The 107,234-nt window shown below is 29.7% G+C and overlaps 2 protein-coding genes across 2 annotated transcripts; both read right to left on the bottom strand.

Moving 5' to 3' along the window:
* Positions 1-7,185: 7,185 nt before the first annotated feature.
* Positions 7,186-74,533, bottom strand: LOC129963668 (G-protein coupled receptor 52-like). Its single transcript, XM_056078165.1, has 3 exons — positions 74,253-74,533; positions 12,320-12,609; positions 7,186-9,897 (listed from the first exon to the last, which is right to left on the bottom strand). Exons 2-3 carry the CDS (start codon positions 12,593-12,595, stop codon positions 9,193-9,195), a joined length of 981 nt encoding a protein of 326 aa, XP_055934140.1. The 5' UTR covers positions 12,596-12,609; positions 74,253-74,533; the 3' UTR covers positions 7,186-9,192.
* Positions 43,292-46,952, bottom strand: LOC129962817 (protein starmaker-like). The gene is made up of 2 exons (XM_056076816.1): positions 46,726-46,952; positions 43,292-44,285 (listed from the first exon to the last, which is right to left on the bottom strand). Exons 1-2 carry the CDS (start codon positions 46,950-46,952, stop codon positions 43,292-43,294), a joined length of 1,221 nt encoding a protein of 406 aa, XP_055932791.1.
* Positions 74,534-107,234: the final 32,701 nt, after the last annotated feature.

The raw sequence follows: 107,234 nt of genomic DNA, 5'->3' as shown, positions 1-107,234 counted from the left end.
AATAAAAGTTCAGTTAAATTGTTATACTTAGAAAAATATCCTTTAATTTAGGATTTAATTCCCGCTATTACAATAAATAATTTTTTATATGCACTTAAATAGACTTATAAATAATTTTTTGTTCCCTCGTAACTATTATTTGGTTTTGTTGTACATTAACATCCAAGTTGTTCTACAAATGGAATTTCAGTTATTAAGACGGTTAATTAATTGCAAATTTTTACTTTACAGATCTAAGGCGAATTTTCATCAACGCTTGAGTAATCAGTATTTCTTTTTTAACCATCTGGCGTCATAACTCACCTGATCTTACTCCATGCGACTTCTGGCAATGGAAATTTTTGAGGAATCATATTCACAGAGAAGAATACCTACATATTTAGTTATATATAAGAAGCTGCATACAACGTTCTTTGGATCAGGTGATATTAATAATATGTTATTTCAAAGTTGAGAAAAATCATGGTGAACTGAAAATGATAGAATTCTCGATAGTATTTTTAAAACATTTAACATTGATTCAATCAAATATACTGCAATGACTACATATGACTTGAATCCTATTTTATTCACAAAAATGCTTCAAACAATGATACTACCAAGAACAATACAAGGAATTTTCGAATCATCTCCAAATTTATCAAAAGACATTCCTTTTAAAATAATGACAAATATTACACACTAACACCAAAGGTCACCATCTAACAACCCAAGGAAAAATATTTCATCAATCAGTTGGATTGTTTCCGTCCATAAAATGTTTTGAAGTCTTTCGTATAAGAATATTTATAATTTTAACAATACAGTCTTAATTAACTGTTTGGCTGGTATTAGAAATAATTTATTCGTGTTCTTCTGGACTTTATCAAACACACACAAAAACAAACAAACAGGCAATTTAAAATGAGGAGCATTGCAAGATTTAACTTGAAGGAAACTTTCACCTAAAAGCAGTTAGATGGTAACTTATTTATATGATATAGCAAGCAATGTAATGTGTATAATAACGGTGCTTGCTGTATAAAATATTGACTCACAAAAATATCAGGCACATCATATTGTCATAGACAACAAACAGTACAAAAATTGATTGACATGCATACTACTTCAGATCTTGTTTGTGTTATTGTTATCTATATACTACACAAATTGAATTTTGGGCATCAAATCATCTTCAGTAATAAGCCACATGAATCAATGAATATTGATTTAACGATGTAATCCACAGGCCGAATGATAATATAATTTTTTGTAATAGTTCTTCCAGTTAGATCTTAGATTTAGATTGTTTGAAAATTCAGCTGAGATACACGAAGAAAATTATGAGACTAGATACAATTTTAGAATAAATTGAGAGATAATTAAAAACTACTGAAGGAAAAATTAATTATGCACGGATTAATCGAAGAAATAACTCTTTACTTCTTTACAACTTTTGGAGACAATGATGATGAAGACTGAGCTGGAAGAATAATCACCATGAATCCATGACCTTCTGCAAACTTTTCGGTGCTTAAGAAGTCTAGTTCATATTGAACCATGTTGAATCTTTTGCTGAACATTATTCACTTGAAAGATTTATTCAACGAATCAGTCTTTGATACCTCAACAATATCGATAATTTTTTTGTAAAATATAAAAAAATTAAATATACAAGAATATTTTACATTGTATCGATTTTCCTGTTTCTAATTAAAATGAATGAATAATACAAATGACGGGGTGTGGATTTTTTTTAAGGTGGGGGGATGGATTTTTTTGTATGGAATTGTATTATTTTTAAATTATTTTGGGCATATTGATAATTCGTATGATCACTTTGACTTGGATCCAAAGTGATCACAGCAAGCAGTGCTCACTAAATATTGATTCCATGTTTTTCATAGTGTTCTTGTTCAATTAAATATCAATATTTCTTTTTGAAAGACAGCACTAACATACCTTCTGTAAAATAATTATATACAAAAGTCATTTTGTAATAAATTTTTTTTTCTTAAGGATAACATATATTTTCCGCTTAAAATATTAAAGAAATATATGCAAATAGCCTCTATACTATAAGTTTTAGAATTAGGAATGCATTCAAAAACTGTTGCCAAATTTAGATATTTAAAATTTTTCGTCAAAGAATTATTCGGATGATTTTTAAAACAGAAGAACCTATTCTCATAACATTCTTTTTAACTACCATTAAACATTTTCATTAAAAAACGAAATCTTAATAATTACAATTTTCCCCCCTTTCTTTATATTTTAAGAGCAAAACTTTTATTGTCTTTAACTACACATAATATTCATTGTATCAAGTGGCATTACTTCAGATTGTTTTTGATATAATTCTACAATATGACGAGTTATATTATCATTTTAGTTGCAAACGATAAGCTACACTTCACAAAATAGCAGCATAACATTCAATATTATACACAGTTAATCCATAAGTTACACGCTGTGATTCTATTTAGTAAAAATGTTCAAAATTTAATTTATTTTTAACATATTAAGAGCAGATAAAGAAATACAAGATAAAGTAAAATATAAATTCAGTACAATATTGCCTTGGAAACAGGTGATAAGTGATATCTGCTGTATAAAGAACTGACATAAAAGATAATATCGAATATAAAAATATTTTTAAGGCTGTTTGTTCGAGAAAAAGAACTAAGAAGCAAAAAAATTTAGAAAATAAACTTGTGTACTATAAGAATGATATTAGGGATGGTAATTTTCTGAAATATAATTTTGATAACATTTTTTTCGCCAATAAGCTTAGCATTTGTATTCGATTGTTCTTCATTTAGACTGCATTTCTAAAATTGCTAAAATCTGAGAAAAGAGATAAATAAAAAAAAAATTAACGAAATTCTGAATTATAAATTTAAAAAATTTAGCCGAAATTAACAGAAATATAAGTAGTATGAACAGCATTTATTTATTTATGATTTCAAATAAAATTCATTTTTTCATGTATTTACACTAGAGGTTTGGAACATTTATATCAGGAAAAACATAGCATGCTGTATACTTTTCCTGTTTTACTAAACATAGTACTAGCTAATACAGATTAGAATTAATTTATGTTTAAACTTTTTCCATATTACATATTTTTTGACTTTTCAAAAATATATATAACCATTCGTTAATTAAAATTTCATGGATTATTTTCAAGTAATGAAGGATATTATATTCCATACACATATGCATTTGAAAAAAAAGAGTATAAAGTATTATGTATCAGTTGAGAAGTTTTATAAAAAATTCTGAAGAGCAAACCTAAATCAAGGAACTTTACTTCTTTTTAATAATTTATAAAATTTAGCAAAGTTAAAAAAATTACAACTGAGGACTGCATAAAAATGTTTGTCGTTCTACTTTAAAATTCTCCGTAGATACAAATTATTTTTAGTAAAAATAAATTAAACTCATATTCTATATTTTTTAAATTTAATTATAAACATATGAATTAATCTTACAATTTTTAATAATCTTAAATTTTAAAGAACAATTTTTGATTATTTTTCTATTCTCCATTTTAATAATAAAAAAATTCTATTAATTAAGAAGTTTATTTACAATTCAATACACAATTATTCGAAAAAGGTTAGCATATAAATCCTACATTTCTTTCATTTATCAAAACTTAGAATATTTCTATTGAAATAAAAATAGTTTTTCAGTTAATCGAGTTTAAAAGTATAATTTTAATAAGAATAAAACCTGAAATTATTTCTCAATATTTAATTTTGAAATTAAAGGAAATGATTAAAATATACTGGCTAATTTTGATTTTATTATTATTTTTTTATTCCATTCTTTCTTCAGAATTTTTTGAAATTTCTTACAGGATAGCTTTCTTTCAAAAATTTTTTTATTTAAATTGTTTCTAACAATTTGTGTGACATATTTCATAGCTTCGTTGCACACAATTCAGGATTTGGCGCAATATATAATTTTTTCAAGGCGAAGCAACACGTAACAACACAAATACACAAAGTATACATGTATATATTACATTAAATATGAGACCAATATTGAGCACAATACATTCAACGCGAACACATTCCACATATATATATATAGATATATATAAAGTTTACAAACTATACTACATTTTTTTTTCTTTTTACACTGGAACAAAAAGTGTTAATTAAATCAGTATTTGTACTCCTGAAACTCATTCTATAGATAACTAAAAATAAATTATATACTAAATGTTTTAACTTAATAACCTTTAATTTAGAACTAAGAGTTGAGATAAAAATCAAATCACAAAACACAATTTGTTTTGTCTCGATTTTTGCCAAACGATTTGACATAATCATTCCAAATCGCTGCATTATAAATCTTGGTTTAAAGACAAAGCAATCATAATTTGAAAACAACTGCAGAACGTTTTTATAAATATATAGAGCTCTTTTTTTAACCTTTAAAAAAAGAATCAAGCTAGTGCACTGTTAGATAGAACTTTTGGAAAAGTTGAACGCTCCAACCACCGTTAAAACTGCAAGAAGTTTTCGGTAGTACCTAACGAACCGTATCGCCAAACTGAACTTCTTTTTAATACCTCGCCATTCTTAGCTATTTTGGATGCGAATTCAACAAGAACTTTCTGATGCGGAATTACTGCATTTCTTTCCTAAGTTCTTGTGATTTTTTTTGCAAACAGAAATAATGAATGCCAACAAAATTGAATAAAATAAAAGATTTTACCTGAGCAGTATTTAGTAATACGATGTTTTTCTAAAACTAAAGACTATAAACAGAATAAAAAAAATATTTATTTGAAATAAGTTAGTTTATTGGTAATTTCAAATTCAAATTTGTGTGATTGGTATGAAGTTTGAAAAGGATTAATTACTTTATTTCAAGATAGATTATCAGTATCTTCAAAATTTATTAAACTGACTAAACTTAGTTCGGAAAAAAATAATTGCATGAAAAACTTCTCATGATAGGAAATATTATGAAGCGACATTATGTAAATTAATATTATTTGTATATTAATAAGCAATTATTATTTTTCTCTCAAATGTAATATTTATATTCAAATAAGAATTCAAAAGATGTATTCTGAGATGTTTGTGCATTTGTTGTTTGAACAGTTTGTAGTCTGAAAGTTGAAATGAAACCAAGAAATTGCAATTTTATAAAAAATTCATAAATATCTTAAATTGATTTACCTTGTGGAACCTGCTTTCTGTATACTTTTTCATTTATAAAACTGACAGAAAAATCTTACTTTCATAATTTTAATATTTCATAATTCTTATTTTTATAAGTAATATGCTAATTAAAAATATTTTTCATAATTAAAATTCATTTATAAAGAGCATTATTTCATTATGTACAAGGTTTCTACAGTAAAAGACTCATGTCTTTAAATCCATTGACATTTTATCATTTCAGTTATAAAATGTAGCTTCTATTTATTAAATCTGGGATGAATCCACGAGCTCCATTCAAAAGATTCACACACTTATTATTATTAAGAATAGTCTGCGCCCCCTTGCTTGCAAAATATGAGCAATCAGTTAGAGCTGAGATATAGTCTAATGAGCAGGAGTTAAAACCCTCGAAATTTGAAACTTTGTAATTGATTACATAGCAGTTAAAATGTTTTTCTCTTTAAATATGCTGTTTGTGTAATAAAAGTATTTAACGTTAAGGAAATATATTAAATTATTTTAATTCGCAAACCTGAATTGCGAAGCGATACTGCTCAGGTGAAAATAAAAACCGTCTTATAGCGGCGAAAAAAACTTAATTTTATTTATGATATTGAAATTAAATTGTATAGTTTCTCTCGATAAATCACCTTCTTTGGATAAAATAATACAAAATCCGTGGCTTCCGATGCGGTAGCAGAACTTATGTATTAGATTGTAAATGTCAATATTCGTTCTCAAATTATTACGATTTGAAATTAATCGTTTGCTTAATAAATCTTTAATAAATAGAGAAATATGTGCATTTAATTTAATTTTATTTTTTCTTCTTAATTGTTTAATCTATGACATATCTTTTTTTTTAGTATCATCTAATTAACTTCTAGATACAAAATTTCTAGTACCGAGGAATCTATAAAAAAAAATGAATTTTGAAATATGAAATTTTAATCATGAGCTGGATTTACAAGCTAAGATAATTTGAGCATCAAATGATTTCTTTAATTTACTAAAGCCATTGGCAATATATTTCTAAAAGAATTTTTTTTTCGTCTAATGCTTTTGCTTAGCTAAATTTTCTATTTGGGAATTAAAAATCCCTGTTTTAAAGTGAAATAAGATTGTCATTGATGAGATGATGATTTGATTGTTTGCATGTAATAATTCTATCTAATTTAGGCTTAGCTCGATTTTTTTCTGTACTTTGCACGGATTTACGTATAAACCTCTACAATCCTACCGAAAGCTCTAGATTTCGTTTAAACTTCAGAAAATCTATGTCTGGATTTGAATACGAAATCAATGTAAAAAAAAACTGTCTGCAAAATATAAATTTCTAGTTTCTTTAAAAATTTCTTTCTTTTTTTTTCTCCAGCATAGTACGAAATCTAGCTCAGAAAAAATAAATGTATCATATAATAGAGCCTTCTACAAATGCATTCAAGTTCTGTGACAAGATCTTCCAATCGATAGATCATAAATGAAGTGTTCCATGAATGTCGTTTATATCGCATCAATATTTTACGATGATGAAAAAATTTCAAATGGCGACTTATAAATGGTAAAATTATCCATCATTCCACAGTATTTTTTAATCAAGATTTACCTTTAATATTAATATTTAAATGTTTCATCACAATATATCTTTTAATTTACAAATAAAATAAAACTGAATGTAAAACTCAAATAAAAATGATTTCAATTACAATCTCAAAGACTATTGTACTTTGGTACTATCTTAGAGCTCCGTGTACAGGGTAATTCAAAATGAATATAGCGATTACAAACGGCTATAACTATTTAATGAAAAGAGAATTTATTGATAAGATTAACACACAATGTAGACAGAACTTCAAAATTTTGTATACATACGTCATTGATGTTCTATGTGACCTCCCTTGATCACATAGAACATCTATGACGTATGCATACTAAATTTTGAAGTTCTGTCTACATTATGTATTAATCTTAATAAATTCTTTTTTTTCATTAAATAGTTATAGCCATTTGTAATCGCTATATTCATTTTGAATTATCCTGTATTTTAACATGAACATCAAATTATGACATGGTCTAACAATGTATAACAACATAACTAATTCTTCTCCATTTAAGCCATAGTAAAAACTGCTTAAGTCTGAAAAAGTGTTCTAATTTCGACTTGGAAGACCTTTATCTCCGAACAGTAATGAAAAGAGCTGAAATTCAAAATTTTGCTCACAGAATACTTTAAATATTTATCCTATGTTAGGTTAAAAAATTTCCTTTTTTTTTCCTAGCCGAAAAACAATATATGACTTTATCAAAATTACAATGTCCAGTCAAAAACGAATAAGAAATATAAGAACTATATATGCGAATGTATAAAACTGGAATTGTCGTTGAATACTTTGCAATGACTAAGGCTATTGACACATCACAATACAACATCAATCCAGGCAACACAATATGTCCATTAAATGAGGGCATCAACGAGTATTACTTTTTTGCACATTCCTTGTAAAATGAAGCCTGTATGTTCTACATCATTATCATTATTAACTTCTTAGTAAAGATCAATAATTTTAGAATATCTTTAAACACACAACAGTTGTGCAAGATTAAGATTTGGCCTCAGTAATTAACTTTTAAATTTTAAATGTATTATTTTACCAAATGCAATATTAAAACATATAAATCCTTCTGCAAATCAAATCAACTTTTACTCTGCAATTTTCTACCAAAATATTTTGATTTCTAAAATGATGAATAGATGAAAATGTTACAAAGTTAATGCAATCCAAAGTAAAATGTTAGTTTTCAGGCAAAATTATATTTGATACCTCAAAATATCTAATGGAATAGTACATCCAATGCTTTCTTTATATTATTCTTTGTTTGCATACTCTTTTAATGTCCCACACTTGGGCAAATTAATCATAGAATGGCAATGAAAAGTCATGGTCACTCCAACTCCTGAATGAAGAAAAACTTCATCCTCCTGATTTTTCTATCTATGGACCATAACTCGAAGATGATTAAACACTGCACGTGTGCGATCTAGTGTCTATGATACGATCAATGTGAATATCGTTTATTATTAATACCGGTCATTATTAATATTAACCGGTTTGGTTATTATTAATGACCGATGAGTATTAAAAATAACCGCTTATCCACATTGACCATAACATCTACAATTCAACAGGTAGCTTTCTGTATCCTAGGAAGCATTATATTGAACTACGGAAAAAAATATTTAATTCTTTGTGAATAATCAGTAGAATATTTTGTTTATAATAAAGAAATCAAATATAAAAACTCACTGTGGAAAATAGTTTATGGAGAATTTATTTTAATTCAGAAGAAATTATGTAAAAAAAAATTATAGAGCTCTCATCCATAATTTCTCCACATGGAATTATACCAAACATGAAATAATTAAACTGACATTTTAATGAAGGAAATTTGATCTCTTTTTGTGCTTATAAAAATTCTCTAACACTTTCAAAAAGGAGTAATGTTGAGGAAATTATTATTAACTTACTCAAGTTTTCATTAAAGTATTGATGCATGTATTCGTATTGCAACTGTTTAACGACATATTTTTTTAACGAATAAAATCTTTTTTCTAAACAGTTTATTTGCAGAAGGATGAATACGATTGATTTCATTTTTATGGCATAAATTATCCAAAATTAGATATTGAGATTATTTCCTCCTTTGCTGATGTTTATGATTAGAAGAAAACTTTTTCAAAAACTGAAATTTCCATTTTTCAAGAACGCAAAAAGTAATACTCGGTATATTTTTATGAATATTTTGGGTCGGAATAGCTTTGCGTATTAATCTAATCTAACACCTTCCAACTTTGACACAACCTAACAAACATAGAAACTACTAACCGGGGGAAAAAGCACCACTTCTGTCAGGTCTAAAAACCTCATGTACTCCGAGATGTCTCTCGGGACAACGTGCTTCAGCAGCTTGGCCGACCCAATATTCAATACAGGTTGCATGCCACAGGGAACAACAACAATAAAATGTATTAAACGATAAGGGGCTGCCTGGTAGGAGCACGACAACACATGGAAAAACACAGTCTCTTCAGACTGAGTCGGAATTTAGGACTCATGGTAAGATAAACGAAAAATTTCCATATGCAGTCCGTTATACCCAGCCACAGAAGCCAGAAGTGCAAGGCGTGGTATTCCTCCGTGGTCTGTGAAACTTGTTCATAGATTCGAAAGCAGAACCACGGCATCCACGTAATCCAGAAAAGTAAGATCAGGACGAAGGACATCAAGTGATCAGGGTTGGACAGGTTCTCGCTGACGGCTGTCGCATATTCGCGTTCCTCCTTCGTCAGGCATTTCCTCAGCTTGTACATGGTGCTTAGAATATAAAAGTAGGTGTAACCGATAGTCAGTATACTTGGCGCAAGCACGAGTACAGCTAAGGTGATACTGTAAGGTATCATGTTTCCGAGATCCAGCATGCAGATGTAGCCATCGCCGTAGAAGCGCCCCTTGGAGAACCCTAGTAAGGGTGGGCTGCAGAGGAACAGGGAGGTTAGCCAAGTAAATACCATCCAACACTGGCATCTGGTGCGTGTCTGTATGACATCATAGCGTAGTGGCTTTCGTATTGCCAGGTATCTATCAACGGATATCCACATGAAAGTGTACAGGCAGACCGACCATAGGGTCAGACCCAAGAACCCTGTTAACCGGCATGCCAAGTCTCCGTAAACCTGCAGAAAGAAAAACATATAAATTATGCTTCTGTTGAAAGAAAGTGATATTCAAACCAATAATAATGTACATTATTAAACAAAAATGCAGTCTGATTTATTGGTCTTTTCAATTCTGAGAGTAAATAATTTTTAGGGATCTATTTAATTCAATCTTTATAAAACAAAAAGTTATGTATTATCTTGATTTTTGTACTTATTATTTTATATCGATCCTTAAATGTTTTCTAATGAAAGGTTAAGCTCCAAATTTTAAAATTATTTCTCAAATGAAAATGTAAGATACTTGTAAGTAGAAATCTATTGATTATATATGAGTTACAGAATTTCTTTTTAAAATATCGGTGGGCATATTTTATACAAAGATAACAGACTGATTGTATAGTTGGAATTAGCTTTGTAGCGTCTTAATAACTGATCGAAGACAATATTTTCTGTCATTGTTTGATATTACTCAAAATAATTTACGGAAAAATTTGAAAATATTTTTACCATTAGAGAAAATAATTATGCTGTAATTAATGGGAATATGTATTCTTTTCATACAAGTTCGTTCCATTTTTATCTGTAATTTTCTTCTTTTTATTCATTAACACGCACATTACATCATCAATTTAACCTTTTCATTGCGGTATTTTATTATCTTCGGCCCATCTCGTTACAAGATTAATTACCACCATGTTCGAATTTTTGTCAATTGTTTCAGAAAGTTCGAACATTGTTAAGGGATTATAAACTATGCATTACTTATCATTCATAAATTATTGCTTGCTTTCATATCGGGAATTTCTAATTTTAAATAAATATTTTACAAAATTATATGAAAGTAAATGTGAATAAATAAGAATTTTGAATGTATTGTTATGGTGCTGGTTTCAAAATGGTAACAGCAAATATATCTGGTTTTTATAGTGGGCATTATTTCATGGTTAATAGAATTTTGTAATTGATTGACTGGAGGCTGTTGAATAATAAATCCCATGATATAAAATAGGAAATTTGATAACCAATATTCTATCTTGATTATGCTTAAAAGCGACATTGTTTTTTCAGTCAGATGAATGAAAACAACATATTGTAAGTAATATCTTCTTCATTAAAAGATGCTTCTTTATGTTTAAAATATGTTATATTTAGTGAGAATTCCAGAAATGTTGAGCAGTGGTGAAAACATTGAGTTAATTATTTCTAAATATATAAGATATTAAATGCAAAATTTAAAATGCCCTATAGTATAAAAGGAGATAAAGAGCTCTATTCTTTTGAAAGATTAATTGAAAAGGGAAATTATATAGAACAAATTAAATCTTCGTATGAAAATTAAAGCAACGAGGATTATAATAAATCTGTCTTTAATCCATTTTCTGGTTGTGCTTTAAAATTTGTTTTAATAATTCATAAATGTAGCGAAATGCTTGCTTAGTATTTTTTGAATTATGCAGTAAACAATATGTTCTTTTTAAAAAATTGTTAAATAGTTATAATGTTTCATAATGAACAATTTATAATTTCCTGTTATTTGTAAATTGAACTCCAGTATTCAAAGAATGGATAAAAACCGATTTTATTTCTTTGTTGAGGAATTAGGTAATATATTTCTTAAATTATGAATTTCTTTGACCAAATCATTTGTTAAATTTTAAACTAGAAAGTTTTTGCTGTATATTTCTTTTTAGCTAAACTGCTATATTTCTTCCAATTTTCAAAACGTTTTTTTGGCTTCAATTGATATGTATTTGTTTCATAAGAGTTTCATTGGAAATATATTATGCAAAAATGTAGACATTATGTAATATTTTTCAAAAGATTCGCGAAAAACGTAGTCATATCAAAAGAAATCACGTCTTCTTTGACTCTTAGATAAAGGAGAACTTCAAATAAGTAAGAACGTTTTACTGAACGCTAAGAGCACCATCCCAACAATGTATTGAATTTAATTCCTTTTATTGTCACGCAGAATGGTAAATTACATAAATGATGATAATTAAATTTAACAAAATGCAATTAATTTAAATAATATTTTAAGAATTCTCATGATACAAATCGGACATAAAAATAAATTTACCTGTATTTTTACAATATCTACAGTATTTTAATAGGTTACCATAAAAAGATCCAGAAATGTTTCAAGAAATTTAAAAAATGCTCCGATACAAAATTAAGAATAGCATCTAAATAGAAACTGATAAGATTAAATTTTCTCTACAACGATATTTATGCGATAAATTTCATACAAAATAATTTATGTGCAATTATCAAATAAGTCAAATCTCCTACCAATCAGTTTACTGCACTAGGTCATTAACCTGCAATTTTAAGATAGCTTTAACTGAACCCACACCCGCATTTAGAAAACTCAGTAGATAATAAGGCTTTCTCATTCACAACAAAGAATGCCCCTTAATGGAAGGCAGATACTGACCCATTCTTGCACGAAAGCGGGGTAGATAGAGAGCGGGACAATGAGTACTCCGCACATCAGGTCCGCCACGGCCACCGAGAGCACGTACAGGTCGATGGCCTCCTTCGGGTTGGGCGAGGTGGACACTGCCCAGATGATGAGCACGTTGGTGATCACGATGGAGACGCAGATGACAAGAATGACCACCGCCTCGACCATTTGCTCGAGACTTGCCTCCGCCTCGAGATCGTAGGCGTTGGTTTCAGACAGAAACAAGTCGGAGGAGCGGCCCAACATTATGAGGCACTCACCTGGAAGGAACCGGAAGGAAATGATTAGTACTTAAAATTGCTACTAAAGGCAATGTAGAAAGAATGAAAAAGAAATTAGATGATGCAAAATTGTTGTCAATATGGTACTTTAAATTAAAGAGGGAGAAAAAGCAAGTATACTTTAACAAAGAAAGAGAGTGAATATAAAAAGCGATGTATTTTATAAAATAACATATTGGAATAGTGACTGGCAAATGTTTCATTGGTTCACCAGCATTCAGGAGGGCAATTGCCAGTCAAGGAACTAAATTTTTGTAATATTAAACACCATCGGTTATTCCCTGATGAATGATGATATAAAGTGATGTCTTTTATAAAGTAATGCACTAGTTGGAATAGTGACTTACAAAGATACACTGGTTCACCTGCATTCAGGAGTACGTTTAATTGCTTTATAAGATGCAAGAAATAGTAATGTTGTTTAATATTTTGAAAAAAAAGTGTGGTTCTTTGTCTGTCAATCAATGCTGTGAATCTTCTTACTACGCAATTAGAATTTTTCTGGTGTAGAGTTGATCATTGAGACCATATGATGATGGAAATTTGCCTCGCTTTTTGTAATAGTCGATACAATGTCTTACGCAGAATAATTAATTGATAAGAATATTAACTTACAAACATTCAATGGTTCGACTGAATTCAGAAACACAGTTATCAGGCAAGGATTTAAACTTCTGTATTCAGAAACTAACACCGTCCCGGCCAAAACCCATGCGGAAATACTATAACGTTAAACATCATAATTCCAGAATACGTTAAAAAATACAAGCAAAGGAAATGTTGTTTAGTATATTGAAAAAGTGTGGTTCTTTGCCCGACAATAAATGTTATGAATCTTCTTACCACATAATTAGAAATGGTCTGGAGCAGAATTGATTATTTAAATCGTATGATGATGAAATCTTTCATCACTTTTGATAATTTTCGGAGCAATACCTTACGCAGAATAATACATTGGTAAGAATATTAGCTTATGAACATTCATTGGTTCGACAGCGTTCAGAAACACAGTTGTCATTCAAGGATTTAACACCGTTCCAGCCAAAGGCCACACGGCTCCAAACTTCTATATATCAAACGCCAGATTACATTCAAGAATACAAACAAAAGTAATGTTGTTGAATATTTTGAAGAAAGTGTGCTTCTTTGCCTGTCTAGTGTGAATCTTCTTACTTCACGACTGCATTCAGACTGCATATTAGACGAGTTTTTAAATTTCTGTAATCAGAAATTAATATCGTCCCAACCAAAGGACATACAGAAACAAGCTTCTCTAATGTCAAACGCCATTCTGGAATACATTAAAGAATACAATCAGCAGTAATATTGTTTAATATTTTGAAAAAAGTGTGAATCTTAAATTGAAAATTAATATTGTGAATCTTCTTACCACGTTATAATTTGTCTGGAGGTGAGCTGATCGTTGAAACCATATGATGAATCTTTCATCGCCTTCTGAAATTGTCGGAGCAATGTCTTATGCAGAATAATATATTGGTAAGAATATTGGCTTGCAATCTTTAATTAGTTCGACTGCATTTAGTAACAGAATTTTCAGACAAGTATTTAAAGTTCTATTATCAGAAATTATCACTGTCCTAGCCAAAAATCACATGGAATTGATCCTCTGTGATGTTAAACACCATTTCCGATTACACTAAAGAATACAAGGAAAAGTAATGTTGTTTGATATATAGAAGAAATGCGATTTCCTGCTTGACAAAGAAAAGATTTTACATATTATTTGTGCAGTTCACATCAGGAATCAGAAAGTGATATTGCAATGCCGCAAAAGACAATGTCTAGTTTGAAACATATTATTTAGTGAAATATTTAATGGCACTGTAGTGTCTTTAGCTCGACTGTATTAGGGAGATTCATAAACACAATAAACACAGATGAAAGGCTATTTAAAGAATACAATTTTAATGTCTCTCACAAATTGATACTTAAAGAAGTTTCTTGAAGAAATAGCGGGAATCAATTGAAATTAAACACAATAAATATTATTACTGAACAAAATGGTCACTGAAGATGGTTAGTAAAAAAATAAAAAGTAATCCAATAAACCTCTTAAGTAAATTTATGTAAATATATAATAAACTGAAAAAAAAAACATAAATGCAATTTAGACTAGATCACTATTAAAAATAACGAACGCAAATGATTATAAGGCAAATTAATTAAATTATGATTATAGATTTAAATAATAATTATTGAACATAATAAATAAATTCAATTATTAAACAAGAAAGTAATTAGAATAAAATAATAAATGAATAAATTAGTAAATAATAAAGTAATAGATTCAAATTTATTAATTAATAAAATAATAAATTAAATTAAGTTAATTAATAAATTATTAAATGATTATAAAATAAATTAGTTATAAGTTAAACAAAGAAACACTGAAGAATCATGAATAAATTAGTTAAGCTCTAATGAAAGAATTCTGTTCATAATTCAAAAGGAAATATGAATAAAAAATTATTATTTCCTTTATTAACACAGAAAATTATTTATTTGCAAAATAATAATAATAATAATAATAATAATGCTGAAACAGCAAATGAAGAAAGAATAATATATAATTAGTTAAAGCTCTAATGAAAAAATTTTGTTCATAATCCAAAAGAAAATATGAAAAAAAAAATAATTATTGCATATATTAACACAAAAAATTATTATTTATTTGCGAAAAAAAAAGTTTTTTATTTATTTTTTAATTTTTTATTTAACTCTTGAAATTAACAAATGGAGTATTGATTGTTAAGGGTGATTTTTAGGGCATCACGTGTACATGAACAGGTTCTTTACCTGTTCAATTTTTGACCATGAATTAAGTTTCTTTTATCATATCACCAAAGATGAAAATTCTTAAAAACATTTTCGCCATGTACGCTTCATATGCCCTTAAGCGTATAAATAACGAAATAACTATCATTCAGTGTCATTCGCCCAAAAATGGAAAAAGGAAACAATCGTCAGGCGAGAAAGAATTGTAAGAAATAACGCGACATTGATGAATGGCGGGGGACAGAGAATTGAAGATCGAAACACGCCTCCTTGAGTCCACGATGGTTACTTGGTAGAACAGATTTCTTGTCAAGGGATTCTCCTTTTTCCTCCTCAACATTCGAAAGATGTCCGTGCATGGGCCTATTCAAGGATGAGGATGATGGATGTTGTGGAGGTTTTCAGCAATATCAAGGGCGAATATTTTTTGCTTGTTTTGTCATTTCTAGTTGGGAATTTGAATTACCAAACACAAAAAAAAAGCTTTCAGTGTCACGGTAAAGTCCATTCTTTTCCATTTTGATATAATGTATTACACAGTTTTTTTTCTTTTCTTTTTTCTTTTTTAGTATTTCAAGCTTAGGATGAATTATAAGATGAGAAACAATAATGGATCGAAAAGTATTAGAATTTTCCAAGTATGTTAAGAATGTACTTATTAGGAATTTTGTCTTTCTACTTGAAAAAAAAAAATGTGATATATTGAGGCTAATATTAGCATGAAAAATTTGCATTACTTAGAAATTTTTAAAAACATGACTAGGGATTTCAAGGATAATTTTCTTTGGTATTTAAATTTGAGATGTATTATCGGATGAGAAGCAACGATTAATCGAAAACTATTTAGTATTTTAACTGTGCTAAAAATGTTCTTGTAAGGGATTTTGTTCTTCAACATGCAGAAAAATCTGATATAATGAGGCTTGTCAAAAAATGAAAAATTTACTCTATTAAAAATTTTTTCAGAGATACCATTTTATAGACGTCATGGAAAGAAAAAGATAGATCCAAGTACATTTCCTAAGATTCTACGTAATGATTTAAAATTCTAAAATCACATTCCATTTCAGACCTGTACTAGAGTTTTTTTAATGACAGAATTTGTAATTTTGAACAGTCTTCAGAAGAAGAGGACGAAATCAGTATTTTCTGACATCGAATCTGTCAAATTTCCATACCACAACAGTGGTGTTATTTTATCTCCTCTTTCTAGAAAGCTCCAACTTTCTTTCCCCTGATAAAAAATATTGATAACAATAGTCCCCTTTATAATTTTTTTTTTATTTCAGAAATAGTTTATTATTTTGCCTGTTTGTATTATTTTGTATGCCTGTTTCGATTTGCTGGGAATATTATTTAGTTCTATTTCTTTATTGCTGTTTTGACATGGTTTTGTTTTATATCACATTTAAATAAAGCGAATGATCTTTAGTTGCCAATTCATCAGTAGAAAATATTTTCTGAATTTAATTTCACCGAAATTTCTTATACATAATCTGATGCTGATGATACTCACAAAAAAGTAATCTTAAATCTGTTTTATTGTATGCATGAACTTTCTTAATGGAATCAAGTCTCTCATAACAGTGCTGTTAACAATGTAAATGTTCGAATTCTTCATCTTCAAATTGCGAGTTGTTTCTCGCAGTGCTAGAACTTCATTTCTGTATTCTGGAAATACATACCATATAATATACAGAATCTTACTTCCATAGCTTTCAAAGTGGAAAAAATCACACTGGTAAATATTAGATGAATTCAGATCTATATTTATCACAAAATTTGACCTCAGTCATTCGAAAGGGAGATAGATGCCCAAGATGCACACTCGTTTTTCTTTCATATCTTTCTAAACTTAAAACGCTCCATATGATATAAATATACATCAACGGCGAGAGGAGAATAGTTTTATTGACTTCTAGATGAAATTAACCTTAAAGATTAGATGCTAAAGATGTGACCAGTTTAAAAGGGAAAGAGCACAGCTATTTGACTACAAGGCATATGGTATTTGCATATATTTTTCCTTTACTGAATTTTGTTGGCAATAAGTTGTCAACAAAATACAAAAAAGTTCGCAAACTTGGTGATTGGCGAAGGTCAATTCAACATTGACAATCTTGGCGTAAGTTGAAATTCGCCAAGTAAGCTAGGAAATGCAGCTATCTTGGTGAAGTATAATGGAATTTAACATAAACTGAAAATTACCACATTTGGAGTTTTTAGAGTAACCTAAAAATCGGGAAATATACTTCAGGGCCGTAAAAATAAATATTACTATATTATTATATTACTTCCATGGAACTAATTTCTTTTATTAGAGGGAAATTTAGATACATAAAATATCTATACATTCAAAATAATTGGTGAATCCAAAAGGTAAACCTCTCCCACAGTCCTAAACGTTAATCTGACTTCATTATTTTTTTATTTTATATAAAAATTTATGAACTCTAGATATATGCCCTTCCGGCCTATTGTCGATCTTTTCGAAAAATATCTTAAAAACATTCCATAAGGAAAAACATGACATTCCCTAACATATTCTTCTAAGGAAGGGAAAACATATTCTTCTGCCTCAACTACTGCACCTATTTCGCCAATTCTTACCTCATCTGAAAGGTCATGACGTCTATAAACATCATCAATGATCACGTACATCTCTGTCCTCCACTTTTGAGAATACACAAAATAAAACCTTGGCACATCATTTTCAACTTCAATAGTTGGATCAACTTTTCCAATTGAATTCAGCAAATAATTCCGATAATTTGCATACTCAACAACCGTTTAAATTAAGTATAATTAAGTACTCTAAGCTAAGTATATTTTTAAATTGTACTTTAATTTGCTGTGATAAGATGAACTCTATTAATGTTGATCTAAATTCATATTATTAATATGGAGTTCAAAATAATTGATTGCCGGAAAGGGCTAATAGGTATTGAAAATAAAGTCATGCTCAATCTGAATAGTCACAAGTGATGAAGTGCTTTTTTCGTCAGAAAATTTAAAAAAATCATTTGTAAAGTTTAATGAATTAAGTAACTTTCCAACTGAAAAAAATGGCTGGCTTAATTCACACAATTACAAATCGTTCCATACTTTTCTCAGTTTAATTCACAAAAGAAACTTTTTAAACTCTCTTCAAACAACGATCTCAATTTATTTCTTTGTCACATCCTGACATTTCACAGAACCGAAGATAGGGGGGGGGGGAGAAGAAGTCGTTCTTCCTCTCTTTTTAATTATGAAAAGTAGTAGAGTTAGATGCATGGTCCACGACGCCGTAAGCTATGAAAAGTTATGTCTGGAACATTTTCCATTTCACGCTAGAGAAATTCGAATAAGTTAAAGGAACAGGGAATTTGATTCCTTGGAAGTTGCGGTCACCGTTATAGCATCCACATTTCACGTTAGCGCTCGGAAGAGTTGCATGGTTAGTGAACTAACTACTTGTGACGTATATCGTTTTCGAGTTTAAGAATGTAAAATTACGTAATAGTTAAAAATCGATTATATTAAAGTTTTGTTATTTTTTTTCTCTTTTTAAATAAAGAAGTTAAGTTTTTTTTAACTTGATAATATTTAAAGATTGACAAATTATCTGTAAATTGCTTCATATGACATGCATAATACGAAACAAGCCTGATCATGGCCTTAGAGCTACCAAATTTAGCACGTAGTTGCTTCTAGGGTAGTTGATGATTGCAAAGAAATATATTTTAAAATTTTAAATTAAATTTTCTAAAATGAATTATTCAAAATTTTAGTATTTTTCCTCAGTAATTTCGGAGAATATTATTATGTGAAAATTATTCTTACATTTTTTTAAAAATACGAATTTTAATTCCATGTACTTCTTCTCTATTTTTATTAATTTTTTAAAAATATTTCGAAAAATATTTAACAACAGAACTGAAAGATTTTTAAGTATCGGGTTTATACTTAAGCTCATTGCTACAATTTTAAACACTGTTTCTTTTCCATTACGTATCTTTTTGTCACATAATTAAGAGCAAATTTTAGAAACACAGATGTTCGAAATAAGCCCAGAATATAATATGCTGCTATTGTCGAATTAGGGGCCCGAATATTTTTCAGTTTTCTAAAAATTACTTATATATCATTATTAATTTATTTAAACTTCTTTGTTTTATGTTTTTATACTGTTTAGATTTTTTTTAAAAAAATCTTGTTGTAATTATTTTATTCAACAGAAAAATTACTTCTTAAAATGTATGTTAAATCATTCAAGATTTCATTTATCAGTATAATAGAATATGAAGTATTACAAATGAATAAATCTGCTAAGAATAAGACAAGAGTTTAAATTTGTTAATGATGAAAATAATATTGCTAACATTCATGCTTTAATGTTCCTAAAATTAATGTTGCTAATTAAAAGTAGTTATTCTTTTCTAAGATGATAAACTCATCGATATGCCATTCGTAGATTACTAGTTGAAACTTAGTCAATGCATATACTGCCTTTTTCTGTTTCTTTACCAGCTTCATTATTGGAAGTGAGAATTAATTTCTAGAATTAAAGTTATTTTATGCAAATGTATTTTAATTGCATTACTAAAAATTTTTTTAAATTCTTATATACTTTTATTTAAATCAACTTTCCTATTTATTAAAAAGAATTCTGTAATCAAATTTTCACTAATTTCTCGATGTATTATGATATTCTGTATATTTTCCAATGAAAATATTTTTAATACTTTTAATTATTTTAAATAATTAATCGTTTAATTTTAATCCAATTTTGATTTTATATGGGTGTCATTATCTGAAACTGAACTTGATAAGAATTTTCTACAAGATTCCATAATAATTATAATAGTGAATCACTAAATATATTAAAGATTAAAAAAATTATAAAATAATAAAAAATTATATTTAAAAATTTTGTATTAAAAATATGAGTTAATTTAAATTAAAAAAATCCAGTCAAGATATAAATATTAAAAAGTTAAATATATTAAAAATGCGATTAAAATTCGCAGTACCCTATTTAAAATATTTATATGAGTCTCCTTTTTATCACTAGATTAAAAACATAGTTTTTTAGTTTTTGTCTACTATTTTATTTGTGCTAAAATTATAAATTTATTTAAATAAAAAACCGGGACAAGATATAAATATTAAAAATTTAAATATAATATGAAAACGATATAAATTTCCAATACGCTACTTAAAATATTTATGTAAGTCTCCCTTTAACTACTAGATTTTTTTATTCAAAATATTTCTTTAATTTCAGCATACTAATAAAAGTTTACCCAAAACTGAAAACTATAAAAAATAATTATGATTATTTATTGGAAAAAATAATAAAATGTGAAGAAATTACCATATGCGGTTTTTGTGAAAATCAAGAATTTCCACAAGAAATATTTCACAAAATTTAGAAGAAAATATTATATATATATTCAGGCGGCATATAATTCAGGAAATATTTCACAAAATCTCGATAGCTGCGTGCAAAAAAATTCATAGGGCTATCAAAATTCATCAGTGGTTGCGGACAAGATTCATCATATCTTTGCACGGGCGGCATCCAAATATAAATCTAGTTGATTGCCCATAGGAAACATTCTATAAGAGGCGAATCGTTAATTTCTTCAATGTTGCAAGAAAAATGAGCGTTAAGACAAAGCCAGAGACATCCTTATGAAGAGACATCTTCCATAAGAATTAGATAACTATATGTGGAACATAATCTATCTATCGAATGCATATGAATGGCTATGAATATGATTTATAGTATCTGGACTATCGCATGCATGTGACCTATGTTACCAAGAAAAGCTATATAAAGTAACTATTACGTACCTATACAGAAGTCTTAACTCAAGCTTTCAAATCCAATGAAGTAATGAACAGGTGAATAATTTATTAGCAATTTATTAAAGAACATTAGCCTTCGTTGAGAAATCGATATCCTTTGTTTATTGGCTAAATAAATTTACGAATGGGAATTTGCCATTATGCGATCAGGACCATGTATGTCCCGATAATCACCTATTTATTTTCTACATTCAGATAAATGTATTATTTAAAAAAAATCATCAACGCTTATATTACTTTGAAATAACATTTGGTCACTCGACAGTTAAGTAGTAACAAAGAACACAATTATTTTCTACTTTTGAATCCATTGAATTTTATTCTATGAAGAAAATCCAATGAATTTTATTCTATGATTTAAATTTTTTCCCCACTTTCTTCTATATTTTATTTTGGATATCATTTGAAATAATTTATGAAAACTGATTACTATTTGATTAGTTTCATCAATTTTCTAAAATTTCTAAAAGTCGTCTAGATAAAAACAATATTCTTTTAGACAATGTGAAACTTATTATATGGTATAGTAAGGTCAATGAATGGTTCTTGAGCCAGTAAATCACAGAGATACCATAAAATCTATATAAACTTTTCAATTTCCGTCTCATTTGTAATGTAGATTATTCGGCCGGTACGTGTAAAATGAATGCTATCCAAGTTGTTTAATAATGAGCGACGCTTTAATCATCGAATAATCCGGAAAAACAAAATACAGGTAACAAAAAATCAAGATGTGTGCAAAGAACAGTCCTTTTTGAAGCTAATAATGCAAGCAGATAGCAAATTATTAATAAAATAACGGTAACAACACCATCAAACCTATTCAACACCTACTAGGTCACATTACGAACAAGACTCCAGAAAGAGACAGATTTAACAAGTTTGAATACCTCGAATATATATATAGCTCAAATATATATTTAACAGAACTAGACTTTGCATGGAATTATCCGAGGAAATGTCTAGAACTCGATTTCTAAGATACTTAAGCCATGATTTTTGCAGTTTCCAGAACCTTTATTTATCATCTAGATAAATAAAGTTGCCACATCGCCAAATGCTCACTAATACCGAATGATATTGACTTCACATTCGTTAACAATTTCTGTAAATCTCTTATACCTTTCATGAAACTAACATAGTTAGCAAATGATATTATAGATTCGTAGCAGTATTTTTTTTTTCAAATTACAATATCGTATTTTTCTTCCTATCACTATATACACAGTTATATCAATTTGAAATCGTTGTGATTGTTTTGAATAACTCTATATAAAAATCGATTATTGATTACTATCAATTTAAAGATATGCTCTTAAATTTGTAAAACATAAATCAGATAGACATAAATATAATGAATACCAGTATATAAATCTTCTACTTCATATCATGCATTCGTTTCTGAATTATTATTTTTCTTAACAGAATTAAGTGGAAGCATTTTTGTTAGCGAGATTTAGCAGAACTGAAGGCGGTAGATACATCAATCCTGTTTGTCTCCTCTTAAAAGAGGAGCGACGAAATACAAGAAAACGAAGAGAAATGAAAAGAGGGAAGAGAGAATTCTCTCCTTCTTTTATTCGGTCTGAAGTGGGAGTTTTGATGCGAATTTTATTGCTTCCTCTCACGAACAGTCACGTGATTCAGGACCATTTCTCCCGATTCCTGATCTCTTTCATTTTACGCTGTCCGAGGGAATATTTTCTTCGGTTAGAAATAGAGCCGTAATAATGCCTCCCTATCATTTCAGCACACGTATATCGAATTTTATATCATCCAGCCCCTGGGTTTTTTTTTATATTATTTATTTATATGACTCGGTAGCAAAATCATTCACTTGCAAAGAAGTGAATGGAAAAAGAATATAGTGGGGATGGTGCGATCCGTTGGAGGTGAGTAGTTTAACACATTCTGTGAAGATTCTCTTGATCTAGAATTTACAATACTTTGGGGAAGAAAAGGCCATTCTATTTAAAGCTGCTTTTCTTATCATTTTATTTCAAGGCTAGGAATAATCTAATGGATTAAGGCATGAATATAAGTTGAAGGTAGAAGGTTATAAGTTGTCTTCTGATTGTCCTTTGAGAGCAGTCAAACCAGCGAGAGTGGTCTTTCAAAAACTTTCTCGCTTACTCACCAATAAAGATCTTATCTCTCTCCACCTTTAAAACCAGCGGAATGGTCCCCCCAAATCTTTCTCGAATACTATTTAATAAATTTGTTATGCCAGAGAAAGCCTTACATGGCCTTGGCGTACAATAGTTACGAAATATTAAATTTTGGCAGCTATTTAGCATTTTTACTGAATCTGTCGTGGCATTCTTGGCGAGTTATTTCGCGATTATACTTTGGCGTGCAGTTAATAGAGCCTAAAAGTTGAATTTGTGTTTTAGGTACTTTAGCGATATGAATGCGAGAAGGATAGAACCTGGGACCTTGTGGTTAGCAGTCCAGTAACCAAACCATGATACAAAAGCGTACGCTCGTGTAGCGTAGTTGTTAACTGGATTATGTGCTATTCACCACAGTACCTTTTTCTCACTTGATTAAAACAATATTTGACCCAAAACTGTATTTGTAGTCATAAAATCTCATCCCAAATTTGATGTAATAATTACGTTTTTGAATTATCGCGTTTACATTTTTCTAAAAATACAGACCGACAGACAATGAACCCTTTTGTTCGATTTGACTCAAAATGCAATAAGTGCCTAGACTTGGATGTTAATTCTACGTACCGAATTTTATCTACCTAGCTCTCTTCGTTCTGTAATTATCGTGACAACTTATATTCGAACAGCCATACAAATGGACTGAGTCTTAACAGATTTTACACAAAATTTAATAGTTTCGGTGAAATGACAGTATACCAAATTTCAACTGTCTACCTCAAAGCATTTTTGAGTTATCTTTGCCTTAGAAAGATGCAAATTTTCTAAAAATGTGTGTGTGTGTGTGTGTGTGTGTGTGTGTGTGTGTGTGTGTGTTTATATATAGATGGATAGATAGATAGATAACTATTATAAGTAACTATTCTACTATGCGTGCACAGATAACTATTTTATCTTGCAGCAATTATAATCACAAGATATCGAATTTCATTGATTTAAGTGATGGTATTTACGAGCTATTTTATGGGCCACGATGGTCTGATGGTAAGGTCTCGGCTACAAAACCGGAATGTTTTAGGTTCGTGACTCGATTCCACCGAAGAATCGTCGTATATGCGGGTGTGGTGCGCGTTAAATCCGTCCGGGCCAAACGTCTTCCCGCTGGTGTTCTCTGTTCAAAATTACGAGGTTCGTCCCTAAATAGCCCTAGTGTTGCTTTTAAACGGTACGTTAATATAACTAAACTTACAAATTATTTCATTTATTAGCATGCGAAAATACAGATTGACAGATAGTCAACCATTTGTTGGACTTGATTCAAAATTTGATAAGAAATTACATTTTAGAAAATAAATTTTTGTACCAAATTTTATCTATCTAGTTCTTTACATTTTGTAGTTATTGAGTTCACAATCAAGCGTTCAAACAATGAAGAGCAGGAAAGTCTGAAATGTGGAGATTCGTCAAAGCTTCGAGTTGAAAATTTTTTGACGGTTACAATACTTTGTCTAAAATTTGTATAAAAGAAATTAAAAAGCTCACAATGACCTGACAGATCCAATAACAGGGGCCAGAAAAATTTATTGCAGAGATGTATTACATGCAATCTAATAGTAATGAGAGGATATTTTAAAAGTATTAAATTTTCTTTAAGTATATAAATTGTTACACTATCCTAAACTATTATTGTAACAAATACTTCAACAGGGGAAAGATTCTTATTTGGAATTTTAAATTCCAAACAATACACACTACTGCAATGTAACAACTGATCAGCTGATGCCATTCGCAGAGAGAGATAGGAACAGTTCACCTCATCAAACACTGAGTTAGCATTTGATTGTTAGCCTTTGACAAAAAACCGTGCTTATTGTAATTCAGTTTCTTTTCTTCATATAAACCATGTAGATAATAAACAAAATCTTTCTTCTTTAAAGAAAAGATGATGTCGAAAATCATGTGATTAAATATTTGATAAAAAAAATGAAAATGGTTTGAAATTCATTGAAAAAATCAAATACTTAAAATTCAGGCAAAAAATTTTTAAAAAAATAGGCAAAATTTTGAAAAAATTGCATGACGAATTAATTGATATCACTTAAAAGATAATCTTTGGAATTTATATCTTTATTAATAATAAAGATGAATGTATACATGCACCTGTTTGTGCTTTTGTGTGTGTTTGGCACTACAAAACAAACCCTTTATCTTCAACTAAGAAACTTCCGAACTTTATCTACAACTATATATTGTTGCACACGAATAAAATTAGCACCGTTTCAAAATTTAAAAAGTTGTTTCATAATGATAATACTTTTAAAAGTTGTGCAAACTTTACCTAAATTTTGGAAATGTTTCAACATTTTTTTGCCAAATTTCCATCAGCAGATTACATTATTGCCTTGAAATTTGAATAATTTTCATTGTTTCATCAAATATTTAATCTCATGAGTTGTTGAAAGCTAACAAAAAGGGTTCTGTTTAATATTTGAGTTAGTTTATAAGACGAATAAAAAAGTAACAGCACCAAAAAAGCTGAAAGGTAGGTGAAGTGATAATTAAGTTTTAATCATTAAGTGGATAATAGTTTGAGGGTTCAGCGGAAAAGTTCTTCAGTTCATTAGGAAGGTTCCGAAATAGACAATGAATTGAGCAAATGCAAGAAAATCAAAATAACACAACTTCAATGTATGGCAGATAGATATAAAGTTATATCTAAATTATTCTAATGGAATTAAATATAACTAACATCTTTAACAATCCAACTGGTCATCAAAGATGATTAGTGTTGAAACAATATAAAATTCTTTGGAGTGGAATTATATTTTAATGTTTTAGCAAAAAGAAAAAAAAATCCAAAATTTCAATTAGTTTTTAATTAAACAAAAATCAGATTGTTTTTTAAGTGTTTTTGAGAAGCATATTTAAGTTATATTTGTGTTATATTAACTAGTTTTTGGTTAAACATACTATCTCTCACTCCTTTATACTCATAAGAATACACTTCTTTATTTTTAAGTTGAAATGACCCCAAAATAGACAAAAAATAAACATTTATTCCTTTAAATTTTAATCAAGTGAAAAGCTTAAAAGTCAATTATTTAAAAGGGTTTCATGATTAATATCGAAAAAAAAAAAAGATATGAACTTGACAGTTCCAAAAGTTTTCCGGCGTGTCACCAGATCTCCTAACACCCACTGACATAAATCAGTGAGCTCCCCGCATTTAGGATATCTATCTCTGAACAGATTTTATACACGGCATTGTCAAGAAGACAGAACTGTCATTCAATCTAGAATTCATCTCGGGCCTAACAGTTTGCAGAAAGTTCTTGGAAAACTTGGGGGAGTTCTTGCTGTAATAGCATTAGAGGAGCGGGGATGTCAGGACAGTTCTCGTTCCAACTTGTCATCCCTCCACTTATCCATTCCCTAAATGTGTCCATTCGTTTGACAAACTTTTTCTTTTATTTCTTCGTCCTTCTGTTCGTTTTTGCTTTCGAGAACAAATGAAATGGCGTCTGATGTATAATGTTTTAGCGTTTCTGGGAAACAGGAATTTCTTTGCTAAGCTTCTACAAGGAAAAAGTATTTTCCCGGAGGAATTTTTTATCAATCGATCAAACGCGTTTAAAATTAAAGCGTTTCGAGGAAGAATAGGCTTAAAGATAAGATGAAGAATGCAAAAGTTTTTTATTTTTATTTTTCAACAATAAAAAATGAAGTAAGAATATGGATCAATGGATGATAGATATGTGTGTTTATACGCATTCCGGATAGAAATAATTTTAATAATGGTGGTGACAGTAAAATATATCGTTTCTAAACCCTTCTAAAAGTATTTCATGAAAGTTTTAGTTTCTCATATATAAAATATACAAAGAAAAAATATTTTAATCATCAAAAGATTCAAAATCGAGATTTTGATGTATCCTCATGTTTCAGATATCTCTGAAACAGAAAAAACACATTTTTGTAACTGTGACTGTTTGTCTGGCTATGAACATGCTTATTCAAGAATTTTTCCAACTTCATAGATTAAATTTCGTGTATGACCATTATACTAAATATATAGATTTGCACCAAATTTTGTACTAAATCTATTTGGGGGAAATCTGTCTGTCCGGCTGTCCGACTCCAAGTGAACACGGTAAATACAAAACGAAGAGCGCAGTACTGATAACATTTGGTACATAGATTTTATACTTAACATATAGATATGTATCAAATTTGAAATCAAATCTATCAAAGGGTTGGCCAACTGTCGACCTGTGGTTTTGCGTGAATATAAACGCGATAATTCAAAGAATAACGAAACTATACAAAATTTGGTTCAAAGTTTAATCACTTCATGTGTAGACTTTTATAAAATTTTGAATCAAATGTCAAAAGACTTGAACGTCTTTTAGTCTGTACAACATGTAAAAGTGATAACTAAGAAAATCAAAAGCAAAAAAAAAAAAAAAAATGCATTGTTTTAGACAAATTTTATGCAGTATTAAATGTCTTAGTCAACTAAACAGAAGATAAATGATTTTCAAACACATTATCTTTGGTTGATGACAAGCATTTAAAAGTGACAATCAAAAATGCATTGACCTGCATGTATAGAATTTATTATGTTTTTTTTTTTTAAATTTAGTAAAATTTTAGTCGCACTCTAAAAATTTCTTTTTAATTATATCTTAGTCAATGGAGTGCGAAATGTATATGTTGGAGATTATGCGAAAAAAAATTCTGGGAGAACATTCATGTAAATTATACGTTAAATTAATGTTATTCATTTTTTAAAAACATTATTCATCTTTGAAATCAACAGAAAGACACAAATCTCTTAAAATACACAAAAATACTATAAATATATCAAATTTATTTACTACAAATTTTAAAATCATTGGTTCATTTCTACTATATATTCATTTGAAAATCTGGAATGAAAACCCTTTCAAAGCAAGAAATGATAGATACCAGTTTAAACAAATACTTTCTGCCCTGATACGTGTATTGACGTTTAATTATGCAAATGCATTGCTATTGACTTTACTCAAAAGTTTGTTTTTTTAAGAAAATAATTAATTCTTAAAATTTTATATAATTTAATTTTGATAAATTTAAAATGTTTACTTTTAAAGTAACGAAAAATTTGTTTTACAATACAAAGCAAGGAATTTTTAATTTGCGTTTATAATAAGTTGAATGCTATACAGGGTGTTTATAAAGTCCCGGACCCATTTTGATGTTTAATAACTCATAAAATAGTAAAGATAGATTAAAACTAATAACATAAATGGTTAAATAGACTCAAAAAGTTTCATGACTCTTGTCAATGAACTTCCACGTGTGCCCCCTTCGTCGCACGGAGGGGGCACACGTGGAAATAGTCGATAGTCAATTTCACGCCAGGTAGCGGCAAGCATGTCGGCATCCACAGAGCCATTTGCGCACATTATGGCGATTAACAATGCCAGAAACATGAAAGGATGCTTCATCGGAGAACATTATGCTCTTCAGAAAATCAGCAGCATCTTCTATCTTCCTTAGCATATCTGTTGCAAAGGCCATCCTCCTAGGCCTATCGTTCCGTTCCAAAACTTGAACAATTTGAACTTTGTATGCATGCAGTCTTAATTTTTTCTTAATAACCTTGTACACCGTCGAAATTGGCATATCCAATTCTGTTGCCGCTGATCTCACAGATATTCTAGGATTGTGTAAAAATGTCTCTCTGACACGCTCAACATCAAAATCACTTGTGCGAGGACGTCTGGAACGTTTCTTATCTTCGATACTTCCAATTTCTAGAAAATTCTTTTTCCACCGCAAGATGCTGTTTTTGGATGGAGGATCTTTTTGGTAAATTCTTCTGAAATTTCTCTGTGCTTGCACTATCGATTTCATTTCTATGAACCCCCATAAAGTCTGTGCTTTCTCTTGTGGTGTATGCATTCTCCTTAATATCCGCTCGAATAAAACATCACATACAAAAGTACTACATAGAACAAACACATCAAAAGTAAACGTAACATTGCAATAGTTGCCAAAAACAAAAGAGAGAAAAATGCAATTAATAAGCAGACAATATTTAGAAAAGTACAGATATTTAGACTGGAAAATGAAATTATCTGAAATTAACCACACGCGCAGACGATATTTACAAAAGTAAAAATATTCAAACCTGAAAAGGAAAATATATGAGTTATCCCATCAATAAATGCCATAAGTGTGTTTATATCTTTATTATTTTATGAGTTATTAAACATCAAAATGGGTCCGGGACTTTATAAACACCCTGTATATTCATTATCTATCTCTGCTAATAGTAAAGATGAATGTGTGTACGTGTGATTTCTGTAAGTGATTAGACTCAGCAGGTCATACCTATTGATTTACAGCTCCCAAATTTGGCTCATATATATCTTGAAGGGTGGCAATGTGCAATTAGAAATTTTTTTGAAATTTTAATTATTTAAATATTAAACTGAATTTTGATGATTCCCCACAGTAGCTCCCGAAAATATTATTGCACAATGACAAATTTAACACTGTTTCAAATTTTTTTAAAAAATTGTTTTTTTTTTTTTTTTTAAATACCAATATAGTAATCGTGCAAATTTTTCTTGAAGTTTAACAATTCTGACCGGTCAGGAACTGGACGTTTGAAAACAGATTCAACCAAATATCTGCTTGTATGTTAGTTTGGTGCATGTTAAATGTAACACCGACGGTCAAATGTCCTCTCAAATGTGTGTTGGGAAAGTTTCTAATGAGGTGTCGGTACAAGCCTTCAAAATTACAAAATCCCTTCTAAAATAACATTCATATTGATTTAAGAAGAGTTATTAATGTCGCAACAAGCTTAAAAAACTGAGGCATAATGATATTTTAAGCTTGATTTGCCTTTCTCCAACTTTAAAATTTATTTCTAATTACATAGGAGCTATAAACTGCATTTAATACTGCCTCAAAGCGCATGATTATGGACTTAATAATTTTTAAAAAGGAAAATTATTTAAAAATAATTTAAAACATTTACTAATATTAAAAAATAATAAGAGGAATTAAAGTGTCTAACAAATAATCTTTTAATGACCCTGTAAATAAACTTTTAATAAAAAGCGAATTCGATATGTGGAAATACAATATTTCCATACAAAAATCGCAGATTGTTCACTCTTTCTCATTTTTGAACTCATCTTAAAGCTGCAAAGACACCCAAACATTTATTCTTTCTCTTTAATTATATTGGTATGATCTTGATAGTTGTGTGTGCATTAACATTAATACCACTGCAAGCCTCTGAGCTCAGAACTCGAAATGCTCCTTGTTAGGTAAGTTAGAAGGATCGCATTCTCGAAGGAAGACATGATTAGCCTATTAAATATCTTCGCTGATATTGAATTGTTTGAGCTTTCGCACAGGAGAGACGCGAATAATTGGATTCGAGTCCAAAGGGCTTTCTTGATTGGGCGCAGATGAGTATACGTAAAAAACTGATTTAACACGACCTAAGAGCAATATTGAAGTTTGTTGATTTCTTTTAGTATAACAAAATCTGTTGAATCACAACTTAGAAATCTTTTTGATTGGAGATTTATTTTCTTAGAATTTGTTTAATTCTATTCTTAGGGATGGCCTAGGGATCTAAGGGGCAGACAGAAGTTGAAGAGAATTGAAGAAATCGCGTACTGAGTTGGAATTGTAAGTCTTTCATAGGATAAAAAAGAGTTGCCAACTTCTTTTGCTGAATTCCCAAGAAATTTGAAAAGACCTGTTGAGGAGTGTCTGATTTTGACAAGGCCTTTGTATGGTAGCCGAAGGGATCTCTGACATTATAACACATGTCTCAGAAAGAGCTTTTTTTTCCTACTTTTTTAAACTTTGGAATTTTCTCTGAAAACGCTTTTTGTAATCTTTGTTTCTCTTCAGCTTTTATCTTTTGATGTATTCTATTAAAGGGTTAGAATTCCTTTTAACTGATTCTTAGGCTTTTATTTTTCCAGTTTATGTTGACTATAATCCTTATTTTCCATTTTGCATCCAGCTTTGCAAAATTTAATATTTTTACTTGGCGTTTTTCTTTTGGTCTGGCGAGTTATAGATAGATTTATATAAATAAGCATTTTTTAAAAATTATATTGTGAATAAAATATTATTATATATGTTTTTAAAAAATACTTATATGACTGGAAATTAAAAACAAAATTTTGAGTTTTCTGGTTTTAATTTCTCGTATATGGAGTGTGCAAAGAAAAAAATACTGAATCGTCAGGAAGCGCGACCTTGAAACTTTAATGAATCTCTCTCTCTCTCTTATTTTTCAAACTTCTCTGAGTTCTGAATCACGTTTTTGGAGTCATGTCTTTCTCCGTTTTTGATTATCTATTTATGAATACAATAACGCGAAAACTCATTTCCCTAGAGCGAAGAAATTTAGTAGATTTGTAAACATCAAATTTGTAGATTTCTTTAAAAATTAGGACGAAATTAAACGAAAGTAAATCTTGCCCGCTTGGACATCTCCTCAAGTACACAAAGAAACTTGATAATGCAAAAATTCAAAGAGCAATATGAATGAAATTAGATATACAAATTTCTTATCAAAATTGCTGATGTGTATTGAATTTTGGATCAAGCCTTTCAAAATGGGAAAGCGTGGTTTCTATTGGTTTGCACATTCGGTATCTGAACGCAATAATTTAAAAATGCAAAGATTTAGAAAAAGACAAATTGTTATGGTTTATGTGTCAAAAATTATGTGTTTATATCAAATATTAAATCCAATATTTGAAAAGAAGCGCAATTAAAATGTAAACCCAATTTTATTCAAAATATTACGAATCATAAAACGTGTTATACTGCTTAATTACATATGAAAGTCGGGAGAGAGGCAAGGACTTATGCTTGAAAATTGATAATATCTTCGATTTGTTACCTCCGTCCGAACACCACTCCAGTCTTGCTGTATATTCAGAGGATGCAGATGAGAATAGAAGGAGAACATGTAAGAAGGTGCTAGGTTGTGTGAGTATATGATAAAGAAAAATTAAGAACACTGTCATTGATTGATTTACGGACAATGAAAAAAAAATCAGAAAATTTTAAGACTGAAGACTTACTGAGCTTTCGCATTATTCATCAGATTTAAATATAACAATACCTATGTATTTACCTTGATAAAATACATAGATAAAATATAACTGTAGATTTCTATTATTTAAAAGTTTCTTTTCATATATTAAATATTTCCCTTTAAATGTCCATTTCCACGTATATACCGAAACCTCGTGATCGGTTTTTCAATAAAACCAGCAGTAGTGTTCTCTTATGATTTTTTATAAATTAGAAGTATATAATACATAGTTATAAATGCATTTGGACCCGAAACAGCAGGTGTTTATAAAGAGTTCCAAATTTTAAAAGAGGGCCACCAAATGTACAATTTTTATTATTTATCTTATTTTAATTATTCATACATTATTACTTTAATATATAGTATTAAATAGAATCTCTCTTAATGTAAATTATTAAATTTTTTTATAAAAAAATAATTATTTATTCAATAATTATTCCCAAAGTAATTTTGCTGGGAAATGCATTTTCTTTCATGCAATAAATCCTTAAATAATTTCAATATTATACTCGTATATTTTATAAAATAAAATTTCCGAATTTAAATATCGGTAAATAATAATTAGTTACACATGTTAACTATCAGCAAATAATAATTAAAATATTATAAAATTAGATAATATAATAGTTATTATTTATAAAACTATAATAATAATGGTTAAAAGTATTCAAAATTGTACTCTTTTTAAACATAATGCCTAACAAACCGAAATATGCTAATGCAGATTCTGTGATATTTGCTGAAGTAATTCTGCTCAAGAGGAAGCATAAAATTTAAATATATTCGTGTATGAAAAAGTAAAAATTACGTTCATATCATTTTTCCAACAGTTTTTTTTCTGTTTTAAAGATAAAAAAATCTATTCACAACTGATTACCTCAAAGTATTTCACCTAAAATATTCGATTGAATTCTAAATTCAACTAATTGTATTAATAATTGGTGAGTAAACAAAGCTTGTTCGCATTTCTAAAACCAAATGTCTCTTATTTCATTTCACAGTTCTTACCAAACGCGCGTCAACTATCTCCACTAGATAACTGCTTCTCGGAAATGAATGTAGTGCCTAATATGCTAGTTCCAATACATTCCCTGCAACGGGAACGGACATTTAATTTCGGCACCGTAATGTGCCAGGAATGGTGGACGAGGAATTGGCCCACTCCAACTAAGGATAAAGGACAACACAAGTAAAAGAGAAACAATTCCCCTGGCGTTGCTTCGGAACAGTCGTAACCGGATTACCGGGATCAAGTTGTAGGTATGGCGGAATGCCAATATCCAATAATTGGTTCAATTCGCTTTGTTTTTCTTTTGTCCAGTGCTGTGTAGAGGGATTGAGGAGCAAAGCGAGGAACGCGTTGCTCGCGAAATTAGTTATTTTGATGAAAACAAGGATAGGTACATGTTGTAGATATGAGAGCAACTCTATGCTTAAGAGAAATGATGAAATTAGATATTTGTGCTTTTTTATACAATGACACAGTTAGAAGTAATTGATCAGATCTGATGGATTTATTCTATAGTTTCATTTCATTAAAGTTTCATCAAAAATTTTATGATAGACTCAAATGAATTAACATATTCAAAGAAACTACATCTAGATCTTAGATGTATCTTGCTAATATTATTATATTTAATTTTTATTTGTATGATTATTAGCTTTTTATTTTATTTATATATATTTTCATTTATTTATTTATACATGACTTAATTTTTATATATCCTATGTTATCATTATTTTATATCTTTTATTAATATTTGTATTTATTTCTAAGGTATAAGAAACATCCAAAACTGAAGACGAATAAAAATAGAAAGAGGCGACCACATGGAGCCTTTGCAAAATAAAAAAAAATTGCAAAGGGGCAAAATTTTGGCTGTAGAATAAGTTCAGATGGAAAATAAAAATAAAAATATTTATAAAAAAATAGAATTAAAAAACAATGTACAATTGAAGCAATTGAGGAATAGTGCAAAAAAAAAAAAAAACATTTTATAAAGTTGTATCTAGAAAAATCTGAGGAAAAGTAAACATGCAATGCAAACTGTTCTTGTCAATGAAGAACAAAAGAGCTATACATGGAAGATAAAAAGTAAAAGAAACAGTCTATAGTAAAAGAAACAATTCCTGAAGGTGATATTGAATCCCTAATAAAATGATCAGATAGTCTTTTAGGATTTACTTTTAATGAAAAAGAGCAGTTCAGTTAGAGAAAGTGGCATCAGATGTTAAGGTCGAAACAGAGAAGGTTTTCTCTTTCATGTAATTAAACGAGTAAATTATTTCTCAATTCACTAAATAATGTTTAACAATTAATCGTCTGTACTAAATTTACCAAAGCACATCATCCATTAGAGGCATGTTCTATTAGTGGAGACCTGTTCCATCTAGTAGAGGTAAAATCAAAAACAACAACAACAAAGAAAACATAAAAATTATACAAAAATCAAGTAAAAGAGTAAAGTAGCCAAAGGAAATAAGGCACTGAAGTGCTAAAAAACATTTTGTAAGTTTGGATTCAGAATTATTCTAGTTGGAAAATGAATTTGCAATGCAAAATGCTCCGAACAAGGTTGAACAAAAGAATGATGGAAATACTTACATTAAAAACAGTCTATAGTAAGAGAAACAATTCCTAAAAGATTATCAGATCTAATAAAATGATCAGAAAATCTTTTAGGATTTACTTTTAAGGAATATGGCCTTGCAATGTTCTGAACCGGGTTGAAAAAAAGAACTAAATATGTAAATATTTATATAAAAAAGGCACTAAATTTACCCAAACACATTATCCGTTAAAGAGCCTAATCATCCATTAATGTACTGAGTAATCGTGAGCCTAATAGAAGTAAATAGTTTGTTAGTTTAGTTATATTAAAGACCCATTTTAAAGCAGCAATGGGTTTATTTTGGGACAGACCTCGTAATTTTGAACGCAGACAGAGGACTAGGACGATACTTGAGTTAGCACCCCTCTTTCCAAACATTCACACAACGCCAAAGGAAGGATAATTTGGACATTTGGCCCCGGTGGATTTAACATGAACCAGACCCACTTATACGACGGTTCTTCTATGGAATAGGGTCTAAAGCTGAGACTCAATGCCACCGCGACCCCGTAGAGGTAAATAAAAAACAAAGTAAACGTAAAAATTATACAAAACCCAAAGTAAGTAAAGTACCGGAGTGAGTAAGGAATAGTGATAAAAACATTTCGTAAATTTAGATTTTAAAAAATTCAAGGAAAAGGGAACATGCAATGCAAAACGTTCTGCATAGGGTACAAAAAAAGAGCTAAATATGAAATTATTTATATAAAAAAGCAGCCTGTTTGCTCAGTCAAGAAACAATTCCTAAAGGCATTACTGAGTCTCTAATAAAGTGATTAAATAGTCTTTCAGGATTTATTCTTACTGAGCATAATTTTTTAGTTGGAGAAAGTGGCATCAGATATTAAGGTCGCTTCTGCGAAGTTCCTCATTTTCATGTAGGTAAATGAATTAAATTATTTCTCAATTTACTAAATAATGTTTTACAATGAATCTTCTGTACTATCATCCATTAAAGAGCTGTTCCATTAGTGTACCGAGTAACCGTGCTCCTAGACGAGCTGAAGGTGTCGACGCTCCCGCCTTCATTTGCTTAAAAAAGAGATGTTACCCCCTTTCGAAAGACGTCTTGAAGAAAAGCGCGAGTAGATCGATCGCAGACGAGAAAAGTGGAGCGATATCTACGGTGAGCTCCACCGAATGTTAAGGGCTCATTAATCAAACAGTCGCTTCTTTTTCGATACTCCCTGCGTCATGTTCTTTGCAAGGAAAAAAAGAGGAAAGTGTATTTTCTTGTAAGCAGCTTAAGCTGAGGTACTTGTAATATTATGAGTGTTTGATATTGAAGTGTTATTTAGTATTTTGTTGTAACGGGTTTTAACTTTATTGTTTTCTCGAGCACTTTGTAGCAAATAGAATCTGAGGATATCAAAAAATTCCACCGAAATTGTGATGAATTGACAAGATTTATCACAATTCTTCTATTTTAAGTCCAAAGAAATCATTGTTTATCTGTTGGGAACACTATTATTCAAAAACGCGAACTGATAGATAGATAGAGGAAATTTTGAACATCATCTTTAAACATAAAATTGATAATTTTTATTAAATTCCGAATTTAGTTTATTAATGGTAAGTCTTTGTGCTTATTCGCCTGTCTGAGTGTGAACAATATGGCTCAAAACTATAAAGAGCAAAATGGATAAAAATTGGCATATAAATTAGCATTCAAATTGTAAATCTAAATCAAATTTTGGATCTTTTATGGATTCTGCTTTTGTTTTTAATGTTTTAATTTTTAAATGTGTAAGAATAAGATAAATCCAAAGTTCAACAAATTAATGAAATTAAATTTGATCTATAATTTTATCATAATCGCAAATTTATGGTGATTTTTTAACCCAATCATCTAAACGATAAAAGTTTAAATTCATGTTAGATTCATACCTTCTCTGAGCTACGAAGCGGTGCGCAAAATATGCCACAATGTGTAAGCATAAAAGAAAATCTGATGGGAAACGCTTTCATCAATTTTAATAAGATTATTTCCAATAATTTTATGTTAAAAAGTAAGGGCTAAATTTATTGAAAATCACCAAAATTATTCTCGGTTTTGCTAAATTCGTTGGACAAATATTTACTTTATTGCAGACTTATTACATACCCATTACTATAGAGGATGTGTATTAGATATATAATACACAATATCTCTGTTATCTAATATCTCTGTTATAATGGCTCAACAGCTGAAATAAAAGCAAAAAGCCTGATTTGTGTTGAGACTTATGGCACTTTACAAGCTCGCTGACAGTTATCTGTCAACAATTTAAGCCGAGTGAGCGTCTCTTGTGTTCTCAGTAGCACCAACTAGGGCCAAGAGTACGACTTAGCTACTTCATGAGTCACATTCGCATGCACAACTCCTTTCACATTCACACACCTCACAAAGAGAACACAGAAGAACAACATGTCCGAACCGGGACTTGAACCCATGACGCCCAGATTACAGGCAAGATGTTCTACCCCTACGCTACAACGCTGGCGATTGGTTTGATTTAGTTTATAAAAGTAATAGTCTGGTTTTTGAATATAGCTCTTTAATTTCTTTAAAGTATTATCAAATTTTTTCTCTAAATTAAGATCATCAATTTCTATTCATAAAATGTCTTCAAAAAATTTTTTTCATAAAATTTTCATATCCTAAATTTGGTTTGTTTGTCTATATCTTATTATATATATCTGGGAAGTTATTTGAGAATCGCAACATGCATGCGAGTTCGAAAATTAATCCTTGCTCGATCGTTCACGATGCAAGCTTTCAGTTTAATACTGAACAAAATTCAGTCCCGAGAAATGGAAAGTGACTTTTTTCAAAAATCAGGAACGTTGCAAAGAATATAAATCATTCTAGAGTTCTGCCGATTACCGTCTCTTTTTTTTTTTTTTTTTTTACCTAATCTAAATAGTTTAACTTGGAGTTGTTATTGAACCATTTAAATTTCAGTATGCGCAATTTTTCTGCTTTAGACATTTTGCATAACAATGCTTGTCAATCTGTTTAATGAATAATTTAATCAAATGCAACAGAGCGATGAAATATTACTTTATTTTACACCTTATAATGAATGTGTGATTGCCGCATTGAACACATCTATTTTAAAAAAGTATATTCCCACATGTTCAAAGTAAATTTAGTGAGTAACTGTTTATGGAGTTTGTATTTACCAAATAGAATACATTTTACCTGCTGTTTGTCTGTCGATGGATCTGCGGGAGGGGGGCACAGAGACACTTCACGAAACATTCCATATGTTTTCAATTGTCTCTAAATGATGCGAGGGCTGTGGCCAAATTAGAAATCAGTTTAGATAACGTAAAGCATTTTCCTTATTAAAGATTAGCAAACGATTTTTTGGGCATTATCTTTTCTGTCACATTCTTTTCAGTCTTGTCTTTGTTTGACTCTTCAGAGTGTTCGCAATCTTCATTTTTCAATAGTCCGTCTATATGTAATCTATGAATATGTCACAGAGTTTCTACAGAATGAATTTCACTTTTGCTCAACTATTTCCTTCGAAATAAAAACGAATTCTTCAATAATTTTTGCATATTTGTTCAAATTTAGTTTATTGCTCATTCAAGCAGAAATGTGTTATTTTGTGACCATGAAAACCCGGAATTGAATGTTTGAATTATATAATGAAATTATAAAAGAACCTAAAACATATAAGAAAGATTCCGGGTGTGTAATTGAAAATTTCCTGTGTATAAAACATTTTAAATTGTGGCTAGTCAGTACTTTTCCAACTTATAAAGCTGATGAAATGCGCCAAAATCTCTACATGAGTATACAGCACAGATAAATTATATTTTTGAAAGAAATTTTATTTTCTGACTTTTCCGGCCACGAAAAAAGCCCAACTTGTTCTGATTATAATAAGAACGTTTATTAAGAGAATTTTTTATAAGAACTTTATGGAATGATAAAAAAAATACATTAATTTCAAGAGATTTTTTCTTCACATGTCCAGTAAATATTATATATATAAAATATTTAATATACATGCATATAATAATAACGATGCGTTCTCTAAGACTCTACTTTTGGAGTAATTTTGACAACGAAAATGAGAGGTTTTAAAATTTGATGAAGCTTGGTTCTCGAGTTGCGAGGAAGTTTCCAGAAAGTTCGATTCCTCATGTCACCCCATTATAATGATAGACAAATATTCTGACCAGCTCCAGAACTGATTTGGTGAAATCTAGTGAGATCTTCAAAATCTGTGATTCGTTCCATTACATTGTTCATTTACTATTGCGATTGAATTTCGACGTATATACGCACACTTCTTTACACTTTTGAATTTCTGATTTTTTTTCTGAATAAAATTATTTACAGTTAAGAATTAGCTTTATCATTTCCAACGTTTTTCATCAGTCAAAGACGGTACGCGGTATAACAATACATTTACATTCAATGACACCTTTCTGTTCTGTTACTTTTTTTAAATCTCTTCTTTTTATTCAGAGAATTAATTCCTAAAAGGGAAATTTCATTACCTAAAGTTTTATTCTAAACTATTTTTACATTCCTATCAAGCATTCTTTTTATTTCTGCCTTTTTCTCCCATCCTTTATATTGATTATGAAAGAGTAAATGGATCGAATCTTTTAAATTACATTGAGCCTTTGAGACGACACAAATGAAATTTCCACTGACCTTTTCAAAAACGCCTTTCTTCTTTTGAAGCAATTTGTATTTAATTTAATAAGGCCGGCAATATCGATAATGCCAAAATATCGACATTTAATTTTCTGTATATGACGTAATTCGGTTTCGACCGATATGAATATTCTTACTTTCATTACCACACCCATTTTAGTTAGTTTCCACACCCATCATCAGGTGGTGTATATTTGGGAGAGAGTCACTCATTAATAAAATAAAAGCACCTATTCGCAGTTTAAAGCAAAAACAAATAATCCAAGAGTTTTCCATACTTGTTCGAGCAGCTGCTTGTTGCCCTGCGTGTTACAATAACATATATCACTGGTGCTTGAGATAATATCACGACATCTCGGTGAATAACCATTTTTATTATTAATTGATTACGTTTCGTTCTTTTATTTCCTCATATGCAAAGTATAAAAAGAGAAAATGAAGTAATCGTTTAAAAATTCGAACTCGAAATTTTGACGAATCTCCTTATTTTATATGCTTTCGAGGCCGTAAATCACATCTTTTAGAATTGTGTCTGTCTGTCTGTGAATATGATTACTCAAAAAAAAGTTTCATATAGACTGTTAAAAATTGGTATATTCTCTTTACACCAAATTCGTATATTTCTTTCAAATTTCTCAAATTATCACATTCGTTATATCAACTTTTCATGATTTTCCAATTATTTAATTGAAACGCATGATACATCTGCAAATAGACCATATCGAAATTTATTAATAAATTATATCTTATTTTGAAGCATACTATCCATTTAAATACGCTGTACCCAAATTTAAGAATTAGCTTCATGAAACTTTAGCACACACTGCACTTTCGATTAAACGCAGTTATGCAATTAGGAATTGCAACTATTACTTTGTGTATATATGTTTTATTGTTTTAAACTATACCTGGGGAGGGGGTAAGTTCGTTGAGTAAAACAAAAACTAATTCCTCAGATTATACCAATATACTATTTAGAGTGCATATATTAACTTTAGAACATTTTAGCCTTTACATTTTTCTTCAATGTTGAATGCGAATAATTGTATCTCAAAATATTGAATGCTATATTTTAAACATTGTAACTCCTTTATTAGAAACCAAATCTATAGCAACTCGCTTCATCCTAGGTGCTCTGAATTTATTCGAACAGTGCATGTTTTGGCGAAAGAGATTTTATAGATTAAAGAGGAACTTTGTGAAGGCAAAAACACATAATTATTAAGTATAATAAAGATCATTCGGTATTAGGTACTGATTTATGTATTTCGCTATTTTTTAGACGTTGTAAACATGTGCTGTGATAAAGATTTCATGTTCAACAGTTTAGAAAATTGTGGAAAAAGAAATATACTTTAAAGATCTTGTTACGTTCTACCAAATATTGACTTATTACCCACAGGAAATCACAAACAGTTGGTCGCGATACAAAAATTCGGTCTTGTTTATTTTTGAGATCTCCGGGTTTATTTGCCGATTTTCTGATTACGGCAAGATCGTCAAATCCTTCATTGCATAAGGTGATGCAAGGATGCAAGCACCAAGCTTCCAAGATGCTTGCACTCCTGGGTTGGCGTTCTTCAGACTAAGCCAGGATTGCTGAAATAATAAGTTTACTTTGCGACTTGTGCCAAGTTCCATAAAACATATGCCATGATTTCGTTAAGTTGGTTGCATTTTCGCATTTATTTGATAATATTCAATTTATTCCAAGACCGCCAAGTTCTATAAAATATATGCCAGGATTTCATTGAGTTGTTTGTATTCTTAAGTTCTTGCATTATTTGATGACTTTTAAATTACTCCAAGATCAACAATTTCCATTATATATAAGATGTTAAGAGGATTGCCTTTTCAGATTTACTTTACAGTTTTTAGCTTACGGTAAAATTTCCAAATTTCATTATGCATATAATTCAAAGATTTCACTAAGATGGTTGGCGACTTCGGAGGTGGTTTGTGTGTGCGTGTATTTTGGCTATTTATCTAGGGGCCCGTAAAAATAAGCAAGTACCAAAAGTTATATTAAATTAATATATAAACATACAAAACTATAAAAAAACACTCTGCTTTTTTTTCGACGAATATAGAGTTTTTCTCATAGAATGACAGCATCACACATCCTCTTTCAGCATAATGGCCTTTCGCCCTTTGCTAACCAAACAGACACTTATATAACCCAGCTACCACTCTATCATCGAAACAGTCCATTATAACAAACAAAATGGATTCAGTGCCATGCCAGAAGCAGCAGCAGTTTCGGCTGGAAATTACGGGAAAGACGTTGATGAAGTAAAATGCATGGAGCAGATAAGAGCTCCGTCAGCCGGTCAATTCTGATAAATCGGTTTTGATGGATCGGCCCTCCTCGACAATCCACCCTGTATGCGGGCTCTCAAGGTGGCTATCACAAGGTTCGGAGAACCGGGGAATCAATAAAGTTAGAGTCAGGCATATACTCGACGGAGTTAATGCGGTCATAGATAGTTAATATTTTTTTTCACTTTTTTTTGGAAAATTTTGTAAACTAGTTGATAAACTAAAGATACGAAAGTAGTTTTGCTGTTATGATGTTTAGTGGAATATAATAAGGGCTTGAATTATAAAAGTTAGTCAAGAGTAAAGAAGTGGTTATCAAACGTGAGTTACTCCTTTTAGTTTCTAGTATACAAAGAAAAATATGCTAATTGTAAAAAAATTGAAACTCAAATTGATAAATGAGTTGGCCTGTTTTTGAAATTGCAGCAAAACAAATTTATTTTTTACCAGTCTTCATCGGAGATAAGTTTGCTAACAGGAATATTGATTGTATTTAATATTACTTAAATATTTATGTGTGATTCGATAAAAATTGACTTAAACTTCACTTTGTGTTGGTATAGTTTTCATATATAATTTGCATCATTGCTATCTAGCCACTTTTCAAATATAACAAGTTCATTTTAAAACCTCATATGTAACTTCAAAATAATATACGAATTTAACAAATGAAATCAAGCATGATTTATTCATATTTATTACGTTATCTTTCTAAAATGCCTCTGTGTATCTTCGAATTAAGACATTCGTGTAGCTAATAAATTCAAAATTTCAACGTATGGCTATTCTTCAAAACTATGAAGCCTGTCTTAAAATATTTCGAGTAGTTTCAAAATAAGACATAATTTAAAAATAAAATCAAACCTTTATCACCTAACTACTACTATAACTAACAATCACAAGGCCCCTTTAAAAAGCCCTTTATTATTTCTTAACAGTTAATGCATCTCATCAAGTAAAATTAAAATAAACCTTCAAATCATAACGTATATTTCATCCGATTCTAAATACAATATTCGAAACAAAAATAATAAACACTGACGGAAACATCAGACATTTTCAATAGAATAAAATCAATGCTGCTGAATATCATTAAATTTATTTCTTACTGTTATATTGATACAAAGTCTGATAAGAGCGAATTTGGAACAACAAACTCTCGAAATGAAGCCATTTATAGCTTTGAAATCTTTTCTGCGACTATCAGCGGGTTGTTTTTCCGGATCTCTTCGGCTCCCATTGACTTGTAATCAAAATTGCAATCGTGCTCTTTGTCGTATCTGTGCTGCGAACAATAGAGGCCTCCACAACGGCACGTAAAAGCAGTCAACCCAAGCTTTTTATTGCAAACGAAGCACTTTCTTTTCTTACGTCGCCCAACATCCGATCTCAGTTTCAATTGATTTGTTGTAGACGACGTGGTAGCCTCCCCGTCTTTACCACCTGCGGGCTGAGAAGAAGTGTTCGATTGGGAAACAACTCTGAAAGTGGTGTTATCAGTTTTTGTTTGGTTCTGCGAAGCTGATGCTTTGTCGATGTCAACAGATTGAGAAGAGCTTCGTGTACCTTTCTGGTCTTCAACCAGCTTCGTTGAATTGGCATTTCTCTTGTTAGGAATTTGTTCCTGGGCTTTCTTTTCGTGGTCATCACTGATATCGTCATTACTTTGACTGTCAACATTGTCTTCAACGTCTGCCAAAGCTCCTTCTGAAGTGCTTGTTGCCACGATTACTCTTTTAAATGCATTAGTTTTATCGTATGTTTCGATTTGAGTTGGCTTTTTGCTGTCTTTTCCTTTGGAAAGGCGACGAGCAGGTTTTGCGATCAGCCTATTATTGTCGAAAGTTTCACTCGAACTGCCATTATCCATATTATTAGCTTTATTGCTCTCATTATCGTTGTAATCACTGTTACCATTATCATTTTTAGAATTCTCAGACGTTGATGGCTGCCCGTTGATTTTAGGCTTTTCTTTTTCTTTGCTTTTATTTCGCTTGTTATTAGAGTTATCATTCTTCATTTTCTTTTGGAAATGCACATTTTTGGCATCTTTTCGACGTTTCTGATTCTGCGGAATTGACTGGCTTTCTTCACATTTTTCCGAATCGTCAGGAAATTCGTAAAGAATTTTTACGCTCTCAACAGCATCTGAATGATTCATTTGAGAACTAAACAGAAGTAAAACAAGAATTATTTTTGAAATTTTAATGTTTACAAAATATAAAATGTCTGTCGTCAGTTGTGCATGAATTTATATTCATTTCATGTAGATTATACTTATTTTATTTTTGAATGAAATTTATGTTGATTATTATATATATATATATATATATATATATATATATATATATATATATATATATATATATATATATATATATATATATATATATATATATATATATATATATATATATATATATATATATATATATATATATATATATATATATATATATATATATATATATATATATATATATATATATGAAGAATGCTTTTATGTTTGTAAGGCGAATGTATGAAATGATTGCATGCAATAATCAAGTGTCTTCTAATTTTTTAAAAAAAATTTTATTTTAAGGATACGTTTATTTCGAAGCCTTTATCTCAAAACTCTTATTGAAAAAATAGCCACATACAATCGAAAAGTTGTCCATTTTTCCATGGGGCATGCAAAGAGAAAATATTATGATGATAAAAAATTATACCTGCATGTGAAACGATAACTTAAAAATTCAATGGAAAATGGAATGAAATGAAAGAAGTTTTATATTCAGTCTGAAATTACTAATTGGTAATTTCGTCGATATCAAACTTTGAAGGAAATTTCTAGATGGATTGTCTCTTTGCCAATTCCTTCATGTGTAGAACTATCCAATGACGCAGTAAGTTATAGATACGAATGTAGTATTTTGTCTAAATTTCTCTTTCAAAATTATTCCACTGAAAAGATAAACTATCAAAACTGAATTTTTTTTTATCAGTAACTTATTATACTGTGAATGCAAAGAGAAAATGTTATAATACCTAGAAATTCGTCCTAGGTTTTAGTATGGCTAGGAATCGAAAAAAAAAAAAAGAATGTTCCTAATGTTCCTCTTATCGGACAGACACAGACATTTTCCTCTTGTCTTTATGTGTAAACTCGATATCTCAAAAATGAAATGAGTTTGGCGAAAAAAAAATATTTTCATTTCAAAATTGTTGATTGATATCTAATATAAGATTCATAAAATATGATGGGTATCATTCAATTCAAACATTAACATGGTCCAGTTTGTGTTTATTTATAAATTGATTAGGATGCTGAATTGCCGAATATTTTAACACAAGGTTATTAATTTTAAATATGTATTGGAACATCTTAATAAGCGCAAACAACAATACAATATAAAGCCATCAATCAAATACCGAAGCTTAGAAAAGGAGTGTTCAAAAATTATGAAATAACAGAGGGAAAAAGGAAGAATAAGGGAAATCCCTTAAACAGGGTTGGCTGAACAAACTATGGTCACCAATATTGGCACATATTTAACAGTGTAGTTGTAATAATCTGAATATCAGTAAAAAAACTTAACTATTTCAGGTATGACAATTGCAACGACATAAATATCGGTAGCAGGATAATTATTGGGATAAAGATAGTATGAATTTGTAGGACTACCATTATAGATGAGATTTTTATAGAATCCTTCAAGAAAAAAAAACGGAGCAAAAACACTATTAGCATTGGGGTTATTCCACTCTTAGTCGCTTTTATAATGCCTATTCATGAGTGTTGATTTGTACGTATCTAAAAACATTCTTTTATCTTTTAAATTTCGAAGCAAGCGTTTTAAATGCCTAACAAACAGTTTGTTGTGTGAAAGAATAAAATCATTATGATTATTTTATCTTGAAAATGGTTCATCATTTTAGGAAAATCGAATAAAAAATTTCTTAAAGGCAGTCACTATCTTTAGATATCTATCATCAATCTCTTAATTGAAAAACAAAAATATCTCTCTCTCCCGAGACTATAAAAACACTTTGCTTTTGAGCAACTAAAGGATTAATTGTATAACAAGAAATTACTGAATTCCATAAATGGAATTATTATAATTTAAAGTCTATAGTATTACAAAAACATAATTTAATATATAACTTCCTATGAGAACTTTAACGAGTAAGCATGACGAAAATCTCCTAATAAGAAATGTTACGAGAATTTACGTTCTCGTTTCTATAAAACGAGCCATAAGGTGTAAATATTTGAAGAATGGAAGCAAATTCCACCTGTTTAAATTGAAATGTATGTAGATCATTTTATATGTATGAAATGCGTCAAAGGCAACAACACTATAGATTATTGTTTCAGGGTATTCGGCATTTATCTAGGAGAAAAACAACAACATTCAGCTAGACATTAAAAACTCCATTATTAAAAAATCAAAGAATAAATTGATTAATTGAAGCAATAAACGGAATTTAATTCTACTTATTACGTTTCAAACATTGAAATCTTTTGCAAATAATTTAAACATTGAAAATTACTTATCTCTGCATTTAAAGATCATGTTAACCATAAAATTTCAATATTTTCATCAAGAAACTTTTTATCACTACCTTTCCTCGCTTGAAAGTTCCTCTATTTCATAGAAGCCATTATCATTCGGTGAAAGATTAGTATCGGAATGATCGTCCTCGTCCATATTATCCTGCCAGTTTGATTGACTAATTTCAGATATCTGTGGTGGATTTTGTGTGAAATCATTCTCTTCTGTATTGGAAAGTTCTCCATCGCTTTCTGAGTTATTAGTATTTGATCTTTCCGTGCCCTTTTGGTTGGACATATTGATTATCTTTGGAGGGATATCTATACTGAGTCACAGCCTTTATTCCCAGAATATTTAGTAATTTCCTGGAAATCGGCAGGGATTACATAAGCTGACTGGTAAAGAGTTTGCAGAGAGACGGGAAATTAAATTCTCCATTGTTATGAAATCCCTCTTACAAATATTGTTTGTCATAATAATGATGAATTTCGAAGAGTAACTCTGTGTTGCATGGAATTGGGCCTTCCTGTTAAAATATTTGGGTATTGTTTAAAAATGGATTGCAGTTAAATTGCATTGTTTTTACAACAGCATGGAGTGCAACAAAAGATTTCTGCAAATATAATTTTTGGTTGAAATGGGCTTTGATGTAGCATTTTATATCGCCAAGGATGCCACATTGCCAAGTGGCCGAAGTAGCAGGTTTAAAACTCAACAAGGCAAAACATTAGTAAACAAATCAACAATTGGATAACTAGAAGAATTACTCTGCATGTGGGGAAAAATTCAAGGGATGCATTCAATTTGATTTAAAACTAAATTTCACCTTGCTGTAAGAATATTTGGTACTTTTCTGTTATCAAGAAATCATCTCTAACACTTTGGACATAACACCAATATTTAGCAGCTGCATTTAATTACTATTTATACTACTCTGCTGTAATGTTTCTGGCATTTGGCGACAAAAGAGTACTTGATAATAACTGGCACCAATATTTTGTTCCGCCAGTGTTTGGCAATACTTTTGGCTACTATTTATCTACATTGCAACGTTGTAGACATCAATAATTTACCTTGAGACGAATGGGACTTTTCTAAGTAAAATATCGAATATTTTAATATCAATTTATTCTGTTATAATAATTCTGAGATTTTCTGGATAATATAAACGGCGACCAAAAATCGCCAAGAAAAAATTTCTCCAAATTATAAAAAATATTCTCAAGTACATTATTATTTATTATGAAAAATTTTGAACGTGCGTATCACATTTATATAGTTTGATGATTGAAAATGCCAAATTGGCCAAAGTTGATTTATTTTAGGACGATTTTTCGCCAAAAGAAATTGTGACAATTTTTGTTAAAACCCTAAAAGATGTTTGTTACCATTTCTATACCATTGAAGGTAGCGGACTTTTGTCTAGTCTTTGGATAATTGGCACGAATTTGACGCGTTTGGCGAGACACCATATATTAATCATAAGTCTTACCATGAACCCTTACCTGACTTCTATATTTTATACTTTCTTCCTTAAAATATTCATGAAAAGAAAAGCACTTCAGTAATCCATGTGAATCCTTAGATCGATTTCTCTCACTTTATTTCCATCCATTTTATCTATTTTAATGCCAGTAAAACGAGGTCAAATAAAAATTCATTAATTATGTTTGCGATGAATGTGCCTTCTTTTCATGTCTGTTTAAACGAGAACATTAATGATGCGAGTAAATGAAATACGCCTGGAAATTCTCTTTTAAGAGAGAACACGCCCGTAAATATGGCTATTAAAATGGAGCAGAGACACCCGTGATCTAACATAATGGTAATTGATAAACAGTATTGGGTATTTTTGACGAGACTATATTGAGAGGAAATGATTTATTCTTGAGTAACATGCTTAAACCATTTCATAGTTCTATGTATTAGAGTGATATGTGTGCTAGTGCACATCAATTCGGCATATAAGACCATCGATTCAAATTTATCTCTTGTATTTTTTACCCCAAATTTCAATAGTGTTAACTGACCTGATGTAGTAATGATAGGAAACAAAAGTACTTTCCCATTAGCATGAAATCATCTTGACTTGAAATATTGAATAATGGGATTTGAGGCTGTTATACCTTGTCAACTGAAAGGTTGCAGTTAACAAATGTTAAAATACTTGAGACCAGTATGAAAGACGAGCAAATGACTTTTATTGACAAAAACTTGTGATAAAAAGTTGTATTGATACGTTTGATTGAACAATTATTAAATTTTTCTAAAGCTTTCTTTATGAGCAGAAAATTTCATGCATTTTAATAATATGGGAGATATGTCGTTAATTACAAGGGATTGGTAATTGATTTATGCAGAAGACCTGGAGTAAATTATCATTTTATTAAGCATGCTACGATTCTGTCTTATTCTCCGTTTTGAGTCTAATTTTAGAGGTAAATAATAATAATTCCAAATGAATTTTATTATTTGCTACTCTGGCGATTTCTTAAAGTAATTTGAATTTTGGTTATATATATCCTTTGCATTTGGCGCAGATTAGCCAAATATGATTTTGTGCCATAAAATCAAATCCAATCAAACCAAACCAAACCTCTGAGGAGATCCAGTATGTAAATGACGATATTGCTGTGATTTTTTTCCTATCTATTTCTTTCTATCTATCTATTAATCTATTACTTTATTCCATAAAATTTCTAAAAAACCGGAAGTCTATAAAAAGCTTTTTTTTTGTTTAAGCATTTTTGTACTTATTGGTTTTAACGCCGACCAAAAAGAACACAGAAATCAAATACTGCAGTCCGCTATAACCCAGAGGACAATAAGGAAAAAAAAACCCCATAAAAAATCCATCTGTTACAAAAAACACTATATCTCAATGATAAGCATCTTAAAAGTCGGCAAACAAATTCAGAAATAGATACGTTTTGCTCTTAGATTTAATGCAACTTAGTGGTTATTTTTGCATTTGGGATTATCGTTTGCATTTCTTTACTACGGACATTTCTTAAACTAAAAGCATTTTGACTATGAGGCATATATTATAAAACTCAGAAAAAATAAAGCTTAATCTGAAGGGGAGTTTGTTGACGACTGTCATTCACTACTGTTCTCAAGTGCTCTCCAACGCTAACCATTAAGATTTAACGCTCTTAAGAACATAAGATTTTTCCCCTCTTCTTTACAGTGATCTAAATAAGTATGCTTTAATCCTTAATTTTTTTTATAAATGCATTCGGTAAATTATACTTTTTTAAATCGCCAACAAAAGCTTGCTACAGTTAAACGGCTTCAATGCGTCATGTAAGGGGTTACCCCAAAGTGACAAACTAATTGCTAGGTTTGTTTTTATTACTTCCATTTTCCTTTTAATGTATTATTATAGTTGCAAATCAAACTTGATATTGATAATTCCAAAGCATTGTAAAATTTTTAACATTCGATGCGAGTCCAAGAGGTTCAGAAGAACTTTCTACAGCATTTATGCAACTGAAAATCACAATGTATAAAGAATAGAAAAATTACCTATATAATAATAATTCATCTTGAAAGGAAACGATAATCGATACTAGAACCACTGGCGATAGAAATGAACAGAACTTTACAGATAAAGGACAGAACATTTTTTCTTAAACATATCGCTCGAAAAATTTATAACAACATCTCTCCAATGTGTCTGTGTTCCATATCAAGAACTTTCACCGCCCTCTCCCACAAAATACAAGCTGAGATAATCTCAGATTATCTGATATTAGAATCAGGCACCTGACTAGTCAGTTGTTTTGAGAAAGAAATACAACTTGGAAAAAGAAAGAGAAGACGAAGCCCTATTAAACAACAATAATCTTATTGAGATCTTTTTTGCACTTTTATTCAGCATGACTTGTTTCATGTTCGTAAAGATAAATATTCAATCTTAAAGATTAATTCACTTCTTGATAAGCTAAAGTTTTTAAATTTTATACAAATACGTGTTCCTGATCAAGCAGTTATAACAATTTTGCTGCTTTAGCCAGTACACATTATGTGGTCTCTTGTCAATTCGTCAATTTAGTTTCCTATTGCAACATAATTTTAGCAGACTAAAGATTTATTTTAAGTTGGTATCTTTTATTTTATTAACTTTCTTAAAATTTATTTATTTATTGTGACTTCTGATTGTCTTACATCCATGATTGTACACAATATTATTGAAGCAGATATTTGTTGTTTATAAATAATTTGAAAACGAAGTAAAAGTGATGAAAGATTTAAGAGCCTTGCCAATTATGCTTGATAAAGTACTATTAATAGTAACCAAACATTTTATAATTCATAGAATTTTGTATTTTTTACAAAATTATTTATTTGATAATTTGGGAGAAAAAGATTTTTAATCGACCTACTTGCAATTTCCTACTATAGTTGAGACCCTGGATAGCTATCTAGTCCGAAATCCACCATAATTTTCAAAGAAAATACAAAGATGAAATACTTTCGGGATTAGCAGTTAACGGATATATTTAATTAAATTTACATCCCATTCTGTAGTATCATTTAATAGGGAATTCAAACATAAAATTTTTTAAATGTACTTTTAGCCGTATAAAAATTTGTTTTTAAAAGTTGTTTTTTTTTTACTAATTTTATTATAATGTTTAAAGGAATACAAATAATTCAAAATTAGAATGATGTAGTAATGAGCGACCCACTGAATAGGCTACACAGCTGCATGTTTCTCAATAATATCAAATACAGACCACAGTAGTTTTGTGAATACAGTTGGAAGCTTCACAATGACAATTAGTGGACGGCCCCCGAGGACATTTTCATGATGTAAGTAGCTCTTCGACATTTAGATATCTCGATTCGAGTATCGATCTTGCGAAGTGTCGAAACTCTTCGGAAGAGAGCAACAGCGCTGGCGAACCATTTTACCTCACGATCGGCCTGTCATTGGTGGAGAGCCTTGTCCATCATGGCACTGCGGCCCCGCCGAAAAGAAACAAGTGTTTATTGAATTTATTCTCCTCTCCTTTTTTCTTTTTTCTTTGGAAGATGGAAAACTAATTCGATCTGATACTCTTCATCGAGGCTCTCTAAAAGCGTTGTCAATTTTCAATGCATTTGTTTCGACAGTACTTTGTTTGGTTTTAAGAAATGGACAATTTACTGAATTGGAGAGTTGTGAGGCATCGTAGATAGAGATAATTAATCTTTTATTCTTCACATATAGTCAGTAATGGATTATCCAGAAACAATGCGCTTTATTCAGTTACTAGCAGACTTTGGCGACCAACTGGTTCTTCAAGAATAGTGAGGATCTTTAATTTTAATTAAATCAGTTTTGTATAACATAATATCCCTGGTTCCATCAATAAAGTATTTTAAAACATTCAGGATTTATATATATTAAAACTATGCTGTTTTAGAAGCCATGTGCCATGAGCTCCTTGATGAATTTTAGGTGCATGATATTGCATGAAAAACATAATGTTAAATATGACTAATATTTAATTGCATGTTGTTTTAAGCATCTCAGTAACTTCACTTCCTTATCCGTTACGTAAAAAGAATAATTTATTTATTTCAATATTAAAATGGCACAAGTTACTATATTCGTATTATAACATACGCCTAACAACATGTTGTAGGGATTGAAACATGCTAATACAAAGATTAACCAATATTGATATTGATATTTATCTTTCAATACATCGGATACATTACTTAATAGCTTAAAAAGCTTTGCTGATGAAGTCCACAAAATTTTAAATGCATTAAAGTAATAAAGTAAAAACTTATTATGACTTCCCAAAGAATATGTAAAAAATTGAAAGATCTTTTGTATATCTTATCAAAGAATAAGTAAAAGTAGCAAACTATGCCAATTCCATTAAAAAAAGGAAAAATATTATTGTAAGGTTTGCATAAAATATTTTTAAAAATAAATTACAAAACTAAAGACAAAATTGCAATTCTAAAATTTCAAAATTGTATCAGTATGCAAATCATACTTTTTTTTAACTTTAAGATGATATGAAATTAATTTGTTACAACACCTTCGGTAGCTACTGAAGAAAACATGCAGAAAATGTAGCGCGTTATTTCGTTAGTTAAATTTTTTTTTAAAAAAAAAGGAAGAAAGAAAACTGAAAGCTGCAGATTTCCCCTTCTAAGCATTTTAAATTCTATTAATTATATTCTAATATCAGTATTTTATTTTAAATTCTAAATTTGGTATCTGTAGTTTTATTTTAAATTCGATAAATTCAACTGTGATCTTTTAGATCTACATCAAATAGTCACATATGCAACAACCATATATTCGCTTTTTCTATTTATAAAGGCATGAAGAAAAAAAAAATAACTGATAAATATTTATATTTTGAAAATGGCAATAAGTATTTTATCTAATTATTATATTATAAAAAAATATTTAAGAAATTCTCATGGATTATTTTTGATCAGATAATTAATAATATCACCATATTGATGATTTTTGCATTTCTAGGTTTGAACTGCATGTCTTAGTGATAAATTTAAAGTGAGCAACAGTGATAAGTTTTAGTGACTAATTAATAACTCTGAGAGATCAACAGTCATATAACTTGCGTATCTCACAAATTAGTGTATTATTATTTATATTGTTATTTTACTCAATATCAATTATTTTTCTCACTTAGATGATAAAAATAGTTTTGAATATATAATTTTCAAACAAACTATAATTAAGATTATTAAAAAAAATTTAAAACGGTTCTGATTTATTTTAAGAATATATATATATATATATATATATATATATATAGCACAGCAATGGAAGGAATGGTTGGTTTCTTTTCCTTTTCAAATACTTCACAATTTCACAATTGAAAATAAGTTTTATTTATGTGTAAAATGAGTTTAATAATCTCATGTTAAGAAATGAACATTGGAAGGCATTTTGAACTATGAATATTTCCACTTCATATAATATCTATCATTCATATCCAGTATTTTATCAAAATATCAAAATTAATCGTTCTTTTTTTCCTTAATTTCAAGCTTTTTTAAAATTATTGGACTTGCAAAGAAACTTCGACAAACATTCAAGATATTATAAAATTTTTAGAACTATTAAAGCGACCGTATTTGAGACTTGTGATGTTAAAATGTCTTAACTATCTCAAAATTAATTAATTCATTTTATCAAAAATAAGTAATAAAAACAAATTTTAAGATGTACAGAATCATTAATAGTCGTAAATAATTCTAAATGCAATTTCATTGTTCATTCGTAAATTCCGAAATGTCATTTTCAATTGTATATTTTTTTTGTGTGAACAAATCTGTCAATTTGAATTTTTACAGATATTTTTAAAAGATATATCACCTGCATTCACCTGAGTCTATAAAGACAGATTTCCTTTCAAGTTAAAAAAATGATGCATACTATACCCGAGAATGCTAAATGAGGACATTTAGTTACAGTTGAAGTAAATCTTGTTGATCCTAAGTTGAAACTTGCATTAATTGCAAGTCACAAAATCAATAATCCGTCCAGAAAACACTATGCAGTTTTAAATAAACTTGAATTGCTTTTGATAATTTAAAAGCTTATTATAATAATACACTGTGCATCATCAAACACAGACAGCTTTAAATTTCAATTCAGTTAGTTTAACATATGGAGAACATAGGATGCCAAAGGTTACAACATAGGATGGTTTAACATAGGATAACATAGGATAAAAGGTTATAACATAGGATGGAAAGGTTTAACATAGGATAAAAGGTTATAACATAGGATGGAAAGGTTTAACATAGGATAAAAGGTTATAACATAGGATGGAAAGGTTTAACATGGGATAACATAGGATAAAAGGTTATAACATAGGATGGAAAGGTTTAACATAGGATAACATAGGATAAAAGGTTATAACATAGGATGGAAAGGTTTAACATAGGATGACATAGGATAAAAGGTTATAACATAGGATGGAAAGGTTTAACATAGGATAACATAGGATAAAAGGTTATAACTTAGGATGGAAAGGTTTAACATAGGATAACATAGGATAAAAGGTTATAACATAGGATGGAAAGGTTTAACATAGGATACCAAAGGTTTCCTCCTTTGTTCTGGTCTTTAGAAGGTGTCTGGTCTAAGGATGTAATCACGTTTCCAATTTAATATGAGGATTATAATGATAATTACGATTTGCTCTTGTCGTAACTTGAAATTATTTGGTAGCAAATAATTGTAATTTTGTTATTTGGTAATTTATTTCGTAACAAGAAATTAATGGAAAGCCAAATAATTAATGTTAAATAAAAGGGAGAAATGATGCTGTGAATTATTTTTTGAATTCAATATTCTGCTTGCAAATATTTGTTTTTTGCATTGGTCATATAGAAGAAATAGCAATTAGAAAAGATATTATAATTCAAAAAGTTTTCTTAATGTTTCGTTTCGTCAATGGTTTTGTATAATAAATACGCAAAGAAAAAGGTACTGTAACTGTCAAAACATTTGAGGTCAAGGACTTAAAACCGTTTCTACAACCCTTACTGTTCGAAATAACATGTAACTAACTGTATGAATAAATTACCTGTACAGTAAAATATGTACCTGTAATTGTGTTACCTTTGCAATAAAATTATAAATGTCTAGAAAATTTTGGGCAATATTTGTCAAAGGACAGCCTATCTGTCAGAACATAACTGTGTTTGTGAATACGGTTTCATCATTAAAATTGATTATCTATATAATATTTGGGTCGAATCAATCATTGAGCATAAATGCCATTCTCGAAATTGCTGTAGTCATGATTTATAAATTTTGCCATGACACCAAAACTGCAGATGATGCCATTTTTAGTCGGGAATTGAGAAAACTTCCGTTCCAAAATGTTTATTCGATTCTTTTAACCAAACAGCGAATCCACGTTTAATTTTCCTATATTGTGGAAGTATATGAAAAAGTTGATAGAAGAATCTTCCTGATGGTTTTAAGTTTTGAGGAAAAATGTTCTTTTGAAATGAGCATTGCATATTTGTGTCATCAAGAAACTAAAGCAAGGATTATATGAATGAATTTGTAATCAATGAATGAAATAATATACATGTTATGAGTGTTAAAATGTTAAAATCATAGAAAGATGTCTGTGAAATAAGTGAAATTCTACTTTGCGTTTTATGTTGATAATATCATTAATTGTACCTCTAATAATATTTTGTGCATTTTAATCATTTTAAAGACAAAGATAGGATTTATATTCAAAATTAAGTTTACACCATGATATATCATTTAGCTTCTGCAAGTACTGATATACATAACAGCATTTTACTATAGCTTTTATAAAACGACGCCAATCAACCAGTAAAAAAGTGCTTTATGAATTTTTTCTTTCACTTGAGGAATATTTTGCTCATCGTAAAGTACATACCTTTAGTATATAATAAAATAAGCTATTTTGTGATATTATATTATTATTTAATTCTTATTTGCCTGCAATTGGATTAAAAAGTAAAAGTTATTTTTTATCAAAAAATTAAATTAATTATATTTCTTATTTCAATTTGATTTATTATTCATTTGGCTCAGTATAAGTTTCACAGTTATATTTATTTATTTATTTTGTAGTATTTTGATTTTCCTTTCTATGAGAAAGTTGTTACCTTGTTTCTGAGATATTTGGAAGGGAATTGGAATTTTGGAATTTTTCTTTGTTTCCGTAATATTTATTTTATTCCGGGAGTGTATTTCTGTGGTCGGAAGTTGAAAAAAGTTCCGTTTCAGTTCATTGTTGTTTAAATAAGTAAAAAAGGGCAAAAAAATATGACAATCAGAAATTAATTTTTGGTTATCATTTTAGTGAATATTCATATTTTTTATTTGCTTCCTTTTAAAATAATAGCAAAACTGCGTGACATGTTTCAGTAACATTCGATTAATGTCCTTTTTCATACAAGAGTGCATTTACTAACCTTTTCCCATTTTAAAAGTTCTGTGATCTATCTTGAATGTAAACTGTGTAAAAGTTCTGCGATGCAAATTAGATATTGGCATATAAAGTTTGTTTTTAAATCGCATATTTATGTTATTTTCAAAATTTAATCCTACTAAGCTGAAAAACCGGAAGTACAACTCAGCTTGTTGCGAGGAACAATAAGTGAAGTTTTATTTAGTCATTACATTTTAAAAGCAGAATGTCGGAATCTCTGTTGAAAAAAGTAGAAAATGGCTGAAATCTAGCCAAGCCAACAATCAACAGAATATGTCTATAACACGACAAAATGAGATTGATTTTGAAAGGATGTAAATTTATGCCAATATTAAAATTATTTATTCATTTATTTATTTTTATTTATTTATTTGTAAATGTTACATATTGGAGTAATGCAACAAAAATTTTTACAGGAAACAAATTGCTTATGAGTGATAGATTTATCTAATGTACCAGAAATTAAAATGACTTGTAGAATGTGCTAAGTAATAAATCAAAAACTATTGACAGAATTCAAGAAAGTGCATCCTTTAAAATAAAATTAACTATTCGAATACGAATTAAGCTGCAGTGGTGCAAAACTGCTTATAAGCTAATGAGATTTAGGAAAGGAGAATCGCTTCCTTTTCCACTAGTTTCTTCAATTTAGAATTTTCCAGATTTCTGTAACATCCAATCAAAATAATTTCTCGCTCTAGGCATGATCATATTAGATACACAATAGAAATTCTTACTCTTGTTTTTTAAAAAAATCCAAATTGAAAAAAAAAAAAAACTAAGCTAACAATTTAAGTTTATGAGAAATTTAGTAATATATTCTGTGAAGATATGAATTTATCCTCAATTTCAAGGAATATATAAAATAAAGCAGGAAAAACTTGCGGAATTGTGGTTGAAGTGTTGAATAGCTGCGTCTGCATAAAAAGACATAATATTTCTGAATTTGAAAAGCTAAAATGAACTATTCAGTAAAATTTAGTAAATGAAGATTTTTTTTTTTTTTTTTTTTTGCACACAGAACCTCAGACTTATTTCATATTTTGATAGCATTAAACTTAGATAATAAATTTCATTGATAACATCAGTTTTATGAGGCTTTGAAATTTCACTCTTTCTTTATATTTCTGATAATTATAAAGCTTTTAATAAAAAAAGAAAATCGAATGCAAAAGATTATTTCGAATTGGATAAAATCTTGAAGGAAAAAAAAAATGCTGTTTCTATGAAATGAAAAAAAAATTGAATAAAGAAATTGAAAAAGATTTGGTTCACAAAGTAAGAGAATTTATAGAATAAATGAACAATAGAAATTGATCTCAAAATCGAACAATCGAATCTTAGTGTGAACCGTTTTTAACTTCTATTATTTTTCACTTTCATACAAAAATTACATGAAACGTACACATATATGTGTTGATGAAAATTCATTTTTCTAATTTTGCGGAATGCTTTATAGGACTCAGTAACTTATTATTGCATAAAATGTATTTTACTCAAATCTAATACCTCAAAATGGATTTTTTTTAAAAAATGTGCTTTATTAGTCAATAATATACCAAAAATTAATCAGTAGTTTCACATTAACTGAATTGCTATCTTTATCTAATTGAATCGACAATTTCAGAAACCTCAAATGTCAATAATTTCAAAATATTAGGGGCTTAAAAATATTTTCCATTTTTAAATCAGTCGTTCCTTTTTTTTTACTTACTGTATTTTATTTTCTTAAGAGTGTCTTAACATGAATATCTAATCTATTCTCTATGAAAAATCAATAAAAAACTTCTTTAGAATGTGAAATAGCATCTAAAAATTTAAAAGAAAAAGAAAAAATTTCAAACAAAATCAGTTTCTAGTATCCAACCACTTGACAAATTTCGCCTCTTTCGAAGTAAAGTTAACCTATTAGAATATTTTATTATTATTATGTAGCTTATATAATTGTTGCGATATTTTTGCTGTAATAAGATGTAGTTTATAAAAACTGATTTATATGACCAAACAAATCACATTAAAAATAGCCACCTTCGGCGACAATATTAAGGGTGTTAATATAATCATGTCGAACAATTGTGGTGAAATGGCTGTTATCAAGGGAAAAAAAGAGCTATTTTAAATTATGGTTGTATAATAACGATAGCGCATTCTGATTGGTTGCTTATGTTTGTAAAATTTCGGAATTGTAAATTGACTACAAAAAAATTGGCGAGAGCGATCCAGTTGAGGTAGAGCGCTCTATCTCTCATTTTGCAATATTTGTCGCTAATAAATAAAAGGGAGTGTGTGTGTGGGGGGGAGATCCTTAATGATGCATCTAAGGATAATAAGCTTTCATAAGAAATGTGTGAAATCAATAAATTATATTTTTTAATTGTTGTGATTAGATACTTTTCAAATGGAAAAAAAGGAATATTCTATCAATGAAAAATCAAGTCTTCTATTTCCTCCACTTAGAAGGTTGCAGTTAAGCAGTGCGTTTCAGATTTTCTTCGAGAACTGATAGTGCTTGAGATCAAAGGGCAATTGGCGACATATCTTGGTGTCATTAACTTCGGTATACAATAAAAATTGGTGAAATAGACAAAATGGTGGTGGCTAAGCGATTATTCAGTGGTTTTCCTTTTCATTTTATATATATAAATAGTGAGCGAATAACGGGTCGTAGAAGGTGGCTAGTAGATCAAAAAAATTGATTCGTATAATTTCCGCAATCAGAGATTCAATTGCGTGGCATATACTAAACACTTCTTTCTCTAAATATGCAAAAATCAGTAATTTGGCCATCTATCACTCTGACTTAAAAGGAATGATTATGAGAGTTTTACTGATTTTCAGTCTTAATTAAATTATATGTCTTCTGATGTGCTTATGCTGCAGTGAATATTTATATCAGCGCAAGTATATTAAATTACATACAATAAAGACAAAAGTTACTACTAATAAAAATAAATGCGTGTGTGTCTGTGCTTTAGGATTCTATTGTCAGACCATTTCACCTACAGTACCAAATTTCGCATATATCGACCTTGGAGAGTGGAAATATACACTGAATGATTTTCTAAAATTTTAATTGATTAAAAACTAGCTTGAATTTTTTCTGAATAACTTCCAGAAATATTATTGCACAAAACTATATTTTGCACCGTTTCAAAATTTCAAAATTGTCTTTTTAACGATACTAATCTAATTATTTTGTGAAGTGTTCTAGAATTTTAACATTTTTTTTAAAATATTTTTTTTGCTTGGTTTCAGTTTGCAACAGATGATAATGGTGTCTTGAAATTCGAAATGTTTTCGTTGTTTCGTACAATATTTACTCACGTGATTTTCTTTCTTGTTGAAAGTTAAGAAAGAAAGAAAGATTTTTTTTAACATGTATGTAGCTTGTATGGGAAATAAAAAAAAAATGAAGTTACAATACAAACAATTTAGAAGACTACTGAATTGGATATTTGCGTTTCTAATAATATTATGATGTTATGGGTCTAACAGCCATTATAAAGGCTCATTACACGATGAGTAGAACATGTTTGTTTAAAAATAATTCTTTTGGGATTTCAGAACATTCCTTTTCAATGACTGTTTTCAATCCATCAGCAGCTGTAGTTTTGTAGCATCAATTTTATTCCTAAAAAAAAAACTTGCCAAAAAAAATCAGAAGTAGGATCTTCCACTTCAAATTTCGCTAAATACCATAGACAAAACTCTTTTCCTTACTTGGATCTTTTTAACTGAGAGTGCGTACTGATGTCAGTTTCTTACTTAAATCGTTTCAAAATATATTGGGCGTGGTTCTTTATAATTGTTGTTTCATAAGCAAACTGTAGTCTATAGCCAAAAACATTAGCGACGTTTTTGGCTGTAGACTACACATTTCCAAAACTTTTTGGATGTGTGTTAGTCACTACATATTCCTAATCTTTAAGAATTTTGTCTCCGAGTATTTTGAATAGGTTTTTTTAAGTTTCATTTTTATCTCTATTTTGTCCTATGGCAAATCAACTAGGCGGAAATTCTCTCCAAAATTGTTCATGATCTTGACTGCATTTCTAGTTCTAAAACCCTCTTTCTTTTTATTCGAAAATTTAATCGGGATTAGTCTATTGTTCCTCAACTATTAAATTAAAAAAAAAACTTCAGCGTTCTACCTTATAAGGAAATGCGATTATATTTTCTGTGACACACTGCACATTTGAGATCCCTTAAGCGATTCTTATCTGAAATGTCTTATTTTCAGTATGTCCCTTTCTCTATGGAAAGCCATGAGAATGCTTTGCAACTAATATCCGAAAAGATGGAGAGGGAAAGGAGAATCAAATAAGAACAAAAACGGTTTCCCTGGCTCCAATCTTGTTTAATATTCCGAAAGCTTCGCTTGAGGAATTTCAGGGAATCCAATATGCGAGTCGATATTCAATATGTAAGGAAACAAAACCCGGATATTTGGGGTATATTTGTTACTTTATGTTACCGATGCCTCTTGCGCCTTAATAGAAGCTGGAATTGTTTCGAAGGATACTTTATTAACGCTATTTTTCTTCGGTAATAATGGTGCTCCTGTAGTATTCTTTTCTGTTATGTCGTGAGATAAGGTTATTTTTCGTAGATCTCAAGTGGCATTGAACATGGTTGAAAGAAACAGTTTATGAAAATATTAAATTTTGAAAATATTGCTATTGAGAGTTTCACTTATATTTTTATGTTTCATCTAAGTGATACTGTACCTTTTGGGATATGTTTATTTTTGGATGACAATGAAAATGTAACTTATTCTATTGTGATTTAAAGAAAATTATATTTATGTAATATAAAATATTTATGTGGACACAAAGTTTATTTGTTGTTGGCAGAATTTGTTAATCGTCATTTGGAAACAGTTCACAAGTTCGAATTGCATAAATGCTTACCTCGATGGAAAAAGAGATAATGTTTTTCTTTCGGAATCAGGTGATACGAAATCAGCGACATAGGTCTCCTCAAAATTTTCTCGCATACTTTCTAATAAACTTGTCATGCCAGGGAACACCTTATCTGGCAATGGCGTACAATAATTAAGAAATATTTACTTTTGGCGTAAATTTAGCATTTTTACTGAATCTATCTCATCCTTGAGGAGATATTTGGCGATTAGTCCCTGGAATGCATTAATAGTATCCAAAGATCGAATTTGTGTTTTAAACGTCTAAAACGTGGAGATTTGTCAAATTCTCGAGTTCGAAGTTTTTCACAATGGCTATACTTTCTCTATACTAGTATATGAGAAGGTAAAGATTATTTTAAGACCAGCAATTTTAATTATCAATCAAAATAGACGAAAATCTAAACAAATTATTCTTTCCGAATGAAAGTATTGAAAAATCATTCATAAAAGGATCCAGTCAAAATGAACGAAATCATGGTGTAAAGCATTTTTGTGTATAGACCGAAGTTTCTGAACTAAATAAGCATCGCCAATGTTCATCGACTCTTAATTTCGCCATTTTTAAGTATAGCTAATCATTTAGAATGCTTTATGATTATTTCTCAAGCATGATTTGAAATAACATAATTAAAATATAGGATATCGTTAAAATTATATTGTATCTTCTTTGTGATAAAATATAGTTCTTTGAAATTGATTGACATTACCAAATTATTCGCCAACAAATAATACTCGCCAACAATGGCGATTATTTCAGTGTTTTAACTTTATGTAGATCAATTTTTATGAAATTATCTTCTGAAAACAGTTGAAAAAAATCAATTCAATCAAATATCAATTTTGATATTTGATTTTAGAATAATAAATTTTTGTTTTCTAACCTTTGCATATATATCGGTCATTAAAAAATTTAATTTTAGAAATGGATAATTTATATTTTAGTATACACATATACTATTTGTGGAAATGAGGAGGAATGTATTAGTGATTGATATCATTTCACGTAATATATTAGTTTCACGCAAAAGAATTCCAAAAAGAATCAGTTCTCGTCTTTTCCATTCACTTAAACAATACTTCAGAGAATTGAAGCCCCTAGAATCTGATGATGAATTATGTCCGTTCACAAAATAATTATTTTTTAACTCAGTAAGTAGTATAATATAATTCGAAAAAACATTAAAAGTCTGTAAAAAATTATAAAAACTATGAGGGGGTGGGGTGATTTTAATAATTTTGCTTAATCACTTTATAGCCTGCCGTATCAGTTGACAAATAATTAACTATTTTACTGTATTGATAAGGAATTACTTTTATTAGCCATTCTAGCCCAAAGAATGAAAAATTAGATAGGTTCTGTATTAATGTAATGTTCTTCTTCTATATCTTTCTGCAAATTATCTTGAAAAACATTCGATAACCTTCTGGAGTGGTCCCCACGAAACTTTCTCGCATAATCACCAGTATAGGTCATTTCAGCCTCTCCATATTAAAATTGTGGACCATGGATAAAGCTGTGAATGCCTTGTATGACATTGACGAACAATAGTAACGAAATAGAAATTTTTGGCGGGAATTTAATATTCTAACTATTAAACTAACTAAACTAGTTCACTTACTAATTAAACAAACTAACAAACGAATATATATTTTTCGAACCCTTTTTTCCCAATTCATAGTAACCAAATTTTGACATGGAATTACAAGATCATATACCGAAGTGCACTGATTTATGTTAATGCAATTATGAATCATCGCGTTTACATGTATGAGAAAGCACAGAGTGGTTTTTTGAAAGATTTGATTCAAAATTTGACAAGAATCTGCCTTTTAAATTATAAATCTGTGTATTAAGTTTTACCTAATTAGCTCTTTAAGTTTTCTTACCTTGTCTAATCATACAGCCAGACAGACAGAATGTCTCTACATGGACTCTCTTCAAAATTTAATTGAAACCTACAAATATAATATAAATCACATTTACATCGTCTAGATCAAAGCGTTTTTGTGATATTGTGTCCGCGAAAGATCGCTAAACAGTTGGACAAACAGACATTGTGCCAAAAATGTGTTCTTTGAAATCAGGGAAGTCTGAAACATGGAGATTCGTCAAAATCTCAAGTTCTAATTCTTTTGACGATTGTAATATTTTCTTCTATACTACAAAATGTATTAGGAGAATATTTTTTTTTCCCTCTTGAAAATTAAATTTACAATATTGTTATTAAACTAATTTTAACCATTTTCCATCATCCAGTGATGTTCAATAATTCTTTTTAGAGATCCAAAATCCCAATAATTTGATAGATAGTCCTTTACAAAAAAAAAGAGGTTATTAATTTTTTAAATATAACAAAATTCTAAAAAATATATTCAAAGTCTATAAATAATTCTAAGAAAAAATGTTCTAATGATTTTTAAAAATATTGTTTGAAACCGAATTTTAGAATAATGTTCTGAAAAAATACATTCATAGTCTATAAATAACTGTAAGAAAAAATATTCTAAGGAATTCTAAAAATATTTTTGAAACCTAATTTTAGAAAAATATTTTTTAAATTATATTTGAAGTCAATAAATAAATGTAAGAAAAAATATTGTAGTGAATTCTAAAAATATTTTGTTGAAACCTAATTTTAGAATATTGTTCTAAAAAATATATATTCGAGGTCTATAAATAATTGTAAGAAAAAAAATATATCATTGAATTCTAAAAATATTTCGTTGAAACTTAATTTTGGAATAATGTTACTAAAATCCCCATCCAATAATATTTAATCAGCTTTTCCAGACATCCGAAACACCAAGAATCTGATAATGAATCAACGACTAGGCCATCACAGAATAAAAATTTAAAAAGAAAGCATTAATTCCAAGAAACGTAATAGAATTCTATAAAAAAACAGATGAATACATTTTTTTTCTCAAGAATCGATGTGAGAAATGTAATCTCCCTTTTATTGATTTTCCAATTTGAAAAACAGAATTTTTTTGAGAAAAATTTTTAGCATTTTTTTTTTCGCTTTTGGCTAAGCAAATAAAAAAAAAGGTAGATCATTATCAAAAAAAAAAAGAAAAAAAAAGCGGTAAGTACAGTTTCTTGGTCTGTTCAGTCAGACGTATCGAACTCATATTGGAAAATATATTTGCAAACATTAAAGGAAAAGTGTATTCACTGGCAATTTAATTTCTTTTTTTCCCACATAGACGAACTTATTAGGTTTTTGATGATTAAAAGAAGGAAAAATACTCGAAATAAAGACTTACCAATTTAAAGATGTGCACAAAATCTTAAGTGAAATATTAACTCTTAGAATTATGGTTTTTCACACTTCTTTTTTCTGTTGAATCAAATAGACTGTTACTTTATGTTTATTACATTGGATATACTACAATTACTTTGGGTAATTAAAAGAATTTAAGATAAGTGACTGAATCAAAAAGTCTACAGTTGCAAAAATATCGATTTTTTATTAATATTTTTATCATCTCAATAGTTTTTTTTTATATAAAATTGTTTGAATTTTGTTTCTACATTCATTTTATTTATTTATTTTTGAAAATCCCATCCATTTTTATACTTGCATAATTTGCATTTTTGTTGTTAATTTACATCTTTACATAATATTTTCTCAATTCTAAATATTGAGATTTTTTTTTGTTAAATGGCATAAATTAAAATCTAATTCATATTTTTGGTTCAAATTTGGTGTAATTTTTTTCCTCAATATATTCAGCAGTCCTTGAACTACAAAATTGGAAATCTGTTCATTTAAAATGAATTCACAGCTGTTTCAATACTTCATAATACGAAAACAATAAAAATTTCGTGTAATTTATCAGAAGAATTTCTGCATTTAAAGAAATATAGACTATTTCTTGATTCAGAAACTAAGTAATATTTTATTTATTCACAAAATTTGGAGCAAATCATTTTATAAATTTCTAAACTAGAATATTTTTTTCCACCCCTTTCAAGCCTATAGAAATTGTATTGCTTCTAATTTTTCCCCAAAACACTTCTGGATTTAATTGATGTATTTTTCTTTCATAAACTCTTTTTCAATTCGTTTTATGTCGTAATTTAAAAATTAAGCTTTTATAACATTTTTGCAATTATTCTTTTTGAATTCAGTCACATTTAATGAAAAAACTACCGGCATTTAATCACGTTTGTGCTAAGAGTTGATCAGTAGAATATGCCTCTTTGACTAAAGAGATGATTGCCACTATTATGATTAATAGTGGTCCTTATTTCAGTTTTTAGAACATCTACCCAAATCTATTCAAAAATTCATGATAAAAAAAATCTCTCATCAAAATACTTATCAATACAACTTCTCGATAAAAACCGAGGTAGAATTATGCCTAGCTACAATGCAAGAGAAATTATTCTTTTCTTGAAGATACTTATAAGGAAACTGAACTACAAATGCGATGTACTTGGAGGAAAATTCAAGAAAGCTCCAACTTCCAGTTATAAGAAACTAATCTTTGGTTTTATTCTCCACAAAAACACATCGATCTTCCTTAAAAGTATAATATATACATTAAAATTTATAAATATTTAAAGAAATTTTAATGACTTTAGTTCAATTCTAATGAATTACATGAGAACTGTAATGGTTTAATGCATTAGCATTTTGTTTTCATTATGGATAATACATTATTAAAAAAATAGGGTATATTTCAAATAGAATTATGAAGCGATAAAAATATTTTTTTATGTTAAACAAACAATCAAGAAAGCAACAGGCAAGTCAGAGAAAATCATTCACTCATATAGTAATGTACAAGCAGCGGCAGATTTACGATTAAAAAGTTGCTGAATGCCGTTGGACCGAGAAGGGCTACAATCAAATAGATTAAAAAGTTGCTGAATGCCGTTAGACCAAGAAGGGCTACAATCAAATAGATTAAAAAGTTGCTGAATGCCGTTGGACCAAGAAGGGCTACAATCAAATAGATTAAAAAGTTGCTGAATGCCGTTGGACCGAGAAGGGCTACAATCAAATAGATTAAAAAGTTGCTGAATGCCGTTGGACCGAGAAGGGCTACAATCAAATAGATTAAAAAGTTGCTGAATGCCGTTGGACCAAGAAGGGCTACAATCAAATAGATTAAAACGTTGCTGAATGCCGTTGGACCGAGAAGGGCTACAATCAAACAGATTAAAAAGATGTTTTAGACTAGTTGCCAGATTATTAACTTTTTAAAAAATGCAAATTCTATGAATTATAAATTATTATGATGATACGCATACTTTGTCAACTATAATTAATCAAGTTTCCATTTAATTTAATACTTCACCATAGTTTTATGGTATCAAACGCCTTTGGAGAAGAGAGACTTCGTCCAGATTATTGACATTTTAGGCTGTTAAATTACTAGAATGGAATTAATTGTTTAAAACTTCACTTATTTTTTTTATAAGACTGAAAATCATGAATTGAAAAAAAGAAAGAATTTGTTTTATATAAACTACTTCAAATGAAGATTAAATGCTCTTGTACTATGAAATAAAAGCGGAAATGAAAAGGATACTTTGCGGTTAATATGCAAAAAAAAACACATTTTTTTTTTATTCTTAATTTTAACACTGACAAAATATGCGATTAAAAGTTGATGGATGAGGTGAAATTTCACAGCAACATTAAAAATGTTGCTTCTGACTTAAATGAAATTAACTTTCAAAAAAAACTAACAATGAAAAAAACTAATATACGGAAATGAGATTTATATCCTTAAAAGGTAATTGTGGAAAAATCATTTCTGTGAAATAATAATTTTTTGAAATCATAGCGATTACCTATCTGATGACGGTTAAATCTATTTTCCCTCACTATTAAACTTTGACGCATTTTTCTGCTATCTTCTATTCTTTGACCGAATGGAGGTTTCGGAGACAAGGTGAATCTTCTTGCGAGCATTTTTAATGATATTTAGCAGTTACGTTAATTAGTTAAGAGAAGATTTCAATAAACATTCAAAGAGTTTAATTCAAAAATATTCAATTAGTTTAATCGTTCATATGGCAATATGTCTACATTTGATTTTTGCCTTTAAATAATAAATATAATAATAAATAATAAAATTATTTATTGGCAAATTATTACATTCATATATTTCTGTGCCAAATATATTAACGTTTCATATACATATATAAATTTATAAAAGTCTAACATCTGCTACAATAAAACTAAATACAACCGTGAAGAGTAGTAATTGAAAAGCAATAAATCATCATAAATAAACAAATAAAAGAATATTAATTTAGTGTATGAATCACGCTAAAAAATTAACTTCAAATTAATATTTAAAATTAAACCGTTAACTTGTGCTTTAGCTAAAAATTGTATTGAAAAGTGAAACTAAACTGACCAGTTCATTAAAAGAGTGACTTTGTAAAATACACTGCAAGGGGATGCAATATAGCTGTATACAATATCAATTAAGAAATGTCTGTTGAAAATTACTTCACATAATGAACAGCAATTATGATTGAGTGGAAAATAACATATAGGTAAAGGGGAATAGGTAAACGAACCGGTGCATTTCAAACTGGACGAAAATGTAATTCATTGACTGTTCAGTATGGTGTATGTTCACCGAATATTGCTAGAACACACTCATAGCGATGGAACAGAAATATGATTAGATTGTCCAAAAGTTCTTGTGGCAATCTACTCCATTTTTGTACCAGGAAAACTTTTCATTTCAATAAATGACGTGACAAGTATTTTGATAGACATATGCATAGGTACTGAACGACTTTCTTTGATTTATCGTTTGCTTTCCTGAAGTTCTATTTCTAATATTAAAAAAAAGTGCATGCTTCATTTTTTCAAACTTTTCATAATTATTGTGAAATATCCTCTAACTTTTTTTAACATTGCGATTGAAAATAAAACATTTTTTTTTAATATTTTCTAGTTTTGGCTTCTAAAAAGACTCTTACCAGCTAACTTCTGATCCATGCATAGCAGAATTACAACTGCTGAAGAATCATTTTAGGCATTAATAAAAATAAAACAAAAAACAAGAAGCTATTATGTTTTCTATCTCAGAATATTAACTATCTAAAAGGCGTTGTAAAAAAAATATTTCTATGAAGACAAAAAAATCCTATGTTCCTTGTCTCAGTACATAATGGAAATAAAAATAAAGGAATGAAATAAAAATTTTAATCATCTACTTATTTCCTGATGAAGTGTTGCATGATTATTTTATGCGCATAACGCATAAACAATATTCATGTTAATTATTATTATCTAATTACAATAAAAGGTTTCATAAAAAATTAAATAAATAAGAAAACTCTTGATTTAAGGAAAAACTTGAGTTTCCGAAATTTTGAAAAGCCTGATCTAAGAATAACTGGCCTAACTTATTTACATTTATGCAATGAATATAAATATACTTTTGTATACTTTTGCTAAACTAAGACATAACTGATACGCAATAGTGGATATAAGCAACTGTCTGGTTTTGCTTTTATAAATAATCTTTAAAAAAAGAGATTTTGTCTACAACTTTTCAGTTGCATCAGTACTAGGAAAGAAAGCATTTGACTGGTAAAATAGATTTTTTGTTCAGAATACGCATTAGCTTAAACAAACAGATGTAAAATAAAGATTCAATGGTTAAAATTTATTAGAATTGCAGCAAATTTTAAAAAATGAAAACTGGAAACGACGATTAAAGTTCCTTTTAAGTAAATAGCGACTTAAAAAAAAAGTTTTTTTTTTTCAAATAATAAGACGAAATAAAGATATATCTGAATGTAACAGAGAAGAGAAAATAATCGTAAATCAACTCACATATTTAAAACCGGTCAAATATAAACAAAAGTTTCATAACGATTAATTACTTAATAAAATCATTGAATAAATAAAGTAAAAAAGATTCAGAAGTATTCTTCAGAACTATCTTCAGTAAAAGAATACTCACAAACAACTTATATAACTTTCTACCTCTATAAAAATAATAATTACTAAAAGAATCCATAAGTTATATTCTTCATAATTGATCTTTTTTATTTAAGAATTTAAGCATTAGCATGTTTCTCATTTGCACACAAAAAAATCAGAAAAAACAAGCATCCAGATTGAAATTACAAACACATCTTTTATTGATTATTTACTTAAAATTCCCATAAGAAGATACAAATAAATAAACTCAGTGTGTTAATAATTTTTTTTAACTTTTCCTCCTCATCTTTTAAACTTTTTTTGAAATATAGACATTCATTTAAAAATGTCAAAAGCAACAAAAGCAAACTTAAATCTGACTTCGAAATAAGACGTGTTAAAACAATTTGAACATAAATATATAAATTTATTAAAATGCCAATCGTTTGAAAAAATAATTCATTTCTTAGAAATGTATATATGCGCTTAAAGCATATGTAAAAGTATAGTAATAATTAAATTACAATAGCGTTCTTTTATCAAAAATTTTAAAATAACATCACTTTGGCTTCACAAAATTTTACAAAATAAATATAGCAGAATTATTGCCTTCTGATATAAAAAGTCTTTCAATTAAGACTTTTATTTTAAAGTTATTAAGACTTACAAAATTTTAAAGCGTCATGGATTAATGTTAAATGATGAATTTTATAATTGTACATTAAACTCGGTTTTATGATAAATTTCATCAGATAGATTTCAGCGTTAACATGTACTAAAATGTGTCATAGAATCTAATAATGCAGGAAATGTTGAGGAATCATGAATTATTTATGCATTAATTGGCATTGGTAGTATCTAGAACAAATATATTCTCCAATATCGCCGGTTTATTTGTTTAAAGAATTATAATAGCCTTATTGCTTTTTATGATAAACAACAAATGTTTGAGCTATTGATGAAAAAAAAAAAACCCGACGCAATAATTGTAAATTTATTCGCCCAATTAAGCTATACACTGACTTTCGGCTCTTTATTGCGTAGTAGATATGACGTTCACCTGCCATTCACTCGAACATTCAACCATCGAATCAGAGTGCTAAGCCTCAAGGCTATTATTATCTCTTGTCTGTTACCAGAATATTTCATGTTTATGCGCTGTCTATATGGATAATAACAATTTTGAATTTGAAAGCGTGCATGTTGACTCCTTTATAAACCTAGATACACTTAATTCGTTTGGACCAAAAGAAGCTGACACACTACTCTTTAATTATGCATCCTTGGCCTTGAATATTGACTAAATACAAATATCTCTACAAAATAGGATTAAAAAAGAATATCAATAATTTATTTATGCTAATAAATTGAATGGGTAATGACATTTACAAGTTTTATCTTGAGTTTGAAACAATGAATTATGGCTCTTTTAAAAATCATACTTCTCTTTAATCATGGATCTTTGGTTTACGATAGTTGACTAGATAGAAATATAACTACCTAATAGAATTAGCCAAATGCACCAAGAATTTCATTTGGTGATGTGTCAGTAAATATAGGGAAAAAAACAACGTAAAGGTTTGAAAAAAATTAATTTCATTAATTTTTTCCTTATTTTTTACAAATCATTATGTCTACATATGACGTAAAGCATATAATTTAATTAAACTGTAGTTTTTTTAATGTGCTCAAATACATGAATTTACTATTTCTCGGCTTTAAGAGAAATCGCTGAGAAACAAGAATGATATGACAATGGAGTAGTCAGTTTTAATAAATTAGGAGACGCTAGCTCAATCTTATTTATTACAACCGTGTTCCATTCATCCCCATCTATTTCTCCACTACTTGCTCTCTGCTATTTTTCCCTTTGTCAGAGAATGCATTCGTTTGTCTCAAGTCGAAGGTCATCCGCATTATTATGCCAGCTGTGTAAACACTGTGTTTTTGTCTGAGTAGCAGAAGTTCATAATGAATGCCTTTAACGAATACGTTAAAGACAACTGATCCAGCAATTTTCCTAAAATCTCCTCAAAATTAGTAATTAAACCAAAAAAAAAAATCAAATGGAATAAAATAATCCAACTAAATCTATTAATAATTCTATCAATGTGATTTATTTTTTCTGTTTAATTTCGTCAATATTCACTTTGTTTATTTCATTTTCCAACATCTGACTAAATACGATATTATTTATAATTTTGCATCAAAGAAATTGTTCTAGCAACCACAAAATATCAAAAGAAGTCTTATTTTTATGTAGAAAATATTGGTATATTTTATGTAGAAAATATTGGTATAAAAAAACTTTAATTAAGTTTTTTTCTTTCATATTCTTACATATTTGAACAAAAGATTTATTCCAAAACTTCATATTGGCAACACAGTTTAGTTAAAAGTTGCGAAATGGTAGAAATTAACTTTAATTCCTTATACTTATCTTAAATTAATACATTATTTATTTTATAAATCTGAGGTCGTGATATTTTCCCCCTAAAATATGATGCTCCAAAAAGATTGCAGAGAAGCTCTTTTGTAGACCACATTTCCCGTTATTTCAACTTTAAAATCTGTACATTTGTTTTCATTACATCAACAATCTGATTGAGGAAAAATAAATGATCCAGGGGCATTGCGTGAATGATAGTAAATCAATCAATTTTGAAATATCAGGAATTTCCAGTTCTTTAAGAATGTGTATACCTTATTTTTATGATTAAGTGTAAGGAGAGTACTTAACTAAGATAACTTTGAAAAATTGTCGAAAAGAAATTTTTAATTTATCAGTTTATTCAAAAAAATAACATTGATTTTTCCAGTTTCGTTTCATAATTCGTTAATATTCCTTAATATTACTTTTATTACTCTAAAATTAAGAATATTACAAAAAAGTTTCATTTCCAAATTTTCAGATTCAGAAATGAAGCAATTTCTCATTCATCTTTCTTTACAAACAGACTTCTTTCAACAGCAAAAAAAATTATGAACAAAATTCATATAAATATTCCAAAATGATCATTCTAAAATGTGGCCTTGTTAACCTGAAACCAGAACTTTTAAGATTTAGTGGTTTTATGATTTTAAAACAGATTTTGAACAAATTTAACTTTTCGAAAGATTTTTAGCATAACGGTAAAAGCTTTATTCAAGATATACTAGAGAAAGGGAAGTGCAAAATTTTAATGAGCGAATACTAAAATTAAATGAAGCCCTAATCAAGCAACAAACTGTAGAAAGAAAGGCCCAATAATCTTACTTCCTGTACCCAATTCTTTTGTGAAAAGTTTGGTTTTGCCATATGTTTGGCACTATGTCGTAAATAATTGAAAATTTTTCCTTTTCTTTTGCATTGCGCAAAAATAAATATTTGTTTAAAAGATAGATTTCAATAGTCATTATTTATATCATATTATAGTATGCTTCAATAATTTTTCCTCAAGGTGATAATAAAACCCATTTAATAAGTTACGGTTTTGCATCAGATTTTTCTATATAAAAGGATTATCCTAAGCAGTTTTTTAAAATTTTGAAGCGTAAAATGGCATTAAATGTTTCAGTCCGTCAAGAAAGCTTCTAAGAAAGTTAACATAACCTTATTATTAATGTAATAAAAACAAAAATTGATAATCTCTCAATCTGATATAAACATAGTCAAATCTTTGAAATTTTAAAATCCTGAAAAGATAAGGTCTTTTTTATTAGATGATAAAAATTTAAAAATTTATATATTCAGCTTCAAAATTTCTACTGAAAGAAAATGTTACAAATATTATATGCTATAAAAAGTAATAAAAAAATAAGAAAATCAAAGTTTTACTACTTCAGGTCGTTACAATTATTAGGCATGAATAATTTCAAATTCATGATTCTAATAAAGAATTTTTTAATGAATTAAAAATTAATTTTTCAAATAAAAAATCTATCTAAATTTAACGTTAAAAATTAGTTTTAAACAAATTGAAAAATCATAAAAAGTTTAAAAAAATTCTCTCAGAAGACGTTTTGGCCCTTTTTTCTAACTAAATATTCTATATTTCGTGAAAAAATAAAGGAAGACATAATATCCAAAAATTTAATATATGTAATTAACAGTTTAAAATTTATTATGCTCTAAATATCAAGGAAATCTCTGTTAATATAAAAAAAATTTAGTTTAAATTCATTTTAAAACATGTAGATTTTAATATTTCAGAAGAATCGAGACACTGAAAAAAATGGTACTAAATACATGATTGCAAAAATTATTAAAGCACTGACAAAAAAAATTCCCAAAATTTTCAGAAATTTATTTTTTACGTGTTATTTTTAATATGGATTGAGTGTCAAAGCTTTACATTAAATATGATGACAACCAAATTATTTTTCAATTAATTCAAGGCTTTATAATACAATCCATTTTATAGAAACATAAATTCATTGTCATCTGAATTAGGAAATTAATTCAATCATCTTGATAAATATTTTTTGGAATTTATTTTTTTTCCTCTCCACTTTGGATAGTTTTATGAAAACAAAACAAGAGTTTCTTTAAATATTGTCAAAAAAAATGATTACACAATCTTCCAAATACATCCTCCCACGCACTAGATGACCATCTGCTACAAACTTGTTGCCCACCAAACCTATCGTCTTTATCAGAACTAATGAAATCAAACACTTTAAAAAGCGTCATTCAGTGTTTACATTTCCAGGAACGTTTCAAAAAAACACCTGCCGAATCAAACTCTTTAAAGAACAGAAAAGAACAAAGAACGACCATTATCTAAGGGTGAAGTGAGGGTGGTAAACTCACCTGTGAACGGCTCAGCTTGGAAGGGGAGACATCACCCTCGCCGGAGATATGAAGGCGAAGGTGGTAAAAGCATCTATTTTATTCTCCGCAAATCGTTCTCACGCCATTGTCAAATCGGATGTGACGTCATAGGGGGACTTCTTCCCCTAGACCGAAGATTTTGAGGGAAGGGAGGATTTCATGGAGACAACAAACAGGACAACGGGGACATAAAACTTCTCTAGCGGGAATGTCCTTGTGGATACACTGTCCTTTTGAATGGCTTCATACGTGGCTCTCCAGGCAAGACTCCTGTGGGTTCCCGGGGAACTTAGGGATGGCGAGGGAAAGTGGGGGTGGGGGGAAGCGAGTGCTGTTGCGCACGTGGTCTGCCTCCGACGTCATCGGGCGGGAAGGCGGATCTGGAATTCGTTGCCATGGGAACCGGGGCTCATTTTTCCTAGCGTGGGCCTAAGATGGCTCTTTTCGATTCGGTTACTACCGGGAGTGGGTGCAGAAGCACCGAAAGCCCCTGTCCCGTGAAAAATCCGGAAGAAAAGAGAAGATACATTTATTCTTTAAAGAATATCTAGGTTTTTTTTTTTTTTGAGTTGATGAGGATACAATTGAATGGATTTCTAATGGTTTTTGAAGGCATTGAGGTTTTTAGAGATATTTTTAGATACCTGGATGCTTATTTATATTTAGTATCTTGATAACGGTTTTTATCCCTTTTCTTTTCAAGTAGCTTCTGACAATTGAACATATTGACCTTGAAACATATTGGTATTTACTTTTGAAAGTAAAGTGGTGGTAGTAGATATATTTGCATGAAATTAACATACACTAATCTCAAAGAACGAAACGTCTCATACCAAATGTGAAAAAAAAATCTTTTGTTTTGACACATTTTAAGTCCTTTTATGAGAGGGTATCAATTAGAAATGCCTAATTTTGAATGCAATATTTCAAAAAGGTAATGCATAACATTATGAGATGAAAGTATTGCCAATTTATTTTTTAGCATAAGAGCCATTCATGTTGAGGCATGAGGCTGCATGAACATAATGCAAGGATTCTATTGGAAGGTTTTGGAGTATCTATCATGCAGCCCTGAACTTTTGCAATGATGACGGTTCCTCAGTGGTTAGAATAATCCTTTCTTGCTTAATGGAGTAGTTTGCGATGGAAATTAGACATAAACATGAACGTGAATTGATACCATTCTATTTTAAAAAGTTATTTACTGAATGGAGCAACATTTAGCCATTCATACAGTTAAACGATTGCTTTAATTCACAAATTAGTTAATTAAATTAGGTTAATTCATTATGGTATAAACTTCGCACTAAATTTGTAATTTATACTAAATTTTAAATGTTACATCAAAATTTTAAACCAACTTGCAAATTATCTGTGCTCATGTTCTGTTATTCATGAATATAATGACCAAAAATCACAAATTAGTGAAAAAAAGTGTTATTAAGTTTGCAGTTTTGAGATCTAAATTGTTTATTTATATCGAATTTTGTTTCTGAATTTCCATCCTGGTCAGATTTCGTTCATTTGATTATCCGCAGGAATAGGACATCTTTTTTTTTCTATTGCGCATCCGTAGTAAGAGGACGTCGTCTTTTCTTTTTCATATACACGGAATACTGGTAAAACTCAGGACAGGACAGGACATTAGAAGTTGTATTTCGATCGTTTTTTTAAAGAATATTTTTAGTGAAAGAAAATTTTGAGATGAAAATAAAAATAAAAAATGATGAATGAAAAATTAAATCACATTTTTTATTACTAAATGCGCCAAATTTTTTTCACGTTAATTTATTTTAACATATTTTATTGTTTTCTTTACTTTTCAACCGCCATTACTCGAATTTCCAAGTAACATATATTGTTGCGTAGTATTATGCAATATTGCGTCACATTATATTATATTATTTAATATTCAATGATATTATGAAATATTGTAAATATTATTTAATATCATATAATATAGTACAACATTTGCGTGTGTTACTAGGGTTAATATTATCAAAAATAAGGAATGAGAGAAAAATGAATGAAAAAAAATCATTTTATTTTAAGTTGAATTGTTAATTAACTGCATATACATCAATATTTCCTCCACTCTTCAAAGCATACTACATTAGCAATGGCATAGTGAAAATTTCTTGTTATAAATGCACCGATACCAAGTGAAAAGTCTTATTACTGATTTTTATTTCGCAATTAATAAATTATTTTCACTGAATAATAAAATGGAAGTAAAGTTATGCAGATATGCTTTGTTACTCAATAATACGAGTAATACCATCCCCATGGCTCCATGTACATGCAGCAACTGATATTAAAATGCAAATTTACGACAACAGGTGTTACTTCATTTGTGGATATTAATGTTCACAGGAAACATGAGTAATTCATTTCATCAACTTGATGTGCATGAAATTCTATAATCTGTCGTACTGATTATGTCCTGTTCGTAAAACTGTAATACCAGAATTCATTTTGTAGTTAAATTTTTAACCAAAATTGTTCAATGTTTAATTAGAAATTCAGAATCAAAAACTTATCTATATGGAATCAAAATTATAGATATTGATTTCTGTTGACTATTTATTAAATAATTCAAAAGGAATTTTTTAAAATGCAGAAATTTAACATTTATGTTTACTTCACTATATAATATTATAATAAACAAAAAATTCTAAATTACAAACTTCAACAGCGTTTCTGATATTAGCATTTCCTATTTCATTAATTTTTTGAACTTAAATCAATCGGTGTCGTCCGAATTCGTAGATGTCTATTTTCTAAAGAATGAAGGACAATGCATTTCACCAACTTGATGTCCCTTAAGTTTTAATTCAACGCAATGATTTTGTCTTGCTCGTAAAATTGCTTTACCAAAATAACAAAAATAATTTTGTCTCACTCCATTTGTTTCATCAGCAAATGGCCCAGGGAAAAATTTTACTATTATTAAGAATTTTGATCACTAATTTCACTTTTTGAACTAACCGGTTATTTGTAACAAAAATGAGGGCACAAAATTCATATGAAATAAACATTTGCTATGGTGGAAAAATTTGAAGCACATGGTTACGTTAATTTATGCAGTGTCGAAGCTATTTTATTGTTACGAATCTGTATTGTTGCTTTCTTGAAATATTTATTTAATCGTTGAAAATAAGGATTTACATTATTTTTAATGGATACTAAATTAATGGCAAGGCAAGGAGCTCGAACCTTGACACTAAAATTGGCGATCGTTTGGCGATGTCGCATCTATGGTGGTAAAAAATATATTAGTTGGAAAATAAGAGATGATGATAATATATCTATAAGGAACCGAGATCCAGATATTTTGTAGCAAATGCAATATCCTATCGGAAAATCTATATAATGGCGAAAGGCTGAAGAAATTAATGTGATTTTTGTCTTTGTAATGGTGAGTTGAGCGAGCTGACTGAATATTTTTATTTTCTAGTTGGCGATTTTCGTTTGGCGATGTCGCATTTATCTCGGTAAAAAATATATTAGTTGGAAAATAAGAGATTATGATAATATATCTATAAGGAACCGAGATCCAGATATTTTGTAGCAAATGCAATATCCTATCGGAAAATCTATATAATGGCGAAAGGCTGAAGAAATTAATGTGATTTTTGTCTTCGTAATGGTGAGTTGAGCGAGCTGACTGAATATTTTTATTTTCTAGTTGGCGATTTTCGTTTGGCGATGTCGCATTTATCTCGGTAAAAAATATATTAGTTGGAAAATAAGAGATGATGATAATATATCTATAAGGAACCGAGATCCAGATATTTTGTAGCAAATGCAATATCCTATCGGAAAATCTATATAATGGCGAAAGGCTGAAGTGATTAAGATGATTTCTGTCTTCGGAATGGTGAGTTGAGTGAGCTGACTGAATATTTTTATTTTCTAGATGGCGATTTTCGTTTGGCGATGTCGCATTTATCTCGGTAAAAAATATATTAGTTGGAAAATAAGAGATTATGATAATATATCTATAAGGAACCGAGATCCAGATATTTTATAGCAAATGCAATATCCTATCGGAAAATCTATATAATGGCGAAAGGCTGAAGTGATTAAGATGATTTCTGTCTTCGGAATGGTGAGTTGAGTGAGCTGACTGAATATTTTTATTTTCTAGATGGTGATTTTCGTTTGGCGATGTCGCATTTATCTCGGTAAAAAATATATTAGTTGGAAAATAAGAGATTATGATAATATATCTATAAGGAACCGAGATCCAGATATTTTATAGCAAATGCAATATCCTATCGGAAAATCTATATAATAGCGAAAGGCTGAAGTGATTAAGATGATTTCTGTCTTCGGAATGGTGAGTTGAATGAGCTGACTGAATATTTTTATTTTCTAGTTGGCGATTTTCGTTTGGCGATGTCGCATTTATCTCGGTAAAAAATATATTAGTTGGAAAATAAGAGATTATGATAATATATCTATAAGGAACCGAGATCCAGATATTTTATAGCAAATGCAATATCCTATCGGAAAATCTATATAATGGCGAAAGGCTGAAGTGATTAAGATGATTTCTGTCTTCGGAATGGTGAGTTGAGTGAGCTGACTGAATATTTTTATTTTCTAGATGGCGATTTTCGTTTGGCGATGTCGCATTTATCTCGGTAAAAAATATATTAGTTGGAAAATAAGAGATTATGATAATATATCTATAAGGAACCGAGATCCAGATATTTTATAGCAAATGCAATATCCTATCGGAAAATCTATATAATGGCGAAAGGCTGAAGTGATTAAGATGATTTCTGTCTTCGGAATGGTGAGTTGAGTGAGCTGACTGAATATTTTTATTTTCTAGATGGCGATTTTCGTTTGGCGATGTCGCATTTATCTCGGTAAAAAATATATTAGTTGGAAAATAAGAGATTATGATAATATATCTATAAGGAACCGAGATCCAGATATTTTATAGCAAATGCAATATCCTATCGGAAAATCTATATAATAGCGAAAGGCTGAAGTGATTAAGATGATTTCTGTCTTCGGAATGGTGAGTTGAATGAGCTGACTGAATATTTTTATTTTCTAGATGGCGATTTTCGTTTGGCGATGTCGCATTTATCTCGGTAAAAAATATATTAGTTGGAAAATAAGAGATTATGATAATATATCTATAAGGAACCGAGATCCAGATATTTTATAGCAAATGCAATATCCTATCGGAAAATCTATATAATGGCGAAAAGCTGAAGTGATTAAGATGATTTCTGTCTTCGGAATGGTGAGTTGAGTGAGCTGACTGAATATTTTTATTTTCTAGATGGCGATTTTCGTTTGGCGATGTCGCATTTATCTCGGTAAAAAATATATTAGTTGGAAAATAAGAGATTATGATAATATATCTATAAGGAACCGAGATCCAGATATTTTATAGCAAATGCAATATCCTATCGGAAAATCTATATAATAGCGAAAGGCTGAAGTGATTAAGATGATTTCTGTCTTCGGAATGGTGAGTTGAGTGAGCTGACTGAATATTTTTATTTTCTAGATGGCGATTTTCGTTTGGCGATGTCGCATTTATCTCGGTAAAAAATATATTAGTTGGAAAATAAGAGATTATGATAATATATCTATAAGGAACCGAGATCCAGATATTTTATAGCAAATGCAATATCCTATCGGAAAATCTATATAATAGCGAAAGGCTGAAGTGATTAAGATGATTTCTGTCTTCGGAATGGTGAGTTGAATGAGCTGACTGAATATTTTTATTTTCTAGTTGGCGATTTTCTGTCTGACTGCCTACAATGCTGTGATTTCTACAAATGCTGTCCTTGTGCACGTTAAAACAGTGCTTTGCTACTTGTGTTTACTGTTTTCTTGAAGAATAAATCGTCGTTTACCGTTATAGAGCTTGTTGGACTTCTTTCACCATATATATGAAAAAGCGGACTTGATCGCAAAATCAGTTACAGAAATCAGCCCATGCATTGAATGGATCGCATCGGAAGACATCATCTCACGCATCAAACAAATCTCAAAAAGAAAAACAACAGACAGCTATAGACAGAGCAAATATTATGAAATTCTTGGTGAAATTCCAGACATAAAAAATATTGCTAAATGGACAAGAAATAGAAGAGAAGACATCATTTGCGCTAGAATATCTACCAAAACACTCATTACACCTGGCCTTCTACATCGTTTTAACCTGTCGAATCAACCAAATTGCGAAACATGCCACTCTTTGAATAATTTGGATCATATCTTACTTCACTGCCGAAAATACTCAAGCGTAAGACGTTGCCTGTGGTCGAAGTTGGGCCTCAACTCTCTTTCAAGCTGTAATTTCAAACAACTCACGAGCAAAGCATTTGCAGATAAACTCTCTCTCCATATTTTCCTTCAACACTTGAAATTTTTTGACATTTATTGATTGAAGATATTGTTGAATGCTGGGATGACAGCCTTTGTAGCTAAAAGTCCCTAAATCCCCCTCATTCAAACAAACAAACAAACAAATCACCATATATCCATTGGATGGTTCTCCATAACAATATAAAACAGTGTTACAAATATGTAATTGCGAGAAATAGCAAAGTTCTTCAAAGAAAAATAACACTTAGAAAGATGTGTGAATTACTTTTTGACATGGTTTTGTTTGTAGATGGATTCAATCAATAAATAGCGTGATGCGAGTTTCCTTCTTTGATTAGCGACTGGTCTTTTGTCGCCAATTAAAATGTAAATTATGTGGTAGTGGTGTACTTAATATAATGTGTTTAAGCCAGATTAATTTCGGTTTGGACATAGATCTACCAAATTTGGGAAAAACAAGCGTTGGGGGATGGTGATATGTACCTCAAAAAGATCTTTTTAGTGATTTTAATTAATTAAAAACAATTTAAGTTTTAAAGCTTTTCAACTATAACACTCTAAAATAATACAGCACAAATATTATTTTTGCACTAATAGCAACTTAATATCGAACATAGCTAGGCAACATGCATTGGCTCTGGGAACCAAAATTATTTAATTGATGATTAAGTAAAATATGAAACATATTTCATTTTTCATATAAAAACAATGTCTTAAAGATTAACATACAACTGTATTTTGGACAAAAAAATTAAAATTTTTAATTTTTAAAATCCTATTTGAACATTTGTCACATTTTTTTTATAGGTAGGAAATAAAAATCATTTTTTCCAAAGCATTCTCGTTATAATTGTTAAAAAAAATCTTTTCAATTTTGCTCTTATACTTGAATAAATATTTTGTGTTACTGCCTAAAACTTTACGTTATGTTTGAAACTCCGAAAGATACAGTCACAGAAATGTCATTTGTAACACTGGTATCAAATGAACACTATTTCTAACCTTCAAATTGTAACATCGCATTGAAAAAGTACCAGAAAATCTTGGATTATTAAATCTAAAATACCCACTGAAATCTAGAAAGAGGATTTCAATGGATATTGCAGAAATCTTTTTAACACATTATATTCCCCCCCCCCCCAAAAAAAAATCTCACTCATAAACTCACTGCTTATCTCATTTCAGAGAGTTTGAAATCATATCAAAATAGAAGAGAAAATATTTTTCTTCAAAATATACTACTCTAGAGATAAAATCGAAATTCAGAATGATTCTAAGGATAAATGTCGTAAAAACAGTTTTCAGAAAGGATATCTTTTGAATCTCTGAGATTTCTTCTTCAAGTGAAGGCTTCCTTTAAAAGAAATTATGGTCTAGTTCCAGAAATTGGAAACTTTGCTACAAGTCTTGAGATTGATAGAAATCAAATTTAAAGACAGGTATGAAGCTTTTAAATGTCTTGGCAAGCATTTTTCAGGCTGATTTCTTAAAACTCTTAAAGAGGTCGTTTTGATGTGATATTTTGTTAGAGTAATTTTTTATATTAAAATGCCTAATTTAAATTTATTTTTATAAACAAATTTTTTAAAAATGCTTCAAAATTAAGTGAAACATGCAGGGTGGTTATAATTAAACTTCCCCTATACACAGCACTCTACAACGCAAACGGATGAACAGATTGCAACGAAATTTGGCATACAGACTATACAAGAGATGCGCTCAAAGAATTTCGAAAAATTTTTTTAATTCCAAAATGTCCACCAAAGGGGTTTTTTTCGGATAAACATTAAATTTAACTCAATAAACGACCAAAACAGAATACAGAAACAATATTAACATTTATTGACTAGTTTCTGATCACCTTGTCATCGAACCACATTAAGTAAAGATAGGGAAAGAATAATAGTACACTATTTGACGGGAAAAAACAGTTCAGTTTGCAGAAACAAGAACAGATTAGGACGCAATTACACAAAAGAAACAGTTGTTAAATGTGTCTAGGACGATGTAGGGAAAGGTGCTCCATGTGACCACTCTCATTTACCTGCAAAACTTCAAGTCGGTGGACAGTGTCTTCAACAGCAGATCGTAACTGATCAGTTGTGATGTTTTGCACATGAAGTGTTATGGAGTACTTTAAGTCATTCTGTGTCACAACACCTGCAAGATACCGCATACTTTTAAGTGACTCCATAGCCATAAATCGCAGGGGCATAAAATATGACAACGTCTGCAAACGTTTCATTCCCTAACCTGTTTTGCATAAAGCTTCCTCTTCGCAAACATTCAAATCACGACATTTTTTTCCTAGAAATGACAGCTTTTTCCGATTCTACATTTTATTGCTCATAATTCTTGTTCTGGATTGTTAATATTGTTTCTGTATTCCATCTTGGTCGTTTATTGTGTTAAAATTAATATTTATCCGGGAAAAACGCCCTCTGGTGGACATTTTTGAACTTTTTTTTCGAAATTCCGTGAGCGCATCTGGGGTATAGCCTTTGTACCAAATTTCGTTGCAATCCGTTCACCCTTGTAGGATGCTGTTTATAGGGGAAGTTTAATTATAACCACCCTGTACTTATTTCAGATTTTTTGAAAGCTAAAATATTTTTATCGATTTGCATTGCAGAGGAAAACTTTGCTAATTCAAAGCAAATATCTTTCAGCTGATGTATTTAGAAAGTTTGTGAAACATGTCGCATTAGACATTTTTTTTAAAATTTTTTTTATATTTTATTTGGCGGTGCTTCAAAATTTTGAAATCCATTCCAGAGTAGCCCTTGAATTAATGTAAAATAAAATACTAATCCAACAATACGGAATTAGAAAACTTCATTTTTACTTTCTCCTACACTCATGTTCAAAATTAAGGTCACAAACATGTTTTTCAAAGAAATTCTAAATGGCTACCAATAAAATTTAAACAAATTATATTTAATATATTGTAAAGGACCGCTAACACGATATTAACCTTTTTTGTGAGAAAAAATGTTGTTTAGCATTAGTTTTTGGGGAACTACTGAAATTAGACCGTTTAGGCATCTGGGATTTTTGCCTGCAATTTTGTGAATATTGCATTAAAACAAAACATTTCACCTGTTTCAAGTGGGAATGAGTTCTCATAATCGTTTAGACGATTCCTTGAGATGGAGAGCCGTTGGCAGGCTTGAGGCTGGGCAGTCTCAAGCGGATATGGCTCGACGGTTACAAGTGGCACCGAAAGTGGTATCCAGGTTGGGGAATCAATTCCAAACAAGTGGTACTGTAACTAGGAAGGCCGACCAAGGCCGTCACACAGCAAAGAAGCCTGCACAGGATCGCTATTTGGCATTAAGCGCACGACGGTATAGGCTGACAACGGCTCCTTAACTTGCTTGTGACCTAGCTGCTGCGTCTGGGATAAGAATTTCCAGACAAAAAGTATACAGACATATAGCAGAGAGGGCTATTTATGCCCGGCGACCAGTTGAGTGCGTTCCTTTGACTGCATCCAACAGAAAAGCCCGGCTGTTGTGGTGCCTAACATATCAGTCTTGGGCACAGCAAGAATGGAGGCGTGTTCTTTTCAGTGATGAATCGAGATTTACCACACAGAGTGACACTCGTTGAATCTTCATCTGGAGAGAGCGAGAAGCTCTCTATCATCCCTCATACATAAAAGAAATCGACAGATTTGGTGGCAGAGTAATCGTTATCTCGGGTGACATAATGTTAGGCAGTCGTACACCACTACACGTCTTCGATGCGGGTACTGTCAATGTACATCACTATAGGGATGAGATCCTTGAAGCCTATGTGAGGTTGTTCCAGGGTGCTTTTGGCCCAGACTTCAATTTTATGGATGAAAACGCGCTTCCACATAGAGCCCAGATCGTTGAGGATTTTCTTGAGGAAGAGGATATTCAACGTATGGACTGGCCCTCGGGGACTCCGGATCACAATCCTATTGGACATGTTTGGGATGGTCTCGGTAGAGCCATTGCACAGCGTAACCCCCCTCCTAATACCCTCCAAGAGTTAAAAGCCACGTTTTTGGAAGCATGGGCTTCGTTGCACCAAGCATTTTCTGACACCCTCATAAACAGTATGAAAGCTCGTTGTGAAGCCAGTATAGTAGTGCACGGTGGTCACATTCCATATTAGACAGGCTTTCCCCGAGAAAAATGCTTTATCTCTAATTAATAATGTAACACTTTTTGATATATCCTGTTTCTTAATTCCCAATTAAAATCTTTTCCCTGTTGTTATGTGTCTATGTTCTTTCTTCCATTGCAGTGTACCTCTGTGCCAAATTTCGTGGCAACACAGTGAATAGTTTTTCATTTTTCGCAGATTTTATGTTTGTGACCCTAATTTTGGACATGAGTGTATATGTAGTATGGAGTAAATATTGTAATAGTCAAGAGATTCAAACGAGATGTGACGCTCGAAAAACCCATCTTTGGAAAATGTTCCTCTATTTGTGACAAAGATAACTCAAAAGCGCTTTGAGCTCGACGGTTGTAATTCGATATACGGTCTTTACACCAAATTAACTGGTTTCTAATAAATTTTGAGTAAAATCTGTCTAGAAGTCCATCTGTCTGGCTGTTCGAATATAAGTTAACACGATAATTACAAAACGAAGGTAGTTAGATAAATAAAACTCGATGTACAGATTTAACATCTATAGTGTAAGACACTTAACAAATTTCGTACCAAATTTAAAAAAGAAATTGAACGTCTGTTCGTCTGTACTTTCAAAAACATGTAAAAGTGATAACTCAAAAAACTCAATGGCTTAAATGTATGAAAATTGTCGAGGTATTTTTTGACTACAAGTGCAGTTTGAGTCAAATTTTAATTTCAATCGGTTGTAAAAAACATAAAATACAAATTCAGTTTATGGATACTATTAACCACATTCCAGGGATTAATCGCCAAAAAACTCGCCAAGGATTCTGTAAAAATGCTAGATTTACGCCAAAAGTCAATACTTCGTAACTATTGGCGTACGCCAATGCCATGAAAGGCGTACTCCGATATAACACCTTTACCGGAGAATATGCGAGAAAGTTTTGTTGAGACCACTCTCGCTGTTTTTTCATTTGTTATGAAATGTTTTTATAAACTATAATTTTCTAGATTTTATCAATCAGAATGAATGAAGAATCTCGTGAATTTTTGCTTTCTAAGCTTTAAATTGTTTACGAAATCGAAATAAATATTGAATATTTAATGAGTATATTAATTTTAATTATAAGATTATAGTATTTTCCCCCTTTTTTATCTCTAGAATTCATTCGTTTCTTTGTACCTTTCTTGTTAACAAAGATATTTATTTCATTCAGAATCTATAGGAATTTTTCATCTATTTTTTTTCTCATCCATACTTGAATAAACAATTTACTGCCTCGCTAAAATCTTTTCTGTGAGCTTGAAATTCCTAATAATACGTAGGAGAAATGTTATTTATGACATTAATATCAAATAAAACACCATTTCCCGCCTTACAAACTGTCAAATCTCACACAGAAAAAAAAACAAGATAAATCTTGGATTTCCTTTCGTAAACAAGCTTTCAATGGATATTTCAGAAATCTCGTTGACACGTAACATTTTTCAGAAGGAAAAAAAATAACTCTATCTCTCATAAACTCATTGCTCGTCTCATTCCAAAGCGTTTGAAATTGTATCACGACCGAAGAGGAAAATATTTTTCCGGAAGATATATTACTCTGGCGACAAAATAGAAGTTCCGAATGCTTCTGAGGGCCATGGAAGAAAAACAATTTTCAGGATGGATCTTTTCTAATCTCTGAGCTCTCTCAACCCCCCTCAAGCGAGGGAACAGTTTTCCTGTAAGAGGAAGCTTGGGTCAATTCCTGGAATTCGGAATATTGCTTTGGGGTAGATAGATAGATTGGAATCTAGTTGAAATGGAGAGTTGATGTTGGTCTTAAATTGCTTTTTGTGTCTTTATATTGTGCTATCTTATTGCAATTATTCATTTTCTAAAAAATAAAAAATAAATTTACTTAATAACTTGAAAAAAATGTTTTCAATTTAAATAAATATCGTTTATTAAAATTTTTATCAGCATAAATATTTTTATTATTTTTATTTGCTATCTAGTTACATATTCAATGGAACCAGCAGAAGTGTTGTCACATTTTTACTGCGATTTTTTTGTATAATTTTATAAAATGTAAATTGAAATTAAGAGTTGATACAGGTTTTAAATTGCTTTTCATTTCTTTATAGTGTGGTATCTTATTGCAATTATTGATTTTCTAAAAAACTAACTTAACCCTTTAAAGGGCCATTTTTTCTAGTCATATTATGTTAAAATATTTTTAGGCTTGAAATTAGAATAAGGAAAGGGATTCATTTAGCTTATTAGATAAATTTAAATTAATTAATTAATTTGGTTAATTAATAATTAAGTAACAAGCCAAGACATATCATTTTGTGTGAGATAAAGAACTGAAGCATCTAAGTTTCTGTCTTTCTAAAACAATTTGTCAGAACTTATGCCAACTTACATAATTTCATACAAAGATTGATAAATTTGGTGGGAAGCCTACTTCCTACTACGGCCCTGGAAAGGGTTAAAGATCAATTTAGCAAATAACTTGAAAAAATGCTCTAAAATCAAATAAATATTGTTTATTAAAATTTTTATCAGCATAAATATTTTTATTATTTTTATTTGCTCCCATGTTATATAATTTCTGCAGCTAACGGAAGTACACTACAGTTTTCTTGTATAATTTTATAATCTGAAGTGGTTTGTTTTTAATTTTAAATATTATTTAGATAATCGAGTACGACTTTTGAATGATTTTCTATTGACTAACTTTTTTCTATTGATTAACTTAGTCAAATTTGAAACAAATATATAGAACTGGTGTCACAATAACGTATTAAATTTCTTTCATCAAAAATATTGCATTTTTGAATTATTGTATTAACGCATATGGCAATCAAATGTCTTGCAAACAATCAATCCACGCATAGATTTAAATTAAAATATTACTCACATCTTTGATTCTAATAATAAAACTGCATGCCAAATTTCATCCTTTTAACTTATATCGATTCTGAATTAATGTGTTTCATATGTACACGGCTGGACATATAGATAAATTGATTTTTCTATTGACGAGTTTCGTCGAAATATAATAAGCATAAATAATTGTTATATCAAACCAACATGCAAAATTTCATCTATTTTGCTTTTGTGTTATGGTGGGGGGGGGGCTTTCACGAACAAAAAACAAATAGATAGACTGGTATAATTGCAAAAATAATGTTTCTAAATTACTAAAAATTTAATATAACGAATTCAAATTCACTTAACAGTTAAAATTTTACAGTTCTTTAAAAGTGCATTTGCTTATTCCTATTTAATAACGAAAAAAAATAGTCAAATTCTAAAATTGAAAATCTATTATTAAAGTAAGGAAAAATCATACTTTTATGTAATTTGAATAAACATTACACTTTTAATATTTTATATGATTTTTTGTACATGTAGGTAGACATTTAATAAAAAAATTTAAATCATCGTTTAATGTCTTGGTTGTCTGCAAGTTTTAAATGCAGTATTACGTATCGAATTTAATTCGTTAAAAGTTTTTTCAATGCTTTTAACAAACAAAATCGATTAGGAATTTTAATAGAGTATTCTATCTTTAAGATGTTAACCTCCGTGTTACCTATATTTGGGATATTTGAGCAATAGCAAAAGTTAATCTATGCTCTAATGTCTATGTTCAGTTTATATCTCCTTATTTAAACATGTTGTTTAGCCTGTGAATCGCCTGTGATTCACACATACTATCTAATTAGATATTCGCTTCTCTACTACAATTAAGAGATAGCAAAAAAGTAAGCATCTTATAGAGTTCCGAATCACAGACATGAATCATGGTTGAGAGCATGTTAAAGGAAGGTTAATAATTTTTTTTTAATAATTAAACTATTCTTCTCTATCTTTTAAATTAAAATCAATAAAATTGCCTTCCATTAATTCATCAACCATGAATAATTCAGAATTCATAAATGTCAGCATCACAGAACACGCACTCTAGGGAAGTGATATATGCTCTAGGTTATTCTAGTCCTCATAAGCACCGAAATGACGTATAACCTAGGCCTTGCGTCGTATAAGCGAACTGGGATAGGGATTGGGAGGAAATGAAATATAAATGAAAAGCATATGAAAGTTGCATTAATATATAAGAAGAAATTTTAAAATTATGAATAGTTTTCTGTTGAACAATTTCTTTTGAGCCCTTTGGAATTATCCAATATCTGTTTTTACTAGAAATGACAATGAGCTTTATTGTTGCCTTTCTAACTAAATGCAAATTTTATTTCTATTTCATTACATAAATTTCTTTAACAGAGTGGTATTTGGGTTTAAGAAACTGCATGATTTATTTATTGTCGTGCTTTAACTTTTTTTTCCTATTTGTAATCCAAAGAGATTCAGTTCACGATGCAGCTCACTTTCATATCAAAAATAAATCTTTTTAATTCTGCATTATTAGTTAAATTTTTCTTGATTAGTTCTATTTTATTTTTTTATATTTTATTTGTAAATGAATTGCTATTACTAATGTTTGTGTTAAATTAAATGTTTTTGTGTTATCGAAAAATTTATTTTTCTTCAAGACAAGTAATACAATGAATTTTACTTCGCTGTGATTACAATGACATCAACTAATTTTCTTGTAAAGCATGCGATATTAAATGTGGATTTTTAAAATCACTATGACGAAAAAATTCATTGGAACAATGCATAATTAAACTATTGATGGCAAATTCATTCGCGCCTTCATGCGATTGTAACATTTTATAAACTGACAGTGAACAGGAAAAATATAAATTAAAAACTTATTGATACTTTTTATTAAGCATTATTTGTCAAAGAAATTATTATTTTCATGTACTTAATTTCATGCACTATGTTTAAAACAGAAGGACGGAAAACATTTTGTCGCGTATAGAAGTGACCTTTCCAAAAGTGTCACGAGACAAATGACAACTCAAACCTCATTTTGATAGAAAGGTAGTATTTATTAAACAAATCTTAATGATAAGGCCTGATAGAACAAATGAAACAATTTTATCTGTTTACCAAGTAACAATATATTCTAAATAATAAAAGGAATCCAAATCCCCAACCCCAACTTCTGACCCGATTACTCCCATTTTTATTTTTTATGAAAACTTCAAAAAAATATCAAACCTAAAAATAAAAATCTATCAAACCTAATAATAAACCTAAAAATATCAAAAATATAATCAGAGGTCCCTTGTCCTCACCACCCTCCAACTTTTCAAAAATTTTCTGTAGACAAATACGCACGACAAAGTTTTCCAATCCCAATCATTGCACCAATTACCCCTATTTATACCACATATGAAATATCACTAAATTTCGAAAGAAAGCTAAAATAAACTATTTCATTACACAATCTCTATGGAGGAAAACTTCAGCAGAACCATCCAGCCACAAACATTGCATCAATTTAGTCATTTTTTTCATTTCATATATGAAAGTTTATGATCTCGTAGATATTCCATCTGTATTCATTTATCCACCATTCATTCGACTCTCCATTTCATAAAGACATTCCAAAATAAAACTTTGATAAAACATCCAGTGCCAACAACTGGACCAATTTCATTAATTTTAGACCCTAATATAATACATTTTTAGGAAATATCAAAAATCATTCCCAGTCAATAAACCAATTTAGTCAATTTTATATGAAAGTTCATGTCCCTAAATATGCCATCGATGGTATTTTTCCCTCCACCCTTCCATCATCCTTCAGTTTCGATAGATATCAGAAAAGAAAAAAAAAATGAACTGAGACACCAGCATCAATAATTGAGCCATTTTCGACAGTTTTGCAATTACTGGCAATTGATTCTACCGAGCATTTCTAATTTATCTGAAGACTATGTCTTTGCCTAATTTTAATTTAGGACAGTAATTTCCGTTCCTTTTATTATGATAAGATGTAATTCGTCAAAGATTGCCTAAATAAATACTATTAATATATAGAGAGAGACACTTGCACAGCTGCTTAATAATAAAATCTGCATTCCTCTTTCAAAAGTCCTCTATGTATTTATCCAGTTTTAATTTCAAAAAGTAATTCCCTTCTTTTTCATCATGACCTGATGTAATATACCAAAGTTGGGAGCCATGATAAAAATTAATACTATTATTATAGTGAGCCACTTACACTCGCATTTCATGGTAAGATTCGCATTTCTCTTTGAAAAACATTATATGCTAAAGGATGTGTGGTGACAGCCAGTTAACAGCTACGCTACACGAGCAATTTCTTTTGTATTGTGGTCATGTTACTCGACTACGAACCATAAGGTCTCAGGTTCTATCCTCTCTCATCGCAAATTCACCACAGATGATAAAGTCAATTACAAAATTGTAGTCATCAATTTAGTGCAAAAGGTAACTTATACACAGTAATACCAAAAACAAAGGGGGGGGCGCGGTGGCCTGGTGGAAAGGTCTCGGCTCTAGAACAGGAGGGTTTCAGGTTCGAGACCCGATTCCACCAAAGAACCGTCGTGTAAGAGGGTCTGTTGCACGTTAAATCCGTCATGACCAAACGTCCTCCCGCTGGTGTGGTGTGGTGTGGAGAGGGGGGTGCCAACTCAGGTGTCATCCTCGTCATCTGACCGCGGTTCAAAATGACGAGGTCCGTCCCAAAATAGCCCTAGTGTTGCTTCAAACGGGACGTTAATATAACTAAACCTAAACCAAGAACAAAGAGTCTCAAAAACTGATTTCTGTATTCGGTATTTCCGAAACTATGAAGCCATAAAATACACCAAAAGAGAAAAACAACTCTCAAACTACATTTACATTCGATTAGCAACCTTTGAAGATTAGCTGACTAGTTGGGATTAAAGCTCAATAAAATTTCCTATTCAATATTTTATTCGATTTGTTTTTTAATGGTTTCTTTAGCAAAATATTTTTAAGCTTCAAATTTGGATTGTTATATAACCTATTCTATTATAGAAAGTTCCATGTATCATATATTTCTCTAATTTTTGCCAGCTTATCTAAAATTTTAATTTTAAATTGAAGTGTAAGTTATTAAACTTCAATTAATGCAAAAATTAATGCTAAAACTAAACAAGTACAAGTACAGAAAACAGAATCGTTCAGCTTTGAAGATTTATGGGCATTAAAGATTTTTTTTATATAATTTGTGCAATATCTCAGAGAATTATTCAACAAAAATTTTTCTGATTCTTTGTGCAAATTAAATTTTTAATTTTACTTTGACAAATATTTTAATGACATAAATAATAATACTTTATATTGTTTCAGTTAATAAACTTACTTCTGAAAACATTATGAAGTCTAAATTTTATACAGTTCTTTGAACAGAAGAAAACATATTCAGTGAAATATTCTTCATACATCAACTTTTAAATCATTAAAATTAAAAATAATATTTCTATTTTCTTTGACAAAATATGACCGAATTAGGAAATTTTGAATATTACTATTTTAAGATCACAATTTTATAATTTTAAGTTAATCACCCTTGAGGAATCTCCTTGCGCTGATTGGCGCATCTATTTGCTGATGATCAAAAGGAATAGTCTGAAATTTCTCGTTTTTATAAAATACTAATATTCAAACTTTCATAACTCACTTGGTTTTGATCTCAAATAGTGAACCTTTTTTTCATTGAAAATGTGGGTGTCCCAAAAAAGTTTTACTAAATGTGATTCTAAGTCTGTTTAAAAATATAAAATGTGTTATTCATCAGAACATTTACTGATTTAAATTGCATAAAATAATATTGTTTTACTTCATTTAAACAAACATTTTCCTGCTTGATATATATACCTAATACTAATTATTTAGAAACTGGAGATTGTGACTCAGTTGAAGTGAATATCTCTTTATACATGAAAAATGTTTGCCTTAAATATTAAGAATAATTAATTTAATGATACAGATATTTTTAATGTTCACAGAAATCTTTTTCTTTCACTTATTTTTCTAGAAACTACCATATTTCCTGTTTATTTCCTTTCTTACAGAAACGTGCTGAAAAATCATAATTTTTTTCTTTCTATTGTATTCATTGCTAATTTAATCTTTTTATTTGAGATTTTTCCAGTATAATGGCAGCATTTAATAAAAGTCCATTTTCCTCATGCATGTGTAGCAAGCTCGGGTAGATTAAATTTCATTTTTAGTTTTTGTGAAATAAATTACTTAAAAATATGCTTAAAATATTTCTTAAAAATTTATTAAAAATAAAAACTTAATTTATATTTTGAAACATTGAATCTATAGACATGATAATTTTTTAGACATTTATTTTTTGTACTATAATATTTTTGGTAGCTGTACCGCGAAAAAAAAGCAAAATTACGCTTTAATTTTTAATTAATTGAAACTCTAATTAAAAAATATTAAAAATCTTCTCGATTTGCACGCTCTCAAAGTATATTTGTGCCAAGTTTGGTAGTTTTAGCTTAAATAATCAAACATAGAGGGCCAATACACACATACCCTTTCATTTTATTATAAGTAAAGATAGGTAAAGATGTTCAAATTACTCTCTGTAGTTTACATTATAAATGTGGGATATTGTTTGAATTTTACTTCTCACGCTTTCAGAGCGAGCAGCATTAATATTTTAAGGGGAGTTCTACAAAGCATACAGAAAAAACTATAGTAGAGTCATTTTTTTTACTGGAAAAGTTTTGAAACCACAATTTTAGAATAAATAAACTAGCAAATGTACATTTTAAGCGTTCATTTTTTAGCCTTAATGCACACATGTTATCTTTTTGTACTAAATAAATAACGTTCCCTAACTTTGTAATTGACATATTTCTTTTACCTTTACTGAAATAGAAACGATAATTACAAACTTAACACCACGTGACGCACTGTGTAGTCCTTTAGTTATACTTAAATATTAATAGCTGACATCGTTCTGAAGGTAAGAAGGGATGTAAAAGTTTTAAGTGGGCACTCTCTCTATATATATATAGATGTAGATAGGTAAGAAAATATTTGTGAAGCAATTGTAACTAAGCATCATTGTTTTAATGTTTCAACCAAACTGATAAACAAAAAAAATCTATTAACAACGATTACGGTTTTGAATCATTTCTTACATTTTAAATTGATGTGTAAGCGAAGCCAACTTCACTCACAGTATTGAGAAACATCTTACTGGATTGGAGGCCACAGACTTTATTTTGATGTTACTTGGTCCTAAATTAGCTAAACATTTTTAGATTTTTTTTTCAGTTAGTATAAAACATTTTTCCTTCTTGATACAGCGAGATCCAAGTTGGAATAGAAGATGGAGTCGCAATAATTCCATCTTATCATCCAAAAGTCAAACATTATCAAAAAATTAAAAATAATTCTAATATAAATTTACTACATGTAGAAACTAAATAAAATATTTCGAAACTAAATTTATGCTATTGCTAAAGTACTTTCTCCTCTGTGGAATTTCTGATGGAGTTTCTTCAATCGAATTAAAAACATATACAGCTTAGAAATGAAAAATAATTAAAAAATCATTGATTATTCATTTAATTGCAACACTTTGCTTTTTATGAATTAAAAAAAAATGCTATTTTGTTTGGACTAGCTAGGGAAATATACCTCAAAGCGATCTTTTAAATTCTTGATTCAGACCGCAGAGTTAAAAATACTAAGACATTACTCGAAGAAAAGCTGCCGAAAGAGATTTAAAAGAAAATTGCCAAGACTGCTTCGAATTGAACAAGAACTGTCAACCCGAGAAAGAGAAAAGGTAATTTGATTATAAAGAAATTTCTTTTTAACTCGAGGCTCGTGTTCAGAAAAATCGATGTCTTCTTTCAAAATGTCTGTGACAGCACAGAAAAGTCAGAAACTAAAGTTCCCCAGGTGAATCTTAGAAAAAAAATTGTGCAATTCAATCATTATTCTCTGTTTGTTTATATTTCTGCTTTATTTTTTCCATCTTGCACATTGGAATATCTGGAACATCTGCTCTGACTGTTCAAAACGTTAGAAGAATAAAATATAAACAAAACATTGCAACAATAAAATGTAAGTAAAATATTAGAACAAAAAAATATAACCAAAAAAAACCTAGAACAATAAACTGTAAACATTATATATTACATTAATCTATTTGTTAAAAGCTAAACTTAAAGTTTAATTGTAATAATTGATGTTTAATAATTCTACTTTAGCTTTCAAGTAATTTTAGACTTGTATTTATAGAACTTGTGTTCCTATCATTAGCGCAAAAAATTTAGAATAACTTCGTTTTTCTCAATTTTATTCTAGAAGCCTTTGGCGACCAAATAGATTGTCGGAAATATTGTTTGTGATTTCCAATTAAATCTCTCATGCATAATTTTATGTTCATGATTCAACTAAGAAAATATTCTCAAGCATCAAAGTGTGACAGACATTAAACCTGTGTCTTATGTCTGATTTGTCCATTGTACATATTAATCATCCTAACAGAGTTGAGGACCCGAAACACCATAATATAATTAAAAATATGACATTCAATATATCTTTTAACTCCAGCTGTATTAAAAAAATCCAGTTTTCTTAATTTCTCATGGAAATCGCCCAGATATTAAAGAAAATCCTTATTCTTTACCTTAAACAATGGAAGAAATGAATGATTATTAAATTCTTGATTTAATAAAGAATATATTTTGATAATAAAAGAGTGAAATATATTGTTAAATATTATGTCAACTAATTTTTAAAAAAATACAAAAATTCAGGAAAAAGTTTCTCTATAACGAAAATAGTATCATTGAAAAGACAATTTTTGAATTTTAAGTGGTGTAAAAATCAGTTTTGTACAATAATATATTCGAGAATTATCACGGTAAAAGTGTAAAGGAAAGTTTTTAGAGTAAGTGAAATGATTCCGAAATGCTCATTCACATTCTTCAATATATATCTAAAACAGGTTTAGTAGTTCTCGATCCACGAAATATTCTGTAGAGCGCCAAACACACACACACACACACACACACACACACACACACACACACACACACACACACACACACACACACACACACACGTACACGTACACACACACACACACTTATTTTCGTTGATTATTAATAGAAAATATACTCCACAGAAATTAAGATTGTAGTGATGGTAAGATAGATAGTAAGATAATGCAGTAGGTATGAAAACGTCACCGTCCAAAAACTATTTACGTTGAAAATTTACGTTTACGTTTATACGTTGAAAATTTACGTTTACGTTTATACGTTGAAAATTTACTGGAATACAATTACGAAAAGCTCAACATTATAGTTTCAGCAACAATTACGGTATAAATTACTCTAAAACAATTATAAAATCTGCATAGTCATGTCAATATTGGCAAGTAGGGCAAAGCATCAACAATTTTGAAGTCACTTTAAATATGTATTCATCATTTTTGTCAGAAACGATACACGATCAACATATTCTTTTTCATATGAATATGTGACTGTAATACTGTGAATATAGAAGACTCGTTATTTTAAAGCTCCGATAGGCCATTAAGAAAGCAAGAGTAGAGTACAAAACGAATTCCTTTACAAAAATTGCAAGTATGATTACTTTTCGAATACAATTCGAATCGAGGGATGGCAAATTTCCGATTCCCTGTAAGAAGAACGGCGACACCAGAGATATGAGGCGGATATAATTTTATTTTGAAGTTCCTCATTAGTGTTAAAGGTCTTAAATTTGCTTTTAAAGAATGAATATGGGATAGGGAATCTTTAAACTATCACCTGCTCTAAAGTTGCAATGTTTGTCGACCAGCTCGTTGCAAGAGTTTCCCACATGTTTCATTTTTTTTTATAGAACCAGTTAATCACTCTGATGAACAATATCTTCTAGCAATAGGCTTCGGTCCTTATCCATTTACAGCTTTAAGCCCTGCGATTTTCATACTCGCTCAAAATTGAAAACTTGACTTGGTGGTTACAGCCTCATAACTAATGATGAGAGTCAAAGTCTGTCACATTACCGGTGGCAATGTTCATCATAGAGGAAATCAGAAACATAGTCCACAAATATGACAAATGCCTGAATCTTCATAGCGATTCTCTCTCTCTCTCTCTCCATATTTCAGAGTCGAGAATGAGTCACATTTTTGGCATTATGTATTTCAGTCATTCTATCTGTGAACACAATAATTCAAAATCATTTTAAGAAGGACGGTTGTAAATTCGGGATATAGAATTATTGCCAAATATGCATATTTCTGTCAAGTTTCCATTCCCAGAAAGTTTGTATCTGTCTAGTCGTTTAAGTACAAGTGAATTCAGTGACAACACAGATCAAGGTATAAAAAATTTGATACACGGATTTAGAATTTAAAATATAGTTGTTTCTTATATTTTGATACCAGTCTGTCAAATGGTTTTCTGTCTTCTGAATAAATATAAACGCAATGTATTAAATCAAGGCAATTCGGTTGTTATCTTGCGACTACTACTGGAATTTTATGTCGAAGCTTGGTCTCAATAGGCTGGCAAAAATGTGTTCAAAATACATATTCTCGTGATAGATTAATAAAAATGCCAGATTCACGGCAAAGATCTATATTGCATAATCAATGTTTACCAATGTCATCCAAGATATTCGTAACGATACCAAAGGTTCTCAATTTTATGCAAGGGAAACAGGATAAAACGTTTATCGGAGAATATGCGAGAATGTTTCGAAAAGACCACTCCATTTTTTTTTTTTTTTTACTATGCAACAGTGTTCAAAGGAAACAGCTCTTTTATATTCTATTCAAAAATTAATTCGCTAATGAAGGAATAGCAGATATTCTTTACAACTCAAAACTTTAGAAGAGATCTCATTCACAATACAAACAACTCATGGTATGTAATCAGACGCTTCGATTTAAACCTTTGTATGTTTTTTAATCAATTAAAGAACGGAATGCAATCTCAAAAATGGAAATACATTTGCTCTATTCTATTCTATTTTATATTCTATCTCTTGCCATATATTCCCTAAGGGAAGACCAGAGAAAAGGCACAAAACACGATTTTCAGAGTAAACAACTTGCGATATATAATCCAAATCTTCCATTTAAAGTCATTTGCATTTTTTGAAAAGTCCATTCAAGAAACTAGAACGTGCTCACAGAACCGTGAACCTTAGTTGAAATTAACTCCACTGCTTATGCACACAAAGATAACAAGCCATTCAGACCTTTTCCAAGCTTAAAGTTGACTTTAAATAAACGACGGCTCTATTCATTCCAAAAGATGTCGAGTTAACTGTTTATTTCCTTTATCTTTTCACTATATGTTTGACGAATGGCGCTTAAAGTTCTTCATAAAGTTATATATCTTAATTTTTCACACCGATTCTTCGCACGAAGTGGGTCATGCGGCTTTTAGTAGTGCACTTTTCTGTCGCCGGAACTTGGCTTTCTGACAACTCCATTTTTCACCCAGACTGAAAGATGAAGACAGCCCTTTAACTGCTGCCTCTCCAGGAGTAAGTTCTCAACAGAAATAAATAAAAAGGGAAAGTCAGAAGAGCGATAAAATTTGGTTTTGTACAAAAAGAGCTGTGTTTCAACATGATATATAAGATATTGTTTCCTTTTTCTTCCTTTGCTTTTATGGCTAAGCGTAGTAATGCGAACAAAAACGGATGTTGTGCAAGAAAAAATGTATTATAAATTGACAGGATGTTCTTTTCTTATGGCAGAATTAATAGTAGGATTGGTTTGGAATGTTTTTATTCCATTTTCAAGGTGACCAGTTCTTTTTGGACTCGGACCAAAAGATATCAGAGCATTTCAGAAGGAAATGTATGATAGGCAATGGAATAATTTTTGCGACATTTCAATTTATTTTCAGTATTAGAAAAAAAATTATATTATATATTTATGGGCTTCTTCCTTTTTCTTGTACAAGATTTATAGTGAAATTTGATTCGCAATATTTTAAAATTTCTTTCAAGGTCACTTTTTCGCTTTAGTAGTTGGAAAACATTGGTAACATAAAAATTACTACTTCAAGTTATAAATTGTATTTTCCAACAAAAATTAGTTTAAAAACATTTCCAGATTGTTTTCATTTTAAGAAAATGTACTATTTTTCACTTAAGTGTTTTGTATCATTTAATTTTCTGGAAAGGACTTTATATATAAATCTAATTCTATCAGTGAGATAAATCATTACTGAAAGGTCATAATTGGAGTGGCCATTTATCATTGAATATTCAATAAATCATTGTTATAGTATAAATTCTAGCAATCTCTAATAGTGTAATTAGTTTTGTGGTGTTTTTATATATTTTTCAAGGTGACAGTTCCTTTTTGGAATCGAACCAAAAGATAGCAACGTATTTCAGAAAGAGATGGGTGATAAATTATGGAATAATTTTAGGGATTTTTCAATTTACAATCAGCATTATAAAAAAAATCATATAATGAATTTAAAGGTTGTTTCCTTTTCCTTGCAGAAGATTTATGATAGAATTTTTTTCTTTATGATTTCATACTTCTTTTGAGGTCACCTTATCTTGTTTAATCGTTTGACGTAATAAATATAAATATCTGCTTTTCTGTATAAATGAAATTTAGAACAAAACCTACATAGTTCCAAAACGTTTTGCAATTATTTTCGGCTTTGAAAAAGAACGCATGATTTTTCACTTACGTGTCTTATATCATTTGATTTGCAATCAGTGGTTTTAATTTAAATAAATTTTAGTCTAGTAGTCAATATAATAAGCCATTGTTTTAGTCATAATTAGTCATTAATCGTTTGTAAATCATTAAATAATTTGTAATTTATTATTGTAATTTGAAAAATCCAATAGTCATTAATAATAGAAATCGTTATAAAATTCTTCTATATTTCTTCAAAGTGGCAATTTGATAGTTTGAAATTGAACCGAAAAATATAAAAGTACTTATGAATGAAATACAAGATAAGCTATGAAACAATTCTCATAAAACATTAAAAAAAAATTGATAGAAAATCTTGATATTTCTTTTCAAAGTCAAACGTATTGGCAAGAAGAAAATCATTTTATGTATAAAAAATAATTACTTCGCGGAATAAATTAATTCTCTATTAAAAACCATTCATTAAATTTAACAAAAACATTTTTAAACTGTATATAAATCCTTTTTATTTTAATTATTTTCTTTTTAGTTTTTAATCGCTAATTCATTAATATAAATACTATGAAAACTTGAATCATTTTTTTTTTCAAATGATTCAAAGAGAAAGACATGCACATGGAAATAAGATTCAGGTAAATATGTCGACGAATTGAATATTAAATCTTAGGAACAATAAAATAATATACTGCCATTTCAGAGCACTTAAGGTTTTAGAATTTCACTAGTCCTAGTACATAAAGGAAGAGAGTGAAAAATCAATTATAATATGTCAATTTTAAAAGAATATAACATGGTCACATCTTCTCTAATATGTTAACTTGTGTGTCACATATATGATTTGGAAGGTGAGAATGTGCACTCCTGGAAATTTTAAATATCATTTTAATTTCTTAGAATTTAAGCTAGATTTCGGTGTTTTTCCGTAACAACTTCCGAAAACATTATTGTAAAAATTAATTCTGAAACATTTCAAAATTTTAAAAATGTCTTTTTAATGATTTTAAATTAATTATTGTGCAAATTTTTCCTGAATTTTGGCAACTTTTTAAAAGTATTTTATGTCTATTTTCCAACAATAGATTACATTATTACTCTGAAATTAATTCAAATAGCTTTTATTGATTCGTCAAATATTTAATCAAGTAGCTTTTTTCCATTGTTGAAAGCAACAAAAGAAGTATTCTGTTTAATATTTGCGTTGTTAAAAAAACGAATAAAAGAGTGAAGTATTTCGAAAACAGATGATAGTCGAACTCGTATTTACGTTTTTAATAGCGCTATGGCGTCATAAGACTGGTTTCAACTAGAAAAGTTCAGACATGCAATAAATAGAACACACGTAAGACAATTAAAGTATCATGGCTTTAATGTCTGACTGACGAAATTGTGGATATGAAGTTATATCTAAACCATTGAACAGAAATTAAATATAATCAATAACCCCGGCAAATCAGCTGGTGGCCAAACACGACTATATAATAAATAAAAGTATATAAAAATAAATGCTGATGGGTTTTGTGAGATTTATTTTACATGTATAATCAATAACACTGATAGATAAATTTTATTTTTTATTTATTTCAATTTTTTTAATTCCCAACTTTTATGATTTACAAACTATGCCGCTCAGATATCTCGTACTAAAAGAAGAACCTCAATTATTCCCCCCCCCCTTTTTCCCCATTAGAGCTGCCTTTTTCGTTAATATCAAAAATAAAGTTTTAAACTTTTTCCCGTCTCGACCAAATATTTTAAATCATGCCCACCTCCCCAAAATTAAATAGATAGATAAGAAGAAAAAAATGGTAATATTTTCTACGCTTAGCTTTGATTGGCCAATGTTTCATTTTTCTAGTTCAAAATTCTCAATCCTTTTTTTAAAAAGAAAAAAAAAGAAGAAGAAGAAGAAGATTTCACTGCTTATTTATTTCGAAAAACATGAAAAGAAGCAAAATTAATCTCATTAATCTTATATTTCATGTAAGTGGAATGATTAAATGCGGCAATGTTATGTGACAAGTAAGTATTCCTCCTCTAAAAATTCTCTAATTAGGGTTAACTGGAGAATCTAGATCTAGAGATTTATGTATCCTTATTTTAATTAGCAAAATGCACATTAAGATAAAGGGTGTCCCAAATTAATGCAAGATTTGAATTTGCCACCATTCGTGCAGTAAAGTGTTGGCAACCCTGTTGAAAAAAAACCCATTTGACATCTGATAGTTTAGGGTTAGTAAAAATGGCGTTACACGCTAGAACACCGTTAACGCAAGATTTGATTTAAATAAAAAGCACCGTTTTTTTTTCTTTAAATTATTATATTTTTATTGAATCGTAAAGTACACAGAATAGGGTTATGTATAGAATAACACATACAGCAAATGGCTTCCACGGCTTTGCTAGGACATACGCATTCGTTTATCGAAATTTTCCAAGGCCATTTTGCATAAATGTGGCTGAATTTCGTTGAGGCAGCTTTGAATTTCTTCCTTCAATGCACGCGTGCTTGTGAGCATTTGGGAATAGACCTTTGACTTCAAATAATCCTATAAAAAGAAATCTAATGGTGTTAAATCACACGATCTAGAGGGTCAATTCTTAAATTTTCTAACTTTGATCGCCAGATTTTCATTATTTTTAAAACTTTGTTCAAAAATGAAAACTCATTGTTCCATCGTAAACGCTCCATTTTTATTAACCCTAAACTATCAGATGTCAAATAGTTTTTTTTATAGAGTTGCCAACACCTTACTGCACGAATGGTAGCAAATTCAAATCTTGTGTCAATTTTGGAACACCCTTTATATCCATTTGGGCAGCTATGAGTGGTCTATGAGTAACAAGTATCCATTTTAGCCACAACGCGTACGACACTACTTTTATGACTATGTTACCGCTCTAAAGAGAAATGATAGGATTTTTATTTTTACATGCAGATATTATATTCATTTCACATTACAGAACCCAAAACATGTAATTAATTTCTCTACTTTTTTACAGGTTGCTGTACAAATTGCTGAGACTCAAAGTACTGACCTTTTAGCAAACAATCGCACAACAAATTTCGTCTCCAATAAACAAGGCATCAAACAAAACTTAATTTTTTGCCACATCAAAATTTAAGCAAAGATTTTGAATCAAACTGGAAGACTACAAAAAGTTAAAATGAAAGTAAACTAGCAACTGCAAATAGCACAGTGTTGTTGACAAATCCTATTTTGGAATCCCTGTTTAAACGATTCGTTTATCTTCATTCTGTCCATTGGCTTCCTCCTGCTCATCTTCTCAATTAGATTGAAAAGTTCTATATTTAGGAGGTATTCATCAAAGGAATTGAGTCTCCTAATCTTCGACGATAAGCTATTTTTAGAGAGCCCAAAGCAATTATAAAAGGCCATTCCTTTCTTCTTCATTTTTAAATGAATTTCTGACGATATTTATAATGGATGCTGGAATGCTTCCTCCATCAATCAGAATTAAGTTCCTGCCTCCAATGAAAACACGGCTTCTCACTTCACTTCGATACTCAAATAATTTACGAGCTAGAAAATGATGAAGTGTATCGTTTCCTGGAAGTTGTTTTTCTCCGTCTATCTAGCTGCTTCTGAGAATTGAGCTTTCCGGAAATAAATAGAAATAAAATGCATCTTCTTGGTAAAGGTTGGGTGGTGTTGAATTTATTTTGATTTTTTTTCTTGGGAGGTTTCAAAGATTGAAGATTTCTAATATAAATTAATTGAAATTCCTCCCCATTCAAGGACTTTGACAGCTACGCTAGCAAGAGATGCAATGATTGTAAAAGAAATTTATTACTTAAAAATATTTTTAATTTTTTCATATATATATTTTCTTTCTGAAGAAATATTTCAATCGAAACATGAAAGAGGAAAAAAATAATATGTGTGTTTTCCTTTACAGATAAAAATTCTTTTAATTCATTTCTTGCAAATTATTTTTTTTAATTATTTTAATCTATCTAATTATTTCAGTGAATTAAATGGACATTTATGGAAAAGGCAATAACATTAAAAAAATAATTTAATATTTTTTTACTTTCCCCTATAAGTAGTATCGAGAAAGTAAAGAAAATCGTTAAAAAAATGCATTTTGTGGCCATGTCTTACTGTTATTAACTGTTTTCATTTGTAGATCCAATACTTTATACTTTTTCAAAGAGGCACGGCAAATGCAGATCTGTCATCTAATAATTTCACAAAAATATACAATTCACTTTTTTCATGCTATAATTTCCCGCCCCCACTGATTATAAATCTTTACCTTCTAGTTGCAGGGGTTTGCAGTAGTGTTAAAATTCAGTAATGATATCAATTTGTTCGAAACAGCAGAGACTTCTGGTACAACCCATTATTTAACTATCTTTTAAAAAGTCATTGGTAATTCAGATCAATGATTTTTACTTTCTCGTATATGTATCTCGCCACCCTGGAGGGTACACAAATAAGTGTGGGATCTGACTCCTCCCATCGTTGACGGGACGTACTTCCTTTGGGGAAGGTTGTACCGTGGTCGGTGATGGCCCTTAGGACTCAACCACAGGTCCCGCCAGTGTTGCTGTTGCGGCGGTACGGTCATTCAGTTTTATGGTTTTAAATCCGTGTGCCTTCGTGGCGGGTCGGAGAGTCAGATGACTGACTTCTCGTATATGTAGTATAGCGAAAGTTTAATAATCGTCAAAACAATTCGAATTCGAGATTTTGAGGAAACTCCACTTTTTGGACTTCCTTGAGTTCGAAAAACACGTTTTTGGAAAAATATCCGTCTATTTGTCTGTCTATGATAAAGATAACTCAAAAACGCCTAGAGTAAGAGAGTTGAAATTTGATATACGATTTTTACACCATATTTTCAGATTTCTATCAAATTTTGAAGCAATTCTGTTCAGAGAAAATTCATCAACCCGGCTGTTCGAATATAAATTAATACGAGAATTACAAAACGGAGAAAGCTAGATAGATGAAACTTGGTACACATATTTAACATATATAGTGTAGACACTTGTGAATTTTGAGTCAAATCCAACTAAGAGTAGACTGTCTTTTGGTCTGTACTTTCAAAAATATGTAAATGCGATAGTTCAAAAATATAATGACTTAAATATATCAAATTTGGTATGGGATTTTGTGACTGAAAATGCAATTTTCTGTCAAATTTTTATTTCAATCTCCATCAAGGAAAGCCTAATTTGATTTTTCGATATTATGAACGCATACCAGAGATTGATAGCCAAATATCTCGCCCAGTTTGATACGATAGATTCAGTAAAAATGCTAAAGTTGATATTTCGTAACTTTTGTACGCGAATGCCATGTAATGCATTCTATGGCATGACACCTTTTTTAGAAATATGCGAGAAAGTTTTGGCATAACCACTCCCTCTGGTTCTTCTAAGCAGTTTTAACAACAAATTTCCTTATATTTTTTATACCACATTTTAATAGAATCTAAATTAAAGTGTACTTTTTTTTTGTCAAAGTGGCTAGGAAACCTAAAATAACGTAAAAATAAATATTTTAATACCTTAAATGTGTTTTTTTTTTCATAATTTATTAAGAAATATAAGTGTTTAATAACTTTGTAATAAAATGCATTGTCTCTTACATCATTCAATTTATTCTATTTTTACATCCAATGCTTATTTATTCCAAAACGCCCACACGAGTTAAATCGTTTGGCAATTATAGCATAAATCTGTCAATTTCTAACGACCTTCATCAAATCTAGAATGACCGTTGGAATTTTATATGTATTTTAAGCAACTAATAATCTGTCGTTACCTTTCGGGACACTCCAAACCGTATTATTAATCCCTTTTCTAGACAATCTTAAAATAGAAATATTTTTTCGTTCTTTCTTACAGTGTCGTTCGCACATTGATCGCCCTAACCAGAGGATAAATGCAATTATTTGTCTGGAACAGATGCAGGGAGCAGGACACAGCTGGAAAGAATTTTACTTCTTTAGAAAATGTACTTGTAGAAGTGTAAAAATATCTCGCCTTTTTCTAAAACTCTTTCTGCGGTGAAAGTGAAACAGGCTTTCTATTTTATATGCCTAATAATAAAGAGACTGTTCCAAGACGATACTTCAGAATTGAAATATGTTTGATGAAATTTTTATCATAATTTTATTTTTAGTAAATACTACAATTAAGGCAAGTAAACCCTAACCTTGTTCCTAAAGAAACATATCTCTTCTGGTTAGTTTGGGAGGGATGGATGTAGAATTGTTGAAGTGTGTGACTATTTCCCCCCCCCCCTTTTTCATTTTGAAATATCTATGAATATAAAACAAGGTCAATAAAGTTAAAACTATTTTAAATAAAATTTAAAAGGGTAAAACTATTTTTACAATATATGATTTCTGAAAATGAGACATCAAAAATATTGTGTAATTAGCATTTCATATCATTTTCCTGCAACAGATTGCTACATTAATGAATGAAAGAAAGCGAAAATAAAGCAACTAGGAAGCCTTTCATACAACACATTAAGTAATAAATATTAACCAAAGAAAAAAATTTAGATACAAACAAATATGAAAACATTACTCATTCTTTAGATAAATTTTGTATAATAATATGGCATGCAAAATTATCAGCTAGAATCTAGTCAACTGTACCGCCTTTAGTCGATTCCTCCTTTAATTTGAAATTCGGTATACATATTTAATATCTATATTGTTGACCACTCTCATATTTTGTGCCAAATCCAATAAGAAAATTGAACCCTCAGTACTTTTAGAAATATGTAAAAGTGACAACTCAAAAATGCAATAATTTAAATACATCAAATTTGACATGGGATGGGACTACAAGAGCAGTTTTGCGTTACATTTTTATTTTAATCGGTTAAAAAAAATATGTCTAAAATATAAATTCGATTTTTGAATGCTATTAACGCATATCAGGGATTAATCGCCAAAAACTTCGCCAAACACGATAGATTCAGTAAAATTGTTAAATTCATGCCAAACTTAATATTTCGTAATTAATGCTATATGTAAAGCCTTCTCTGGCATGACAAATTTATTGGCGAGATGCGAGAAAGTTTTGGTGAGACCATTTCCACTGGTTTTAAATTCACATCAACGAAAAATTCATTATTCGGGAACTGTTTTATATCAGCCTTTACTCAGATCTACTGAGTATTTTTCTCAGTTTTATTTTCTTTTCTTTTTCCTCCCCTCCCTATCCTAAACCCCATTTTTCCCCTGAGAGAACGGTGATATTTGGGTAAGAGAAGCCTGGATATTTGACTTTGAAATTCCTGTTTCATGGCTTGCGTCCAGCGAGGGAAGAATTCGAAGAATGTAGAGGGCGTAAAAAAATAGAAAATAAAATAGAATCACTTCTCTTGTATTCGACTGTTCTTATCAGAAAAACAGCTCAACTTCGCCATTGCTTTTATGAGTTTCCACAATCGCGGGAATATTTCACTGAAAATAGCTCTTTCCGAGTGTTCACGGAAAGCTACTCTGGGATCGTAACGGGATGCGTAATTTTTATGACCTACGAACGCTCCTCGGGGCTCTTTCGGCCTGTGGAAAATTATTCGAGGGGCTTAGAAAAGGAAGCAATTTATTTGCTCCTTAGAAGAAAAAGAGCAGGTATTTGTGAAGTTATTAGCTAAAAGGAATTTATCCTCATGGCATTGTGATATGGAGCCCCAAAGTCTGCATAGATTGTTTTGTTACGAGTGAATCAATCAAATCATTATGTTGCAATCGATGAAACCAATTATTGCATATTTTCATATTATTCTCATAGATGAAAAATGTCTTTATTACTGGCCGCCTATGGGTATAAGGTGGATCACCGAGACTATTATTTCTGCTTATATTCATCAATATATCATATGTA

The sequence above is a fragment of the Argiope bruennichi genome, chromosome 3 (genome assembly GCF_947563725.1).
Source record: "Argiope bruennichi chromosome 3, qqArgBrue1.1, whole genome shotgun sequence".
In the NCBI taxonomy this organism is placed as follows: domain Eukaryota; kingdom Metazoa; phylum Arthropoda; class Arachnida; order Araneae; family Araneidae; genus Argiope; species Argiope bruennichi.
The sequence above is the reverse complement of the archived record's forward strand: the minus strand, read 5'-3'. Positions and strand labels throughout refer to the sequence as shown.

Bases quoted from the DNA above. Each gene is read 5' to 3' on its own strand.
- LOC129963668 (XM_056078165.1), bottom strand. From the start codon at position 12,595: ATGTTGGGCCGCTCCTCCGACTTGTTTCTGTCTGAAACCAACGCCTAC. The intron at 9,898-12,319 runs GTCAGTATCTGC...TTCTTTCTGCAG, and splicing joins CCGCTTTCGTGCAAGAATGG to GTTTACGGAGACTTGGCATG.
- LOC129962817 (XM_056076816.1), bottom strand. From the start codon at position 46,952: ATGTCCAACCAAAAGGGCACGGAAAGATCAAATACTAATAACTCAGAA. The intron at 44,286-46,725 runs GTAGTGATAAAA...ACTTCTGTTTAG, and splicing joins GAACTTTCAAGCGAGGAAAG to TTCTCAAATGAATCATTCAG.